The sequence below is a fragment of the Molossus molossus genome, unplaced genomic scaffold (genome assembly GCF_014108415.1).
Source record: "Molossus molossus isolate mMolMol1 unplaced genomic scaffold, mMolMol1.p scaffold_m16_p_4, whole genome shotgun sequence".
NCBI lineage: Eukaryota > Metazoa > Chordata > Mammalia > Chiroptera > Molossidae > Molossus > Molossus molossus.
This window is the reverse complement of record NW_023425377.1, coordinates 46621894-46747719: the sequence shown is the minus strand read 5'-3', so window position 1 is coordinate 46747719 and position 125826 is coordinate 46621894. Positions and strand designations below refer to the sequence as shown.

General features: G+C 43.9%; 2 protein-coding genes, 1 non-coding gene and 1 pseudogene across 10 annotated transcripts; 2 read left to right on the top strand and 2 right to left on the bottom strand.

Annotated features, from left to right (window-relative positions):
- The first annotated feature begins 12550 nt into the window (after positions 1-12550).
- RNF44 (ring finger protein 44) lies at positions 12551-22088 on the top strand. Of its 3 annotated transcripts, none has more exons than XM_036240095.1 (11): positions 12551-12766; positions 16569-16720; positions 16903-17113; positions 17507-17674; positions 18064-18240; positions 18339-18500; positions 18581-18705; positions 18922-19009; positions 19097-19218; positions 19367-19466; positions 19654-22088. In XM_036240095.1, exons 2-11 carry the CDS (start codon positions 16614-16616, stop codon positions 19714-19716), a joined length of 1323 nt encoding a protein of 440 aa, XP_036095988.1. In that variant the 5' UTR covers positions 12551-12766; positions 16569-16613; the 3' UTR covers positions 19717-22088. The 3 variants fall into 3 exon arrangements, with proteins under 3 accessions (XP_036095988.1, XP_036095986.1, XP_036095987.1); XM_036240093.1 differs by lacking the exon at positions 12551-12766 and adding an exon at positions 13058-15683 and having other exon boundaries at positions 16933-17113; XM_036240094.1 differs by lacking the exon at positions 12551-12766 and having other exon boundaries at positions 16610-16720; positions 16988-17113.
- A 13969-nt stretch (positions 22089-36057) lies between these two features.
- On the top strand, positions 36058-36931 carry LOC118643756 (annotated as a pseudogene).
- Positions 36932-53271: 16340 nt separating this feature from the next.
- Positions 53272-125125, bottom strand: FAF2 (Fas associated factor family member 2). Of its 6 annotated transcripts, XM_036239711.1 has the most exons (12): positions 118621-118694; positions 116577-116658; positions 93889-93957; positions 80399-80533; positions 77721-77797; positions 74772-74910; positions 73119-73204; positions 72930-73021; positions 68280-68457; positions 63183-63354; positions 62273-62416; positions 55931-56130 (listed from the first exon to the last, which is right to left on the bottom strand). In XM_036239711.1, exons 3-12 carry the CDS (start codon positions 93934-93936, stop codon positions 55948-55950), a joined length of 1254 nt encoding a protein of 417 aa, XP_036095604.1. In that variant the 5' UTR covers positions 93937-93957; positions 116577-116658; positions 118621-118694; the 3' UTR covers positions 55931-55947. The 6 variants fall into 6 exon arrangements, with proteins under 6 accessions (XP_036095606.1, XP_036095607.1, XP_036095602.1 ...); XM_036239713.1 differs by lacking the exons at positions 55931-56130; positions 116577-116658; positions 118621-118694 and adding exons at positions 53272-55840; positions 125038-125125; XM_036239709.1 differs by lacking the exons at positions 116577-116658; positions 118621-118694 and adding an exon at positions 125038-125125 and having other exon boundaries at positions 55929-56130.
- Positions 84607-84669, bottom strand: LOC118616651. Its single transcript, XR_004956636.1, has one exon. It is a non-coding gene; the product is annotated as a U7 small nuclear RNA (small nuclear RNA).
- Positions 125126-125826: the final 701 nt, after the last annotated feature.

The window sequence follows — 125826 nt, the reverse complement described above, 5'->3', positions numbered from 1 at the left end:
CTTTTAGCAAAATCCCTCACCTCACTATGCGTCAGTTTTCAAATTTATAAAACAAGGATAATAATATTCCCACACTAGGTTGTTAGAGTTTACGAATACCTATGTTAATTCATGTTAAGCACTTAGAATATGATTTGGCTTGTGGTAAAAGCTCAACAAACGAAAGCTTTAAAAAATAAATTGGCCTCAGTCTCTCTCTATTGCTTCTGTAACTTGTTTCCTGATTCCACTTCTTCTGCGGCTCACTTCTATCTCTATGACTTTCTAAATTAATTTTCTCATTAAAAAAAAAAATAAGTTGTTCTCAAAGTAGCAGGTCTCACCAGCAGATGGGCCAAGTCCCAGCCTAGAAAAGGAGGCCTCATGGGTCACTCTCTGGGAGAGGAGGTCTTCAGGGACTACAACTCCCTACATGACCTGGCCAGAGAGGCGCACGCTGGGAGTTGTAGTCCTGGACCGGCTTAATACGCCCAAAGATGCGGGGCATCAGGAATAACCTGGGGGCTCGGGATGGCCGCAGGCCTGAACAGGTGTCTACCATCCTCTGGTCCAGGCTGGTCTAGTGATGGGCATACGACTCCTCTCGTCACTGGAATTTCCCAACTTCCCCAAGGAGGTATTATTGCTCTCATTTCACAGACGAGGAAACTGAGGCTTAGAAAATGGCCCAAACGGAGGAACCAAGATCGGATGACTCCAGAGTTTTCTTTGTATACGGATTCCTGCCCATCCGAGGCTGGAGAAGGACAAACTCTCCGAGAAGCAAAGGCTCTTTAAACAGCCACGAAGTCATATTAATTTAACAGATGAAGAGACGGCGTCAGTCAACTAGCCCAAGGTTACGCAGCCAGTAGCCGGCGACTGGAACGCCAGGCTCTGGACTGTTCGCCCTGGCAGGCCCGTGGCCTCCGGAAACCGAGTGGGCGTGACCGAACCCCGCCCCGCCCCCTTCCACCTCTCGCTCCCGTGCGCTTGGTGTAATCCAGGTAGTTCCATACGCGCGCGGGAGTGGGGGGTAAAAGCTGCGCAGCCAGCGTGGCTCCCGCGCGCGCGCGCGGGCGCGCTCGCCCAGTGGTGAGGTCCGCGGACCGTCCCACTGCGCGGGGCCAAGGGAGGCGGGGGGTGCGCGGCAGGTGGCGTTTGTGCCGCAGCGGGACCAGGACCCCGGGCTGCAGCGGGAGCGACGCGCCGGCCGCCCAGTGGAGGTGGAGCCCCGCAGCGGCCCCAGGTAACGCCGAACCCAGACTCTGCGCCGTGCGCCCTAGCCGCAGGGACAGCGAGGACGGAGCGATAGGGAGCAGCAACGGGCTGGCAGAGTAGCGCAGGGACTTCTGCGAGCCTTCTGCCCGCATCCGCAGGGCCGAAGCTCGCTGTCCCGGGACCCTGAACCAGAGCCGCTCCGCTTAGCGGTCCGCCCGCTAGGGCCAAGCGCCCCATTTGGGAAGTCTGGGAACTACAAGTCCCAGCGTGCCCTGTACCCTGCGCATGCCCCGATTGTAATCCCCGGCAGGTCCCGGCTTCTGCTGGAGCCCAGGAGTCTGCGATAGGGAGCTGCAGTCCTTGGCCTCGTCGCATCCGTTCCATTTTACTGGCGCTCCTGGTGCCAGCCCCTGGGGGGCCAGAGCGTCCTGGGCCCTGCCCTCGAGTGGCTGCGGGTCCAGGGAACAGACCACTGCACCCCAGTGCCTTTGTTACTGCTTTCAGGATGTCGGATCGCTTGCGGGCGGGGGTGGGGGGGGGGGTGTCCAGGTAGGGTCTGTGTCTTGTCCAAGGTCATACAGCTTCCATTGCCTGAGGGCCACTAAGCCCAAATCGAGCTGGTGCTGGAGGTTGGGAAGGCTGTGTGGGCAGGAGAGGGTGGCTGGAATTTGGTTGGACTCATCTTGGATCTGCTACGCGCCGCAGTCCTGTCGTCCCTCATTTTCATTTCTAGATGATGTGGTGATGGTACCTGCTCGCTCTGCAGACCCTGAGGGTGCCAGTGGTGAGAGCTGCAGGGAAGACAGAGTTAGAAAGGAGAGCTCCTCCCAGCACCATACCCACAAATCTCCCACATCCAAGTGCAGAAAGTTGGGCAGGTACCCCCAAAGATGCACACATAGTGAGAGAGCATGACTCTGAGGTATGTACTCTCACCCCATTTTACACTTGGCCAAACTGAGCCTCATAGAGGTGGAGCCGTCTTCAAGGTCACAGAGCTAATAAGCAAAGCCAGGGTCAAAGCCCACACAGGCTGCCTTCAGAGGTTCTTTGTTTAATGATCAGTATATTCCTGCCTCCTCAGTAGCCTCTAGGAGATGAACATTGTTGGCACATACTAAGTGCTCAGTAAATGTTATCTGTCACTGGTGTTGATGTCCTGATTTTACAAATGACAGACTGTGAGATAGAGAGAGGCCAAATAACTGACCCACAGTTTCTAAGCTAGGGCCAAAGTGCTGCAGACTTGAGCCCCAAACTCAGGAACACCTATACAGACATGCCACTCTCCCCACATCTGCACAAAGAAAGGTGCTTCTTTTATAGGGGAGTCAAAGCTTGGGACTCAGATGTGAACGTGATGTGTTCAGGCCTGTCCTGAGTTGGCTCTTCCAGTCTGTGTTGTGTGTCCCCTAGTGGGTCATCAATCTCTGTTCTGCCTAGAAGACTACTGGGCCCTGCCTCTTTGGAGGGTTTGAGGGGTCTCAGAAGAAAGGAATGGAGTACTTTCTGACCCTGAGGGAGGGAGGGAGAGTGGCAGCCAGCTGTCCAGACTCAGGTAGGCTGGTGAAGCAGGGCAGGGCCCCAGCAGGAACAGATGACTGTACCTTCTTCCTGCCCAAGTGAAATCCCTCCCATCTCCTGCAGAGGCCTGGGGGTGGGAGCCGGAATGTAGCATTCAGAGTTTTGCACTTGGAGCCATCAAGATTTTAATCCTTCTGCTGATTATTCACCCTGTGATCTGAAGCCACTCACTAGTCTCTGATCCTCCGTCGTCTCTCTCTTCCTGCCCCAGAACATCTGTGCTTTTATTCAGTAGCCCTTGGGGACCCTTGTTGGCATTTTAGTGGCATGAACCAGACTTAATGTGAAATTAAAATGTGGTCCCAGATTTATCCCTTGATGACTGTATGATGGTGGTTGAGTCATATTCCTTCTCCCCTGAGTTTGCTCATCTATAAAAGGAGGTGAATAGCTGGTGCTTAGCTCTTAGGTCATTGGAAGAACCAGAGCGAATGATTAGGACTGGACTTGCCCAGACCTTGCAGCAGACCCTAGAACCCCGATTTCTCCACAGAACCTCATGGCAGATGCCTGGGCAAGGGTGAGCCACCCCCACCTGTGGTTTCTGGAAACCACTGGACCATGCTTCCAGGATCTGTGGCAAGGGGAGTTACTTCCTGAGCCACCTTCCTCATCTGCGTTATGAAGGTAGCAGAACTGGCCTTCAAGTGTGTGGGGTGTGCTAATGAGAATGAGGGATGCAAGAGGTGTGTAGGCCACATCCCCATAGTGGGGTTCCAAAGCATAAGACTTGTCAGTGAACCTGAGGGGATTTCACAGGAGAGTCCAGATTTCTGGCTTCTCTGGGAAATCTGGTAAAATTAAGCCTCCTTCCTATTTGCTCCAGAGTGATTACGCATGCACTCAGGAAGGTTTTTCAGATTAGGGGAGATGTGTTATTGGCCCTGGGGAAAACCCAGAGGGACTGTCACGATTTACTAAGGGTTGTGCATGAGAGAAGACAGGGCAAGGATTTCCTGGCCCTGAAGCATCAGGCAAAAGTCAAACCCAGAGCCCCTTCCTTGGACATCCACTACCCAATGTGGACCAAGGTAGGGGAAGTCCCCAGGAGATAGCCTTCTGCTGTCCTGACACAATGTGATGACAGTCCTTCTGTATGTTGAAGAAGTCAGAGCAGCGGACTGTCAGAAGACAGATCCGGAGGTTCCGGGAAGTGGACCATGTTTGACTTCAGCCCCAAAGGTTGAGCAGGGTTTTGCCAGAGGTGAGTAGAGGGTGTTGAGGATGTTTTAGGCAGAGCAAATGGTAGTCTGAGGCTTTAGTGACTTTAAAGTAGGGAACTGAACTGTAGCTGAAGAGTCACTTTCTGATGATGGGGAAATGGGAAAGTTTCTGACTGTGGCCTGGGGCAAGTCAGTTCATCTCCTGGAGCCTGAGATCTTCACCCATAGAATGAAGATACTGGTGTCTGCCTCCCAGTGAGGGCTGGATGTTAGTGCCCTTAAAAATTCTGAATTCCCTCAGGCCAGAGAGGAGTATTGAGTGATGGGTTGTGGCAGAGCTTTGTGCAAATTAAATGGCATGAAGTGAAGGTCAGGGTTCACTGAGGTCTAAGTTCAGAAATAGAGTTCAGTACAAGCCGGAGACTGCAGCTTCCAGTAAGAGGTGAGATGGGATCGGAGTCTTAAAGGGCAGAGAAGAGAGGTGGATTGGTAGAAAGGAAGAGAGAGGGTGTCTGCGACAAGAAGGTGACAGCAGGAAAGCCCAGAAGGTACACCACCATGGTTGTGGGAGAGGGTTGAGGAGAGGTGAGCCTGAAAAGTTTGGTGGGGAAGCTTAGTAAGGGCCCACCTGAAGGCTAGGCAGTAGGTTCTATCCCTACATAAGCAAGCAGGGGGTTGGCTTAACAATGTAGGCACCTTTGAATGTGGGAAAGATTTTCTAATTGCTTTTGCATAGTGGGAAAAATAAAAGGTTGGAAGGGTTATAGGAGAAGAGACAGTTGATAAATGATTAGAGAAAGTCATCAATCACCCTGTACATCCCCATCTATTCTTATACACACATACTGTTAACCATGATGGAGAGAGTTTGGCTTTTCAGGTACTACCTGTAGTAATGCATCATGAACTTGATCTCCTGTGCCTAGAGTGTTGCTGGCTGCACCTCCACAATGCTAAACAACACTTTGATAAATATGTCTGTTCCCCAAACTTCTGGATTTTCCCATTGGATATCTTTCCTAATGGGATTTCTGACTCTAAGGGATCAGAATATTTTATAGCTTAAAAGACTGAAAACACACTTTTTGACAGTAATTTTCTTTAAGCTTTTCAGTAGGTTATACTGCATAGGGTTTTTCTAAAAGAACTAATGTAGCCCTGGCCAGTTTGGCTCAGCGGTTAGAGCGTCAGCCTGCGGTCCGGAGAGACCCGGGTTCGGTTCCCGCTAAGGGCACGTACTTCGGTTGCAGTTTGTCCCCAGCCCTGGTTAGTCGTGCGGGTGGCAGCCACTCGATGTGTCCCTTCACGTCGATGTCTCTCTCTCTCTCTCCCTTCCTCTCTCTCCCACCCACTCTATCTGTACAAAAAATGGAAAAATATATCCTCGGGTGAGGATAAAAAAAAAAGAACTAATGTAGCCCTGGCCAGTGTCACTCACTTGATTGGGAGTCATCCTGTTATAATGTGTCAGTGAGATAACCAGAGACACACAGCCAAATTGTAAAGGAGTGCTTTATTCTCACCGGCAGGCTGCGGGTGGCATAGTTTCCCCTCAGATCAGCAGCCATGATTCTTCTTGCTCTTCTGATTTTAAAGACAGAAGCCCCATCCTCCTTTTGCCCCCCCCCTCCCAGGACTGGTACAATAGTGGGTGTGACAGTGATTACAGAAGTCAAAATTAGCATTATTCACCAGGTTCACGAGTGCCTGCAAATGCTGCAAATACTGATACTCAGAAACTGCAAATGCCTCCCAACATGTGGGGAAACTACAGTCTTAAGCAAAATACCTTTACTTCTAGGGGTAATTAACCTATTATTGGAAAAATATCGAGGAAGGTGCATAGAAGATAAAAATGGAATCTAGTCCCCTTAGCCTCGGGGCCCAGGTCATTCCCCACTGGTTTTCCTGACAAGTCAAATCATTGACTGGATTTAGTTTTGTGTGAGGCTGTTTATTAAACATGACCCAAAGGCTAGGAGTACACACAATATAGCGAGAGGGCCGGCAATGGCAGATAATAGAGTTGTAAACCAATTTTCAGATTGTCACCTTTTTCTTTCCTGTTCCTCGATATTTTTCCTAACTAGTAATAAACTTTCTTGAATAATCTCTTAATTATTTGCATAAAAACAGCATTTTTCTCCCAGTGCAACACATAATCCTCCTTTCTTAAGAAATAAGAGGTCTAATCCTCTCCTGTTCTGTAGGACCATTTCTAAGATCCCAGTTCCAATGGGGCCCAGGTCTATAAGGATTCCTCTGAACAGTCATTACCAGAAAAATCAAAGTCCCGATAAATGCAAGAGTTATCTGGAGAGGCCTGAACTGTCTATTTTAATGGCTTTTCCCCCCTCAGCCAGGAATGGTGCTGCCAGATCGGGATACTGTTGACCTTGATAGCTGTTGGTGCAGGCAGGATGACAGTGTATAGTCCCCTTCCAGGCCAGAGTTAGTCCCTGAGTGGTGAACTTCTTTACCCCTAGCGAGTCCTTGGGCTGGAAAGGGTGCACAGGGTCCAAAGTATATATCTAACCCTTTAGAGATATCCTATGATCTCTTTGCTATAAAGGTGGGGCCATTGTCTGATCCAAGGGTCAGGAGTAGCCTGAACCTGTTACTCCCTTAACTACATACATCCCAGACTGTATCCCACCACCAGGGGCAAGCTCTCCCTCTCTCAATGTCCTGTCTTCCTGTAATATGTATGTCTCTTTCTTTTATCCTTTCTTACCCTTTCCTCTGCACAATCCTTCTTTAACTTGCATAGACCCTCTGTGACTTTCCTAGTCCTTCCCCTGATATGATCCTGAGAGCTTGCTCAATCTATCTGCAGTCTGCACATCCCCACTTTTCCTTCTCCTCCTCCCCGCTCAGACCCCACATATCTACTTCCCTCTGCCTTCTCCCTTTCCTTGTGACCTTACTGGACATTACCTGCCTCTCAGGCATTCAGTAAGTTTGGTGTAACCTAAGGCAGCTGGTTGACTAAAGTCCAACCTAGAGCCTCTGGGACTAACAACCTCCCATCAGATAGTGTCCATCATCCATTGATTCTGTTTATGGGTTGTTTCTGCTTGACTAGTGTATCTGGAGAGGCCCCACTGGTTTTAGACCTGCCTCTTGAGCTTCCTGGTGCAGCAGATTTCCCTGTGCCTCTAAGAAGTTCCCTCTTTGATGTCCTTCCTGGCCAAGGTTAATAATCCTCATTCCCTGTAGATGGCGCTATGCATTGCGCTGTGGCAAAGGCATATCTGCTGTCAGTGTAGATGGTTCCCGACTTTCCCTTGCCCCATTGGAGAGTCTGGATTAGGGCTATGAGTTCAGCCTGTTGAGCTGAAGTTCCCCTGTTCAAGGACCGTGACCACATGACACGATCCTGAGGTACTACTGCTGCCCCAGCATACCTGATTTCTTCCTCGTCATAGCTGCTCCCCTGTCCGTGAACAATACCTCATCTGATGATGGCAGTAGAACATCCTTGAGGTCTGGGTGGGCCATCTGCACTATGTCAGTTACCTCTAGGCAGTCCTGTAGAGGTTTCTCCTGGTCATCATCTGGAGGCAGGCTGGCAGGATTGATGGCCAACGGCCTGGAGTGGCAGTGGCCAGCAACTGAACAATCACTGGAGAAGATCACATCTGAGTAGGGGTTATGGGCACTCAGGCATGACCAGAAACAAATGAGTCACAGTATTTTTCCCGGGGCCTATAGTCCTCTTTGAAGTCCAGGGGTAGGTTAGGGGCCCATTAGCTCGGTAGGACTGAGTCTGCTGCACCAGTATCCTCTATACCTGACTTTGTCCTAGTCTTTTTTATCCATAATCAGGACCTAGGCCTGCCATCCTGACCCTTCCTAGGGTGATCCTTCTCCATGGGCCCTGTTTCTCTTAAGGCTGCTTTTATTACCTTTGCTATTCCAACTAATTGGGCCTTTAGGCCTAACAGAACACAGTGAAAAGTGTCCAAGGAAGAAAACCGCCCCCCAGCAGTATTTGGGTCCCACCATGGGCAAAGGGATGGGAAAATTTCCTCTGACCCCAGGTTTTCAAAAGAATGCAGGAAAGGGAAACGTCATCATAGCGCATGTTTAGTGGGGCAGAGTGTTTTTCAACTCTCCAAGAGCACTTTGCGCCCACACCTGGGATCCCTATTTTCAACTCCCCAAAGTTCAGAGAAGCCTGTTGGAAACTTGCTGCTGCCAAACCTGGGGGGCCGAGCTGCCCAGGCTGGCACAGAAGGAACACACCCCTTCCGTGGTCTGACTGCCCTCCCCGGGGAACCCTGTGGCCCCTGCAGCCTCCAGCTGAGTGCCTGTATGCCTGCCTGCCTCCCCCCCCCGTTTCCCAGGATGAGGGGCTCTCCAGTCCAGATACAGGGCACCATGTAGGACGCACAGGGTGGCCCACCGGCAGGGACCGCCCCTGAATCACTTATTACTCTATTAACTGCCTGTAGCAACCGAGCTACAAAATCTTGATATGGCTCTTCAGGTCCTTGTCTGATGGATGTAAGATCTAGCGAATTTTCCCCTTTTGTTGGGAGCTCTTTCCAGGCCTTCAAAGCACAAATATTAATTACAACTGTAGCGGAAGATGGTGGGGGAGTCTTTAAGGACTCATAGCCTTTCTTGGCTTTCCTCGAGTCTTTCACTACACCTTGCTTCCCCACCTTATTAGCCCTCTGCATGCCCCCCACTGGGGATTTGGCCCACAACGTGGGCGTGTGCCCTGAGCAGGAATCGAACCAGCAACCTCTTGGTGCATGGGCTGATGCTCAACCACTGAGCCACACCAGCCGGGCCTTTTGCTGTATCTCTGCCTCGCAGGCACTTTCCTACCTTTGCCCAAGTTTTTCTTGGGGCCCAGTTTGGGGCCCACTACCAGTATTTGTGCCCTAATCAGAACCTTCCTCAAATCCTTCTCTAAGAATGTTTACTATGCAACCCAATGAGGTCTTCTGGGCAGTAGGGCTGATATCCATGATTAGACTAACCATAACAAAGTTGCGGGAGACACAGTAGGGAGGACAAAAACAAGGGAAGACACACAAGACAGAAACTTTGGCTTCGTCTGCCTGGCCACTCCCCTCGTGGAGATTTCAGACACCTCTTGGCATGTGGCAGGTTGGAATAAGCCCCCAACTCGGATCAGGTTCACTGGTGGAACACCAGAGTGCTCCAAGAGCCTGATACAGCCTTTTAGACTATGAGGCCGTCACGGAACCACAGAGTAGGACTCACACAGGCTCCGTAACAAATGTGGAGCACGGTCACTCACACACAGTTACATTCACACAGTCACACTCACACACCATTTGAATTTCCTTCCAGAAATTCCCTATCCTGAGCGGCGCCTATGCCGCTTGGGAGGTAATTAGTCTTCCTTTCCACCCCAGTGGCGGGTCTGAATGAACAGAATTTGCCAGATTTGAACCCCACCTAATGCCTTAGGGAGATTCCTGGAAGAGGAGAGGCTGTGCAGTGTCCGGCCCTCTCACTCTCATCCAGATAGATTGGTCACCGAGAACTCACCTCTGGAGGCTTTTACCAGGTCTCCTTCAATCTTTTTGGGGACGGCTTGGTGTCTTCCGGCCACTTGTCGGAAACCCAAGTAGGATCTTTGGGGCCCAGGAACTCAAGGGGCGCCTCCCCTCAGATCTATAGGGGTTCGGTGGCCAGATCAGGAGAGGCTGCCCATCCTAGGTGTCTAGCCCTTGGTATAGCAACACACCAGGGAATCTCGCTGGGGCCTCCAAATGTTATAATGTGTCAGAGAGATAACCAGAGACACACAGCCAAATTATAAAGGAGCACTTTATTCTCGCCAATGGGCTGCAGGGGGCATAGTCTCCCATCAGATCAGCAGCCATGATTCTTCTTGCTCTTCTGAGGGGGGCAGAAGCTACATCCCCTTCTAGCCCCCCCCCCCCCAAAGGACTGGTAAAATAGTGGGTGTGACAGCAATTACAGAAGTCAAAATTTAAAAAAAAAAAGAAAAATCAAAATTAGCACTATTCACTGGGTTCACAAGTACCTGCAAAGGCCTACAATTACCCATACTAAGAAACTGCAAATGCCTCCCAACACATGGGGCACCTATAATCTTAGGCAAAATTCCTTTACTTATAGGGGTAATTAACCTATTATTGGAAAAATATCGAGGAAGGTCCATTGATGATAAAAATGGAAGTTAGCCTCGGGGCCCAGGTCAGTCCCAAGTACTGAAAGGCTGCCAGTTTGATTCCCAGTCAGGGCATATACCCAGGTTGCTGGCTCGGTCCCCAGTAGGGGGTATGCAGGAGGCAGCCAATTGATGACTTGCTCTCACATCAGTGTTTCTCCCTATCCCTAAAAATCAATTTTTTTAAATCTTTAAAAATAAATGAGTAAAATAAAAGAGCAAATGTACAAAAGCATACACAATAAAAAGTCTATCCTCCTTACCCAGTGGTCTCTTCCAGTTCTCCCTGAGGACAATTGTCAATTTCCTGTATATCCTTCTGGAAGTAGTCTACAGATATTATATATATCTAATTTTAAAAATACTGTTATACTCTGTTCAGCATCTTGCTTTCAATTTTTTTTTAAATTTAGGATTATGAAGTATACCAAAGAAGCATAGAAAATGACACCACCTCCAACCTCCACCCCCACAGTAGCCCACCTCACATGTTAACATTTTGCTCTGGCATCTCTTAGGGCTGTCTTGGAGGTAGCCCTCTGTCAGTGTAGCTCCATACAGAGGAGTCAGTTATTGCTTTTTTTTTATTATTATTCATACACTACTTTCTTTCTTTCTTTCTTTCTTTCTTTCTTTCTTTCTTTATTTATTTATTTATTTTTGGTTAATCCTTACCTGAGGATATTTTTCCATTGGAAGGGAGGGAGGTGGGGGGGGGGGGTCAAGAAACATCTGATGTGGAGAAACATATCAATTGGTTGCTTCCCACACGACCCCTACCAGGGCTGGGGATCGAACCTGCAACCCAGGTATGTGCCCTTGACCAGGAATCAAACCTACAACCCTTTGATCCTCCTAGAGGCTCTAACCACTGAGCAAAACCAGCCAGGACTCATACACCATTCTTTTTTTTTTTTTAATCCTCACCCAAGGACATTTTTCCGTTTTTTTGTTCAGATAGAGCGGGAGGGAGACAAAAGAGAGAGAGAGAAAAACATGGACATGAAAGGGACACATCGAGTGGTTGCCACCTGCACTACCCAACCAGGGCCGGGACAAACTGCAACCGAGGTATATGCCCTTAGTGGGGACTGAACCTGGGTCTCTCTAGACCACAGAGAGACTTTTTTTTTTTTTGCTTACTTTTTTTTTTGCTTAAGTAATCAATATGGAGGTAATGTCCCATTCTTTGTCTGCCTGAAGGCATCCAGACAAAGGGGAAAGCTCAACTTTGGCTTAGGTTCAAATACCTGCTCTGCCACACCCCTGGCTGTATGACCTGGGGGTCAGTGACACCCCTTTTGATCCTCTTTACCCATCTATAAAATGGGCAGGTTGTGGGAATCCCTCTGTCTCATAACTGGCTGCTGGGAGTATAGTAGAAAACTAAAGACTTCCCTGGGCTTAGTTTCCCAATCCCCCTAGGCAAGAGGCAACTGGAGCCCCAGACTACCACAGCTGCTCCAGCATCAAATTGTTACCTGCCCCTTTCCTGACTGTGCTGGTGGCCAGGGGCTAAAAATGTCTCTGATGTCAGCCTGTGCAGGACCAATCCCCTTGCAGGTCAGGCTTTAACTTATTTACACGGGTTGCCCGCTATTGGTCTGTTAGGCAAATCCAGGCCATCCCAGTTTTTTAAAGCTGCCGCGCAAGGAGATGCCAGGAAGCAAGACCATGACGTCATCGCAGCGCAGTAGCTCTTGGGACTGACGTCATATCTGGGGAGGTTGCTGGCCTAGTGCTGTCAGAGCTTACCTAACCACTCGGACTGACCTAAGAGGATGCTCCAACCTGGTGGAAGATTGGCCCCATTGTAATTCAGTGTCCCAGGTAGCACCTTGTCTCCGAGGAGGATACCACAGTAAGACCCGGCTGCGGTTCTGTTGGTGGGACCCATTTCTCCGACAGGGAAACTGAGCCTCAGAGGCGCGAGTTTGCATAGCAAACTTGAATTACAAATGATTGGTCTTGCCTATATCGGAGTCTCCCATCTTTAGGTCAGGCCATCTGGCCCGCCCCTTGCCTATAATAGCTGTGGTCACTTTAAGTGCGAAGGTGGATGCGAGAAGGGGTTTGTTTTTTTGTTTGTTTTTTAAGCTACCAAGATGGCGGCCCATTAGTCACGTGCCTAGCCGCAGCGAGTGACTGACTCTCCGAGCCCTAGCTGGGCGGGGCTGCCTCGGGCAGCTGCCTGCTACTGTTTGCCCGAACCTCCCGGCGCGCCCCCGCGAAGCCCCCTCCCGCCCAGCGCGCGACCCCGCCGCTTCGAATGTTGTGAATCAAATGTTGGGTTTGTTACATTCCGCTGGCGCCGCGGACAGTTCTTAAAGGGCCAGCCACGGGCAGCTGCGCAAACCTGTCGGTGTCCTGCGCCGCCTCCAGCTGCCAGAGGGCCTGGGCCAAGAGAGGCTGAACGCGCGTGGGCCTCGCGAGGCAGACGCCAGCGACGGACAACAGAGAGGGCCCCGGAAGGAGCCAGACTGCCCCCGGACCGGGGGGTGGGGAGGGGAGCACATTGTTCCGCAGGGCGGGGGCTCTTAAAGGGTCCGGGCAGCCCCCCCCCATCACCACCCCCTTGCCCAGATTGGCCGCCTTAGATCGGGAACAAAGGAATCAACGTGTGTCCAGGCGACTGAAGGTGAGTCGAGGCCAGAGCCCCCAACTCCCGATTTCCACATTTCTGGAAACTACTGCCCCCTCCCCTGGGACAGGGGATTGTGATATAGCTGGCTCCGCAGGGGTTAATCCCGGGCGGTCCGGAGTGGGGTGGCGAGACCTCTAGGATCAGACCCCCCCCTCCCAGAGACCCCCAATGCCTGGACAAGCCTTCCTTCGCCGGAGTCTGAGCGCTGCGGTTGGAGAGGAAGGAACCCCCCCCCTCCAACCCCCGCCGCCGCCTCCACTTCCTTTGTTGTTGCTTTTGTCTCACGCGGAGCACATGGTCCGGGATCCTCGACTCTTAAAGTCACAGAGCTCTTGCTCAGACGCCCCGGTTTGGCCTCCCAACCCCCTGTCCCTCTGAGCGCGGCACAAAGGAGTGAAATGGGGACCAGGGAGGCCCCTCTCGGGGTGGGTGTCCACACCTTGGCATCCCATCCTCTGGGAGGGGTAGCTGAAGAAGCTTCTCAGAGCCCCGCAGCCTGTACCTGGCCTTCGTAGAGGAGGGACTGCTACTGGTTTCCTACCCCGCTAATGTGAGCACCTGGATTCTTGCATCTGTGTCCCCTGGTTTCATTTGGGCTCTCTGGGAAGGAGAGATTTCCATCGCCGTTTTACAGTTGTGGCAACTGAGGTTTAAAGAAGCGATTTCCTTGAGCAAGGTCACCCAGGGAGTCCTGGCTGGGCAAGCAAGGATTCCTGGTTCCAAGGCTGGCGGCCCTGGCCTGCCTGTTTTGGGGGGCGTGTGGGGGAGAAGGAAAGGGACTTCTTATCCTGCTTATTTAACTCATGCTTTCAAGCTGACTTGCTTATCTGCAAAACAGTACCTGTGCCCAAGTGACATGAAATGGAAGGAACTTCCTAGATCTAGGTGGAGGTAGCTGCTGGGCCTTGAGAAGTCCCGGGAGGGCATGGATGCAAGGTGCAGTACCTGCTTCCAGGCAAGATTGGATTTAGGGATGGGACCCTTAAGATCCATTTACACAGACCTCATTGAGGAGACAGACAGAAGAGTGGGAAAAGGCCGAGCAGTTAGGGGGTGGCCACCCTTGCTGTTTGACCTTGAGCAAGTTGCTCTCTAACTCTGAGCCTCCCTTGCTTCTCTTTCTCTCCACAATAGGGCAAGTCATGGTGCCTTCAAGAAAGCTCTCCTGATCTCCTTTAGAGCCTGGAATTTAGAGTTGGAATGAGGCAGTTCTTGGGGATACTGATGCTAGTGAGAGAGTTGGGTTGGAGGAATCTGGGGGCCCGGGGGCCCAGCCATGACCAATTTTGTTCTCTCTGGCTTTGTAGCCTAGAGCAAGTTACTTCCTTTCTTTGGGTCCTCAACTGTGAAGTGAATGTGTCCCCTCTTTGCCACCTCTGTTCCTAGTAAGACTTTGGGAATCAGAGGCCTCTCCCTTGCCAGCTGGGGTATTCCCTAGGGAGGCATATTTCCCAGCTACCTCCTGTAGAGCTTGAAGTGGCTCCTGATTTCTGCTTGTAGTGCGGTGTTGGAGGTCAGCCTCTCTTATTTTCTAACAGTGATTGATCACACCTAAGCTTTAGAGACCACTCTTACCAGGGTCTGTGAGTCACTCTTGGCAGTCCACTGGAAGGTGGTCATTGGGTTGTTCCCACCTCAGAGATAAGCTGAGGCTCACAGAGGGGAAGTGATGTGTCCAGGACTCTAGCCAGAAGTCAGGGTGTCATGTGTGAGAATGCGAGGGTCAACCCTGTCATCTTTGGCACCATTGTCCACAGCTGGAGCCCCTTCTGTCTGCTGTTTTGGGTTCTCAGTTCCTTACTACTTCCCTTTCCTGAGGAATGAGTATCTTTGAGGGGCTGGCCACAGAACAGATTCCCATTGGCCTGGGCCTCTGTGGGGTCCACACCCCTGAGCCTTGATGTTGCCCAGACTTTAGCAAGACATCCTCACACAAGAGAGCAGTTGAGACCACTACCTGGGTTATGTCCCAGTGCATTTACAATTCCAGCTGACTGGCCTTGGACATCACCTCTGAGCCTCACTGTCTCTACTTCCGAGGGTTGCTATAAGGACTCATCGAGATAGCATGTGGGAAGTATTGTAGTTATTGTTAATATTCTTCATCATTAGGACTGTAGGTTCCCAGTATCTCTGAGGTCAGTTAGAGCAGAAGTTCTCAAACCTAACTATGCTGTAGAAACTCCTGGAGAATTTGGTAAAAAAAAAATCTAGGTGCCCTTGTTCCCCAACCCTGTAAAGATTCTGATCCAGGAAGTCTGGGCTTGGCCAGGGGTCTGTTGTTTCAGTTATTTGTGGAGGTTTCCTCTGGTCTCTCTTGGCCTTTGTTTGCTAGGCTGGATTGTCAGCAGGAATCGGGGAGACTGTATTTTCACACATGTATATGGATGTGCACTTGGCCCATACCAGGGATCACAAACCCAGTTACCTATAGTGGGCAGGTGGAGAGTGGTGCTCGGGTGGCTCATGCTCCAAGGGGGCCAAGCAGAAATGAGGGCCCAGTGGAGCCAGGTTTGTATATAGTTATCCAATTTTGAATCATTGGCACTAACTTCACTACTTAAAGCTGCATATCAAGGGTGTGTAGGAATTTTGTCAGATGGAGAAGGTGCAGTGGGGGCCTCCCTATGGTAGAAACAGCAGAGACCTTCAGCTTTGGGGGCATGACAGGTTTTAGAGCTTTCCTTGCTGGGACCTCATCCCAACCTCTGAACTTAATGAATGATCCCCACAACTTGCCCCACCTGGACCCCCAGCTCTCAGGGAGGGAGGAGACCTACCACGCCCTATTCCTGCTCAACTTCCTCCCTTAGGTTCTGGCTTCCCCTTTTTTCTCAGTAAGCCCCACCTTTCACATGGGGCCCCCACAGCAAAGTCCTGGCTTTATTCCAGACAGACCTACCTGACCAAGGTAGGTGGCTTCCTTCAACACCTCCTGGGAAGCCCCTGGGCTGGACCTCTCCCACCGGCCACAGGGTAGAGTGAGACTTATAGTCAGCCCACCTCTAAGCTTTGACACTTGGGCAAGTGCCTTCCCCTCTCTCTGAACTTCAGTTTTCTCTTCTGTAAAATGGAGCCAACAATACCTTCTTTGAAGAATAGATGAGTCACACATGGGTAGGCACTGTGGGAATGGGTTATGGGAGAAAAAAAAAACAAAGGTGCAGCGAGGTCTGTAGCTAGGTAGGCCCCAGCTAGAGAAGGAAAGGAGGTGGGGCCCGGTAGGACTTACTCACATGGAGAAAGCCTTGCCTTGAACTGGGAGCCCCCAAGAGCAGGAAGTGGATCAGAACCTCTTACCTGGCAATAGTGGAAGGAAAACTGGGCCCCTAGCCTGATTGGAATAACCCCTGAGCCAACCAGATGGAAGGGAGGAAGCTGGAGTCCCCCCAGGAACCCTACCTGCCTGGAGACCAGAGCTGTAGACCCCCACACCCGAGTGTACCCTGAAGTCCCTACACTAAGGGAGCCTTATTGGAGCCACTGGCCTGGAGCCTTGTTGGCCAGCCCTCTGCAGCTCCTGTAACTCAGGAGCCCAGTCCCATTTTGCAGAGCAGAAGACTGAGGCTTGGGCTCCCTGCAGGCCAAGCCTGTCCCTGGTCTCTCAGCCCTGAGCCCCAGTGCCAAGAAGAGGGCCAGACTTAAAGTGCATGTGCATGGGGAGCATAGCAGTGGAGGTGGACATCAGTGGCCCCAAAATCAGACAGCAGAGGTTTGATTCTGTCTCCCAGATTCCTAATGGGACAAGTGACTGGACTTCTCTGTGCTTTAGTTTCTTTGTCTTTTTGACTCCTAGGGTTGTGAGCCCTGGCCCAGCCCCTCCACCCCTCTGCCACCCCTGATGCGACCATGGGCTCTGGCAGTGACTAGGTGGCCACCTTCCACCCCTGTGGGTCAGCGGCAATTGTCTGCAGGACCCAGCAGCACCCCGACCCAGCTCTGGGGAAGGTAGGAAGGAACCTCCCAGTCCTGCTGGCTTCTGGATCTCCTGGTGCTGGGGCTGTCAGCTTGGGCTGGGGCGCTGGGGCAAGGGGTGGTAGGGCACGGGCCCTGAGCTTTCTTCCTTTCCCAGTGGGTAGTGACCTTGGCTTCTCTGTGACCATGCTCTGTGAATGAGTGTCCCCCCTCAGTCCTCCTCGGGCCTCCTCTCTGTGGTGCAGCCCTGGCCGTGAGGGCCGCCTGCCTGCCCAGGATGAGCGCTTACCCTCCCAGCAGCCTCTGCCCCGACCACCATACCTCCTTGTAGAGGAGCGCCGAGCCTCGGCTCCTGCCGGCGGGAGCCCCCGAATGCTGCACCCAGCCTCCCAACAGAGCCCGTTCATGGTTGATCTCCACGAGCAGGTAGGCAGAACACTCCTATCCAAACCCCCAGCCTCGGGCAAACCTGTCTGTGAAAGTTGACAGAGCCCTGATTTCACCTTGTTTAATTTATTGTATGTTTAGGGAGCCATTGTTAGCCTTGCTTTACAGGTTGGTAAATTGAGGCCCAGAGAAGGGAAGGGCCTGCCTGGGGCCACACTGTGGATGAGTAGTAGAGCTGAAAGCCCCTCCCAGGCTCCCAGAGGGTCCTCTCTGCCCTTTGGGACTTGGCAGGGGGGCAGCCAGGTTTGTACCTAGCTAGGCCCCAGCTAGAGAAGAGGGGAGGGAGGTGATCCAGCAGGACTTTCTCACCTGGAGGCAGCATCCCTTGGTCAGACTTCCCCCTATAATTCCTTTGTCTCTCTCTACCTACAGGTACACCAGGGACCTGTCCCTCTGCCCTACACAGTCACTACAGTGACGACCCAAGGCTTCCCCTTGCCTTCAGGCCAGCACATCCCTGGCTGCAGTGCCCAACAGCTCCCAGCATGCTCCGTGATGTTCAGTGGGCAGCACTACCCGCTGTGCTGCCTTCCGCCCCCGGTGAGTGAGGGACTCCACTTCCCACCCACCCCCACACCTCCCATCCCTGCCAAGAGGCCCAGGATAGGCCACAGGCAGAACCACCAAGCCTGACACCCATCGCGGCTGTCAGAGCGCCTCACCCGCTCCAGGCCACAGCCCTGCACCCCAGTGCCTACCAGTGGGAGCCCCCAGATGCTACACCTAGCCTCCCAACAGAGCCCATTTGGGGTGGTAACTGTGGGCCTTAAGAGTGTCGTGTCCTGCCTGGGTGGCCTAGGCCAGGGATGGGGCGGTCGGTCCAGAGGGCTTCAGTGGGAACCTATTGCCGAGTGGGATGGCCCCTGGCCCTCGTCACAAGCATAGGTCCAGCCTAGAAGAATATTTTCCATCTCCTGCCCCTCTCTCAGCAGCTGATCCAGGCGTGTACTATGCAGCAACTCCCTGTGCCCTATCAGGCCTATCCCCACCTCATCTCCAGTGACCACTACATCCTGCACCCCCCGCCACCAGCCCCACACCCCCAGCCTGCCCACATGGCACCTTTGGGGCAGTTTATATCGCTGCAGACCCAGCACCCCCGTATGGTGAGTCTGGGCAACAGGGCTGATGCTAGAGGAGGTGGCCTGGGGGGCAGGGACTTCCGTGTCAATGATTTCAGCTGACCCACCCCTGCCTCTTCTAGCCCCTGCAGCGGCTGGACAACGACGTGGACCTTCGGGGGGATCAGTACCCCCTGGGGAGCTTTACCTATTCCACGTCTGCCCCGGGTCCGGCCCTGTCCCCATCCGTGCCCCTGCACTACCTGCCCCACGATCCGCTGCACCAAGAGCTGTCCTTTGGTGTGGTGAGTCCCCCCCACACCCCCACCCATGCTCTGGGGCAGTGGGAGCCGGGCACACCGGCTGACCTGTCCCCTTCTCACAGCCCTATTCCCACATGATGCCACGGAGATTGAGCACCCAGAGATACCGCCTGCAACAGCCGCTGCCCCCGCCACCCCCACCACCGCCCCCACCACCGTATTACCCCAGCTTCCTGCCTTATTTCCTGTAAGTACCAGCATATCTGCCCCTGAGACATTGTGTTCTCCTGGGGCCTCCAGTGGTTCTACTCAAACACAGGTGGTGGGGTCTTGTGGCTTTCAAGTCATCTGGCACCCCCAGCAGACCACACACCAGCCAGGTTTTTCAACATCCTGGGACAAACACTGGGGCCCCAGTGTTCACTTGACCTTGATCCTGGACCCCCATACCTGTCTCTCCTAGTTCGATGCTGCCAATGTCACCAACAGCAGTGGGGCCCACCATCAGTCTGGATCTCGATGTGGATGACGTGGAGATGGAGAACTATGAGGTCCCATGGAGCTCCGTCCTGGGAGGTGGGGGCCTGGGGACTTCCAGCCCAGGCCACTGCTGACCCTACCCTCCTGCCCATATGCAGGCCCTCCTGAGCCTGGCAGAGCGGCTAGGGGATGCCAAGCCTCGAGGCCTCACCAAAGCGGACATCGAGCAGCTTCCAGCCTACCGCTTTAACCCGGACAGCCATCAGTCCGAGCAGACACTGTGAGTGCTGTGCCCCATCTCCTGCCCTCTGTGAGGGTAGATGGGTTGCAAAGGGACCCAACCCTTCCTGGGAGTGGGGGGGTTGTGCTCTGCAATGAGCCATCCCTCAGCCATCAGTTTGGAAGTGACTTCTATGCCCTCCTCCCAGGTGTGTTGTCTGCTTCAGCGACTTCGAGGCGCGGCAGCTGCTCCGAGTTCTCCCCTGCAACCATGAGTTCCACACCAAGTGTGTGGACAAGTGGTTGAAGGTAATGCAGCCCAAGCCACTCCCAGGTGAGGGAGGAAGGGTGGGCTTGGGAGCTTCCCTCCTCCTTGTCATCATCCAGAAGTTCTGGCTTATTCAGGGGGCTGTATTCCTACCAGGGAGCAGAACAAACTCGGATGGGAAGGGGGACAGGTGAGAGTGGGGTCTGATATGCAGTTCCCCACCCCCAGGCCAACCGGACGTGTCCCATTTGCCGGGCCGACGCCTCCGAGTTGCCCAGGGAAGTTGAGTGAGGCCCACAGCTGCCCATGAGAACCCTGCCCGAAGCTCTGGAAATGGGGGCGGGGAGGGAGTGGCCCAGGCCTGCCCACATTGTTCCCACCTGTATCTCCAGAGCTGGTGCCAGGGTCAGGCCCAAGAGAAGCCCTTGCATTAAGCCCCTGTATTTGCCAAGCTCCAAAGACTCCATCCCCAGTCCACCTGCCAGCTCGCCGGCCACAGAGCTGCCTGAGTATCCCTAATTCAGCCTCCCTCCCATTTGCCTCAGTTCCGTTTCCTTTTCCTGACAGCACTGGGAGCCCAGGGTCTGTTCCCACATTGTGTCTGGTGGAGATCCTTGGCCCCAGGATGGGCAAAGGGGGCACAATCCTGGATCACTTGGTCTCTTGCACTGAAATAGGATGCCCTCTTCCCAGGTGGCACTGACAGGCATGGACAGTCAGTGGTATAAGGCCATTTCTTGGGTCCTTTGGCCTTCACCGTAGTCAGACTCAGGCAGCCAGCCATATCCAGCTGGCTGTGAGGGGTGGGCCTGGCTCCCTAGGGGACCCTCACCCCAGGCACAACATTCCAGTCACAGCCCCAGGCTGGAGGGCCTCAGAGCCAGCCAGCCTCCTGTACAGGAAGGCGACAGGCCCTGAGCCTGGATGGCATATAATCCTGAGCAGCCTGCCTGGGTCATGCCAGGGAGAGTGACCTATGTCCTGGTGGCCACCTCCTCCCTGGCAATGATGGGATCCAAACTAATGCCTGATCTCCCCTCTCTCATTTTGCATGAACATGAGGAGTAGCAATTTTCCTTTATTCATTTGGCCCAAAATCACGTGTAGGATTTGGGGGTGTGGATTTTTAAACAATTTGTTTTCTTTTGGTTAAATGGGGGGTATTAGGGACCAACCAGGACTAAGTGCCCAGGGGGCAGGGAGTGGTCTGGTGGTGCCGCCTGGTCTGCATGCATGTGTGCGGCCAGGGCTGGCCAGGTGGCCAGCAGTCCCAAGCGAAGCTAGGCGGTCTGTGCTCAGCTGATAACTGCCATGCACTGTACTGCACACGTCCCCAGAGCCTACCGGGACCGTTTGCTTTTCAGGGCATTTCTCCCTCTCCAGCCAGGGCTCATCTCCCACCCGCCTGGGCAAGTCTCCTCCAAGGAAGTCCCAGGAGGACTGGGACCAGGGAGGGCGTGGGCCTCACCTCCAGGGGCCCCCTCCCAGCCTGAGCCCTGCCCTCCAAGGTCTGGAGGAGGCCCCTAGTAGGGTCTGGCTGAGCTTCCCTCCCTCTCCCTTCTGGTCCCTTTCCTGTCCTACCCCTAGCTGGGGTTGCTGCCCAGAACGAACCGCGTGTGGGGCCGGCACATCCTAGCAGGCAGCCCCTGGCGCCTGCTGCCTCAGGGATGCTCCAACCACCCTCGTTCTCCTGCAGCCGCCCTGGCTCCTGCCTCCCCTGGCCTGCCATGGGGCCCTATCAGCCTGGCCCCACCCCGTGGAGAACCCAAAGTCTTACTGTATATAACTCCAGGTGATGTTTCTATATTTATAGCAGTGTTGAAACTCCACGTGTTTTACAGAGAACCATGCTCTCCAACCCCTCCCTCACCCACCCCAATAAAAAGTTTTCAAAACCCTCCGGTACTTGGGGCAGGCAGAACAGGCTCTCAGATTGTGCAGGCTGCAGCAATGGTTCTAATGAGCAGCCACTGAGGGGAGCAGGAGGAGAAACAACATTTAAAAAAATCATTTTAAAAAAGATTTATAAAACAATTATTTAGGATGTTTGTGATTTGCCAACCTTGCTATAGATGCCATGTTACCAATGATTTCCTGTGGTGGGGGCTTGTTAATGTTTACTCTTATTTACCAACTTCTGGCCTAGGCATGACAGTGGGCAGCATTCCCCAGCCTGGCTGGGCCCAGCACCTGTGTTCTGTGTTAGAAAGTTTTTATATATATATGTAACTGCGCATATATATATATACACACACACACATATATATATATACATATACATATATATATATATATATATATACATATAAATATATGTAATTTGGGGGCCCTGTTCTTGCACATTTTACAGTTACCTCATTTTTCCCATGTATGTATTTGAGAAAATGCTAATATATAGAGAGAGAAAAAAATGGTTCTTAAAGCTTAAATGTGTGGTTTTTTTCCATTCCATTGGATTCACATTGGTTTGTAGCATTTAACATAACTAGTATGTTGTATTATATACATGTGTATACTGATTGAAATTTTTAACAGATTTGTACTTTTTTTAAAATGGAAGTTGCTAGTTCTGCTTGACCAAGTAGTGCAATCATTATTTTTTTTAATATTGTTGCTGATTTCAGAGGGATATTCACTAATAAACGTATGATGTATATCACGTATTGCCCAAGCTGCCTTTGGCTGTCTGTGTTCTTTTGGTGGGAAGTGGGAGCAAGGTGTCAATCTGAGAGTGGGTAGGGGTGGGGATGGGTGAGAATATTGTTCTTCTTGAGGGTACCTCCTGATGGAGAAGGGTCCTCCCAGGCAGCTCAATGATAACTTATTCTGCCACACACACAAATGAGGCAGGAGTCTGTTAACAAGTGACAGGGTTCCTTAAATTGGTTTGAGGAAAGCATCACTTACTGGTTTCCTGTTTAAATTCTGGAGGAAAGTTCAAGCATGAGTGGGTCAAGGCTCCCTTCATCTTACAATTTTGTTTCAAAAGAGTTTTTGTGTGGTGGTTCTTGGTAGCTCTAGCTAAGTTTTCTGTAGTTTAGCATAATCTCCATGGGAAACTTATTTGTCTTGGGAATTCTGACAATTTCTGGGATGGAATCTTGCTACACAAACTTGGGGTGTGCCCATCCTGAACCCTTTGCTACTATCAGGGAGCTACAGCAGTGTAATTGGCTTGGCCTGCTTTACATACCTGCCCACCCTAACCTGACCACCAAGACTGTGGACTGGAGCCCTTCATCCCCAGGCTCAGTGGGGGCAAGGGCCTGAGAGCCACCAAGGGGACTAGATAAAGATGTTGCATTCCTCTAACCCATATGCATTAAGGTGCTGCAGGAGCAGGAGTAATGGACTGGGGTCAGGAGACCTGGGACCTTGTGTCTGTGATGCCACTCGCTGTAACCTTGGTCGGGGCACTTCTCTTTCAGCCTTTGGGGATAGAATCCTAAGTGTTTCAGAGGAAGTCCTGTGGGAGCATAACAAGGTTTGTGAAAAAAAAGGGAGGGGGGCGGGGATTGATCAATTAAGTTTAGGGATCAATTAACCTCACATTGAAAGTAACAGGAGCCTGAGTTGCAGAGGGCTGTTCTGAACCTTGGCTATGCAGACACGTGTTGTCAATCTCTAGGAGTGGATACATACTATGGGCAGCATTTTCATTTGGCCATGTCTAGGGCTCAAGTTGCATTCTCTGGAGCACATTGGGACACAGTGGACTAAACCAGTGGTAGCAACTGAGTTCCCCGGGCCCTGGTCTGAGAAAATTGTCAGGTGAGAAAGTCTCTAAACTTTTTTCAGTATTTTAAGAAATACTGAAAAGAATACTGGGAAAGAAAAATCACATGATCATATCAATTGATGCAAAATAAAGTTGCTCAAATTCATTCATGATAAAAACTCAGCAAGCTAGCAATAGAAGGTAACTTCCTCAACTTGATAAAGAGCATCTGCAGGTTCAGCTTCCTGTCTGCAGCCTCAGCAGGACAGCACACTCACAGCAGGATTTTGCACTCAATGGTTCAGCGACCCCCAGCCAGACTACACACTGACGAAAGGTGTGGAGTCTCGTTTGTACAGATTAGGTTCGTCAGAAATTTACCAAGTCAAGAATTCCAGATAAAGTGTTTCAGGCTTCACCATGAAAAATGTGGGGATTCAAAGCACCCTCATAAAATGCATATAGTTATCATAATAAAAAATACAAAAAGACATCCATACTTGGAAAAAGATGTAATAAAGATGCTTGGATTAGAAAAAGCCCATACTCCTCAAGTTCACAAGAACATCCCTTTGGTGAATGCAAAACAGAAAGTGGTTAAACATTTGATAACAAGCCCCTGAGGTTGCCACAGGGGAGTGGTGGTCATTGCTTCCCATCTGGCTGGGGGAGTTTTGTTCTTAGATTCTTGGCTGGATGGGGTAGTGCTCATACTTGCTTCCTGGATGACTAGTGGGATATGCATCTTCCTCACAAGATGGTATACACACACACGTGTGTGTGTGTGTGTGTGTGTGTGTGTGTGTGTGTGTATTTTTTGTTGTTGTTAATGCTAGTCATTTTTACTGACTAAACATGGTGTGCTTCTTACTATAGGCTTGGAGGTTTCAGTGCTATTATTTGGTTTAGTTCTAACCCCCTTTGCCCGACAGTTTCATTGCAACATGGGTAAGAATGGCATTGTTTGAATATCTAAGTTCAGATGTCAGCAATAATCATTAAAATAACTGTTTTTTAATCTAACTAAATTCAACAAATTCTATGAGTGGCCCTTGAAGCACTGTGTTATGTGTTGGCAAAATACAGAACTGCCCCTTCAGGAACTCACAGTCTGTTCTGCCAGAGACCAGAGTTTCAGCCAAAGTCACTGAACCTTGGGTGCAGCTAGAAATGCTGCTTTGTGCATTAGTGTCTATAAATCCATATGTAGATTTGGCTTCATTTTATGCTTAAACGTAATAACAAAAACAGTATTTTCTGATTATAACACTAATTTGGCCTAGTTCTTTGAATTCCCACGAAACCTCTACCAACAGTTGAGATTGCTTTCAAAAAGAAGAAAAAAAAGGGAGAAATCTTTTAGGGAGAATTGTTCTATTTCCCTTTTTTCTATTTCAGATACCTGGAGGGGTGGGGAGAAGTAAGAATCTTAGCAGAGCTGCAGTACTGGGAAGTTCTGTTGATGATGATGAAGAATTTCCAAATTCCAGTTACCCTTTGTTTTCCTAGCTGTCTGGTAAAATTTGGCAGCAATAACATTGGCATATTCACTGTTTGCAGTCCCAGTATCCATCCTGTCATAGGTCTTTATGTTTTGGGGCATCAAAGCACAAGTGCCACCTGAAATGAAGCCAGAACAGAGATCCTTAATTAATGAACTTAAAAGCAATTACAAAAAACAAAAACAAAAAACAGCATCTACAAAAAACCCTACAGCTAACATCATACTTCATGATATGAAAAACAATGCCTCCCCCCAACATCAGAACAATGAAGGATATCCGCTCTTACCTCTCCTACTCAACATCATACTGGAAGTCCTAGCCAGCACAATAAAGCAAGAAAAAGGAAATAAAGTTAGGCATACAGATAGAAAAGAAAGAAATAAAAGTCCCTATTTGTAGATTATATGATGAAAATCTATGTAGAAAATCCCAAGGAATCTACCAAAAAACAAAAACTGAGTTCATCAGGTCATAGAATACAAGATCAATATATAAAAATTAATTAATTGTGTTCTTGTATACTAGCAATAAATACAAGGAAATTGAAAATACCATTTGGAATCACTTAAAAGAGAAATAGAACATGTATAAACCTAACAAAATATTACAAAACTTGTACAGTAGTTCCCTCTTAACTACAGGAGATACATTCCAAGACCTCCCAGTGGATGCCCGAAATGGCAAATAGTACTGAACCCGATATGCACTGTGATTTTTTAAATACATACACTTTATGGCTTCTCTTTGGCACATCTGAATTGCCAGCATCACTACTCTTGCACTTTGGGGCCATTATTAAGTAAAATAAGGGTGACTTGAACATGAGCACTGCCATACCATGACAGCCTGGTAACAGGTGAGGGGTGTATATAGCATAGATGTGATGGACAAAGGGCTGCTTCACATCCCAGGTGGGACAGAGGTTGGATGGAGCAGGATGACGAGAGATTTTTATCATGCTACTCAGAGCAGCTAGCAATTTAAAACTTATACAGTGATACCTCGGTTCTCGAACATAATTCGTTCCAGGAGGACGGTCGAGAACCAAATTGTTCGAGAACCGAAGCAATGAAACCCAATAGGAAAGCGTGACTCCACAAAGCGTGACTCTCTCTCTGCACTCACACTGATGACGCAAGCAAGGCGCGCTGGGCCGAATGAACGCCATTCGGCTCAACTCGGCTCATCTCGGAAGTTCGAGTTCCAAATATTTGTTCGGATTCCGAGACAAAAGTTTCTCGAATCTCCATTTGGTCGAAAACCGAGGCGTTCGAGAACCGAGGTATCACTGTATATTATTTATTTCTGTATCTTCCATGTACTATTTTTGGACCACAGTTGATCCCTGGATAACTGAAATTACAGAAAGTGAAACCATGGGTAAGTAGGACTACTATATGTTGAAAACTACAAAAACTGCCGAAAGAAATCAAACACCTACATAAATTAAGAAATAGTTGTCATGTTCTTTGATTAGAAGACTCAGCACAGTAAAGATGTCATTTCTTCCCAAATTGATCTGTAGGTTTAATGCAATCCCTATCAAAATTCCAGCAAAGTGGGTTTTAAAAAGGCATACAGACATGCCTTTTTAAAAATTTATATAAGATGGCAAAGAAAAATAAATAAATAAATAAAAAGGCAAAGAAACCAGAGTAGCTAAGACATTTTTGAAAAACAAAAATAAATGATCAAGAATCACTCTACATGATTTTAAGATTTACTATAGAACTGTATTAATCAATGTGTTTGGGTAGAAGAATAGACAAGCAGATGAATGGAACAGAGCCAAGAACCCAGAAATAGACCCATGAAAGAACAGCCAACTGATTTTTGAACATCTGATGAAGGACAGACTTTTCAACAAATAATATTGGCGTAACTGGACTTCCATAAGGAAAAACAAAAATCTACCTAAACTTCACACTTTGTACAAAAATGAACTCAAAATGAATCATACAGACAGGGGGTGGGGTGTGTGTGGAAGATATAGAGGGGATAAATGGTGATGGAAGAAGACTTGACTTAGTGTAGTGGGCACACAATACAATATACAGATGATGTATTATACAATTGTACACCTGAAATCTATATAATTTTATTAACCAATGTCACCCAATAAATTCAATAAAAAAATAAAAGGATCATAAATTTAAAAATAAGACATAAAAGTAGAAAACTTTTAGAAGAAAACAAGTAAAAAGCCCTGGCTGGTTTGGCTCAGCAGTTGCAGCGTTGGCCTGGGTTCGGTTCCCTCTAGGGGCACATACCAAAAAAAAAAGAAAGAAAACAAGTAAAAATCTTCACTAAGGTATAGGGCTAGTTGAAGAGTCCTTAGATATGACATCAAAAACACAATCCATTAAAAAAAAATCAATAAATTAGACTCCATAAAAAAAAATTTGCAAGTCACATGTCTGACAAAGGACTCAAATCTCAGATATATAAACTCTCAAAACTCAACACAAAACAATCCACTTAGAACAACAATTTTCAACTGTTTTCATCTCATGGCACACATAAACTACTAAAATTCAACAGTAAAATATATATTTTTTTGCTGATCTGACCAAAAAACAAAACAGGTATAATTTTGATTAATTTACACCAGACAGCTACTGTTATGTTGGCTGTTGTCATTTTTTTAAATTTGACAATCTAAGGGAAAAGATCAGTGCCCATGACTAAATCATCAGGTATTGATGTTTTAAAACTTCTTGTAGCACACCTGTTGAAAATTGCTGACTTAGACTATGGACAAAATACATCAACATACATTTTAGCAAAGAAGATATTTCTTGTGTACAACACCATTAACCATTAAGAAAATGCAAATTAAACCACAGATTATTACACATCTATTAAAACAACTAAAATCATAAATAGTGACATTATCAAATTCTGGCAAGGATGCAAAGAAATTGGATTTTTCATACATTGTTGTTGGGAATGTTAAATAGTACAGCCATGCTGAAATATAGGTTGGCAGTTTCTTTATTTTTTTTTATCCTCACCCGAGGACATTTTTCCATTTTTTGTTCAGATAGAGTGGGAGGGAGAGAGAGGAAGAGAGAGAGAGAGAGAAACATCGACGTGAAAGGGACACATCGAGTGGCTGCCACCCACACAACCAACCAGGGCCGGGGACAAACTGCAACCGAGGTACATGCCCTTCGCGGGAACCGAACCCTGGTCTCTCAGGACCACAGGCCGGCACTCTAACCGCTGAGCCAAACCAGCCAGGGCGGCAGTTTCTTTTTTTCACATTGTTGAAAACATGTACTTTGATATAGTCTAAAAAAATAAGTCAATAGATATTCTACTCTGCTATACATGCATCTGTGAAGTAATACCCCTGTGCCATTCAAATGGTGAACATCTGAATCATGTCCCATCTCTTACCCCAGCAGGAGAACACATCTTCCACCGATTACTACCAAATCCAGATGACCAAGTAGGAGTAATGCTTTATCTCCAAAGTAAGTTTAAAATGGTCGGTGCAGGCATTCCAGGATCTGTAGCCCTCTTAAGTTCCAGGTAAATCAAGAGAGGGGTGGAGCCCCCGTTGATGGCCAATTGAAAATCTACTGCAGCCTCTGCTTGGCCTCTACTCAGTTCACCATGATGATGGCCCAGCAGTTTCTTATAAAACTAAACCTACATGACTATATTCATAAGCTGCTTCTTTCATAATAGCCCCAAACTGGGAACAACCCAAATGTTTTTAATGAGTAAATGGTTAGACAAAGGTAGTGCATCCACATCCTGGAATACTACTCAGCAGTGAAAAGGAACCAACTACTGATACATATGATAACTTAGATGGATCTCAAGGGAATTATGAGTAAAAAAAAGCCAGTCACCAAGGTAACATATAAGTCCCATTTAAGTAACTGTCAAAATGACAACATTAGAGAGATGGAAAATAGATTAGTGGTTGCTGGGGTTAGAGATGGGGGCATAAGATGGGTGGATAGCAGGAGGAGGATCTTTGTGGTGATGGAACTGTTCTGTATCTTGATTATGGTGTGGTTACACGAACTTACACATGTGATGAAATGGACAGAACCGCCAACACACACACACACACACAAATGGGTACATCTAAAACTAATGAAATCCGCAGATTGTGCCAATATAAGGTTTCTGGCTTTATAAAGATGTTATTAGATTTTCCAAGATGGCTGCAGATTAGGCGGAGCTACACTTCACCTGTTCCAGGCCCCAATTTATAGCTAAATTATAGAGCAATTAACTTAAATAACCAACTGAAGCCTAGCTGAACTGAAATATTATAACCAAGGATTTACAGAAGAAGCCACATAGAGACTGGCAAGAAGGGTGGAGATGCAAAAAGGCTGGACCCCACAGCTACATGCAACAACTGAGAAGCCAGAGGGATATCTCAAGTGCACCCCCCCCCCAGCAGCATGGAGTTTCAACCCCTCTCAGGGATCCCCAACCCAGAGCAACAGAGACAAGAAGAGGAGACCAGCCCTGGCCGGTTTGGCTCAGCTGTTAGAGTGTCGGCCTCCAGTCCAGAGAGACCCAGGTTCGGTTCCCGCTAAGGGCGCGTACCTCGGTTGCAGTTTGTCCCCGGCCCTGGTTGGGTCATGCAGGTGGCAGCCACTTGATGAGTCCCTTTCATGTCGATGTTTCTCTCTCTCTCTCTCTCTCTCTCTCTCTCTCTCTCTCCCCCTCCCCCTCCCCCTCCCCCTCTCCCTCTCTCTCCCTCCCACTCTATCTGAACAAAAAAAGTGGAAAAATGTCCTTGAGTGAAGATTTTAAAAAAAGAGGAGACCACATAGCATCTGGTGGTGAAAATCTTTGGGGAGTGCACTGCCCAGAGTCCTGACTGCTGGCAAGGCCACTCTACTGTGCTCAGGTCCCGTGGAGGGGTCTGCTGGCTGCACCTAGCAGTGACTTTTGGGGTACTCATTTTCTGGGGGGGGGGTCTTGGCAGAGATTCACAGTGTCTGAACTGTGTGGCTTTGGAAAGGGAACAAGTCTCCTCGACCTTAAGCACATAGCTGGAGCCTCCCCTGTCACCTGTTAAATCAATTGGCTGGCCTCATCCTAATAAGTTCAGTTGTGCAAGGGGAAGTGTGCTGGGAAGAGCTGGGACATTCAGAACGTGTCTTCCAGGGAAGCTTTTGTCCAGGAACCAGACAGGAGAGTGCTAGGCTGTGTGGCTATGTTGCAGGGTGCCACTCCTATCTTCTCTGTGAGCTCAGCCTGCACTATCCCAAGAAGGGGAAGAAGTGCCTGCCTCCCCACCTCTATAGGCTTGTGGCACCACCCCAAACCAGAGACTGTGTGGATCTGTCTTTCCAAGTCCCAGACACCCAACCCGCAGGCTGAGATCAATTCCATGAGGGAAAGGGAGAGCTGCTGGGGGCTGGGACATTTGGAGTATGTGTCCCTTAGAGGCTATTGTCTGGGACCAGGACAAAGGGCTTGGCCCCCTCCAGTGGGCTGGACTGGCATCACCCCCAATAGGAGACTCTTTTGATCTGTCCACCTGAGCCTGGTGGCTCCACCTGGCTGAGCTTGCTCCTGCAGAGGAGACAACTGGTTCCACCTAATCTGAACCTATAGCACACCCCTCATGAGGGAACTAGAGCTGGAGCTTCTGGCAAAGATTGAGAGGTTTGGCTCTGGAGTAGGGGCCACTTCCCCCTCATTGAGTGCCTGACAATGTGACCCCCACAAGTAAGGGATCCACTAGCCCCCACCTTCCTGACCCCAGCTGCCTCCCTTCCCCACACCTAGCTCATAAGCTAAGGAAGGGTCTGTAGGTCACAGACAGCCTGGGCTCACTCCGTCTGTCAGTGGAGGAGCTGACAGGTGGAGGCAGACCTCAGAGAGTGTCGGATCTTTTACATATCTGTTCCCAGCTCTAAGATGGAGGACACCAACCCCTGAACACACAATGGCCTCTCCCACACACACCCAGGCCCAATAGATGCAGTGAATAGCATGGTAACTCCAGACATGTAACCCAAAGCAGGTTACACACAACATCTGACATCAACCTGTACATGAACCCTGCCCAAGTAGACTCAGAACCAACACAACCAATGGTGCACTTCAGACCACATCAGAGCTCAACCCAACAAGACACATCCAATTAAATTAAAATGGCAAGAGTTGCTCTGGCTGGTGTGGCTCAGTTGGTGGACCATCATCCTGTGCACTGAAAGGTTGCCAGTTTGATTCCCAGTCAGGGCATATGCCCAGTTTGGGATGTCTGTCTGTCTCTCCCCACCATCCACCCTTTGTCTCTCTCTAAAAAAATCAATAAAGGCACATAACAAAGGCTGGGGAAGAAGAGCTGTGGCTTCCTGGGTTCGGTCAATTCCCGGAGGCGCCAGGCCCTTCCAGCTTCCACACGTACGGGACTCATTTTCCATCTAGTTTCATGAGGAGCCACACAGGTCCTCATCCAAGAACACACTCAGCAGGACCTCTGGCCAAGATGGCGGCGTAGGTACACGCGGTATCACGTCCTCCCACAACCACATCAAAGTTACAACTAAACTACAGAACAACCACATTCAAAACTGCCTGAAATCAAGCTGAATGGAAGTCCTACAACTACGGAATTAAAGCAGCAGCCACATCCAGACTGGTAGGAGGGGCGGAGGTGGATGGGCTGCTCCCACACCCATGTGTGGCGGATAAAAATCAGGAGGACACCTCGGCTGGGAAGGTCCTCCCTGAGGACTGAGGGGTCTCCGTCCCACACCAGGCACCCACTCAGGGTTCCAGTGCCAGGAAGAGAAGTCCCCATAACTTCTGGCTGGAAAAACCAGCAGGCTCTGGGAGGCTGAGGTGGCTGGAGCCTCAGGCAGCTGCTCTTAAAGGCCCCATGCACGTACTTATCAGACTCACTCCCTCTAAGCTTGGAGGGGAGGCAGCCCGAGGGGTGCCAGAGACATACAGGGAAGAACTGAGCTGTTTGGCATTGGAGCGAGGGCTGGAGAGGGGGCTTTCTCTGGGACAAAAGTGCTGTCAGAGGCCTTTGTTCCTTTGGTGAACACTTCCCTTGGGTGGCAGACAGCCACCATATCTGGTACTCCAGTACCTGGCTCACACTGTTTGCCCCACCCTGGTGATTCCCTGAGGCCCTGCCCCACCCAACTTTCAGGCCCACCCATGCTGTTGCCAGTTGTTTAACCATAGGATTGGTCTATCTTGGATCCTGCTTCAGATTTTCCTAAATTCTTTCAAACCAGGAGCATCTGGTCTCAGCTAGCCCCATATCTCTTGTTAAGTAATACATAGAACAAACACAGGGAGGCAGCTAAAATGAGGAGACAAAGAAACAGGTCCCAAATGAAAGAACAGAACAAAACCCCAGGAAAAGAACTAAGCGAAATGGAGATAAGCAACCTAACAGATGCTGAGTTCAAAATACTGTTTATAAAGATGCTCAATGAACTTAGTGAGAACTTCAGCGAACTTAGGGAGGGCCTCAAGAGCATAAAAAAGGACCAGTCAGAAACAAAGGAGACACTAACTGAAATAAAGAATAATTTACACAGATTCAATAGTAGAGTAGGTAAAGCCAAGAAGCAAACCATCGATTTGGAATATAAGGAAGCAAAAAAACACCCAATCAGAACAGCAAAAAGAGAAAAGAATACAAAAACATGAGGAGAGTGTAAGGAGCCTCTGGGACAACTTCAAGCGTGCCAACATTCGCATCTTTGGGATGCAAGAGGGAGAACAAGAAATCGAAAACCTATTTGAAACAATAATGGCAGAAAACTTCCTTAACTTAGTGAAGGAAACAGACATACAAGTCCAGGAAGCACAGAGAGTCCCAAACAAGATGAACCACAAGAGGCCCTCATCAATACACATCATCATCAAAATGCAAAAGGTTCAAGACAAGGAGAGAATCTTAAAAGCAGCAAGAGAAAAGTAGTTAGTTACCTACAAGGGAGTTCCCATAAGACTGTCAGCTGATTTCTCAAAAGAAATTTTGCAGGCCAGAAGGGAGTGGCAAGAAATATTCAGAGTGATGAAAAGCAAGAACCTACAACCAAGATTACTCTATCCCGAAAAGCTGTCATTTAGAATTGATGGCCATATAAAGAGTTTCCCAGACAAGAAAAAGTTAAAGGAGTTCATCAGCACTAAACCATTATTGTATGAAATGTTGAAGGGTCTTTCTGAAGAAAAAGATAAAATATATGAACAAACAAAATGGCAATGAAGCCCTGTCCAGTTTTGCTCAGTGGTTAGAGCGTCGGCCTGCGGTCCAGAGAGACCCGGGTTCGGTTCCCGCTAAGGGCACATACCTCGGTTGCAGTTTGTCCCCGGCCCTGGTCGGTCGTGCAGGTGGCAGCCACTCGATGTGTTCCTTTCACATCGATGTTTCTCTCTCTCTCTCTCTCTGTTCCTCTCTCTCCCTCCCACTCTACCTGAACAAAAAATGGAAAAATGTCCTCAGGTGAAGATAAAAAAAAAAATGGCAATGAATACATATCTATCAACAATGGAATCTACAAACAAAATGAACAGGCAGAACAGAAACATTCTCATAGATACAGAGAACATTTTGTTGATTGCCAGATGGGAGGGGGGTTGGGGGAATGGGTGAAAAAGGTGAAGGGATTAAGAAGAACAAATTGGTTGCTAGACTGAGAAACCTCAAAGAGAAGGGGAATTGGGGGGTGGGAAGAAATAAACCAAAGAACTTATATGCATAACCAATGGACACAGACAACAGTGTGGGGAAAGGCAGGAGGGGGGGCAGGAGTGGGGAGGAGGGGGTCAATGGGGGAAAATGAGGAACATCTGTAATACATTCAACAATAAAAGATAAGTTTTTAAAAAATAATAAAAAATCAATAAAAACATATTTAAAAAAAAATAAACAGACCTGGCCGGTTTGGCTCAGCGGTTTGAGCATCAGCCTGAGGTCCCGAGAGACCCGGGTTCGGTTCCCGCTAAGGGCATGTACCTTGGTTGCAGTTTGTCTCCGGCCCTGGTCGGTCGTGTGGGTGGCAGCCACTCGATGTGTCCCTTTCACATTGATCTCTCTCTCTCTCTCTCTCTCTCTCTCTCTCTCTCTCTCTCTCTCTCTTCCTCTCTCTCCCTCCCACTCTACCTGAACAAAAAATGTCTTCGGGTGAGGATAAAAAAATAAATAAATAAATAAATAAATAAACAAAATAACGAAGGTTAAAGAGAAAAAGAGAACCTTAAAAGCAGCAAGAGAATAGCAATTAGTTACCTACAAAGATGCTCCCATAAGGCTGTCAGCTGATTTCTCAACAGAAACATTGCAGGGCAGAAGGGATTGGTATGAAGTATTCAAAGTGGTGAAAAACAAGGACCTAAAACCAAGACCATTCTATCCAGCAAGTCTATAATTTAAAATTTAAGGCAAAATAAAAAGTTTCCCAGACAAAAAACAAACAAACAAACAAAAGGAGTTCATTACCATCATACCAGTATTGCAAGAAATGTTAAAGGGCTTGCTTTAAAAAGAAGAGAGAAAGCGAGAGAGAGAGAGAGGAACATAGGTACAAAGAATAAAATAGAGCCCTAGCCAGTTTGGCTCAGTGGTTGGAGCACAGGCCTAGGGACCAGAGTCCCGGGTTCAGTTCCCACTAGGGGCACATACCAAAAAAAAAAAGAAAAGATTTTGCTCTGGCCAGTTTGGCTCAGCACTTGGAGTGTCAGCCTGCAGACCAGAGAGTCTTGGGTTCGGTTCCCGCTAGGGGCACTTACCAAAAAAATAAAAAAGAATAAAATGGCAGTAAATAAGTACCTATTGCCCTGGCCAGTTTTGCTCCGCAGTTGGAGCATTGGCCTGCAGACCAAGGAGTCCCAGGTTCTATTCTGGACAACGGCACGTACCTCAGTTGCAGTTTGGCCCTGGCCCCAGTTAGAGTCATGCAGGTGGCAACCAATCGATGTATCTCTCTCATATCAATGTTTCTCTCTCTCTCCCTCCCACTCTGTCTGAAGATAAATGTAAAAATATCCTTGAATATTTTGAATGAGGATTTAAAAAGTACCTATCAATAATAACCTTAAATGTAAATAAATAAAATGCTCCAATCAAAGACTTGAGTAGCCCAGCTGGTGTGGTTCAGTGGATTGAGCATCCTCCTATGGACTGAGAGGTCCCGGTTTGATTCCCGGTCAGGGCACATGCCCAGGTTGCAGGCTCAATTCCCAGTGGCAGCGTGCAGGAGAAAGCCGATCAATGTTTCTATCTCACATCAATGTTTCAATCTCTCTCTCTCTCTAAAAAATCAATAAAAACATATTAAAAAAAAAAAAAAAAAAAGACATAGGGTAGCCCAGCCAGTATAGTCGCCTGGTTGAGTATCGACCCATGCACCAAGAGGTCACCTGTTTGATTCCCAGTCAGGGCACATGCCCAGGTTATGGGTCCAATCCCTAGTGGGGGACATGCAGGAGGAGGCCAATCGATGTTTTCTCTCATCAATGTTTCTATCTCTCTCTCCCTCTCCCTTCCTCTCTCTCTAAAATCAATAAAGAAAAAAATTAAATAAAAAAGACATAGGGTAGCTGGATAAGACAATATGACCCATATATATATGCTGTCTACAAGAGACCCATCTCAGAACAAAAAATACACACAGACTGCCCAGCTGGTGTGGCTCAGTGGATTGAGCATCATCCCATGGACGAAGAGGTTCCGGTTGGATTTCTGGTCAGGGTATATGCCTGGGTTGTGGGTTTGATCCCTGATTAGGGGTGTGCAGGAGGCAGATGCACCAGTTGATGTTCCTCTCTCATGTCGTTATTTCTATCTCTCTCTCCCTTCCTCTCTCTCTAAAAATATCTATAAATTTTTTAAAAAATACACACAGACTGAAAGTGAAGGGATAAAAAAAATATTCCCTGGAAATGGAAGTAAAAAAGAAACCGGGCTAGCAATAGTTATATCTGACAATACAGACTCAAAGCAAAGGCCATAAGAAGAGACAAGGTCAGTACATAATACTAAAGGGATCAATCCAACGAGAGGATATAACACTTGTAAACATATATGCGCCCAACATAGGAGGACCTAAATACATAAAGAAAATCTTGCTGGACATTAAGGGAGAGAGAGAACAGCAGTATAGTTATACTAGGGAATTTTAACACCCCTTGACATCAATGGATAGATCTTCCAGACAAAACAAAATCAACAAGGCAGACAACGGCTGCTGGCCATCCACGGTTATTCTGCTGTTGAACTGTACCTCATTGCCAGGAAGCGGGCCGAAGGTTCAAAGACAACATCCCGCTTGCCTAGGGCGGTAACGGCGGGCAGGGCTGGGGAAGGGGTGGTGGGCGAAGCGGAGCCGCCCTGAATCCTGCCAGTGAACTGTGGGTCGGCCTGGAAGAGGCCCAGCTTTGCCCAACCGCAGTATGAGCAGGAGCAGTATGGGAGGGGCTGTTTCGATAGGTCGAAAACTACATTTCCCAGCATCCTTGCGGAGCTTAAATTACCTTGCTCAAAAGCCTGTCTGCAATTTATCCAGCTTTTCATTACCTCCACCCACGGGAAACTCGGAGGATGTGCGGAGTCGCAGTGTTTAGCTGCCCCTGCGCTCTGGAAGCCGTGGAGACCCGGGCGTTTCAACATCCCGCGGGGGTTTCTCGCCGGCCCTGCGGAGAAACTTCTTCACCACCACAACCAAGGAAGGGTATGATGTAAGGATTTTGACAAAACACAAGCAGAAACAATTGTATCAGCATTAACCTCTTTATCAAATGTCAGCTTGGCTACCTATAAGGGGATGGTCACTCAAGCGCAACAGGAAATAACAGTACAACAGCTAATGGTTCATTTGGACTCCCCATCAGGAAAGACATGGTCATCCTAGAGAAAAGTGAATTTGCAAATCTGAAAGAAGAGAATGGGAAAATGAAAATTGAATTAGAACAAGTTAGGCAAAAATTGATAAATGAAACTAGTCAAATCAGAGCAGATAATAAAATACACTGGACATCAACCTAGAAAGGAGCAGAGTAACAGATATGTTTACAGATCAAAAAGAAACTTATGAAAACAAACAGAATTTACCAGAAAGGATACCAAAACCAAAAGTATTATTTCAGAGAGCAGTGATAAAATTGACACCGAAATTGCTTCTTTAAAAATGCTAATGGTAGAAAGAGAGAAATAAAAAAGATTAAAATGCTAATGGAATCTAACAAGCTTGAGACAATTCATTGTCTTTCATCCTTTGTGCTTACTTGCCTGGCAATAGCATTGGGATTTTACAGAATCTGGAAATAGCAGTGAAAGGACTACATTATGCTCCTACTGCTGCTTCTATTGACTTCTTAAAATACTGCACCAGGATAGATTTTGAACATTGAGAGTTGCAGCAAAACTTAATACAAGATTATTCAAAGTACATATGGACTAAAAAGAATTGTTTTAGAATAAGATGTATTTTGTCTGTTTTTTATGTCTTTATTTATGATATTGAAAAGCTGCCATTCAAAACCTGATTAATTTGAGATAGAAGGACCTTTGTCTTTATCCTTTTGATAGTTCATAGAAAATGAACCAGCCCTGGCCAGTGTGGCTCAGCGGTTGAGCATCGGCCTGCAGACCAGACGGGTTTGGTTTCCGCTAGGGGCATGTACCACCGGAAGGAAGGAAGGAAGGAAGGAAGGAAGGAAGGAAGGAAGGAAGGAAGGGAGGGAGGGAGGGAGGGAGGGAGGGAGGGAGGGAGGGAGGGAGGGAGGAAGGAAGCAGAGTTTTCTTGTGTTTGAAAAAATGGGTAAATCATATAGGATTCTTTTGATATCTGCTGCCTACATACTTTGTTATTCAATTTTCCTAATAACTATTGCACAATTAAATGTAAAAAAAAGACAACAGCAACCTTAAATGACATACTAGATTGGGTGGATTTAATTGATATTTACAGAAAATTTCATTCCAAAGCAGCGGAATGTACATTCTTCTCAAGTGCACATGGAACATTCTTAGAGATAGGCCACATGTTAGGATACAAAACAAGTCTTAATAAATTCAAGAACATTGAAATTATACCAAGCATCTTCTCTGACCACAATGTTATGAAACTAGGAATCAACTACAAAAAACAAAAACTGAAAAACATTCAAACACATGGAGGCTAAATAGCATGTTATTAAACAATGAATGGATTAACAATAAGATCAAGGAAGAAATCAAAAGTTGCCTGGAAACAAATGAGAATGAACACAGAACAAAAATCTGTGGGACACAGCAAAAGCAGTCCTGAGAGGAAAGTTCATAGCATTACAAGCCTACCTCAATAAGCAAGAAAAATCTCAAATAAACCATCTAATTCCACCCCTAAAAGAACTAGAAAAAGAACAACAAACAAAACCCAGAGTGAGTAACAGGAAAGAAATAATAAAGATCAGAGTGGAGATAAATGACATAGAGAATAATAAAAAAAAACAATACCAACCCTGGCTGGTTTGGCTCAGCGGTTAGAGTGTCGGCCTGTGGTCCAGAGAGACCTGGGTTCGGTTTCCGCTAAGAGCATGTACCTTGATTGCAGTTTGTCCCCGGCCCTGGTTGGGTTGTGCAGATGGCAACCACTCGATGTGTCCCTTTCACGTCAGTATTTCTCTCTCTCTCTCTCTTCCTGTCCCTCCCACTCCATGCGAACAAAAAATGGAAAAATGTCCTCGGGTGAAGATAAAAAAAAAGAGAGAGAGGACCCAAATAAATAAAATCAGAAATGAAAGAGGAGAAGTAACAACTGACACCACAAAAATACAAACGATTGTAAGAAAATACTATGCCAACAATGGGACAACCTGGGTGAAATGGATAAATTTCTAAAAACACACAATCTTTTAAAACGAAATCAGGAAAAGCAGAAAACTTGAATAAATTGATTAAAACTAATAAAATTGAAGCAATTAAAAAAAAAAAAACTCCCATCAAATAAAAATCCTGGACTGGATGGCTTCATAGGCAAATTTTACTAATTACCCAATGAAAAACTAACACCTATCCTTCTCAAAGTATTCCAGAAAATTCAAGATAAGGGAAGACTTCCAAGCGCTTTTTTTTTTTTTACAAAGACAGCATTATCTTAATTCCAAAACCAAATAAAGACACTACAAAGAAAGAAAATTAAAGGTCAATATCCCTGATAAACAGATGCTAGAATCCTCAACAAAATATTAGCAAACCAGATCCAGCAATACATTAAAAAGATCACACACCATGATTGAGTAGGATTTATTCCAGGGATGCAAGGTTTGAACAATATTCTCAAATCAATAAATGTGATATGTCACATAAACAGAATGAAGGATTAAAATCACATGTTCATATCAATAGATGCAGAAAAGGCATTTGATACAATTTATTACACATTTATGATAAAAACTCTCAGCAAAGTGGGAATACAGGCATCATACCTCAACATAATAAAGGCTGTAACCCTGGCCAGTATGGCTCAGTTGGTTGAGCGTTGTCTGTGCAAGAGGTAGCTGGTTCAATTCCCAGTCAGGGCACATGCCTGGGTTTCAAGCTCAATCTCCTACAGGGGGGTGTGCAGGAGGCAGCTGATTGATGTCTCACTCTCACATTGAAGTTTCTCTCTCCTTCTCTCTCTCTTTCTATAAAATAAAAAATATATATATTAAAAAATAAAAATAAAAGCCATATATGACAAACCCACAGCCAACATCATATTCAGTGAGCAAAACCTAAAGGTCTTTCCATTAAGATCAGGAACAAGATAAGAATGTCTGCTTTCACTGCTGTTATTCAACATAGTACTGGAAGTACTAGCCACAGCAATGAGATAAGAAGGAATAAAAAGCATCCAAATTGGAAACAAAGAAGTAAAACTGTCATTATTTGCGTTCATTCGGCCCAGCGCGCCTTGCTTGCGTCATCAGTGTGAGTGCAGAGAGAGAGTCACGCTTTGTGGAGAGAGTCACGCTTTACACTGAATTTAACCCTTAGACATACTGTACACTTTTATTTCTTGTTGAGGCTTATGTTTTTCTACATATTATATACAAATTAGGCCAGTAAATAGGCATTTTCTGGGGCTTGGAACGAATTAATCCAGTTTCCATTATTTCCTATTGGGTTTCATTGCTTCGGTTCTCGAACAATTTGCTTCTCGACCGTCCTCCTGGAACGAATTATGTTCGAGAACCGAGGTATCACTGTAGAACCAAAAAATATCCTGATTAGCCTCAGTAACCTTGAGAAAGAAGAACAAAGTTGGAGGTATCACACTACCTGATATCAAACTATACTACAAAGCCACTGTAACCAAAACAGCCTGGTACTGGCATAAGAATAGGCATATAGATCAGTGGAACAGAACAGAGAACCCAGAAATCAGTTCATTTCTTAATAGTTAATTAATATTTGACAAAGGAGGCAGGAACATACAATGGAGTAAAGACAGTTTCTTCAATAAATGGTGTTGGTGACATTGAACAGGTACACCATCAACTTACACCATACACAAGAATGAACTCAAAATGGATAAAAGAGCCCTAGCCGGTTTGGCTCAGCGGTTAGAGCGTTGGTCTGCGGTCCAGAGAGACCTAGGTTTGGTTCCTGCTAAGGGCATGTACCTCGGTTGCAGTTTGTCCCTGGCCCTGGTTGGGTTGTGTGCGTGGCAGCCACTCGATGTGTCCCTTTTACGTCGATGTTTCTCTCTCTCTCTTCCTCTCTCTCCCTCCCACTCTATCTGAACAGAAAAAAGAAAGAAAGAAAGAATGTCCTTGGGTGAGGATAAAAAATTTTAAAAAATGGATAAAAAACTTAAATGTAAGTCATGAAACCATAAATATCCTAGAAGAAAACATAGGTAGTAAAGTCTCAGACATCTTCTGTAGCAATATTTTGCCAATATATATCCTTGGGCAAGGGAAACAAATAAAAATATAAACAAATGGGACAATATCAAACTAAAAAGCTTTTGCACAGCAAAAGAAACTATCAACAAAATGGGAAGGGAACCCAATGAATGGAAGAACATATTTGCCAATGATACATCTGATAAGGGGTTAATTTCTAAAATATATAAAGCATGTATACAACTCAACACCAGCAAGACAAACAACTCAATTAAAAAATGGTCAGCTCTGGCTGGTTTGGCTCAGCAGTTAGAGCGACAGTCCGTGGACGGGAGAGTCCTGGTTTGGTTCCCTCTAAGGGCACGTACCTCGATTACAGTTTGTCCCTGGCCTGGGTTGAGGTTGTGTGGGTGACAACCACTCGATGTGTCTCTCTCACATCGATGTTTCTCTCTCTCTCTTCCCTCTCTCCCTCCTGCTCTATCTGAAGATAAATGCAAAAATGTCCTCGGGTGAGGATTAAAAAAAAAAAAAAAAGTCAAAGGACCTGAATAGACCCTTCTCCAAAGAAGACATACAGATGACCAATAGACATATGAAAAGATGCTCTACGTCACTAATCATCAGAGAGATGCAAATTAAAACCACAATGAACCCTAGCAGGTGTGTCTCAGTTGATTGGGTGTCGTCCTGTGCACCAAAATGTTACTGGTTTGATTTACAGTCAGGGCACATGCCTGGGTTTCTGGCACTGTCCCCTAGGGGGTGCATAGAGGCAGTCAGTTGGTGTTCTGCTATCACATCTCCCTTCCTCTCTCTCTCTCAAACTATCAATAAAAAAAAATGTTTAAAAAACCACAATGAGATGTCACCTCACAATTGCCAGAATGGTTATCATCAATAAATCAACAAACAAGTGCTAGCTAGGATGTGGAGAAAAGGGAACCCTAGTATATTGTTGGTGGGAATGCAGACTGCAGCCACTATGGAAAAACAGTGTGGAGTTTCCTCAAAAAATTAAAAATGGAACCAACTTTTGACCCAGCGATTCCACTTTGGAGAATATATCCTAATGAAACACTAATTTGAAAGAATATATGCACTCGTATATTCATTGCAGCACTATTTACAATAGCTAAGATCTGGAAACAGCTCAAGTGCCCATCAGTAGATGAGTGGATAAAAAAGCTGTGGTACATAATGTTACTTGGCTGTTTAAAAAAAATTCCTTCCTTTTACGATGGCATGGATGGACCTGGAGATTATCATGCTAAGTGAAATAAGCCAGTCAGAGAAAGATAAATACTATATGATCTCACTTAAATGTAGAATTTAATTAACAAAATAAGCTGGTGAACAAAAGAGAAACAGAGGTATGATACATGGAACACACTGACAAATGTCAGAGGGGAGGGGGATTTGGGGGACTGCATGAAAGGAGATGAAGAGATTAAGATTAACCAAAGAACATATATACATAACACATTGACACAGACAACAGTGTGGTGATAGCCAGAGGGAAAGGGAAATGGAGTTGGGGGTGGGGGTAGGTGGAGGTGGGCGAAGGGGTGGGAAATGGGGACAGAAAGAGACTTTGCTTGGGGCGATGGGAACACAATGCAGTGTGCAGATGAAGTTTTATTGAGTTGTACACTTGAACCTTGCATTATTTTTCCAACCAATGTCACCCCAGTGTGGGGCATGCAGGAGGCAGCAGATCAATGTTTCTCTCTCACATTGACATTTCTATCTCTCTCTCCCTTCCTCTCTCTCTCTAAAAAATGCAATAAAAACATATTTAAAAAAATAAATAAGAAAAACAAAACAGCCCGGCCGGGGTGACTCAGTGGATTGAGCACCATCCCAGGGACTGAGAGATCCTGATTGGATTTTCTGTCAGGGCACATGCCCACGTTGCAGGCTCAATCCCCAGTGGGGGGCATGCAGGAGGCAGCCTATTAATGTTTCTCTTTCACATCGATGTTTGTCTGTCTCTCTTCCTTCCTTTCTCCCTCCTACTCTATCTGAAGATAAATGAAAAAAAAAAAAAAATGTCGTCGAATGAGAATAAAAAATTAAAACTAGCCCTGGCTGGTTTGGCTCAGCAGTTGGGGCTTCGGCCTGCAGTCCAGAGAGACCCAGGTTCGGTTCCCACTAAGGGCACGTACCTCGGTTGCAGTTTGTCCCAGCCCTGGTTGGTCGTGCGGGTGGCAGCCACTCGATGGGTCCCTTTCACATCAATGTTTCTCTCTCTTTCTCTCTTCCTCTCTCTCTCTCCCACTCTATCTGAACAAAAGATGGAAAAAATGTCCTCAGGTGAGGATAAAAAAAAAAATTAAAACTAAACAAACACACACAAAAGATATTATCATTGAAGGGTTCACAGAACCTTGTTGTAATATTTTTGCAACTTCCTATAAATATATATTATTTCAAAATAAAAAAATAATAAAAGCATGTGGGAAATTGGATAAAGATCAAGCATGATGAATTTTATTAAAATCCTATCCTGTTTAACCTGAAGTTCTGTTATTTTCAGGTGTGGCCAGGGTTGAGGGGTGGGAGGTCATTCTTTACTTAAAAAAAAAAAAAATTAATTGATTGATTTTAGAATGAGAAGGAGAGAGAGGAACATCAGTTTGTTGTTCTACTTATTTATGCATCCATTGGTTTATTCCTTTATATGCCCTGACCGGGCAAATCCACAATTTTGGTGTGTTAGGATACTCTAACCAACTGAGCTACCTACCAGGCCAAGGCTAGGAGGTCATTCTTTTTTTTTTTTTTATCCTCGCCCGAGGATATTTTTCCTTTTTTTTTTTGTACAGATAGAATGGGAGGGAGAGAGAGGAAGGGAGAGAGAGTGAGAAACATCGACGTGAAGGGACACATCGAGTGGCTGCCACCCGCATGACCAACCAGGGCCGGGGACAAACTGCAACCGAAGTACGTGCCCTCAGCGGGAACCGAACCCGGGTCTCTCCGGACTGCAGGCCGACGCTCTAACCGCTGAGCCAAACTGGCCAGGGCTAGGAGGTCATTCTTTATTATTTATTTATTTATTTGTTAGTCCTCACCCAAGGATATTTTTCCCCCAGTGATCTTCCCCATTGATTTTTAGAGTGGAAGGAAGGGAGAGAGGGGGAGGAAAAGAGAGAGAGAGAGAGAGAGAGAGAGAGAAAGAGAGAGAGAGAGAGAGAGAGAGAGAGAGAGAGAGAGAGACATTAATATGAAAGAGACACATCAATTGGTTGCCTCCTGCATGCACCCCAACCGGGGCCAGGAATTGAACCTGCAACCCAGGTATGTGCTCTTGACTCGGAATCAAACTGGAGACCCTTCAGTACACAGACCAATGCTCTAACCACTAAGCAACACCAGCCAGGTCATTCTGTCACCTCCTTTCTGTCAGAAGCTCTGCCTGCCAGCATCTACATGTGCCTGGCCTATGGTAGCCACTTTTTGAAGAATGAATGATTTGGCAGTAAAGTGGTGTGTCTTCATTTCACTGTCAGTTGGTGTAATAGATGTCTGTTTAAAGGGCACACACCATGTTTTCCTTGAAGAAAGAAGGGCAGAGCTCCAGGATAGGGTGCTTTCTCGCCACTTTTGGCCTCAGTGTCCTTCAAGGTCAGTCTGTATACTAACATTGAGTTGTTCTCTGGGCACAGAGGGTGTCACAGCCTAGACACTCTGTAGGGCAATGTAGTTGCCATTGGTCCTCAGGGCCTGGAAGGGTGCTCAGCATGTCATTTGTGCTAAATCAGTTCATTCAACAAAACTGGCTTAGTGCCTCCGCCCAAACCAGGCATTGTTCTAGGCACTGGGGAAACTCTGGTGAATGAGACAAAGTTCCTGCCTCAAGGAAACTGGCATCCCAGAAGGAGTGACAGATACAAATAAACAGTAGTTTCAAATTATAACAAGGGCCATAAGAATACACCCTGACATGCGGATGGTCTCTCAGAGGAGGTAACATTGAGATTAGTGAGACCTGACGATGAGAAGAAGCTAGTCAAGAGAAAAACATTCCAGAGGGAGGGAACACGGTGTGCAAAGGCTCAGAGGCAGGGATGAGTTTGAACAAGAGCACAGAGCATGGGATGAAACTGGAGGGGATAGCAGAAGCCAGGTCCCAGACAGTCTTATAAACAAGTGTTTCATTTGCTCCTCAACTGAGAGTTGAGGTTATGTTTCTTCAGTTTCTTTTCTTTTTAAATTTTTAAAAAAATATTTTTATTGATTTTAGAGAAAGGTAAAGGGAGAGGGACAGAGAGAGAGAAAAACATTGATAGGTTGCCTCCTGCACGCCTCCAACTGGGGATCGAGTGCAATCCTGGCATGTGTCCTGACCAGGAATCAAACCAGTGACCTTCTTCTGGTGCAAGGGACGATGCTTAACCAACTGAGCCACACTGGCCAGGGCATGTATCATCAGGTTTTTTTGTGTGTGTGGTATGTCTTCCAAGCAGAGGGAATAGCACACTCAGTACCGGGGTGAAAAGCACAAGACCCTGAGGTGGCTGGAGGGGAAGAGGAAGAGGAGGGCTGACAAGAGCAAGACTAGTCTGGGATCTTGGTTCTCTGTACCGCAGGCCGACGCTCAACCGCTGAGCCAAACTGGCCAGGGATGTCTTCAGTTTTTATTTGGAGAAACTGAGGCTTGGATAGGCCCCAGTCTAGGCCCAGGGGGAGCATGGGAGAGTCAGGATAGCCTTGTCGTCTCTCCATTCCTGCATTCTCTGAATCAGCGCCTTCACTTTGAAAAGCCCTAACAGCGGCCTCCCTTTAGTCTCTTCCTCCCCCTCCTCCAGGCACCCCCTCACCCCCACACACCATCAACAACTTCCTGGGCACAAGAGGCAGTGGAATCCCTCTGTCCCTTGTAGGAGTTCTTGGGGGGGCTACCAGCCACAAAAGGAGTTCTGTTTACTTTTTATTTTCTTTTTTATGACTGGGGAGACTGAAGCCAGCCTGATTTTAGCCAGCCTGACAAACCCACTTTGTCATTTCAGAGAAAGATTGATGTTCACAGAAATGGGTTTCCATGCTTGTGTTTCCTTTCTCTGCCCTGTTTTCTCTGGTTTCCCTTTGGGACGGGATGGAGGCAGCAGAAGCACCAGGATCCCAACTAGTCTTGCTCTTGTCAGACCCCCTCTTCCTCTTCCCCTCCAGCCACCCCAGGGTCTTGTGGTTTTCACCCCTGTATTGAGTGTGCTATTCCCTCTGCTTGGAGACCACTGGCATTTTGTGAGTGCCCACCATGATGAAGCTATCCTGCACCGGATCCTTTGGTCTTCCTGACTGGAAAGCTGTGATTGCCTTTCTCCTTCCTGCTGAGGACTGAGACCTGAGGTTCAGAGAGGGAAGACGACTTTCCTAAGACCCCAGAGCCAATGAACAACAGAGCTGGGATCAGACCCAGGTTCGTCTGCCCCCTGCACCCTTTTGCCCTTGAACCACACTGTGTTGCCTCAAATGCATTAATTTCTTTCTTCCTGGTAAGCAGGCTCCCTTTCCAAAGGCCAGCTGGAATGTCTCCCCCTTTAGTGAACTTCCCCAGCCCTCTCCCTCAAGCCAGAGCAGGCCAGGCTTCCGCAGCACACCATGAGGCTGGCTCTTCTCCATGGGACTCCCCCATTATGATCAATGCTGCTGGTCGCCCAGGTCGCTGTGTCACCAGATGGAGGGCAATCACATTCACCGCACCGGTAGACCCTAACAAAAGGGCAAGAACACAGTGGGCATTAGTGTGTGTGTTCTGAATCGATGAGTAAGTGAACAAATGAGTGAGCTGTGGGGAGGGAAAGCGTGTGGGAAGCTGACCCCAGCCCCGGGGCCCAGGTGATCTTACACAGGCCTGCCCTCTTTCTTCCAGGGTCCAGCACAGTGAAATTCACTGTTATCTGTCTCATTTCCAATTACTCATTTATATGACCACTCCTTGCATCCCCCTCCCAGCCTCTGCAGTTCTGACAAGCTGAGACAAACTATGGGCCTCTGCTGTTATTTCAACCTCAGAAACTGAGAAAAAGCTTGCTGGGAAAGCCCTCCAAACAGCAGAAAGCTCAACACCCCGAAGGTCACTGGAGGGTGGGCACTGAGCCAGCTGGGCCAAAAATCAGCCACATGTGCTGAGCATGAGTGGAGTTATTTTAGCAAATGTATAAATATTTTATGTGATTTTAACCACAGTGTGGCCAGAGAAAAAAAGCTGGAAGCAAATATACAAAGTATTAGTCATTGTGGGTGGTGTGAATGTCAATGATGGTTACTTTTTCTTTATACTTTTCAATTTTTTTTTAAAGGCTCTGATGCATTGTGTGGGATGCAGCTTAGTACATTGTGTGGGATGCTGCTTGCCAGGCATGCTCCTCCACCCAAAGGTGGGAATCCTGACAACCCCCTCTACCCACCCTTTCTGAGGTCTGGCTTTCAATTCTGGGACCTACCCCCTCTTCCAACACATTAGCTTTCCCCCCTTAAATTAGCTAGAGTGAGTTTCCTGTTCGTTGCTTGCCAACTAAAGACCTCTGGTAAAGGCACCGAAAGATAAGAGCTATTTGAGAACATCAGGTGTGTGCAAATTCTAGGTGTCCAAATTGGTATGTCTTACCAATAGTGATTATATATACTGTATTTGCTGGTGCCTGAGTTAAAATGAAGCCAGAGCTAAACCAGAGTCTTATATGTAGTTCTGGAAGATTAGAATCATGCTGTCTAGGTACTTGCCTCTCTGGCAATCAGGAGTTTGAAAACTGACAGAACATCCTTTAAACCATTCCTCTGAATATCAGTTGTCTCAGTCTAGCTTTAGGAGGGGAAGTACATGGTGTGTCTAGGCAACAATTAACAGATCTTTGTGGTCCAGCTGGAGTGGCTCAGTGGTTGAGCATCATCCTGTGCACTAAGAGGTCCAGGTTTGATTCCAGTCAGGGCACATGCCTGAGTTGCGGGCTCAATCCCCAGTAGAGGGCATGCAGGAGGCAGCGCATTGATGTTTCTATCTCTCTCCTTCTCCCTCCCTCTCTCCAAAAACTCAATAAAAACATTAAAGAGAGCCCTGGCCAGTTTGGCTCAGTGGTAGACCGTCAGCCTGTGGACCAATGAGTCTGGGGTTTGATTCCGGCCAAGGGCACATACCTCAGTTGCGGTTCATGCCCGGCCCTGGTTGGGGTCGTGTGGGAAGCAACTAATCGATGTGTCACTCTCATGTCGATGTTTCTCTCCTTCTCCCACTCTTTCTGAAAGTAAAGAGAAAAATATCCTTGGGTGAGGATTAAAAAACAAAAACAAAACAAACAAACAAACAAAAAAACGTACATTAAAAAAGAGAGAGAGATTTGTGTGATTAATGAGTGTGTCCATGTAGAGGAACAGAGAATAAAAGTATGAAGTTCCCAAGGGTCCCAGAGTCGAGCACCTGGACTTCTAAGCTGGGGAGCTGGACAAAGGAGGCACTGAGAACTTCTGAATGCCCATGTGTGACCTACTTTCAGAGAGCAATGGGCAGCCATGAGAAAGATAGACTGGTGACAAGCAGCTGACAAGTGGGGTGTCTACTCCCACCACGTATTCTGGCCTCAATTTTACCTGGGCCCTTAATTTGCCCAGAAAACCTTCTAAGACCTCCTACACCCTTTCCTACTCTCTAAAACAGCTATTTCAAATCTTTAGTCTTAGACCTCTGACCCCATTATCTTTCCTGACCCTGACAGGGAGGTGAGGCCACCACATGGGGATGCCCTCAACTTCTGCCTTTAAACCTACAAATGCAGATTCCTGCTCCCGTCCTTCCTCCTGAGGCCCACTCCTCCCACCACCCCAGTGACATCTTTCTCTGTGTATCTTCATTCTTTCTCTAAAATTTCATGGCTTTGCCATGGCCAGTTTGGCCCAGCATTGGCCCATGGACCAAAGGGTTATAGGTTTGATTCCTGGTCAAGGGCACGTACCTGGGTTGCAAGTTTGATCCCCAGCCCCAGTAGGGGCTGGGTGGGATGCAACCAACTGATGTGTCTCTCTCTCCCTCCTTCCCTTCCCCTCTATCTAAAAATATCAATGGAAAAAAATATCCTTGGGTGAGGATTAACAACAAAAAGAATTTCATGGCTTTTAGCATTTAAACATAATTAAGTTTCTCCTACCTTAAAACAAATAAGGACCCTTCCTCAGTCCTGACTCCTCTCTAGCTTGTCCTGTGTGCCCCATACCTTTCACCAACAGACTTTTGAGAGCTGCCCATATTCAATCTTTCCACTTCCCCTTCTATTGACTACTGCTGCCTTCTGACACTGTACTCCACTGAAATAGCACATATCAAGGTCACCAGTGACTTCATTCCTAAATCCAGTTGTTTGAAACCTGGGTATCATCTAATTTCTTCCTTCTTGCCTGTTCATATCTGGTCAGCCTCCAAGTCTTGGCTATCGTGTCTTGCAGTGTTCAAGTCCACCACTAGCTTCTCTCCATCCCATGCAACTCCTAATCCAAACTTCATGTCACCTTTATCTTGCTTGCTGTCCTATCCAGTCTCTCCACAGTGACAGAACTAGCTTTCAGAAACCCAAATCTGATGTGTCTCCCTTGCTTAAAGCTCCCCAGTGGCCCTCAGGATCAAGTATAAATTTCTTAATCTAGTTCACATGTGAGAACAGGGGCCACTTACTCCATGTCAGGTACCAGCTGGGAAACTACATTCAAAAACGTCTTGAAAAAGGCCAAGAAAGTGGTAATTAGGTCATAGGTGACCCTGAGAGATGGTCAGTGGAGATGAAATTAAGAAGGAAGTGGAAGCTGGTGGTGCAACTACCTTGTCAGGGAAGGAACAGGTTGGTAACCCGTGGATACAGCAAGGTTAAGATTTTGTAAGGGAGGAGATGCCAAACATTTTTTTTAGTATTTTTTAAATTGATATTTTAGAGAGAAAGGGAGAGAGAGAAACATCGATGTAAGAGAAATATCGATCAGCTGCCTCCTGCATGCCACCTACTGGTGATTAAGCCCGAAACCCAGGCATGGGCCCTGACACGGAATAGAACTGGGACACTCAATCCACTGTGCCACGCCGACCTGGTGTCAAACAATTTTTGATGGACAATAAAAAAATCCAAGCAATTGAAAAGGAGATGATAGTTGTTGGTAAAGGTTTTGATAATGGTGACACAGATGGGAGACTGAGCACTGCTATTGGAAGTATAATTTTCTATACTACAATTTAGAGATAGAACATTTTAAAAAGGAAAAAATTTCCATTCTTATTTTGACTCAGTAACTTCATATTTAGGATATTTTTTCCCTGAAAAAATAAGCATGGACATGCAAATTTTTTTAAAAAAATAAGTTTTTATTGATTTTTAGAGAGAGAGGGAGAGGGAGAGAGAGAAACATCGATGAGAAAGAAACCACGATCAGCTGCCTCCTGCACACCCCCTACTGGGGATCGAGCCCACAACCTGGGCATGTGCCCTGACCGGGAATCGAACCTGCGACCTCCTGGTGCATGGGACGACGCTCAATCAACTGAGCCACACTGGCTGGGCAAGGTTATCAACCTGCTATATAGAAAAGAAAAAAAAAACTTTAACAATCTAAATGTCACAAGAGGATTTTTATCAATTTATGGTACATCCATTCAGTGAAGTGCTGCATAGCCATTAAAAAGATCAAAGACAGGTGTGAAATAGAGATAATACAGTGTTTACAATATTATCCCATTTCTGTAAAAAAAGTCTTATATGCAACAAAAAGTCAGGGAAGAATGTTAACAATGGCCATCTCCAGGCAATGTGGTGTACTACGTTAATTTTTTTTTCTAATTTCCTAAAATTTCCCATCGTAAATAGGAAAATACTTGAATCAGGAAGTTTATGAAATCATCTACACACACTGAGTCCATTTATATGAAGTTTAAGGACAGGCAAAACTTCTATGGTGAAAGAAGTCAGAATAGTGGCTCTTGGGACCATTGACTGAGAAGACATACAAGGGAGAGGAAACTTTCTGGGTGAATGAAGTATTCTGCATCTTGGTTTTGGGGTACACAGGTAAAATTTTGTCAAGCTGTAGATTTAAGATCTGAACATTTTACTGTGCTAATTATCTCTTTAAAAAAAGAAAATACATCCACAAGACAAGAGAAAGAGGAAGCAGGTGATATCACAGAACAAGTCTGAGGTGAGAAAGGAAGAGGTTGTGACCTGTTTTCTCAGGAAGTAGGCTGTTGTAGTAAGCAGCTCGGAGTGGAAAGGATGCCGGTCCCTCAGGCCTGAGCGAGGCAGACAGTGGAGTGAGCCCACGCAGCAGAAACACCCAGGGGAGTTCCCTAGAACTGGATCAAAGGTGTGGGCACCAACCCAGGGCTCACTTTGCTGTGATAGATGCTAGGAGTCTGCAGCTTAACAACTGAGTAGACTAGGAATTGCGACTGAGTACTAGCTTGCAGTGAACAGGAGGGGCGTGAAGCCAAGACAATTCTAGTAGAGAACTGGGATGAGCGGAGAGGGACAGAAAGGCTTTGAGAGTAGAGGAGGGACTGTGGCGTTGGAACCATCAAGGCTATGGTGTGCGAGGAATTGGTTCTAAGTTCCTGAGGGTGAAGCAGTTCCAAGTGAAGGCCATGCTCAAAGCATGGCACTGCTGGGAGGGACAGAAGGGAAGGAAGAGAACATTTACTCGGCATCTATCTACCCACCACCAGGCACTTCACAGATACCAGCCTGTGTAAGGGCACCTGAACACTGCAAGGATTTAGTGTTTGCATATGGTAAAATGTGCCCTCATCAGTCAGCAAACAGCAATTTCAAAGCCAGACTCGACTCCAGTCTCTTCCCACCATATTCAGCTGCCACAGTCACACCAGGAGCAGCATAGAGAACCCACACATGGAGATGTGAGCCACTAGGTTGTGGTAGTGTCAGTTGTCAACATCTGGGGAATGGCCAGTAGCAACTGGAATGGGCTAGTCCCAGGATACGGCATGTGCTTCAGGACAGTGCATCAAGGTGGCAGAAGAGAAATACAGACCCTGCCTCCTGGTGCCAAGATTCATGGGAACCTATGTTTCAGTTTCAGGGGGAAAATCTGGGAGTTCTAAACACCATTCTGAGAGTTAGCAAGGGAAGTGACCAGGAGCAGGTGGGGCTGTGGAAGGTGGGAGAGGCCCAGCACTGCGGTAGCTGAACTCACAGGCTGAGGGACTCTGGGTACTCATGGCGCCATCGGGGTAAAAGCACACAAGTTCCAACTGCAGCATTGAAGGCTCGTCAAGAAGCATCCAGCATAATCTGCCCCTAAGTGAAGCTTCAACTGAACCCTCTTCCCTTCCTCTCTCCTCCAGTTAACCATATCTAGGGCAAACCATTAGCAGTGGGCAAACTACCAACTGTTTGGAACAGTAATAGGAGGTATTATTTATCAAATGCCTACCATGTGCCAGGCCCTCTGATCAACAGCAATGCTACAATCAGCCCTATTTTACAGATGACACTGAAGCTTAGAGTTGAGGTCACTTGACTGCAATCATGGCCACAGGCAGGATTTAGGACCCAGCGTATCCGGTATCAGGGTTTGAATCTTCCCGGACTCTTAACTGATAGCCAAATTTTTATATGTAAGCTTCACAATCAATTGTAAAATGTTCATTCTTAGTGGATTCTGACCTAAAATGGATAAACTCTTGCAGACTTTTGAGACTGAGCAGATAACATTTTAGTTTACACTTAGGATGCATGTTAAAACATGAAGGCCTCACATCTTTGGATAAGCAACAGGGAAGACCCTGAAGGTAACAAGAATCCTAACTCACTGGAATGAGCTCTTTGCACAGGGCAGTGGGGAAAAGGCAAAGAATTGAGGCCCAAATTTCCTCTCAGAAATGAAAATATATGCAAAAACACCTTAGGAGGAGAGTTCCCTTAGTCCAGAATTTGTTAGATCAAAAGTGACTTCTCTAGTTACTCCTTTGCAAGGACACATGGGTCTGTTCTGGCAGAAATGACACTCCCTAATAAACTGAGTTATTACTGCAAGAAAACAGTCCTTCAAAACACACTCCCAAGGAGGAGGAAAATCTCTGTAATGGGTGCTTCATGCACATTTCTTCGATTTAATCTATAAACCTATGCTGAGGAAGATAGCGTTACCTTCATGGAAATTAAAGCTCAAGGACACTAAAGAACTTTCCTGAGGTCACAAAGCTGACAAATGACAGAGCTCAAGCTTGAACACAGATCTGTGCTCTACTACACCACCCTGCCAGAGTCGCTGTTCTTCACAGGAATCACTCCGGGTCTCCTTTAAGTCTGTGCTTCTTTGATTCTCTCTTGCTTCTTGGCAATTCAATGCCGTTCCCTTCCCAATGTTTTGCAACCATTTCTTCACATACAGAAAAACATCTACCACCTCTTTCCTAGACAGAAAGACCCACAACTTATGAAATTTTGTTATAAAACATTTAATGTTAACCTACAATACAATGTAAACTTTTATGAAAAAAATTTAAAGGACACTAGATTTCTTCAGTAAATTACATGTAACTATTCAGGAGCAGTCCAAGTTGGGGCACTGCATCCTCTGTGGATGGATTTCCTGTCGCTGCGTTCCTCACAAGCCCTGAAAAGACCGGTTGTGAAGTGGAGCTTCTTGTTCAAGCACCAGAAATACTCCCTCGATTCTGCATTCTGGGGATTAGCACCCCTTCCCATTGTCATTTTCTGAAATTCTTTCCTTGGCCTTGGCACCATTAGCAATTTTCATAACTGCTCAGTTGAAGATTTCCTAGGTTCCTTTTAGCTTTTTTTTTTTTTTTTTAAAGAGATAAATATTCTCCCCTGGCCATCTCTCATCCAAACATAGTGGAGGCAAGCAGGGGAAAGAAATATTTGCTGCAGGAAATTCTGCAGAAGTAGAAGAAAACACTAGAAGGGCCCCCACTGAGGTTGCAGAAATTCAACTAAATCCAACTGGGTTGGGTGTCTTTGCTTGATCATTCCCCATGGTCATGCAGCTGTATCTACAACTTCAGTCTTGGGAGTGCAGAAGGAAACTTGAAACAAGTGTTTTCGCTTAGTTGATGACTTGCCATTTGGAAACAAGAGCTCTTATTACCCATAGGTGATTTGAAATCAGAGCAAACGCTTGCAGATCACCGGCTTCTCAATGTTTTCTCCCTTGCAGGTCCCACTGCGTTCCCAGAGGTCCTTGGGAGTAACACACAGATTGCACTGCGTTGACAAAGTGTGGATCTTTCAGGGAGGAAAGGAGATGGCACCTAGCAGTAGCTTAGGGTCAGCATGGAGACAGGAATAGGTCTAGGCTATTTCAACCTGGACTAGGAAAGGAGCATATGCTTCAGAATCCTCTGGAAACCTAAAGGCAGAGGCTGTCCCAAGAGTTGTACCGACAAAAACAGAAATTTTTTAATATTCTGGCATTTGACCTCCTTCATTGAACAAGTTATCAAAAGGCAAGAGGCATAAAGTGCACATTGTAGAATAAGATGCAGACTGAATTATTAAGGAAAAAAATTTACAACTTCCCAAAGAGGTATGGTCAAGATGGCACACCCAGCCTCACCAGTTCCTGCATCCCTTCCTGTGCGCTGCCAGGGAAACACTGAACTCATCAGGGAGGGAGGCTCCTAGTGGAAAAGTTCCTCTTTGCATAGTTGTCAGCAGGGAGATTTCACACAAGGTTGAGAGGAGAACACGATTTATCCTCATGTTCACTCTAGGTACATTTTATGATGATAAAAAGCGATTTCCTGCTCATATGGCCTTGGGACAATAGGAAATAAAGTGGAATAATAGGCAGCCAGAAGCAGAATTAAATTTTCTAGAGATGGTGTTCTAAACACCCATGCCAAGGCCACTGGAAAAGTCTTAGTTTCCCTAGGTGGTATCCATGAGGCTCCTCACCCTGCCTCTGGGGTGCACTCCAACCACGGAGGCTGCAGAGAATGGTAGCCAAGTTCCTGCTACCTAAGAGTGGTCCTCCGGTTTTAGTTAAGCAACAGAGCAAGCCTTTGGAGACTAGAATCCAGCAAGTTATGCTTTATCTTGATATGAACCCCTTGGTCTCACAGCATGCCAGAACTACAGTGACTTCAGTCGGCTGCAATGTTATGAGGGCACCAGTCTAGCCACAGAACACTTTGGAATACTTGTCAGCTTTATGCTGGCATCTGTTAATACATGGCCTGACCCAAGTACCCATTACTATAAACTCAACCACAGACAAGACACCCAGAGGTTAGAAAACCCTGTTACTTCAACACAGCAATAAAGGAAGAGAATAAAAACTGCCTCCTGCAGGTGGCTACATCAGAAACTGAAACTTGCCTTCTAATAGTTGACTCAGCCTGGGAGTTCTGCCTTGACTCCTCTCAAGGCCTCTATTCTTTCTACCCTTAAAAGACCACCACCACCACCACCACCAACACATGCCCACTGAGACAGGCAGGGTACTCTCCCATGGCCCTGCTAGCCTTTGGAAAGGCACCAAGCTTGGCAATTCAGGAAAGCTCAGGGCTGGGCAGGAACAGCATGCACACATCAGAAGAGGAATGAAGAGCTGCTATCCTTTGGTTCAGACCCTGGAATAACCACATGGTACAGATTCCAAGGAAAAGCTGCAGTATGTGTGCAGGTTGAGTATACATGGAGTTCACACTGCACACATGGGTGGTATCTGTACACCATAGCCTTTGCAAACCCAGATTTCCACTGCTCCAAGTGGGGTGCATAGGTGACAAGAAAGGACAGCAAGAGTTGGACCAAAAAGAATGACCTCTCTGGGAACCTGAGAGGGCGATGGCAGAAATAAGCACAAACCAGCCAGGGGCACCTTTATTACCCTCTTGTGGGCTAAGGAACCCAGGGCATGAAATCATGTGATGGGTTTAAGAATTGGCTCTTTATCAAATAATAGGGGGAAAAATACACCTATGTCAGCCTCATTCCTTTGGTCATTACAAAGCAACAGAAAAAAATTTTAAAGTTATTCATAAATTGTGGGAAGTTTAAGAAACATCTCTGCTCTGTGCCTTCTCTTTCCTCTCTTCTCCAGAGGTGGGAGAAACAAGTTCTTAGGAGATGCTGCAGTAGCTGGTTGATGGAGGTTTGTCACTTCTATTTTCCATAAAAGCAAGAATGAATGAGAACTAGTGGGAATGTCCCCTTCCCTGCTGGGACAATGGCTGGGTTGGAGGTGAAGAGCCCCCCTCGCTGGAAGGTGTGTGGTGCAAAGGCAGCAGGGAAGGCAGACTGCCGGCTGGAACGTTCATCACTAACCTCACGCACGCACACAGGTGATGACTCTTGCAGGCAGCATGGTTTCTGATCCTTCCTTAGGATGTAGCAGTCTTTAAAAAAAATATTGTATTATAATAATAATAATGTGAATTTTTTTCTTTTTTTTTTTTCCCATTTCTTTTAGGAATTGGGGTGGGAGGGGAGAGGAAGAAAAGTATCATTCGTCTGTTAGGTCCTGAACAAAGAGAACTTCTGTGTGGCTGAGTCCCGCCTCCTGCAGCGTTGGGGGGTTGGGCCACTCCTCTGAAGGGATGCAAGGCAGCACCCGCCGGGGAAAGTTAGCTTCGATCTGAAACTTTTCAGGGCTTTCTTTCAAGGAGAATAAGAAGTCGTGGATTACCTGTAGAGGTCATATAAAAAATGAAGGATGCTAAGAAAAAGACAAATGTTCACACACCACCATGAAATCCAGTATCCCCCAGTTCTCTCCATGACTTTGAGACATGAAGTAATCACATTACATTGGAATTCTGCTTCAAGGTCTTGCCATTTCAAAGAGCAAATTGGTAGGGCAACTCTTTTAAGAGATTTATTACACAGCCCAATGCTAGTCCTACTCTGAATTCATTCACCTGTTTCTTCTTTGACAACTTGTCTGATTATTACTTGGCAATAATCACAGCCCTGGCCGGGTGGCTCAGCTAGTTGGAATGTCGTCCTGCACACCAAAAAGCTTGCAGGTTCAATTCCCAGTCAGGGCACATACCTAGGTTGCAGGTTCAATCCCTGGTTGGGGCACATATGGGAGGCAAGCAATTAGTGTTTCTCTTTCTAAATTCAGTAAAAATGGCCCTGGCCAGTTTTGCTCAGTGGTTAGAGCATCAGCCCAAAGGGTTGCAGGTTCAATCCCTGGCCCCAATCGGGGTTGTGCGGAAGGCAGCCAATCAATTAACCAAAACAACAACAACAACAAATACATAGCCTTGCATGAGGATTAAAAAAAAATGAATCAGAGTTACAGAAAAGTTGGAAGTTTAGGACACAAAGGGTTTTTTCCTTTGAACCAGTTGAGAGTGAGCTGCCAACCTGATATCCCATCACCCTAGAATACTTGTGTATGTCTTACAAACAGGATACTCTCCTCCATAACCATAATACAGCCATCAAATCAAATCCAGTTGAGAACACTGTATTCCATTTAGTTGTCACATTCCTATCTCCTTTAGCCTGTAGCAAATTCTCAGTCTTTCCTGACCTTGACGCTGGGCGTTACTTTGTTATGATCAGATTTCAGTTATACCTCTTTGGCAAGGGTATTCCAGAAATGCTGCTGCAGTCCATGTGATGTATCCTACTCAGGTGGAGCACATTTCTACTGGTCCTACTACCTATGATACTCACTTTGATCACCTGCCAGGCTTCTCCACAAAGTTATTCTTTTTCCCTTTGTAACTAATGTGTATTTTGTGGGGCTGTACTTTTAAACTATGGAGACATTCTGTTCCTCAAATTTTATTTATTTATATTGTATTACTGTAGAGTCGTGATTTCTTATTTTATTCAGTAGGTTATAATATTACAATCATTATTTATTTTAATGTCCAAATTGTTTCAGATGGAGTCAGAAAAAGCCCATTTAAGCTGGCTTGTGTCTTGCTGACATGTCTCCCTTGTTCTCTGAATAATTATTTGTTTTGAGGCACAAGGTGTTCCAGGCTTATCTTGTGTTTCCCCTGCTCCAGTCCTGGAAGCAGCCATTTCTCTAAGGATCCCTGGTTCTTCTTAATGAATAATGGTAAGAAAAGCCACATTCTAGGTGCTAGGTATGTTCACTGCCATTGGGGTGTTGCTGCTCCCAAGCACTTTCTGTGGAGAAAGCTGGAGAATATATGCACATACTACACATCTACATCTATATGCTAGACTGCTATACACATATATTGAAAACCATGCCCAGCCGGTGTGGCTCAGTGGTTGAGTATCGGCCCATGCACCGAGAGACTGCCGGTTCGATTCCTGGTCAGGGCACATGCAGGAGGCGGCCAGTCAGTGTTCTCTCTCATAGTTTCTACCTCTCACTGAAAATCAATAAAGGGAAAAAAAAACAAACCCATGAGTTCATCCCCTCTCCTTACCCAGTTCTGGCTTTACCCCACCCTGGGCCACATAAACTCTGACTTCTCAGCAATGGGCTGCCCCCACATGTGGACACCCTCCTCAATTTGACTGAGATCTTCCACATGGACCTTTCTGTGGGAATGCCCTTCTCACCCTGCTCGGGCTCCGACAAGGCATAGGTAAATTATCAACCAGAAGTAAGGCAACACCAGGAAAACTCACATTGCTAAAACTTAAAATGTGAGATACCTATGGAATAGGACATATTCATCTTTTTGTCTCTTACTGCCACACACTAAGAACAGGCATACTGGAGGATCCACTCTCTGGCCCTCTTCATCTAGTGTTCTAGCAAAGTGACTAACAAAGACTCTAACGGATACACTGTGAAGGCATTGCTAACCTCTTATAGGGTCGGCCCCAAGATTAGAAACACATCATTCAAACTATCTTGGCTTTGTGAGGGAATCAGTTTCTATTTTTTTTTTTTATCTCCACCCGAGAACATTTTGCATTTATCTTCAGAGCAGGAGGGAGAGAGGGAGGAAGAGAAAGAGAGAGAAACATTGATGTGAGAGAGACACATCGAGTGGTTGCCACCCACACAACCCTAACTGGGGCTGGGGACAAACTGCAACCAAGGTATGTGCCCTTAGAGGGAAAGGGACCCGGGCCTCTCTGGTCCGCAGGCCGATGCTCTAACCGCTGAGCCAAACCGGCCAGGGCCAATTTCTCTGTTTTGTTCCACCTCTCGTAAATTTACTCCCCTCTGTGTGAAGCAGTTCTTCCTTCATTTGTCTTGATCTTACTTCCTTAGAGCATTAAAGGGCTAAAAATTCCAGGACTTAAGGAGTAAATCCATGATCCTATTATCTAATTATTCATAATTTTAACTTTTTATATTTTAGTCTATCAACATCAATCATTTTCAGTTCCTGTCTCTGACTCTTTGCAACCATTAACATTCATTCTCCTTTTCCTTTCTGAGATGCATCAATTAGACTTGCACCAAGTATTCTTGGTATGAATCCAACTTTGGAATACTATTTTCTTCTCAGTCACTGCTTGAGAATACAGCAGTCCCATTATCTGTGGGAATATGTGCCAAGATCCTCTGTGGATGCTTGAAATTGTGAAGAGTACTGAACCCCTATATATATTATATATGCTATTTTTCCTACAGAGGTATACCTATGATAAAGTTTAACTTATGAATTAAGCACAGTAAGAGATAAACAACAATAATAAAATAGAACAATTATAACAATATACTATAATAAAAGTTATATGAATGTGGTTTCTCTCTCTCTGACAACCAAGATGGGGAGCAGGGAGCATATACAGCATGAGTATGCTGGACAAAGGGATTCACGTCCTGAGCAGGGCAGAGCAAAATTTCATCATGCTACTCAGAATGGTAGCCTAAAACTTATGAATTTTTTGTTTCTGAAATTTTCTATTTAATATTTTCGGACCACAATTGATCATGGGTAACTGAAAGCACAGATAAAGCAGAGGGGGGTGGGAGGACTACTGTTCTGAACCTTGGTACAAAACTGGAACTTTTTGTTACCACTGGGCAATAGGAAACAGAGTATCTCAAAAGGTCCCCTTTGTTTTGTAATTAAGAGAAAAATGAGTTCTGGGTTGAGTATAATTTGGATTCTCTCGTATACACATCATTTAAGAGAAAGTCAGCTGGTACTTTTCTGCCTACTCATGGGTCCTAGAGATTATTCTACAGTTTATCCTTTGTGATCTTAGCATTTTACCACCAGCAAGAGCTGGGTATTATGTGCAACCTATTTCACTGAATAGTCACTCCTCCTTGAGATTATTTATAAAGGGCAGAGCTCACAGGAAGATGACACAAAGTTGGCAAGAGCATTAAAAAACTATCAATTATTCGGCTATAGGTTATTAACTATATATAACAAAATAAAGGTTAGCACTGCACTACTTCACCTGGCCTTGTCCCCATTTATGACCAAGTATTTCTCAGTTTGGAATTTGTTTTCTGTTTTCTTAAATAACTTTTATTGAGAACCTAAAAGCCTTTAAGCATGAAATAATTAACAAATGGGTTGCATCCCCTTTGGCTACAAGCCTATTGATTTTCCTGCAAAACCCTCCAGAGAGTAAATTTTGGTTAGGTTTTTCACGTACCTAATGAGAGTTTGGGGAGGAGGAGCTCCAGTATACTACAGCAAAACTGTTAGTGAGTACAGTTACAAGCTACAAGCCACATGCAAACCAGGGGTTAGGAAATATACCAGGAAAAGAATATCACTTAGTAACCACCTACTACATGGCAGGTGTTGTGTGAAGCTTGTTCACTTCATCCCAATTTAAAAAATCCAAAGTTAGCCCCCTGGCCGGTTTTGCTCAGTGGTTAGAGGATCGACCCGCAGACCAGAGACCTTGGTTCGGTTCCCACTAAGGGCATGTACCTCGGTTGCAGTTTGCCCCGGCCCCAGTTGGGGTTGAGTAGGTGGCAACCACTCGATGTGTCTCTCTCACATCAATGTTTCTCTCTCTCTTCCTCTCTCTCTCCCTCCAGCTCCATCTGAGGATGAATGCAGAAATGTCCTTGGGTGATGATAGATAAAAAAAAAAAATTCCAAAGCTAGAGATGTGAGTAGTTTCCCAATATATGTAAATGAAAGATAAATACAAGGGGGAAGCTATTTTGCTTTTTACTCACCAGAATGGCTCATACCCTTTTACTCAGTATTAGCTCTTTGAGTCTTACATTCCCTACTGACTTACAGTAAGCTCCATGAATTCCAGAACCACATCTCACACATCAGTATAACCCCTAGAGTGCTAAGTACAGTGCCTGACATATCTTCAGTTTAAAGTTATCTGAGGGCAGCCCTGGCCGGTTTGGCTCAGTGTTTAGAGCGTCAGCCCGCAGACCAGAGAGGCCTGGGTTCGGTTCCCGCTAAGGGCACGTACCTCGGCTGCAGTTTGTCCCCAGTCCCGGTTGGGGTCGTGTGGGTGGCAACTACTCGATGTGTCTCTCTCACATCGATGTTTCTTTCTCTCTTTTCCTCCCTCTCTCCCTCCACTCTATCTGAAGATAAATGCGCGCGCGCGCGCGCACACACACACACACACACACACACACACACAAAGTCCTCAAGTGAGGATAAAAAAAATAAAATAAAAATAAAAAACTTAAAATAAATAAATAAAGTTATCTGAGGGCAGATTACTATTTCTATTTTATATAAGGGCTATCCTGTAAAAAATACTGCAACATGTTCAGTGTTCTCCAGTTAAACAAGGAGACATAATAAATGGGCTAGCTCCCTGACCGGTTTTGTTCAGTGATTAGAGTGCTGGCATGTGGACCAATGAGTCGTGGTGGGTTTGATTCCGGTCAAGGGCACGTACCTCGGTTGTATAGGAGGCAACCAGTCGATGTGTCTCTCTCTCCCTCCCTGCCTCCCACTTTATCTGAAGATAAATAGAGAAATATTTTCAGATGAGGATTAAATAAATAAATAAGTGTGCTAGCAAGCCTTACTTGACTCCAGTGCATCCTCATTTCTAGTATGCAATTACCCCTATTTCCAGTGATCAGGAAAAGGAAAATGACAGAATCTACTGCAATTATAAATTTGGAAAATCAACTCTCAATAGAAACAAACTTCTTTTTTGTTATAAATATCAAAACTATGTTAGCATTTGACTTACGATGAGACAGGCACAATGCTGAACATTTTACATATAAATTTAATCCTAACAACAATCCTATTAGAGAATGCTTATTATACCTATGTTACAGATGAAGAAATTGAGGCTTAGAGATGAAGACAACTGACCAAAGAAACACATCTAATAACCCTGGAAGAATGAGAATTTGATCCTCATTCTGTAAGACTTTAATAAAAGTATCCACTTTTAAGTACTTCCTTATGGAATGACAAACACTATTTACCTATGGGTGCAGATTTACAAGGCAGCCCCACAAAGGAGGGTTTCATAGGGCCTGCATGGGCAGAAAGGGAGAGTGACAACTGCATGAGAAATGCACATGCTTTTCTATTCAGATGTGCGATACAGGGGCTCCTAGGTCAGTGGAGACAGAGCTTTCTCTACAGAGCAATGGTTATGCTCACCTCAATGAGTCCCTCACCTCAAACACACAGTCTTTTGGGGGACTTCTTGGTAAGGTACCTTATTTTCTTAGCCGAGTTCAAACATGATAAAAGGAACCCTTAATACTGCTTTGAGTTGGCAGCTAGAACTGAAGGCATCTATAGTCATTCACTGTACTCCCCACCTTCTCTCTACTTCCCTTCCTCCCTGGTTCATCAGAGCAGCAGATATATCACCAACACTCTAGCAATTCCTTAAAAGCCTCCAAGTCTACAGGCCAGACTACATCCACATCACAGAGCTTAGGCAGTCCTTACCGTTAAAGACTGTGAAAAGTGGAATCGTCTCTCTACTCGAGAATCATTGGGTAATTTGAAAATGATCTTGACACTTTCAGGGTCATCAGGGGAAGGCTCTGGGGGCAGGCATTCCAACTTCCTTTCCTTTTCCTCCTGTAAATTCTGTAGAAACGAAAAGCAAAGGTAAGGCTATGGCCACAACAGAGAAATAGAAAATACAATCACCATGTAGGTCTATTGTGCGGTAAAAAAAAAATTTAATAACTAACAACACCAGAAAAACTTGGCAAGAGTCAGAAACAACAGAATTCAAAGCACTATTGCATCACATATACTATTTATTGACTGTATTTACATATTGAGCGGTTCGAATTAAAGGGAATGACTAGGGGACACTGGCTATAATCAGGTGATAATACATAATGAAACGAGACCATGAATGAAATGCCAAATGAGCCAACAATGGCAAGAATGCTTAAAAATTACTGCTGTGAATAAATAGCACTGTGAACAGTTTATTACTTATATTTACTTTTCAATGAACAGTGCTGTTCTGCCTTTTACTCACTCTTGTATTTTTTAATTACAGTCTTTATATATTTAAAAATACTTTTTGTAAAAATGTAGTAAATATAAAAATGGCAAGGAGAATTTAAATCACCCACAATCCCATCATCTCCTAGTATTTTTCCTTTCACAGTCAAGAAAAGACAGGTTTGGCTTGGCTGGTGTGGCTCAGTTGGTTGGAGCGTCATCCTGTACCAAAAGGTAGCGGGTTGCAATCCCAGTCAGGGTATGTGTGGCAGGCAACCAGTTGGTGTCTCTCTCTCTCGTTCCTGCCCTTCCTCTCTCTAAAATCAATAAAATAATAATAATAATGAAAAGATTGGTTTGGGAGCTGTCAGGAGTAGAGAGACAGGTTCATTACCCTCCGCCGTCTCTCCTCTGCCAGCTTTTGCTGTTTTACTTCCTCCTCCTTCCGCCGCTTCCGCTCACGCTCCTCACGTTTCTTTCTTTCTTTCTCCTGGTCAGCCCTGAGAGAGGCCAGATAGGCTTCATCCTGTTGCTGCCTCAGCACCTGGGTCTGGTTTCGTTCTTCCCTACAGACAAGATCAAAAGCACAGGGGAAAAAAAAAGCAATCTTGCCAAGCTCTGGGTTTTCTTATATTAAAATTTTGGGGGGTAAAGAGGTTGATAATCTTGGCAGAGGACTCTTTCACATGACTATAACGAATTCCAAAGCAAAGCATGGCAGAATCTGAATAAGCCCTCTCTTTTCCCAGTTTAATTTGACAGAAAAAGAAATGGTAAGTTTTCCCCTCCCCTCTAATTTTATTGTTAAAATCAAACTATCCCTTTTCCAAATTCTAACAAAAGTAACACAGTATTATTGTTATAAAGTGATCATCAGAGCATATTTTACAGGTAAATAACCCTTTAGGGTACTACATTTTTGTATATGTTGCTCTCATAGAACCAAAAAATCACATACATACATCTTAGAAGATTTGAAAAACATCTTGTTAGAAACATCTTCAGAGTTTTATTAAACAAAGAGAAAACACTGTAACATTTTGGTGTATTTCCTATTTTCTCTCCAAGAAATTATGTTTGTACATAGGAGTGTGAGTGTGTCTATATAATTAAAAGAAAATATAACAGAGAGACTTCCACACAAGATGGCGACGTAAGTTAACACAATACTCGCCTCCGCCCACAACCACATCAAAATTACAACTAAATTACAGAACAAACATCCTTCAGAACTAACTAACATGGAGCTGAATGGAAGTCCTACAACTATGAAATTAAAGAAGAAGCCACATGGAGACTGGTAAGAGCAGGGCAGGGATGCGGACAGGCTGGTCCCACACCCACATGTGGCAGATAAATTTCAGGAGATGCCTCAGCTGGGAAGGTCCTGCCTGAGGAGTGAGGGATCCCTGTCCCACACCAGGTCACCCAGTTCAGGGTTCCAGTGTCAGGAAGAGAAGTCCCCATAACTTCTGGCTGTTAAAAACCTGCGGGAGCCCTGGCCGGTTTGGCTCAGAGGTAGAGCGTCGGTCTGCGGTCTGGAGAGATCCGGGTTCGGTTCCCGCTAAGGGCATGAACCTCGGTTGCAGTTTGTCCCGGCCTTGGTTGGGTCATGTGGGTGGCGACCACTCAATATGTCCCTTTCATGTCGATGTTTCTCTCTCTTTCTCCCTCCCAATCTATCTGAAAACAAAGTATCAAAAAATGTCCTCGGGTGAGGATAAAAAAAACAAAAAACCTGGGGGAACTGAGGGTGAGGGAGGCTGAGGCTGCTGGAACCCCAGGCAGTTCCTCCTAAAGGGCCCGCTCCCTCCAGGCTCCAGTGTGCAGGAGGCAGCTTGAAAGGCACCTGAGACATACAGGGAAGAACTGAGTGGTTTGGCATTGGGATGAGAGCTGGAGAGGCAGTTTTCTCTGGGACAGACGTGCTGGCAGAGGCCTCTGTTCCTCTGGTGAGCCCTTCCCCCAGGAGGCCCACCAAGAGGCTCGCAGACAAGTGCCATATCTGGGACTCCAGCAACCTGACTTACACTGTTTGCCCCACCCTGGTGATTTCCTGAGGCCCTGCCCCACCCAAGCTGTTTCTAGTGGCTTTACCATAGGATTGGCCTGTCTTGGCTCCTGCTTCAGATTTTCTAAAATTCTCTCAAACAAGCACCATCTGGCCTCAGTGAGCCCCATACCTCTCTCTAAGTAGCCCTAGGCACTAAAAGCAGCCAGCCTCGGTTCACAGCTTGGCTTAACCTGGGCACCTCCCAGCCCAGCACAAACAGCAGCCTTCAGCAGATCACTCTGTAGCTTATGCCAGGTGGCCCTGGACAGAACACCAGGCAGTGGCTGACCTTGCCCCAGAGCCAGCACACCCAGTGGACAGCCTCAGATCACATCGAAGCACCAACACCCTACCACCTCCACAAGTGACACACTCAATGAGTGGACTCAGTGGGTACCAGAGCCCTGATGAAGTAAATCTTGCTCTGTGTGGTGGGCCCTTGTGCAGCTGATCCTCCAAGGTAGTCAGAGGCCAGTGGTCAGTGGGCACAGCCAGTCCTTGCAGCTGATCAGCCTGAGTAAATCCTTCCCACTGATGTGCCAACAGCAATCAAGACTCAATTACAACAGAAGGGTGGATGGTCCACATGAGGGGTGTGTCTTGAGTGCCCACCTGGGGTGACCGGGAGGCTTTGCACCTGGACCCTACAAGACACCTACTACAATAGGCCACCCTGGGAAGCCCAGGAGACATAGCAACTTTACCTAATACATAGAAACAAACACAGAGAGGCAGCCAAAATGAGGACACAACGAAACATGTCCCAGATGAAAAAACAGAACAAAACTACAAGAAAAGAACTAAACGAAATGGACATAAGCAATCTAACTGATGCAGCATTCAAAACACTGTTATAAGGATGCTCAACGAGTCCAGCCAGTGTGGCTCAGTGGCTGAGTATTGACCCATGCCCCAGGAGGTCACCGGTTTGATTCCCAGTCAGGGCACATGCCCAGGCTGTGGGTCCGATCCCCAGTGGGGGGCATGCAGGAGTAGGCCAATCAATGTTCTTTCTCATCAATGTTTCTATCTCTCTCTCCCTCTCCTTTCCTTTCCCTAAATAAACCAATTAAAAAATTAAGAAAAAAAATTTTAAAAAAAAGGTTGCTCAATGAATTTTGTGAGGACCTCAAGAGCATAAAAAGGACCAGTTAGAAATGAAGGATATACTAACTAAAATAAAAAATAATTTACAGGGAATCTGCCCTGGCCGGTTGAGCTCAGCGGTTAGAGCGTCAGCCTGCGGTCCAGAGAGACCCGGGTTCGGTTCCCGCTAAGGGCACATACCTCGGTTGCAGTTTGTCCCCAGCCCTGGTTGGCCGTGCGGGTGGCAGCCACTTGATGTGTCCCTTTCACGTCGATGTTTCTCTCTCTCTCTCTCTCTCTCTTCCTCTCCCTCCCACTCTATCTAAACAAAAAATGGAAAAATGTCCTCGGGTGAGGATAAAAAAATAAAAAATAAATAAAAATAATTTACAGGGAATCAGTAGAGTAAGTGAAGCCAGGAAGCAAACAATCGATTTGGAATATAAGAAAGCAAAAAACAATCAGAATGGCAAAAAGAAAAAAGAATAAAAAATAAAAAAAAGGCAAACTGTAAGGAGTCTTTGGGACAACTTCAAACATAACATTCTCATCATGGGGATGCCAGAAGGAGAAGAGAGAGAGCAAGAAATTGAAAAGCTATTTGAAAAAATAATGAAAGAAACTTCCCTACTTGGTGAAGGAAACAGACATACAAGTCCAGGAAGCACAGAAAGTCCCAAACAAGATGAACCCCAAGAGCCCCACACCAAGACACATCATCACAAAAATGTAAAAGGTTAAAGACAAAGAGTGAATCTTTTTTTGTTTGTTTTTGTTTTTTAATCTTCACCTGAGGATATTTTTCCTTTTATCTTCAGAGAGATGGGCGGGGGGGGGGGCACGGACATCGATGTGAAAGAGACACATTGACTGGCTGCCTCCCACATGACCTTGACCAGGGTCAGGGACAAACTGCAACCCAGGTATGTGCCCTTGACTGGAATCTAACCCACGAATCACTGGTACGCAGGCCAACGCTCTAATAACTGAGCCAAACTGGCCAGGGCAAAGAGAATCTTTAAAGTAGCAAGAGAAAAGCAGTTAGTTACCTACAAGGGAGCTCCCATAAGAATGTCAGCTAATTTCTCAAAAGAAACTTTGCAGGCCAGAAGGGTTTGGTAAGAAATATTTAAAGTGATGAAAAGCAAGAACCTACAACCAAGATTACTCTATCCTACAAAGCTATCATTTAGAATTGATGGCCATATAAAGAGTTTCCCAGACAAGAAAAAGCTAAAGGAGTTCATCACCACCAAACAAGCATTGTATGAAATGCTGACATGTCTTCTTGAAGAAGAACAAAAATATCAAAAATAAAATGGCAATATATACATATCTATCAACAACTGAATCTACAAACAAAATGAACAAGCAGAACAGAAACAGACTCATAGACACAGAGAACTTTGTGTTGGTTGCCAGATGGAGTGGGGTTGGAACAATGGGTGAAAAAGGTAAAGAATTTAAGAAGTACAAATTGGTTGTTAGACTGACAAACCTGAAAGAGAAGGGGAGTTGTGGGGTGGGAAGAGAGAAATCAAAGAACTTATATGCATATATGCATAACCAATAGACATAGATAATAGTGTGGGGAAGGCAGGAGGGAGGGCGGGAGTGGGGAGAAGAGGGTTATGGGTGGGGAAAGGAGGGACATCTATAATACATTCAACAATAAAAATAAGTTTAAAAAGAAAATATACGAGAATGTTAAAAGTGGTGGTAGTATTATAGGTGGTTTTAAATTTCTTCTTCGTTCTTTTCTGTGTTTTCCAAATTTTCTATAACTAATGTATATTACTTATGTAATGGGGGGAAAGAGTTACAACCATTTCTCAGTTTTACATTTAAGCTTTTTTTTTTTTTAATCCTCATCCGAGGACATTTTTTCTATTTTTTGTTCAGATAGAGTGGGAGGGAGAGAGAAGAGAGAGAGAAACATCGATGTGAAAGGGACACGTCAAGTGGCTGCCACCCACACGACCCAACCAGGGCCAGGAACAAACTACAACCGAGGTATGTGCCCTAAGCAAGAACCAAACCCTGGTCTCTCTGGACCGCAGACCGATGCTCTAACTGCTGAGCCAAACCGGCCAGGGCCATTTAAGCTCTTTATATCAAGACTCTGCTATTCTAAATGATACAATATATATTCTTGAACACAGAGCCCTGTCTTGTATTTTGATTCACATCTCTAAGAACAAGTGATCTGATGGAGAGTTATGTCAAAGTACATAAACATTTTAACACTAAATGGATAAAGCTTTTAAAGTTGCCTAGAGAGAGAAGTAAAGATTTGTGGAGCCCAAGGTCAGCTGTTCCCTCTCTCAGTTCCAGAGAGGAATTCCCCTGTACCTTTCTAGGCGTTCTGACACCAGGTAAGTCTGGTTTGCATCCATGATAAATGTCAGCTGATTAATGAGGTCATCAGGTTGAATGAGGCCTTCTAGCCGTCCCACTACAGTCATCCTCCGATCTTTCAGCATAATCATGGCCAGGAATGGATAGGTGTTCTCTCGTAAAGCCTGTGAAACTGACAGAAAAAAGACCCAACAGGTTAAGGGCAGGACTTCAGGATAAAACAGATCAACTCTTAGACTTTGCACAGTGAGCAAGAGAGAACTGCTTTAATCCCATCTGGGAAAGAAGGGCATCACTTATTCTCTGCCTCTTTTCCCTCTTAATTAATATTTTTTTTGGTGGTGGTTGTTCTTATATATTTGTGTACCTATCCCCAGGTAATTATATTAGAACAGGAAAGGCTTTTCTGGTGGGGGTGTGGTTGTCATGATGATGCTAGGGATGGCTGTGGAGTTCAAGGACAATGTCTATTTGATGGGTAACAAAGGATTTATAAAACTCGGGCTACTGCTTAGAATAATTTTTCCCTGTGGAAGAGGTCAAGCCTAAAGAGAACAAGACTGCAAGCCTTATGCTACTGGTAATGATCTCCACCACCATCTTCCTCTTATCCAATTCTTTCCTTTTACCATGTATTTTTTCACTCCACAAAAAAAGAGCTAGCTTTTCTGTTTCAAAGCAGTTTACAGAGTTGGTCTTCTAAAAAACCAAAATTTTACCACAAGTTTTACCTATGATTTCCTTACGATTTGAAAGAAGAGATTTTAGTCCTGGCCGGTTTAGCTTGGTGGTTAGAGCGTCGGCCCACGGACCAATGAGTCTCGGGTTCGATTCTGGTCAAGGACAAAGTACCTTGATTGCAGTTTATTCCCAGCCTTGTTCAGGTTGTGCGGGAGGCAACTAGTCAGTGTGGCTCTGTCACATCTATGTTTCTCTCTGTCTCTCTCTCCCTCCCTCCCTCCCACTCTAACTATTGATAAATGGAAAACTATCCTTGGGTGAGGAATAAGAATATATATATATATATATATATATATAGTGAAAAAAGAGATTTTATAAGTTTCTGTAAAAATATCCTTAGTCTGGTCTGGCTGGTGTGGCTCATTGGTTGAGCACTGACCCATGCACCAAGAGGACGTCAGTTCAATTCCCAGTCAGGACACATGCCCAGGTTGTGGGCCTGATCCCCAGTGGGGGGCATGCAGGAGGCGGCCAGTTGATGTTCTTTCTCATCGATGTTTCTATCTCTCTCTCCCTCTAAAAAACCAATAAAGAAAAAACAATTTAAAAAATAAAATAAATAAAAGAAAAATATCCTTAGTCTCCTTCTATCAACTATCCATTACCCCAAAGCAAACATGCTATAGGACTTAGAGATGTCTATTTTTATTTATTTATTTTATCCTCACCTGAGGACATTTTTTTGCATTTATCTTCAGACAGAGCGGGAGGGAGAGAGGGAAAGAGAGAGAGAGAAACATCGATGTGAGAGAGACACATCAAGTGGCCACCACCTGCATGACCCCAACTGGGGCCAGGGACAAACTGCAACCGAGGCACATGCCCTTAGCTGGAACCAAACCCAGGACTCTCTGGTCCGTAAGCTGATGCTCTAACCGCTAAGCAAAACCGGCCAGGGTGAGACTTAGAGATGATTAAAAACCAATTTCCTGGATGCAGGCAAAATACCCATTGCTTCTTTGATTCTCAGGATCTAGCACAGTGGCTGGTATGCTGGTATTCACATAAAAGTTACTGAATGGAAATAGCTGCAAAGTAACTACATTTTTCTTCGTTGGAAACCTCTGTATCTCATACTGACTTCTTTTTTTTAAAATCCTCACCCAAGGATATTTTTCTATTTATCTTCAGATAGAGTGGGAGAGAGGGATAGAGAAAGAGAGAAACACTGATTGAAGAGGGACACATCAACTGTTGCCTCCCACATGACAATCTGCAACCCACGCACACGCCCTTGACCGGAATCAAACCCGTGACTCATTGGTCCGTGGGCCAACGCTCTAACCACTGAACCAAACTGGCCAGGGTCTGACTTCTAAAAATACTTTAAGAGTTATTGTCAGCTCAACAATAAAAATGAAAAAAAAAAAAGGGTTGGCCCTGGACGGTTTGGCTCAGCAGTTAGAGCACCAGCCCATGGTCCTGAGAGACCCGAGTTCAGTTCCCGCCAAGAGCATGTACCTCAGTTGCAGTTTATCCTCAGCCCCAGTTTGGGTTGTGTGCGTGGCAGCCAGTAGATGTGTCTCTCTCACATCGATGTCTCTCTCTCTCTCCCCCATTCTGTCTGAAAATTTAAAAATGCAAAAATGTCCTCGAGTAAGGATTAAAAAAAAAAGAGTTGCCCTGACCGTTTTGGTTCAGCAGTTAAGAGTGTCGGCTCGCGGACCTGAGAGTCCCAGGTTCAGTTCCCACTGGGGCACATGCCTTGGTTGTGGTTTGTCCCCAGCCCTGGCGGCCAGTCGATGTGTCTCTCACATGTCGATGTTTCTCTCTCTCTCTCTTCCTCCCTCTCTCTCTCCCACTCTATCTGAAGATAAATGCAAAAGTGTCCATGGGTGAGGATTAAAAAAAAAAGAGTTGCCTGGTGGTTGTGGTTCAGTGGTTGAGTATCGACCCATGTACCAGGAGGTCTCCAGTTTGATTCCCAGTCAGGGCACATGGGGGGCATGCAGGAGGCAGCCAATCGATGCTCTCTTTTATCAATGTCTCTATCTCCCTCCCCCTCTCCCTTCCTCTCTCTCTATAATCAATAAAGGAAAAATAATTTTAAAAAAGAATTACTGTCAGTAAAGAACTGAACTTTCTGAATCCCCATCAGCACTCAAATAACTAACTCATTGTATAAGAGACTATATTAAAATTATTGATGAGGCAAATAAGCTCCAAACTCATTAAGATTAAAAGCAAGGTTGTTTGGAGCATTGTCCAGTACACCAAAAGGTGGTGGGTTCAATTCCCAGTCTGGATACATACCCAGGCTGTGGGTTTGATCTCTGGTACGGGCATGGTGCACAACTGATCCATGTCTGTCTCTGTCTCTGTCTCTCCCTCCCTCTCAAATCAATTTTTTTTTAAAAAGGCCCTGGCTGGTTGCTCAGTGGTTAGAGCGTTGGCCTGCGGTCCAGAGAGACCCAGGGTTCAGTTCCCTCTAAGGGCACGTACCTCGATTGCAGTTTGTCCCTGGCCCTGGTTGGGTTGTGCGGGTGGCAGCCACTCGATATGTCCCTTTTACATCGATGTTTCTCTCTCTCTCTCCCCCTCCTACTCTATCTGAACAAAAAATGGAAAAAATGTCCTCGGGTGAGGATAAAAAGAAAAAAAAAAAAGGAGCCTTGGCCCTTGGCTGGTGTTGCTCAGTGGTTAGAGTGTCAGCCCTTGCAATGGAGGGTTGAGAGTTTGATTCCCAGTCCTGGTTGGGGGCACATGTGGGAGGCAACCAATCAATGTGTCTCTCTCACATCGATATGTCTTTCTCTCTCAAGAAGATTAACAAAAAATAAAAAAGGTATATAAAGTATATCTATATATAAAAATAAAGATTAAAGGCAAGCCCTCACTGGTGTGGCTCAGTTGGTTGGAGCATTGTCCCATACACTGAAACGTCGTTGGTTTGATTCCCAGGCAGGGCATATATCCAGACTTCAGGTTCGAGCCCCAGTTGGGGTGGTGTGTACAGGAGGCAACTGATCCATGTTTCTCTTTCACATCGATATTGTTTTTTCTCTCTCTCTAAAATAAAAAAAAATCCTCAGGTGAGGATTATTAAAAAAAAAAAAAAAAAAGATTAAAGGCAAGCTGCTGGCCAGGACAATGTTTTTAAGAATAAAACAGGCTCTGCCAATGGTTAACTGTAAAGAATTGTCTAGCATGGTCTGGGTGAAAAAAACTGAAGGGATCAAGTACAGCTTGGCAGTTATAAAACAGTCGCAAGGCCCTGGCCAGTTTGGCTCAGTGGTTAGAGCGTGTTTGATTCTGGTCAAGGGCACATAACCTGGGTTGCAGGTTTGATCCCTGGTCCTGGTCGCGACCATGCGGAAGGAAACAAATTGATGTCTCTCACATCATTGTTTCTCTTTCTCTTTTAACCTCTCTCACTCCATTCCACACTCTCTAAAAATCAATTGAAAAATATCCTCGGGTGAGGATTAACAACAACAAAAATTTGTCACAGGAATGTCAAGTCTAGAACAGGGAATATAGTCAATTATATTGTAATAACTACGCAGAGTGCCAGGTGGTATTAGACTTATTGGGGGGATCACTATACCATGCTGTACACCTGAAACTAATATAATATTGAATGTTAACTGTAATTGGAAAAAAAAAATTTTAATTAAGAAAAAAAAAAAGAATGAGCTAGAGTCTGAAAGACCTGAGCTTGCTCCAAAACTTGCTGTGTGATCTTGGACCAGGCTTAAACTCTCTGAGCTTGTTTCCTACACCATGAAGTGGTAGTAATACAACCCAATCTCTCAGGACTGCTGAGAAGATTAAAGGACATAATGTATAAATATCAACTAACATTGTGTCTACCATAAAATAATCATGCAATAAATCGGAAGTCTTTCCAGATTATTCCAAAGATATCCCAATAATCACAATGAGGAAACAACAACAACTTACCCCTGTATCCCTCAGGCTTGTTTGTGGAACATGCCCAGAAGAGCATCCTAGTGTTTATTAGTGAAATAACTTCAGGAGCACAGAGGGTATTACTGTGGACAGAGATGAAAAGGACATGAGAAGAACTTGCTTACTTTAAACTCTGAGCAGATAAGGTCAGAAGAGAAAGAAAACGATCAATCCGCTTACCGACAGAATTCATCAGAGTCCTGGTGATCATCTCCATGAAGATAAACCAAAAGAAAGCGAAGCTCCCGCTTGGCATCGTTAAGTGCCTGTGGGAAGCAGAAGATCACTAAATATTATGATGACTGTGCCTTTAGCTTTTAATTAGGCTAAGGGTCCTAATGGATACATTTAGGAAAAAAAGGAGAAATGAGGAAAAAAGTAAGCAAAAATAATTAGGAGCTCTGGGCTACTACCTTCACACCCATGGAGTTTATCTTCCTATACAAAGTCCAAGCTAACAAGCTTTAATTAAAACATTTTAGTGTTGTTAGGATTTAAATTGTATCAGGCTCCTGAGGCTAGACAGGCTGACAAATAAAGGTCTCCAATAAAACACAGAAGTCAGCTGTTGCCAGTCTAAACGAAGATAAAACAGGAGTGTCTGACCATGTGAAAAGGGAAGTGAAAATCTTGCCACTTTACAGCTCTGACATCCTTGTAAATAAAAAATACTGCAAAGATGATCCCAGGCCATATACCAAGCAGGAATGAGGGATTGTGGGACCTAAAGTATTTTAAAGAGCATCGGATTTGAAAGATCTTCAAAGATAAGGCTAGTGTCCCAGATTTCTGTGTATGCTTTTGCATTTGCATAATACTGAGCCTATTATAATTCAATTAAGGATTCCTGAACGACCAATGGTGGTCAGGATCACAGCAAAGAGAGTGCATGAGAGGTGCCTATTTCATTCAGTATCTTTAGCACTGGCCACAATGACTGACATAATATGCTTGTAGAACGAGGTGGGAGCAGCCAGTGAGGGAGACTGACTGAGAAAAAGCAGATGTGAGAGAACCAGGCAGGAAGCAAGAATAAGCATTTTTCCTTTTTTCCAGATAGTTTTAGGAATCCTACAGGCTACAAAACACAACGACCCTTTGGCCTATGCCCACAGTGTTATTTCTACATTTTTCTCTGGCAAACTAAAGATATGCTATAGAACTCTTCATTTTCACCCTGAGGTAATAAGTTAGTGGTAGGTGTGGCTTGGGCTAATGAGATGTGCAGCCTTGAGTCTATAGTCTATGTCCTTATTCAGCTCTGTGAGGGATCAAAGAAGACTTCAGGCTTTGCCTTCAAGGGTCTTACTGTCTGACATAGGAGAGAAGACACAGACACAAATAACTAAAATATAGAGAAAAATGTGAAATTACTGTAAGATTAAATACAACACCATGAAAGCACTATTTTAAATTGCAAGGTAGGCCAGGGTGGGACACAACAATCAGGAAAAGGCATAAGAAGGGAGTGATGTGAGCTGGTTGAAGCATGGGCAAGATTCTAATTAGCAAAAAATGTGAGGACAGCACTGCAGGTGGAGGGAACAGCAAAAGCAAAGGCACAGGGGTGAAAGGACAGATTTTGTTTAGGAAACGGTTTAGCTGGAACCTAGGGTATTGGAGAAATAAGTTATGCAGGAAAGACCTCAAAAGGAGGTTAGGATTAGATCAAGAAGGACCCAGCTAAAAGGTTTGGTCTTTTTTTCTGTAAGCAGTAAAGAGCTATTTAAGGTTTCTCAGTGAAAGAATGACATGATCAGTGCTGGGCTATCCTTTCCTTTGTGGATAGAATCATATCAATAAATTGGTATCTATATGATTTGTGACACTGACCTGGCTGTACGTTCCCTGGTAGAAGACAGGGTGTGCCCTCCCATATTTTTCTTCAAAAGAATGCATAAATGAAACAATGTCCCCAATAGGATCAGTGACCCGGCTGCGAGGGTCAGGCCGTATAAAACGAAGAGCAAACCTGGGGAGGAAGGAATAAATATCACATGAATCGGCATATGGGTGGGCCAGTTTATAAAGATTCCTGTACTACCGGCATGGCAGCAAATGGAGGTGAACAGTCTGGGAATGGACTTCAAACTTGAGAGGAGAGCCTGGCTTAAAAGCTGAAAAGCAGCAAATGTTCCATCGCCTATTCAAGAAGAATATGAACTATGAGGATTATAAATTCAATACTGGTCTAAATAAATCCTGAGTGCTTTTTGCAGAAAAATTTAGAGCTAGAAGAATTGGGAAAGGAAGACACAGTATCCAAAAAGATCATGGGTACCCCCAAGCCATGTGGCTATCTAAATTTAAATTAAATAAAATACAATAAAAAATTCAGTTCCCCAATCACTCTAGTCACATGAAGTGCCCAACAGCCACATGTGTTTAGTGACTTCCACACTGGACAGTGCAGCTACAGAATGTTCCATCATCACAGAAAGTTCTACTGGCAGTGCTAGTCTAGAATGGAGCTCTGTCTCTTTTTCGTTTTCCTAACTTGCCTCTCCCTCTCCTTTCTCCTGGAGCTTTGAATTTTTAGTGCTTTCTCCCAAGCTATTCAAATTATGGACAGAAACTTGAAACTCAAATTTGCAGTCATGATTTACTTGCTCTTCAAAGGGGCAAGTAAATTCTGCTTGATGATTTATGGTTGATGGCATCCTCGGAGGAAACTATACAATTGATCTAGAGTGTACTGGCAGATTTGGAGATCTGGCAGCTTTTTTCAGATTAAGGTTGGTACCATATATCTGTTTCTAAAGAGCCCATCTTATATTTGCATAGCACCATTTATTTATCCTTTGGATTTCCACAGAAGGCAAAGGGGGCAGAGGCTTGGTAAGTTACTGTGCTACATAACATTAAATAAGTTGCTTGGATGATACAGTTTCATTGAAATTAGTAACATATGCCATGCATATTTCTGTCCACAGAGAACAAACAATATTCATATACTTGAGGAATTTTCTGCACAGGAAAGGTGACTAAACTATGAGACTTTCCCTTACCAAATCTTGAGCCAATTTCAATTCCTTATCCCTTCAAATTCCCCATGGGTATACAATTTCACTTGGAATTTCTCCTGAGTAATCAAATCAAATTGATTGACACAAACATTCCAGAGCAAATTAAAAACAAAGGTAAAAAGTTGTGAAGGGTCAAATAAATGGTTACAGAAGGAGACTAAACTTTGGGTGGTGAGCACACAATGCACCTACAGATGATATATTATACAATTGTACACTTGTAACTTACATGGTTTTATTAACCAATGTCACCGCAATTCAATGTAAAAAAAGAAGCTGTGTATGTGGGTAGGAATCCTTTAGAAAATTAATGTTTGATAACTTTCTCTGAAATTAATTTTAGGATTATCTTACTAGTCTTGAAGTTTCATTTTGATGAATGAATGTATAAAGGACTTAACTTTTTTGTTTCTCATTACTATATGTTTCCATGGCTTACATATTTTAGGACAATTAGCTTTTTTCAAAAAAAATTGTACCCGGCCAGTGTGGCTCAGTGGTTGAGTACTGACCCATGCACCAAGAGGTCGCTGGTTCGATTCCTGGTCAAGGCACATGCCCAGGTTGTGGGGCCAATCCTCAGTGAGAAGCATGCAGGAGGCAGCTAATCGATGTTCTCTCTCATCGATGTTTCTTTCTCTCTCTCCCTCTCCTTTCCTCTCTCTCTAAAAAAAAAATAAAGAAAGAAAAAGAAAATAGAGACATCAACTCAGTCTTCATTATGATTTTAAAAGTTTTTATGTGCCCATTCTTAAATAAAACAGGGACGGAAAGGGTATTAATTGGTTAATTGCTGACCTATAAGAACTTTTGCTAAAGCAAGGAAGCCATTAAGCAAGCAGTCTCATAAAACACGAAATGGCCAAGATAGAAGGTACTGTCTAATCCTTGCACTTCTGCAGCTACTGGGTCCTCACCTCCAGCCTCTGCTCCCTAGAACAAGGCAAAGGCTATCCCACATCTGAGGGAGGTAGAGGTTGCCCTGTATGCAAGACCCAGACCACAGAGTCTAGCTCTGTTGGCCTGCCCATAAACATTTTAGTTCCCCATAAGGCCTAGGTTCATCCACTACTCAGCTCTAGACCAGACACCCAAGCCTAATGTGCCAGCAGTTTGGACCCCCTGGACATTTTCCAGCCCTGGCCCTTCTGTATTCTCTAGTGCTGAGCTCTCTAAATGGTATATGAAGGAAGAGAGAAGAAAGGTTAAGGTGTGAAGCAAGGGGGCATACATACGGTAAGGTTCCAGTAGCAGCAACCTATGGGTTGCTCAGACAGAGGGAATTGTATAGGAGTGTCTAGAGAGATGAAACTTGTGAGGGAGTCTAGAGAAAAGTGACTAATCTCAGAGCAGGAGAATTTGTGGGGATTATTAGTAGTCAGATGAAGTTTTAGATGGTTTAGGGTAAAAGTTACAAGGAGTATGAAGCTAGTAAATATGGTGGTTAAAAAGGAAAGGGTGTGAGGATTAACTAGGGAATGTTGAGGTGACAAACATGTGGGAGGAGGGAGGATAACAATAAATGTAGGTAAACTGATTCTTGAAAACAATACGCAAGACTAGTTTAAAACAATTTTATTTCACATTTTATATTTGAATAATTTAAAATATTTTCATACAACATGAAAAGATTGTTTAGGAAGAGTATTCAATCTGGTATCAAATTGGAAAGTCCAAATTGATAGAACGTAAATTTTATTCTGGTCTACGTTTCAGTTCCAAAGTTGCTACTATCACATAATACAAAGGTACATACCTAAATATATCAAGTATTGTGTAATAGGTAAACCGGAATGGAAGCATAATCAAATAATAACTCCATCCGAGCAGCCCCTAAAATTCCAAAAACAAAGTTAGATACCATTCATTTATTCACTAATACCTTACAAAATGGCTAGTTCAATTTTTCATTCTGTTGATCCTTCATGTGATTTCTCCCTCTGCAATAAGGTTTCCTCTTCCTGGCCACCTCATCCTTCTTAAAGACCAACTGCCTTTGATCTCATTTCATGTAATACTATCATATTTTTTCTTTTATCACACAATTTTTGTATTAAATCTGCTCCAATACTTTTTCTGCAGCTATTTATATTCGTTGTCAAACACAATTGAAACTTTTCCTCCCCAAATCAAAATTATTCTTTCCTTTTTTTCAGATTTACACATTAAAATATGGTATAGCCCTGACCAGCACTGCTCAGTGGTTAAAGTGTCAGCTCTTAGACCAAACAAAGGATGTGGATTTGATTCCCAGTCAACGGCACATACCTGGGCTGTAGGTTCAATCCCTGGCCCTGGTTAGGGCGAGTGCAGGATGCAACCAATCGATGCATCTCTCTCATTGATATTTCTCTTCCCCCTCCCCTCCGCCCTTCCACTCTCTCTAAAAATCAATGGAAAAATATCCTCGCCTGAGGATTAACAAAACAAAACAAACAAACAAAAATATATATATACATATATATACACACACACATATATATGTACAGGGTATACAGAACAGTAAGAAAGATAACCACTATTACTACCTTGAACATATTTGTATACAATTGACAATTATATTAACCACAATTATAAATCTCTATATAGCTGCTAATCTTAGAAATAATGCTAATTATTATTAAAAATGGTGATAATTGCTACTGCTGCTATATTAACTAGCATATATAGAGAGAGCTCTATAGTTAACAAAGCATTTCTTATACATCATATTGTGTTAATCTGAGATTCTCTCCCTGTTTCCATAGCCAGGGAGATCTGGAGCCTCATGGCTGACATAAGGATTCCGAACACTGAGACAGGCCAAAAACAAACTGAAGAAACATTGGGATATACAATTACTTCTACTTCAAAATACCCACAAATAACAACTTAGAAACTCCATTTAAAAATAGTGTCGCCCTGGCTGATTTGGCTCAGCAGTTGGAGCGTCGGCCTATGGATCAGAGAGTCCCAGGTTTGGTTCCTGCTAGGGGCATGTACATAAATAAATAAATAAATAAATAAATAAATAAATAAATAAATAAATAAATAAAATATTGTCAAGTACTCCAAAAAAGCTGTAATGATGGAGGAAATTCTAACTGCTACAAAGTTAAATGGAGTGCTTTCTTGGAATTCTAAGTTCAAGTCCAAGAGGTGAGTGTAACTCCAACAGTTAAGAGAAACTGCAAAACGTTCTTTGGAGTTCATTATCGGTATCCTATACACATATGACCTCCCGGATTAGACTGTGAGCAATGCCAAGAGGGAGTATTGGTTCTTCATGCACCTCCGGATCACCAGCAGCCAACTATCAGGTACACTGGAGTACTCTTAACACCTGCTGAAATTTTTTTTTTTTAATTTTTTTTTCTTTATTGATTTTGGAGAGAGAGGAAGGAAGAGACAGAAACATTGATGAAAGAGAACATTGACTGGCCGCCTCCTGCATGCCCCACACTGGGGACTGGGCCCACAAGCTGGGCCTGTGCCTGACCAGGAATAGAACCGACAAACTCGGTGCATGGGTGGATGCTCAACCACTGAGCCACACCAGCCGGGCAATGCCTGCTGAATTTAACTGCACTACTTCCTTGCTGCTAGCCCCTGAAGACTAATTTCAAAGATATGGCTAAGGCTTTCAAAAATGATTCCCAGTATTTCCCTAGAATTAGCTTTAAATTAAGTAAAATAAAGCGACAAAAAACTCAGTAAACATTCTAACTAAAAAGTGGAAGGTCTAACCCTGGCTGGGTGGCTCAGTTGGTTGGAGCATCGGCCCATACAGTCCTCCCTCGCCACTTCGTGCCCCAACTTTCGCGGCTTCACTCTATGGCAGTTTGTCGCGGTTTTCCAAACCGCAATAGAGTGAAGTTGCAAAAGTCCGAACGCGGAGTGGCAAGGGAGGACTGTATAGTAAATAAAGAATCCTACTTCACGGAAATTTATCGCGGCACGTCTGACACTGATTAACCGCGATAAACAAGGGCTGACTGTATTATTAAAAGGTTTGATCCCCAGTCAGAATGTGTATGTGAGGCAACCAATCAATGTTTCTCTCTCACGTCGATGTTTCTCTCTCTCTCTCTCTCTCTCCCTCCCACTCTGTCTGGGGGGAAAAAAAAGGTGGAAGGTAGAGCAAACATTTTTAGACATATAAATACAACTACTGTGTACAGAAAACATTTCAAATAACTGGCAAAGAACCCTCCCACACAAAAAAATAGGCAGTTACTGTATCAATTTATTAAAGAATCAAAGAAGTGGGAGGGGAATGGCGGCTCAGGGAAAAGAAAGAATCAAGGAAAAACAATGAACTCAATAAATCTACCAAGGAGACAGGTCTTGCTACACATTCTGAGCTTTTCTTTTGCTCCTATCAGAGACCAACATAACCAAGTGAATGGACTTATAAAATAAATGGGGAGAAATTCCAGTTATGAAATAACTTGCCCTTGGTTGTGGTCTTGAGACAACATAGCTGTAGATCCTGTGGTCGGCTGTGTTAACCTGCAGGGGTCGGGATGGAGGTGGGTTGAAAACACTTGGTACACCCTCTTGCTCATTCAATCTGTCCTGTACAGCAGCCTAAGAAGGAAATAAAAGGAGAAATAATTCCGGTGATGCTCAAATCAGCTCATAATCAGAGATGAGGCAACTGTTGCTTGGTGCTATAAAACTGGTAACCTGAGAGGAACTTCAACTTGCTATGGTGGGAGGTAATGTGTGGTGATGGCTCCAGAATTCACACACAACAGAGTACAAGGAACCTGTCTGGAAGCTCCATTTATGCAGCAAGCACATTGCCTTTATTCAGATGGCATGTGTTTCTGAGGTGGCTGGGATACAAGGTGCTTCACTGTACAAGCCTAAGGAGAGCCACCTATAGAGAATTCGATGTAGACAGTGTCCCTGAGGCTGTGCAACAGAACAGTCCTGACTAGTGATGCTTGATGGAGGGCTTGGCTTTGAAGTAGAGAAATTCAGCAGAATCCCAGCTCTACCACTCAGAGAAGTTACTTGGCTTATGAGCCTGTTTCCTCATGTGAAAAATAAAAGAATGTTATTTTTCAGGGTTGTTTTGAAAATTTAATGAGATTACCATACATAAAGATCCTAATATAATTTCTGGCAGTCAGATGACATTCCACTCTTAATTCTGCCCCTGTAAATGAATATTTGTCCCAGTACACTAAAAAATTTGGCCTTAACCAAAGCAAAGTCTGGTCTTTGCCTTTGGCTTTTAGGAGATCATTTATGTCATACCTTATAGGAGTTATTTTATTACCGAATAAAATTCGTATTTTATTACGAATTTCTGGGGCTGGCCACCCCAGAAAAACCAAACCATGTGATTTAGGGTAGGGACTTTGGGCAATGCAGTATCAATCAACCTAGAGACTGACTTCAATCACATGTGGGCAACCAATCAAATCAGTAAGTCCTATGTAATGAAGCCCCAATGCAGACTGTAGACACTGAAACTGAGCTGAGCTTCCTTGCATGGCAATACTTAATGCATGTTGTCACACATTTATGCCAGGAGGATGGATAATATGTCCTCATACCATGAGAAAGGAGTATGAAACTGTCTTTAGAACACATGACTCTGCCATATATGTCTCTTCCTTTAGCTGACTTTAATACATATCCTGTCCCTTTAATAAACCATGACTTTAAGTATAATTGCTTTCAGTGAGTACTTCTAGTGAACTATCAAACCTGAGAGTGTTTGGGGGATCTCCCTGAAATTACAGATGCTGTCTGAGTGAGGGTGGTAATGGGAAGTAATTGTTTAATGGGTACACACTTTCCATTTGGCATGACAAAAAGTTCTGAAGATGGATAGTGGTTGGTAATGGTTGCACAATAATGTTAATGTACTTAATGCCACTAAATCATACCCTTAAAAATGGCTAAAATGGCCAACTTTGTTATGTATATTTTACCACAACACAAAAAAAACAAAAGAAATGAAGTATTGGGTACAACATAGATGAACCTTGAAAACATTTTGTTAAGTGAAAGAAGCCAGTCACATAAGACCACATACTATGATTCCAGTTCACATGACAGTCCAGAAGACAAAAATCTATAGACAGAAAGTACATTAGCAGTTGCTTAGGAGCAGGGTGAGTGAGGATAGGGAAAAGGATAGGAGTAGGAGGGTAATAGCAAAAGGATATGAGGTTTTGTTTTGGGATAATGTTCTCAATATTCTAAAAAAATGTATGGAACGTTTTAAAACGAATTGTGGTAATGGCTACACAACCCAGAAAATATACTAAAAACAACTGACTTTCATAATTTTATTTTAATTTTTGTGTTTTTTTTTTTTTTTCTATTGTCCTCCCCCCACACACACACATTTTAAATGGATGAATTGTTTGGTACATGAATTACATATCAATAAGTTGTTATTTAAAAACCACAACTAGCCCTGGCTGGTTTGGCTCAGCGGTTAGAGCGTCGGGCCGCGGACCAGAGAGTTCTGAGTTCAGTTCCCACTAAGGGCACATACCTCGGTCGCGGTTTGTCCCCAGCCCCAGCTGGGGTCGTATGGGTGGCAACCACTCAATGTGTCTCTCTCACATCAATGTTTCTCTCTCTCTCTCCCCCCTTCCTCCTGCTCTATCTGAAGATAAATGCAAAAATGTCCTCAAGTGAGGATAAAAAAATAAATAAAAATAAAAACCACAACTAGCCCCGGACAGTTTGGCTCAGCAGTTAGAGCATCAACTCTCGAACTAAAGAGTAGTGAGTTCGATTCCAGTCAAGGGCATGTACCTGAGTTGTGGTTCAGTCCCTGGCCCTGGTCAGGGTTGTGCAGGAGGCAACCAGTCAATGTGTCTCTCTCACATTGTTGTTTTTCTCTCTCTCCCTCCCACTCTATCTGAACATAAATGGAAAAATATCTCCAGATGAGGATTAAAAAAATTTTTTAAATAAAAATAAAAACCATAACTAGCCCTGGCTGGTGTTTCCCAGTGGTTAGAGCATTCACCCATGCACCAAAGGGTTTAATTCCTGGTTAAGGGCACATAGTTGGGTTGCAGGTTTGATACCCAGCCTCAGTTGGGACACATGTAGGAAGCAACCAATCAATGTGTCTCTCTCACATCAATGTTTCTCCCTCCCCCCACTTCCTTCCACTCTCTCCGAAGATCAATGGAAAAAAATATCCTCAGGTGAGAATTAACAAATAAACAAACAAAATACCACAACTGATAGCATTGGTCCTCAATTGTAAAATTAGAGGTTTTGGGCAAAAATAAGAATTCTAGAAAACTTGTATTTGCCACTATTAGTTTGACAGTTTCCTAATACCTTTTAAAAGCTTCTCTGATGAGTTTGGTAGTCCTATTAATGAATCATGTTGTATAGTAAAATATACCACATTGGGAAGATCTGTATTAACTCAGTGAACCAATATTTTCCAAAAGCCAATGCATGAAATTATTAAATTATTCACTGGTAAAAGTTCCTTTCAAGTGCAAGACAGACCAACCAGACTTCAATGTAAAAGATGATAAAAAGTTCCACATTTCAAATTCCGTGTTGCAACTAATCTTTAAGAAACTACTACAATATCAAAGATTCTCCAGTTATCTGAAAAGGCTATTAAAATACCCATCACATTTCCAACTATATATGAGGGTGAAGCTGAATTTTCTTCACATATTTCAACTAAAACTATATATCACAACAGATTACAGAGTCAGATAGGAAAATCCAGCTGTTTTCTATTAAGCCAAACATAAAAATGACAAATTTGCAAAAATTTCTTAACATACAAATCTATTTTATATATATATTATATATATATATATTTGTTAGCCCTCACCTGAGTTAATTTTTTCCATTGAATTTTTTTTTTTTATCCTCACATGAGGACATTTTTGCATGTACCTTCAGACAGAACGGGAGGGAGCGGGAGGAAGAGAGAGAGAGAAACATCGATGTCAGAGACACATCGAATGGTTGCCACCCACATGACCCCAACTGGTGCCGGGGACAAACTGCAACCAAGGTACATGCCCTAAGCGGAAACCGAACCCGGGACTTGTTGGTCCGCGGGATGACACTCTAACCGCTGAGCCAAACCTGCCAGGGCTTTTCCAATGCTTTTTAGAGAGAGTAGAAGAAAGGGAGGGAGGGGGACAAAGAAAGGGAGGGGGCAGGAGAGAAAAGGAGGTGGGGGTGGGGAGACATCAATGTGAGAGACACATCGAATCGCCTCCCACATGTGCCCTGACCAGGGCCTGGGGGAACCAACAACCCAGATACAGGGTCACGGGAATCAAACCCTTTGGTGCTTGGGCGGATGCTCTAGCCACTAAGCAACACAGGACAGGGCAACATCCGTGTTCATTTCTCTCTTTTCTTCAAAATACATCAAGATATCAAAATTTTATTGTTTGTGTTTTTGGGGGGGGACATAATTGATTTATTTATCTTTATTGTTGAGAATATTACAAATGTCCCCCCTTTACCCCTACTGACCCCCTCTTTCTCGATCCCATCTCTGCCTGCCTTCACACTACTGTCTGTGTCCATTGGTTATGCATATATGCATATAAGTTCTTTAATTTATCTCTTCCCACCCCCTCCTTCCCTCTGAGGCTCATCAGTCTAACAATTAATTTGTACTTTTTTTTTTTTAGAGCCTTCTGGTGAAATCTGGAAGACCTACTAGACATATTCAAAAAGAGCTGTAAGCACTCAATTTGTACTTCTTAATCCCTCCTCTTTTTTCCCCCATCCCTCTAACACCCCCTCATATCTGGCAACCAACAAAAAGGTCTATCAGTCTGTTTCTGTTCTGCCTGTTCATTTGGTTTGTAGATTCAACTGCCGATTGATATGTATTTATTGCCACTTTTTTGTTTTTTCCATCCTCACCGGAGGATATTTTTCCATTTATCTTTAGACAGATTAGGAAGGAGGGAGAGACAGAGAAAAACATCAATGTGAGAGAGCGACATCGACAGGCTGCCTCACACAGGACCCCGACCAAGGCCGGGGATGAATCGCAACTGAGGCATGAGCCCTTGGCCGGAATTGAACCTGGGTCTCATTGGTCCGCAGACTGACACTCTAACCGCTGAGCCAAACCGGCCAGGGCTGGTTCATATTTTTTATCTTCTTCAAGAAGACCCTTGAGCCCTGGCTGGTTTGGCTCAGTGGCTGGAGCATTGGCCTGTAGACCAGAGGATCCCGGGTTCGGTTCCTGCTAGGGGCACGTACCTAAATAAATGAATAAATAAATAAATAAGTGAACGAATGAATGAATTTTTTTTTTTTAAAAAAAGAAGACCCTTCAACATTTCATATAATACTGGTTTGGTGGTGATGAATTCCTTTAGCTTTTTCTTGTCTGGGAAACTACATGTCCATCTATTCTAAATGACCACTTTGTAGGATAGAGTGATATTGGTTGTAGGTCCTTGCTTTTCATCACTTTAAGTATTTCTTGCCAAACCCTTCTGGCTTGAAAAGTTTCTTTTGAGAAATCGACTGACAGTCTTATGGGAGTTCTGTTGTAGATAACTAATTGCTTTTCTCTTGATGCTTTTAAGATTCTGTCTTTAACGTTTTGCAGTTTGATGATGATGTGTCTTGGTGTGGGCCTCTTTGAGTTCATCTTGTTTGGGACTATCTGTGCTTCCTGAACTTGTATGTCTGTTTCCTTCACCAAGTTAGGGAAGTTTTCTGTCATTATTTTTTCAAATAGGTTTTCAATTTCTTGCTCTCTCTCGTCTCCTTCTAGCACCCCCATAATGCGAATGTTGGTATGCTAGAAGTTGTCCCAGAGGATCCTTACACTACCCTCATTTTTTGGATACTTTTTTTTTGCTATTCTGATTAGGTTTTTTTTTAATCCTCACCTGAGGACATTTTTACATGTATCTTCAGACAGAGTGGGGAGAGGGGTGGAGAGAGAAACATCAATGTGAGAGAGACACACTGATTAGCTGCCACTCGCACAACCCCAACCGGGGCAGGGGACGAACTGCAACTGAAGTAACATGCCCTTGGCTGGAATCAAACCTGGGACTCCCTGGTCCACAGGCCGATGCTCTAACCGCTGAGCTGCCTGATTGGGTATTTTTTGCTTCCTTATATTCCAAATCGATAGTTTGCTTCTTGGCTTCACCTACTCTACTACTGATTCCCTGTAAACTATTCTTTATATCAGTTAGTGTATCCTTTTCTAACTAGTCCTTTTTTATGCTCTTGGGGTCATCACTAAGTTCCTTGGGCATCCTTATAACCAGTATTTGGAACTCTGTATCTATTAGATTGCTTATCTCCATTTCATTTTGTTCTTTTCATGGAGTTTTGTTCTGTTCTTTCACTTGAAACATGTTTCTTTGTCTCCTCATTTTGGCTGCCTCCCTGTGTTTGTTTCTATGTATTAGGTGGAGCTGCTATGTCTCCTAGGCTTGATAGGGTGGCCTATTGTAGTAGGGTGGCCTATTGTAGTAGGTGTCCTATAGGGTCAAATGGCACAGCCTCCCTGATCACCCTAGCTGGGAACTTGAGGTGCATGTGGAGTGTCCACCCTTCTGTTGTAATTGAGTCTTGATTGCTGTCTGCATATCAATGGGAAGGATTTACTCAGGCTGAGCAGCTGCAAGGACTGGCTGTGACTACTGACCACTGACCTCTCACCATCTTAGATGAGCAGCTGTGTAGGGACTCACCACACAGAGCAAGACTTACTTTAGCAGGGCTCTGGTACCCACTGAGTCCACCATTTGAGTGTGTCACTTGTGGAAGTGGTGGGGTGGTGGTGCTTCAAGGTAGTCTGAAGCTACCTACTGGGTATGTTGGTTCTGGGGCCTCCTGGGAGGCACAGGCCAAGGTCAGCCACTGCCTGTATTCTACCCAGGGCTTCTAGGCATAAGTTACAAAGCAAACTGCAAATGGCTGCTTCTCGTGCTGGGCTTGGAGATGCCCAGGCAAGGCCAAGCTGTCAACCAAAGCTGACTGCTGCTAGTGCCAGGCCTGGGACCACTTAGCAAGAGAGGTATGGGGCTTGCTAAGGCCAGATGCTACTTGTAAGAGATTTTAGGAAAATCGAAGCATGAGCCCAGAACAACCTTTCCTATGGTAAAGCCACTGGAAATAGCTTGAATGGGCTTGAAAGTTGGGTAGGACAGAGCCTCAGGTAATTAAAAAGGCAGGGCAAGCAGTGTAAGTCAGGTTGCTGGAGTCCTAGATATGGCGCCCATCTGCTAGCCCTGTTGGGGAAGGGATCACCAAAAGAACAAGGGCCTCTCCAGCTCTTGCCCTGATGCCAAACAACTCAGTTCTTCCCCATATGTCTCTGGTGCCTTTCTTTTTTTTTTATCCTCTCGCCAGTACACTTTTCCATTTTTTGTTCAGATAGAGTGAGAGGGAGAGAGAGAGAGAAACATCGATGTGAAAGGGACACATCGAGTGGCTGCCACCTGCACGACCAACCAGGGCCGGGGACAAACTGCAACCGAGGTACGCGCAGTTAGTGGGAACCGAAGCCGGGTCTCTCTGGACCGCAGGCCGACGCTCTAACCGCTGAGCCAAACCAGCCAGGGCTGTCTCTGGTGCCTTTCAAGCTGCCTTCCCATACCACAGCCCAGAGGGAACAAGTCTGAGTAAGTCCATGTGTGGGCCCTTTAAGAGGAGCTGCCAGGCCCTGGCTAGTGTGGCTCAATGGTTAGAGTACTGGCCCACAGACCGAAGGGTCTCAGGTTCAATTTCCCATCAAGGGCACATACCTGGGTTGCAGGTTTGCTCCCTAGCCTGAGTCGGGGTCGTGGAGGAGGAAACTATTTGATGTGTCTCTCTCACATCAATTGGTTCTCTCTCTCTCCCTCCCTCCCTCGCTCCCTTTCTCCCCCTCTATCTGAAAATCAATGGAAAAATATCCTCGGGTGAGGATTAACCAAACAAACAAAACATCAGTAGCTGCCTGGGACTCCCTCAGCCTTAGTCTCAATTCCCATTGATTTTTACAGTCAAAAGTTATGGAACCCTGAACTGGGGGAACTGGGGGGACCTGATGTGGGACTGGGACCCCAACCCTTCATAGCCGAGGTATCCCTCCTGATTTTTATCCACCACACGTTGGTGTGGGACCAGCCCGTCAGCACTTCTGCCCCTCCTACCAGTCTCTATGTGGCTTCCTTTTTTTCCTCCCACAAATTTTATTTTATTTTGTTTATTTATTTTTTTTAAATACTCACCCAAGGATATTTTCCATTTATCTTCAGATAGAGTGGAAGGGAGGGAGAGAGAAAGAGAGAGGGAGGGGAAGGGGGAGGAGAGAGAGAGATATCAATGTGAGAGAGACACATCGACTGGTTGCCTCCCTCAGGACCCCGACCAGGGCTGGGGACTGAACCACAACTGAGGGACATGCCCTTGACTGGAATCAAACCTGAGACTCTTTGGTCCACGGGCTAACGCTCTAGCCAAACTGGCCAGGGCACTGTTTTAATTTTTATTGTTGAAAGTATTACTGATGTCCCTCCTTTTCCCCCCCATTGTAATTTCGTAATTGTAGGACTTCCATTCAGCTCTATTTCAGGCAGTTCTGAATGACTGTTGTTCTGTAGTTTACTGGTAATTTTGATGTGGTTGTGGGAGGAGGAGAGTACTGCATTTACCTACATCGCCATCTTGACCGTAGGTCTCAAGTTTATTATTTTTAAAAATTAATAAACTTTAAGAAAAATTTCAGTTTTAATTTGTAATATGGTTAATAAATATCAATAGATATAATCCATATAAACAGAAGCTCTTTGGAGGTTCTCAATAATTCTTTTTTTTTTTTTTTTTTTTTATCCTCACCAGAGGACATTTTTCTGTTCAGATAGAGCGGGAGGGAGAGAGAGGAAGAGAGAGAGAGAGAAACATCGATGTGATGGGACACATCGAGTGGCTGCCACCCGCACGACCAACCAGGGCCGGAGACAAACTGCAACCGAAGTACGTGCCCTTAGCGGTAACCGAACCCAGGTCTCTCTGTACCGCAGGTCTACGCTCCAACCGCTGAGCCAAACCGGCCAGGGCGGTTCTCAATAATTCTTAAGTGTAAAGTATGACACCCAAAAATTGTATTAATAAATCAAACTAGAATTTAAACCAAAAAGCATCACTTGGTGTTAACAAAAGATATTAAAAGAAAGTTCCAACAACCACATGTCTTTATGTGTCAAATAAAATGTCAAACTATATTCCTGGCCAGTTTGGTTCAGCAGTTAGATCCCTGGCCCTGGCTGGGATCATACAGGATGCAACCAACTGATTGATGTGTCTCTCTCACATCAATGTTTCTCTTGTTCTCTTTCTCCCCTCCCTTCTTTCCTCCCACTGTAATTGAAAATCAGTGGAAAAATATCCTCAGGTGAGGGTTAAATAAAAAATAAAAAAGTTAAACTATATAAAACTTATAAAGTGTCTCAGCCCAAAAATAGATATAGGATTTATTAATATATTTTATTTTATTTTTAAATTATTTTTATTAATTTATTTTTGTTACAGATGTTTCTCCTTTTCCCCCTATTAACATCCTCTTCCCCTCCCCACCCCTAACTGCCTATTAATATATTTTAGCTGTACCCTGCACTGCCTTTTCCACAGCATGTACAAAAAGTAAGCATTCTCTTTGACATATCTATTATTAACACTGGAAAATATACACATGTTATCAGCACACCAAGCAGAGTTGTATACATAAGAAAGACTAAAAGGACATATACTAAAACATCAAATGTGGTTATCTCAAAATGATTAGCAAGAAGTTTCATTTTCAACTTTATAAACTGTTTTAAATTTTTACATATATGTACTGTTTCTATAATCATAAAAAAGGACATTAACAATGTTAAACAAATCTATAAAAATATATTCTAGGGGGCGGGGGGGAGGGGAGAGATAAACAGAACTTATATGCATGTACGCATAACCAATGGATATGAACAACAAAGCCTGGGACGGGGTGTGGGGGGTGGGAGGAGGGTGTCAATGGGGTAAAAAAGGAGAAACATCTGTAACAAAAATAAAATTAAAAATAAAAATTCTAATTCATCATGTCAAACAGTCTCATTAAATAGGAAAAAAAAATAATGGAAATCATACATTTAATACGCTTGATTGAAAACAGACACCAAACTTTTGTACCACAAAAACATATTCCTTGATAAATACCTAGTTATTAACAGTTACTTCTACAGAAGGAGGAAAAGAAAGGGGTGAAGAAAATGATATTTAAGCAACTTACATGGGGCTTCAATTTTTTTGTTTTTTTATTCCCCACTCGAGGATATTTTTCTACTTATTATCAGATAGAGTGAGGAAGGGAGAGAGACAGAAAAAAACATTGACGTGATAGAGCCACATCAACTGGTTGCCTCCCACATGACCCACCAGGGCCAGGAACAAACTGCAACTGACGTACGTGCCCTTGACCAGAACCAAACCCAAGACTCATGGGTCCGCGGACTGATGCTCTAATCGCTGAACCAAACGAGTCAGGTTGGGTCTTCAATTTTTAATCCAATTTGTTTAAAAGAAATTTAAGCCCTAGCTGGTGTGGCTCAGTTGGCTGAGCATCATCCCATGCACCAAGAGGCCACTGGTTTGATTCCCAGTCGGGGGCATGCAGGAGGCAGGCAATAAATGTTTCTCTCTAGTTCTCTCTCTCTCTCTCTCCCCCGCTCCTCCTTTCTCTCTAAAATCAATAAAAACATATTATGAACAACATTAAAAAAAAAAGAAATTTGAAACATCTGGCTTTTAGGAGTTTGGTGGTAAACACGTTTATTCCCTATATGTCTATATTTCTAAGTTTGAAATAGTTAATTAAAAATATATGTATAGCCCTGGCCGGTTTGGCTCAGCAGTCAGAGCGTCAGCCTGCAGTCCAGAGAAATTGAGGTTGGGTTCCCGCTAAGGGCACGTAACTCGGTTGCAGTTTGTCCCTGGCCCTGGTTGGGTCGTGTGAGTGGCAGCCATTCAATGTGTCCCTTTCACATTGATGTTTCTCTCTCTCTCTCTCTTCCTCCCACTCTATCTGAACAAAAAATGGAAAAATGTCCTCGGGTGAGAATAAAAAAAAATATATATATATATACACACATATTTAATAATACTAATGGAATGTTATTAAATCACAAAGATCTCAATAGATACCTATATGAAATAAAAGATTTAATACAAAAAGTATAAACAAAAACAAAAAAGCAAGTTACTAGAAATGAGTCTTAGGCAAAGAAGAAAATAAAAACTTTTAAAATGTATTTTCAGTAAAAAAAAAAAAAATCAGTCTTAAATGTAGGCAAGAGTATAATTAACCAGGATATCAAAAAATCAAGGTGCTAAAAAAAGAAACATAAACCTACAAAAGCATGAAAATATATTAAAGATAGATTTTTCTTAATAAATATACAGAAAAAATAAACTGATAAATATGAGATTTTTTTCATAAACCAAATCAACAATAAACCAGTCTCTAGCAAGTCTCATTTTTAAAAAAGGAAAAGAAACATAAAAACAGAGGAGATAACAGAACAGATACAGAAAAAAGTAAAATATATATTACTTTGCATAGCCTATGCTAAAAAACTTGAAAATCTCTAAAAAAGAAAGCATTTCGTAAGGAAGCTTATTAAGGAAGATGTAGGAAACATTAGGAATAATGAGGAAACATGAAAAAATTAATAGAGAAAAGGCAGGCACAGTGTTCATGTGCTTTCTTTCAAATCTATGCTATTTACACATCTCAACTCATTTTATCAGCTAAGTCATTTTATAAAGCTAGCATACGCTTGAAGTGAAAAGCTAACAAGAAGATAGCACAAAAGTATAATACAGAACATCATTTCCTCTGCCTAAAATGCATTTCCCTCAAAATTTTCCCATACAGGCACATTCATTTCATTTGCATTCATTTGTCAGTTCAAATACAACCTCCTCAGAAAGGCCTTACTTGACCATCCCATATAAAATAACTTCTCAGATCCTCTCTGTTACACTTCCTACACTCATTCATAGCATTTATTACAAACTGAAATTATCTAGAATTAAGTTCCATGAGAGTAGAGACAGTCTCATTTGTTGGTAATAATGCCAGAGCTTAAAATTTAATGGATCAAAAACAGGTGCTGAATAACTAAATATCACTTAGGAATATTATGTATTTTCAGAAATCCAGTACCCAATTCAAGTCACATATCATAATTGAAACAATAATTTCAATAGAGATCAAAGAGTGATAAAATTTAACATCCACTCGATAACATACTTATTGAGAGCTCATGAGGTACTAGGATCAGTTAATTTAGATGCTGGAAATACACCAGTTAACAAAACCAGGGAGATAAAAAATTTCTGCTAGAATAAAGCTTACACTATAATGGATCTATTCAAAACGACAACCAACATCATAGTGATAATAAAACAAGAGACATTATAGTGAGGACAAGATGTCTGCTAACACCATTATTAACTGACATTGTTCTGAATTTCTCGCCAATTCAATATTCAAGTAAAAGAAACAAAAGCTCCATATACTGAAAGAAAGAAAAACAACAGAGTTTCTGATGACACAACTACCTAGAAAATACAAAAGAATACACTGTAAAATATGTAATAAAAAGGTTCACGTTAAGGTATCTGGTTATAAACCAAACACATAAAAAACAATAGTTTTCCCAAAGAGCCATTAAAACAAAAACAGGGCCGGTTTGGCTCAGCGGTTAGAGCGTCGGCCTGTGGTCCAGAGAGACCCGGGTTCGGTTCCCGCTAAGGGCACGTACCTCGGTTGCAGCTTGTCCCCAGCCCTGGTCGGTCGTGCGGGTGGCAGCCACTCGATGTGTCCCTTTCACATCGACGTTTCTCTCTCCTCTCTCTCTGTTCCTCTCCCTCCCTCCCACTCTACCTGAACAAAAAATGGAAAAATGTCCTCGGGTGAGGATTAAAAAAAAAAAGATCTGTCCTTTATGCCCTGGCCGGTTTGGCTCAGCGGTTAGACCGTCCGCCTGCGGTCCGGAGAGACCCGGGTTCGGTTCCCGCTAAGGGCATGTACCTTGGTTGCAGTTTGTCCCCGGCCCTGGTTGGTCGTGCGGGTGGCAGCCACTCGATGTGTCCCTTTCACGTCGTTGTTTCCCTCTCTCTCTCTTCCTCTCTCTCCCTCCCACTCTGTCTGTACAAAAAATGGAAAAATGTCCTCGGGTGAGGATAAAAAACAAAAACAAAAACAGGGAGTGGTGCTATATTGAGGAATTTGGTCACTATCTTTTCTATGATTTTATAAACTATGATCATAAATCTTCACCTTTTCCACACATTCATTTTTTATTTACTGATTGATTTTGAGAGACAGAGAGAGATTTGTTGTTCCACCTATTTATGCATTCACTGGTTGATTCTTGTATGTGCCCTGGGCAGGGATAGAACTCAAGTATTGGGATGAAACTCTAACCAACCCGACCAGGACCATTCATTTTTTTTTTTTCATCCTCATCTAAGTATTGGGATGAAACTCTAACCAACCCGACCAGGACCATTCATTTTTTTTTTTTCATCCTCATCTAAGGATACTTTTTGCATTCATAGAGTGAGAGGGAGAGAGGGAAGAAGAGAGAGAAACATCGATGTGAGAGAGACACAGACTGGTTGCCACCCACACAACCCCAACCAGGGCGGGGGACAAACTGTAACCGAGGTACGTGACCTTAGCGGAAACCGAACTCAGGTCTCTCTGGACCGCAGGGCAATGCTCTAACCGCTGAGCCAAATTGGCCAGGGCCACACATTCATTTTTAAAGAGTTAACAATTTGTAAATTTGAAAAACAAATCCACTAAGAGAAAAGATTCCTGCTGTGGAAAAACACATTTCTTTGAATCATTATCAGACCATGGAAAAAGAAGTGCAGAGTAAATTCTTTTATACCTCTATGTTCCAGTTATGCTGTTCCAAGGTATGACGACACTGATCCATAGATTCTATGCCAGTCAGGTCCTGGAAAGGATAAAAACAAAAAGTGACTTAGGGAAAAACCAATAGTACATTTGTAGATATTTTTATCCCTAATCGAATATTTATGAATACCTCTGGGAAAATACACTAAAAAGTACTGAAGGTAGATGGTCAAATATGTTAACACTTCACTATTCAGAATTTATCTAGTTATATCAGAGATAGAACAAAAAATGAAAATTCCTTGCCTTTTAAACCTTCAGGCTTCGCCTGGCTGAATGGCTCAGTTGGTTGGAGCATCACCCCATGCACTGAAATGTTGCCAGTTCAATTCCTGGTCAGGGGACAAACCTGGGTTGTGGGTCTGATCCCCAGTGTGGGCGAGTATGGAAGGCATCCGATGGAGATTTCTCTCTCACATCAATGTTTCTCTCTCTCTCTCCCTTCCTCTCTCTAAAGCATGTTCTTGAGTGAGGGTTAAAAACAACAACAAACACCTGGCTGGTTTGGCTTCAGTGGTTGGAGCTTCGGCCCATGGACCAATGAGTCAGGGATTTGATTCTGGCCAAGTGCATGTACCTCAGTTGCAGTTCATACCTGGCCCTGGTGGAGGTCGTGTGGGAGGCAACCAGTTGATATGTCTCTCTCATGTCAATGTTTCTCTGTCTCTCTCCCTTGCTCTCCCTCTCTCTCCCTCCCACTCTATCTGAAGATAAATAGAAAAATATCCTCAGGTGAAGGTTAAAAATAAAATAAAATAAAATCAATACAGAAATTTTTTTTTAAAAAACCCAAAACCTTCAAGGTTTTCAATTAAGAAGACAACTGACTAATATTCTCATCTCAAATTCATGTTTAAAATTACAACTATTTGTCCTGGCTGGTTTGGCTCAGCGTTTAGAGCATCAATCAGCCTGTGGTCCAGAGAGACTCAGGTTCGGTTCCCGCTAAGGGCATGTACCACGGTTGCAGTTTGTATGGGTGGCAGCCACTCGATGTGTCCCTTTCACGTCGATGTTTCTCCCTCTCTCTCCCTCCTACTCTATCTGAACAAAAGTCCTCGAGTGAGAATAAAAAATAAAAAAAAATTACAAGTATTCTGCCCTGGTCGGTTTAGCTCAACAGTAGAGCATTGCCCTGTGGCCCAATGAGTCACAGGTTCAATTCCAGCCAAGGGCACATACTTCGGGTTGCAGTTCATTCCTGACCCAGGGTCATGTGGGAGGCAACCAGTCTATGTTTCCCTCCATTGACGATGTTTCTCTCCCTTTCTCTTCCTCTCTCCCTCCCGCTCTATCTGAAGATAAATAGAAAAAATATCCTCGGGTGCAGATTTGAAAAAAAATTACTACTATTCTGTTTATAATATATAATGATATAATAATGCAAGTTTCCTGTAAAATATAATGACTTTTATTAACTTGCATTGTTCTTCCTACTGGCATAAACCTAGCTTACAATATGAACTGTGTACAACTTTTTATTAAAAAGAGCCTTTAGCCTGACTGTGTGGCTCAGTGGATTGAGCGTCATCCCATGCACTGAGAGGTCCCAGTTCGATTCCTGGTCAGGGCACATGCCTAGGCTGCAGGTTGGATCCCCTGCAGAGTGCGTGAGGAGGCAGCCAATCGATGTATCTCACTCACATCGATGTTTCTATCTCTCTCTCTTTAAAAAAAAAATCAATTAAAAACTTATTTTTTTTTAAAAAAAGAACCTATAATTCAAGTGTTTCCCTACTCCCTTCTCCTTGGACTAGTCTCAGGTTTCACTTTGTCTTTAACCAAAGTTCCTTCTCTGGCTCCTCTTCTTTCCTCCCTGACAACATAGAAGTTCTCTAAGGATGCATCCTCAGTTTTTGACGCTACACCTCCCTCCCTGGCAATCTCATTTAATCCTTAGCCTTCAACCACCCTTTCTACTCAGATGACTCCTAATTTAATTTCTGGACCCACCATCTCTTCTGAAGTTTGGAACACTTTTTCAATAAATAGTCTATTCAATATTTCGACCAAATGTGGCAGCAATACCTCAAGTATAACATTAAAACCACTATATGTGATAAGATACAACCACCCTCCCAAATATACAGGCTAAGATGACACCTGGAATCTGAGCCTCATCTTTGAGTACTCTATCCTTTGAACTCCACAACGCAACAGTAATCAAGTTCTGACCATTTTCTATATTACATTTGTAACCACATCCCCACAGCCAGCATCTTTAATCAAGCTTTTATAACACCTTAAGTGAACTGTCAAAACAATTAATTTCTCTTCCTCCTTCTAACTATTCTTCCTATTTGTTGTGCGTGTGTGTGTGTGTGTGTGTGTGTGCACGCGCACATCACTCCTCTGCTCAAAACTTTTCAATTGATTTAATAATAAATTCCAAAATCCTTAGTTTGGTATTCAAGTGTTCCTATAATGTGGCCCCAACCTAGCTTTCTAGAATATTTTCTCACTACTTCCCTTTATGTGTCCAATACTCAACAAATCTAACATTTCACACAGACATCTAGTGACCAGAATTTCCACAGAGCTAAATCCTTGCCCTCCTTCAAGTTCTAATACAAATGCCAAATCCATCCATCTATTCTTCCATGTAACAAATGTCTATTGTTACTGTCTATTTCTTACAATGTCCAAGGGATCTAGAGATGAATACAATAATAGTCTTCATCTTTAAGAAATTCCTCTTAACAACCAGTAAACAACAGGAGAAAGAAACAGATCTCAACCTGACAAGAATGCGGTAACATGCACTAATAAGCCAGGAGACTAAAGTTTTTGCCTGTGACCATAGACTAGACATGTTTAATCTCTGGATTTCAGTTTCCTTTATGTGCAATAGGAAGGATTTAATTTGGATTAGATATCCTTTCCAGAGCTTAAAAAAAAAAAACACCCTAAAGTTTGAATTCTTTAGGTATGCAACTGTTTACTCTTTTATTTATTTATTTAAATCCTCACCCGAGGATATTTTTCTATTCATCTTCAGACAGAGTAGGAGAGTGGGAGAGAGGGAGAGAGAAACATTGACATGAGAGAGGCAACATGAGTGGTTGCCTCCCGAACGACCGTGACCAGGGGCTGAGCTGAGCCACAACCAAGGTACATGCCCTTGGCCGGAACTGAACCCACTAGTCACTGGTCTGTGGGCCGATGCTCTAACCACAGAGCAAACCGACCAGGGCTGCAATTGTTTTATTTATATATATGTATGTATGTATATCCTCACCAGAAGACATTTTTGCATTTATCTTCAGATAGAGCAGGAGGGAGAGAGGGAGAGAGAAAGAAACATTGATGTGAGAGAGACACAAGTGGTTGCCACCCACACAACCCCAACTGAGGCTGCAGACAAACTGCAACCGAAGTACATGCCCTTAGAGGGAACTGAACCCAGGACTCTCCCATCTGCGGGGCCAATGCTCTAACTGCTGAGCCAAAATGGCCAGGGCTGCAATTATTTATTTTTAAAAATTATACCAGAGGTAATAAACTTTGCTAATATTTTGTTGTTGTTTAAAATGCTACAAAAATTTCATACTGAAACTGAAAAGCTCTGTTAAGAACTCTAGAACTCTAAGAGAACCACTAGCTTTGATAGCTCTGATAGTCTGAATTCTAGATCCAGCCCTCTTACTAATTTGGCTATTGCCTTCTGGCTTATAATAGGCTCCCCCTTCATTTCCATTTCCTTTTAACCCACTTCAGAAGACTGGGATGCCTTTGAACATTCTCTCTAAGAGCTGAACTCTACTTTTACCTTCTTCTCAGAGCGTGAATGACCATTCTGTATTTATTTATTTATTTATTTATTTATCTATATTCCTCACCCGAGCATATTTTTCTACTTATTATCAGATAGTGTGGGAGGAAGGGAGAAAGAGAGACAGAGAGAAACATTGATGTGATAGAACCACATCGACTGATTGGCTCCCACACAACCCGACCAGGGCTGGTGACGAACTGCAACCGAGGTACATGCCCTTGACTGGAATCAAACCTGAGACTCATTGGTCCACAGGCTGATGCTCTAACCGCTGAGCCAAACCAGCCAGGGCCCACTCTGCCTTTAAATGCCCTATTTGTTTTCTACCTTTTTATTTTTTAAAGATTATTTTTATTTTAGATAGAGAGGAAGGCAGAAAGAGAGAGAGGAAGGTAGGAAGAGAGAGAAAAAGGCAGAGAGATTTGTTGTTCCACTTATTTATGCATTCTTTGGTTGATTCTTGTATGTGCCTTGACCCAGGACCAAACCGGCAACCTTGGCATATCAGGATGATGCTTCAACCAACTGAGCTGGCCAGCCAAGGCGTTTTCTACCTTTCTTATGTACTTATTATGTTCTACCTTTTTTTAATGATTATTATACTCACTCCACTGCCTTACCAGAAGATGCAGGCTCCTGGACAGCAGTGTCAGCGATTCATCTATACAGAATGCTCCCCAGTACCTAGCACACAGTAAGGGCTTAAAAAGCTGCAGAAAAAGCCCTGGCAGGTTTGGTTCAGCAGTTAGAGCGTCGGCCTGCAGACCAACAAGTCCCAGGTTCGATTCTGGCCAAGGGCATGAACCTCAGTTGCGGTTCGTCCCTGGCCCGAGTTGGGGGGGTCATGCGGGTGGCAACCAATAGATGTGTCTCTCTCACATTCATCTCTCTCTCTCTCTCTCTCCCACTCTGTCTGAAGATAAATGTAACAACAACAACAAAAAAGACAACCCTGGCTAGTTTGGCTAAGCGGTTGGAGCTTCGGTCTGTGGACCAGAAAGTCCGGGGTCAGTTCCTGCTACGGGCATGTACCCTCCCCCCCCCAAAAAAAGCTGCATAAAAAGTTAGTCCAAGTTAAAAAGACCTTTGTGTATAAAGATCAATTATCATAGCTATAAACTGAAATCCTCTAGACATTTACGTCAAATCTCATTGTATATTAATACCCTTGGGTTTTGTAACTCCAAATGTTCGGACTAATGTTAAGCTGTCTCTTAATAATATAAATTTGGTCCTGGCTGGTTTGGCTCAGCAGTTAGAGTGTCGGCCTGGGGTCCAGAGAGACCCGGGTTCAGTTCCAGTCAAGGGCACCTACCTTGGTTGCAGTTTATCCCTGGCCCTGGTCAGGTCGTGCAGGAGGCAACCAGTTAGTGTGGCTCTAACACATTGATGTTTCTCTCTGTCTCTCTCTCTCCCTCCCTCCCACTCTATCTGATGATAAATAGAAAAATATCCTTGGGTGAGGAGAAAAAAAACAACACAAATTTGCCACAAAAACTCTCCCCCAAATACCCACAGTAATCCTGAAAAAAAGAAGAACGAAGCCAGAGGTATCACATTACCTGATTTCAAATTATACTACAAACCAACAATAATAAAAACAGCATGGTGTTGAAGGGGAAGAGGATGTCAATGGGGGGAATATGAGAAACATCTGTAACAAAAACAAATTAATAAAAAAAAATTTTTTTAATTAAAAAAAGACACACAAAACAGCATGGTGTTGGAAAAAAACACAGACACACAGACTAGTGGAACAGAACTGGAAACCCAGAGATAAATCCACATGCATATGAGCAAATAATTTTCAACAAGGGAGCCAAAAAGATACAATAAAGAGGAAAAAAAAAGCCTCTTAAATAAATGATGCTGGGAAATTTAGAAAGTTACATATAGACCTTGGCCAGATAGTTCAGTAGGTTAGATAGTCGTTCCGATACACCAAGGTTGTGGGTTTGATTCCCAGTCAAGGGCATGTACCTGGGTTGCAGTTTCAATCCCCAGCCCTGGTTGCGGTCCTGCAGGGGGCAACCAGCTGATGTCTCTGTCTCTGTCTCTGTCTCTCTCTCTCTTCCCCCTCCCTCCCTTCCACTCTAAAAATCAGTGGAAAAAATATCCTTGGATGAAGATTAACCAAAAAACAAAACAAAACAAAAAGAAAGCCACATGCCAAAAAAATGAAACTAGACTTCATCATCATATATAAAAATCAACTCAAAATATATCGAAGATCTAAATATAAGAACTGAAACAAGCCCTGGCCGGTTTGGCTCAGTGGTTAGAGCGTCCGCCTGCGGTCCGGAGAGACCCGGGTTCGGTTCCTGCTAAGGGCATATACCTCGGTTGCAGTTTGTCCCCGGCCCTGGTTGGTTGTGCGGGGTGGCAGCCACTCGATGTGTCCCTTTCACATCGATGTTTCCCTCTCTCTCTCTTCCTCTCTCTCCCTCCCACTCTGTCTGTACAAAAAATGGAAAAATGTCCTCGGATGAGGATTAAAAAAAAAAAAAAAGTTTAAAAAAAAAAAAGAACTGAAACAATGAAACAGATAAAAAATACATAGCTACTAAACTTATGGACCTTGGTCTCAGAGAGGATTTTATGAATTTGACTGCAAAGGCAAGGAAAGTAAAGTAAAAATTAATGAATGGAACTATAGCAAATTATAAAGCTTCTGCACAGCAAAAGATACTGCCAACAAAACAAAAAGGCAACCAACCAAATGGGAGAAGATACTTGCAAACAATACCTGCAACAAGGGGTTAATATCCAAACTATATATAGAACTCATATAACTCAATAACAAAAAACCTCCAAATAATCCAATTAAAAATGGGCATAGGCCCTGGCCAGTTTGGCTCAGCGGTTGGAGCATTGGCCCATGAACCAGAGAGACCCGGGTTCAGTTCCCGCTAAGGGCATGTACCTCGGTTGCAATTCATCCCCGGCCTGGGTTGGGGTTGTGTGCATGGCAACCACTCGATGTGTCTCTTTCACATCCATGTTTCTCTCTCTTCCTCCCTCTCCCTCCTGCTCTATCTCAAGATAAATGCAAAAATGCCCTCAGGTGAGGATTAAAAAAAAACAACACAAAAAAACGGGCATAGGACTTGGAGACACTTCTCCCAAGAAAACATACAAATGGCCAACAGATATATGATAAGATGCTCAATTTTACTAGCAAATAGGAAAATACACACCAAAACCACCTCACACCTGTTAGAACGGCTATTATCAAGACAAGTAATAACAAGTTTTGGAGAGGCTGTGGAGAAAAATGAACCCTCATTCACTGCTGAGGGAAATGTAAACTGCTACAACCACTATGTAAAACAGTATGGAGGTACCTCAAGAAAAAGTTAAGGATTACCATAATTAAGAGTTACCATATGACCCACCAATCCCTCTTCTGAGTATGTACCTGAAAAATCTGAAAACATTTATTGGTGAATATATATGTACCCCTATGTTCTCTGCAGCATTATTCACGGTGGCCAAGACATGAAAACCACCAAGGTGTCCTCTGATAATTAGATAAAGAAAATGTGGTACATATATACTACTAAGCCTCAAGAAAAGATGAAATACTGCCACTGTCATTTGCGACATGGATGGATCTTGAGAACATAAGCAAAATCAGAATGTCCTGTTGGGTGGCTCACAGTTGGTTGGAGCATTGTCTTTTACACCAAAAAGTTGCAGGTTCAATCCCCATTCAGGGCTCATATAGTAGGCAACTGATCAATGTTTCTCTCTCACATCAATGTTTTTTTTCCTCTCCCTCTCCATTCCTCTCACTAAAAAAAATCAATAAACATATCCCAGTGAGGACTTTTTTTCCTTCTTTCTTTTTTGTTGCTTTATTGATTTGAAGGAGAGAAACATCATTTGGCCACCTCCTGCATGTCCCCCACTGGGGATTGGGCCCACAACCAGGGCATGTAATCGAACCAGTGACCTCTTGGTGCATGGATTGACACTCAACCACTGAGCCACACCAGCCGGGCCAGTGAGGACTTTAAAAAAATTGCTTTTGTTGATTTTTTTTTAGAGAGGAAAGGGAGGAGGGGGAGCAAGAGAAAGCGAAAGAGAAACACTGATGTGAGAGAAAAACATCAATCAGTTGCCTCCCATACACAACTCAACTGAGGGTTGAATCCACAACCTGGGTATGTGCCCTGACTGGGAATTGAACCGATGACATTTTCGTGCATGGGATGACACTCAACCAACTGAGCCACACCAGCCAAGGCTTCTAGGATGAGGATTTTTATAAATTAATTAATTAAATGAATACTTCTTTTTTTTTATTTTATCCTCACCCGAGGACATTTTTCCATTCTTTGTTCAGATAGAGCGGGAGGGAGAGAGAGAAGCATCGATGTGAAGGGACACATCGAGTGGCTGCCACCCACACGACCAACCAGGGCCGGGAACAAACTGCAACCGAGGTACATGCCCCTAGCAGGAACCGAACCCGGGTCTCTCTGTACCGCAGGCCGACGCTCCAACCGCTGAGCCAAACCGGCCAGGGCAATGAATACTTCTTTACCAAAAATAGGTCAGACAAAAAAGTCAAGAATCATATAATTTCACTCATATGTGGGATATAAAACTGAAAGCAACAGCCCTGGCCAGTTTGGCTCAGCAGTTAGAGCGTTGGCCTGCGGTCCCAAGAGACCCGGGTTCAGTTCCTGCGAAGGGCATGTACCTTGGTTGCAGTTTGTCCTCAGCCCTAGTTGGATTGTGCGGGTAGCAGCCACTTGATGCGTCCCTTTCACGTAGATGTTTCTCTCTCTCTCTCTCTCCCTTCCACTCTATCTGAACAACAAAATGAAAAAATGTCCTCAGGTGAGGATAAAAAAATAATAATAATAAAAATAAAACTGAAAGCAACAAATGAACAAACGACAAATAAACTCAATCACAGACAACAGTATGTTGGTTACCAGAGAGAAAGGGGGTCGGGGGAGTAAAGGGTAAAGGGGGGCCAAATATATGGTGATGAAAGGAGAATTGCCTTTGGGTGATAAACACACAATGCAATACACAGATGATGTATTACAGAATTGTACACCTAAAACCTATAATTTTATTAACTAATATTACCCCAATAAATTTAACAAACTGGAAAAAAAAACTCCACAAATTTGCACAATCTTCCTGGAAATCAGCAAGTAAGGAATGGAGCTGGGGAATCAGTGATTTTTTAAAGCTTCACAGCTGATTCCAATGTACAATCAGGCTTGGAAATCCATGGTATTTTACAATTTTATATAGGAGTAGAGATTATAAGTCACTTATTAAACAAAAAAAAATAACTTTTGCCCTGGCCAGTTTGGCTCAGCGGTTAGAGCATCAGCCCAAGGACCAAAGGGTTTCAGGTTTGATTCCCAGTAAAGGGCATGTACCTGGGTTGCTGGGTTGCAGATTTGATCTCCAGCCCCAGTCAAGGTCATGCGGGAAGCAACCAATCGATGTCTCTCTCACATCAATGTGTGTGAGCAACTCCCCCCCTCCCCGCTCCCCATGCCCACTTTATCTAAAAATCAATGGAAAAATATCCTCTGGTGAGGATTATCAAAAACAAGGAAATAGCCCCGGCCGGTTTGGCTCAGTGGTTAGAGCATCGGCCTGCGGTCCTGAGAGACCCAGGTTCGGTTCCCGCTAAGGGCACGTACCTCGGTTGCAGTTTGTCCCCGGCCCTGGTTGGTCATGTGGGTGGCAGCCACTCCATGTGTTCCTTTCACATCGATGTTTCTCTCTCTCTCTCTCTGTTCCTCTCTCTCCCTCCCACTCTACCTGAACAAAGAATGGAAAAATGTCCTCGGGTGAGGATAAACAAAAACAAAACAAAAACAAGGAAATAAAAAAACAACAACTTTATTTTTAAAAAGGTTATAAACATTCCAAGAGAGAACAATCAGGGTAACTGCACATCTTCAATATACTGAAATACTTAACCTAATTTGCAAGCAAACCCTTTTGTAGCAGTGAATCAAGGTGAGCTGGAAGCCCAAACAAACAAGCATGCTTTCAATCACTATTGATAAGAATTAAAAACATGCACTGGGCCCAGCCTGTGTGGCTCAGTAGTTGAGCATCGACCCATGCACTAAGAGGTCACCGGTTCAATTCCTAGTCAGGGCACATGCCCAGGTTGTGGGCCAAACCCCCAGTGGGGGGCATGCAGGAGGTGCCAATTGATGTTCTCTCTCACCCTCTCCCTTCCTCTGTCTCTCTATCAATAAAGAAAAAAAAATGTTAAAAAAAAAACATGCATTGGACACACCTAGGAATGTATCAACAAATATTCACTGATCCAGCATTCTATACATCCAGGATACAGATATAGTCCCTGCTCTCATTAAGTTTTTATCCTACTAGAGAGACTGACCAAAACAAACCACACACACACACCAAATAAATGAACAAAATTTTAGGTTAAGGGATCCCTTTGGATTGGGTGCTCAAGGAAGGCCTCTCCAAGGAGATAACATTTCAGCAGAGATCTAGCTGATGAAAAAACAAGGGTACAGCGACTGGAAAACATGCAGGAAGAGTATTTTAGACAGAAGCACAACAAATGCAAAAACTCTACAGACAAAAGGATATATGACACCCTGCATTTGTTGAAATACAGCAAAGTGAACCTTAAAGTACATAAATTTTAAAAAATAATTTAGAAACTCAGATGATCCCAGGATGGAACACACACAGATTGTTACAAAAGAATCTAACTGTATTACAAATACATGAAACAACCTCATTGAAGGGGGTGGTGGGGGTGGGGGATGCTAACCTAAGTAACTGGAAATAAATGGAGTTTGTAAGACTAAAAGCAAAAAGGGCTGCACATAAGCACTGTTCTCTAGATAATAAAGTCGTTTCCCATGTATTAATTTGGAAGCTAGCTAGCTATCGGAATTGAACAATTAAGTAAACAGACAATGGGGGCAAGTTTTCTCATTGTGGGAAGTTACAGATTACCCAAAGGGAAAAAAGGCTAAAATAATCCATGTGGTAATGGATTACAGTTGGAGACATCTGAATCAACACATGTTTAGCTTAATATAAATAGTTACATATAGCCCAGCCAGTGTGGCTCAGTGGACTGAGTGTTGACCCATGCACCAAGAGGTCACTGGTTCGATTCCCTGTCAGGGCACATGCCCAGGTTTCAGACTCAATTCCCAGTGTGGGGCGTGCAGGAAGAGCTAATCGATGTTTTTCTCTCGATGTTTCTCTCTCTCCTTTTCCCTTCCTCTCTAAAAAATCAATAAAAACATATTAAATGGTTACATATAGAATTAGTGTGCTTAGTACACAGACTTGTATGTCCTTCCTCTGTCAGCTGAAAGGGTCAAGAAGCAACATGCACCCCAAAGCAAACACACATAATGCCCAGATTTCTATTTTTAATACCACAGTTCAAAAAAAGGAACCAGGTTCCTTGGAGAAGTAGCTGATTCTAGGACTGGGGCAGGAACTATGTATGCAAGATGAACCTGGAGAATCTTGTAGTGCCAGAAAGTAAGGAAGTGCTCAAAAAACCCCACAATAATAGGGTAGTAACAAATTATAATCCAAATTACAAACTAAACATCCACAGGTCCATACTGATATAACTTTATAGTGGAGAGACCTGACACACTACCTTAGGCAAGTGATCAAAGTCAGTATCAACAATGATCAATCATGTTGATGGATCATACCCTTCCTTGGTAAGATGTAAAGGTATTTTACTTCTATGGTCCTCCTCCCCAAAACCCATAACCCTGGCCTAATCATGAGAGAAACATTATACAAATCCCAGTTGAGGGGCATTCCACAAAACACCTGATTAGTACTCCTGAAAACAGTCAAGGTTATCAAAAGCAAGGATGTCTAAGAAACTGTCACAGCCAAGGGAGCCTAAGGAGACTTGACTACTAAATGAAACGTGGCATTCTACATGGGATCCTGGAACAGAAAAAGGACATTAGGTAAACACTAAGGAAATCTGAATAAAACATAAACTTTAGTTAATAATTATGTATCAATATCGGTTCATTAATTGTGACAAGTGCACCAAAATAATATGTAATAGGGAAACTGAGTGCAGGGTATATGGGAAATCTGTGTACTATTTTTGCAATTTTCTGTAAATCTAAATCTATTCTAATAAAAAATTTATTTAAAAAGTGAAAAAGCGGCGCTGGCCGGTTTGGCTCCACAGTTAGAGCATCGGCCTGTGGTCCAGAGAGACCTGGGCGTGTACCTCAGTTGCAGTTTGTCCCCGACCCTGGTTGGGTTGTGCAGGAGGCAGCCACTCAATGTGTCCCTTTCACGTCGATGTTTCTCTCTCTGTCTCTTCCTCTCTCTCCCACCCACTCTATCTGAACAAAAAATGGAAAAATGTCCTCAGGTGAGGATAAAAATAAAAAAGTAGTAAAGCAAACTTGGCAAGTTGACAGATAAAGTCTGAGAAGTAGTCAAGGAAGAGAACATCTGATATCTAGGCCAGTGTTTCTCAACCTTAATTATATATGAGAAGCACCTGAGGGGAATCTACAGCTGTCTAAACCCCCCACTCCAAACAATTTATTCAGATTCTCTGAATGTGCATCCTAGGCATAGGTAAAATATTTTTCCTGGGGGGTGGGGGAGGAGCTCCCAAGTATTCTAATGAACAGCCAGGGCTGAGAATCTGACCCAGAGCCTTAACTCTAAGTTCAGCTGAAGTGTCACAATCATGAGATGTTTTTTAAAAAATCAGTTGGCTGCTGTGAGAATTATTAGAGGGCATAAAAGAGAGCAAGACATCAGCAAGTAGACTATACAGAAGTGCAAAGGAAAGAAAATGATGGTTGAAAATAGTATGGTAGCAGTGAGGAGGGAAAGATGAGGATAAATTTGGGGTATACTCTAAAGGTAGAGGCCAATAGGATCAGATAACAAATATGTGGGATGGAAGAGAAATATGAAGGTAGGTTTAAGCAAGTGTCATTTACAAAGAATGAGAAAAAATGCTGAAATAATTTTGCTCATCTCTGTGAGAAAAAAATTATTTCTGGCAAAGGAAAGCACTTTAAAAGATTAAGAGAAGCCCTGGTCAGTGTGGCTTAGTTGGTTGGGTGTCATCCCATGCACCACAAGGTCACCAGTTCGATTTCCAGTCAGGGTACACGCCTGGGTTGTAGGCTCAATCCCCAGTTAGGGATGTGCAGGAGGCAGCAAATCGCATTCTCTCTCTCTCACATCAATGTTTCTCTCTCTCTCCCTCCAAAAATCAGTAAAAACACACTTTAAAAAAAGATTGGGGGAAAAAAGATGAATGCATTTTTAATTATTATATCATAATGCTGAATGCACCATACGGGGACGGACTGCTGACCTCAGTGCTAGCCAGAAGGATAGCCAATGATCCATCCAAAGGATCAAATGAAAAACATGCTGAACTCATTAGGCACTGTCTCAAAACAGCTGCACTCATAACTCTGATAGGGTTGGCTACTTAGGTTTTCCTTAAGTTTTTTTTTTTTTAACCTAGTATAAGTTAGGTAAAGAAACTTTAAATACTAGAGAAAGACTGAGAAAAGGGGAGGTTTCCCTGTGGTCCCAAACACTATTATGCAATTAATTTACATTTTACTATATTTCTTTCTAGTTCCCCATACTCTAAGAAAAGGATTTAGGGTACTGATTCAACCTCCTTTCCAAACTTTTTCCTAAATTATAGGAGTATCTGGTTAATGGGATTTGCTTCTCCTTTCTAGACTATAAATATGTCAAGAAGAATCCATTTACCTTTGCTTTTTTTTTCTTTCCTTCTTTTTTTTTAATCCTCACCGGAGGACACTTTTTTGCATTTTTATCTTCAGACAGAGTGGGAGGGAGAGAGGGAGGGAGAGAGAGAGAGAGAAACATTGATGTGAGAGACACATCGAGTGGCTGCCACCCACACAACCCCAACCAGGACTGGGGACAAACTGCAACCGAGGTATGTGCCCTTAGCGGGAACTGAACCCAGGGCTCTTTGGTCCATGGGCCGATGCTCTAACCGCTGAGCCAAACCGGCCAGGCCATTTACCTTTGCTTTTTGATCTTTGTGGGATTCTTCTGGTGTTTTCTGTCCTAGTTGGGAACCCATCTCTCCACATCACTGCACAGTCAAGGTTTGGGAACTTGCTTTATTTTCTCTGAGACTCCTCTCTCCTAGATATGTACAATTTTGAGCACCCTTAGTATATCAAATACTCCCTTATGCACTGGTCTTTATAACCATATTACTAGTTATATAATATTCTAATGGGCAATAACAATTTATATATAGATGTTACAGCTGCTTCTCATATTCCGATGTTAAAACAGCACTTTGATGAACATTTCTGTTTATAAAATTTCTCTGTATTTAGGATTTCCCCCCTTTTATGGTCCAGTTAAAATTATGGGCCAAGGAATATGCATATTTTTTAAAGTTCTTGATACATATTGACAAAATGTACTTCAAAAAACTATTCTAATTTACACTGATAGGGCTGGTTTCAATGTGAGTCAAAAGCTAAATATATCTCAATATTCATTCCCATTACAGTGCCAATGAGTTTTGCAATGCCAGCTTTGTTCAGAAAGAATCAGCAGTTTGGGCTGAAGATATTGCATTTGCTTTGATACCATTTTTGCCTCAGCAATAATGTATTTGGTTATCAGCACGTAGTGAAGAGAGGTGAAACAGATAAGACAAGGAAAATGTTAGGTTCAATAACCCCAGTCACTGGTTTCAAACTCCTCCCAAATTAATTTCTTTAGAACTCAACAGGTTGTAATTCTCTTTTTAAAGGAACTTTCTTTTGAGGAGAGAATTATCTGTGTGGTAGGAAGGGGACATACCTCTCTATCCCCAAGACCCAGTGTAGTGCCTTAGCATACAGTAGAAAAATGTTTGAATAAATTAATGAGTCCTACCTCACACCGATAATCAATGTTTATTCCTTTTGTTTTTATTTGGGTTTTTTTGTGTTGTTTTTTTTTTTTTTTAGAGACAGAGAGAGAGAAACATCAATTGGCTGCCTCCTGCATGTCCCCTACTGGGGATCAAGCCTGCAACTCAGGCATGTACCCTGATGGGGAATTGAACCAGACACTTCATGGTGCACAGGACGATGCCTAATCAACTGAGCCACACTGATCAGGCTCAATGTTTGTTTCTTTAACTCTAGTTTTTAACCATTTTTCTCCTCATTATCACTCATTTATTCCTATTCTGTGTCTGGAACTATGCTAGCCATCTTCACCACATTTTCCTTAACAATCCTATGAGATATGCAACCATGCCCATTATTAGCTGAGAATATTGCAACTCTTTAAATGGTACACAGAGTAAGTGCTCAATAAAGGTTAGCTAAATCTGCAATCTCTCCTATCTGGCTTGCTCTTCAGAACTCTCGTTTGCATTCTTATCTACTACCATTGAGGTCATTTGAGATGGCACTGTACAAAACAGCTGCAATGAATGTAAAGGTTAACTTGGCCACCTCCTTCCTTGCTCTCAGGGCCAGTGAATCCTCTAGTGAGCAGGTCGACCCAGGTCTGTCTTACTGAGAAATATCCCTTGCTCCAAGGTTATCCCCCTCCTTATCCTCCCCTCAAAGCTAACTCTCCCCCCCCCCCTTCCATGAATTGCTCTTCCAAGGATTTAGGATAACACTGCATTTAGTTACAGCAATTTACATAAAAGTATAACTACTACCATTAGAAGAGCAGTATTTGTCTTTAGAGGGAGAAAAAAAACCCTGAACCCCAATCAATCTCTAACTAGTAAAATACATAGGGGAGGATTGGAGAAAGTGTGTGAACTATTCCATATCCTTCTCTTACTCCAGCCTTGGTCTAACTTCCTCCTCTCAAAAGTCAGAAAACAAGAGGATGTCAAACCACTTGGCAACCCACTATCTATCCTGGATAGATCTATTGCTTAAGTATGATTGATTCAAGGAGGGTATCACAAATAATAAAGTGTAATGTTTTAACCAGATGTCTCACTAAACTATATGGATAGGGGTTGGGTAATCACAGTGATTACTAGACTGCTTTCCTAAGAAGTGTTTCTCTTTCCACACCTCAGCTGTTCATACTAACACTGTAGGAGGCTGGTATGAAATCTCAGTTGAAATCTAAGTACTCCCTGAATTCCAACTGGCTTGTTGACTCCAGCTTAGAGAATGCGTATTTTAACTTGTTTTCAGTTATCCTCAGTGAAAAAGCTGGCAAAACCAGGAATCTTTGTTCTCTCCTTCTTACCACACAGATACCTTTGCTTTAGGCAATAAGCTGCACACCCTCTCTAGTAGTGGTAGGAGAAATGAAATGTGGAGTCCCTTCATGAAGTAAGGTGATCACATCTAGGCTCTGATCCATAACTAAAACTCTTATACTCAGATCTTTTAAATATTTTTTTCTTTATTGACTTTAGAGAGAGAGGAAGGGAGAGAGATAGAAACATTGATGAGAGAGAATATTGATTGGCTGCCTTCTGCATGCCCCTCACTGGCGGTTTGGCCCACAACCTGGACATGTGCCCTGACCAGGAATCGAACCAGTAACCTCTTAATGCATGGGTCAATGCTCAATCACTGAACCACATAGTCACACCGGCTGGGCTTACACTCAGATTCACATTACTTACTGATTTCCCAAATTAAATACTAATAGCTTCCACGTCCTAAGCATCCATTACTATGTAATAGACACTGTAAGTAATAAAGCCTTCATTTTCACCAATAAGAAAGCTAAGGATTCAAGAAGTTTTATACCTTGTCTAAGAACATCCCTGTCTAGAATAATAAGTGGTGAAATTGAGACTGAAACCTAGAATAATTAGAGTTCAGGCTGTCTCCTGCTCTGCCACATTTCTTGTATTACTATTTAATTAATTCATGTTAGAAAACAAGAAGTTTTCAATAAATTCTCAATTCAGAAGTTTTCAAACATTCATTTGATTGAAAGAAAAATATATGGAATTTTTTGAATTTTCACATTGAAGAGTAAAAATAAGATGAGGATAATAATTCAACCCCCTCATTTTGCACAAAAGGAAACTGAGGTTTAGTGGAGTGAGTAAGCTTTCCCAAGTCACAGAGCATCGAGCTGGCAGAAGTGTCCAGTCTTCATATTTCTGGTCTCTTCTTTCTCCATCAGAACTTCTCGTAGCTAAATATCAGCTCACAAGTGTATATCAAATTGTTCTCCTTTATGCCCAGGGTCAACAATTTATTGCTACAGTTTTACTGTATGAACTTACTGTATGAACAATAAGCTTGTTGTCAAATAAGACTGAAAAATGCTGTATACCAAATCCCCCTTTTGTAAATTCCCAATACATCTTTTAAAGCAGCAATTTTCTTTGGTTTATCTTTTTTTTTTTTTTTTTTTAGTCCTCACTCAAGGTATTTTTCCATTGATTTCTACATAGAATGGAAGAGAGAGAAAGAGAGAGAATGTGGGAGAGACACATCAATTGGCTGTTTCCCGCCCACACCCGACCAGGGCCAGGGATCAAACCTGCAACCCAGGTACGTGCCTTTGACCAGGAATCAAATCCACAACCTGTCAGTCCACAGGTCGACACTCTAACCACTGAGCCAAACCAGCCAGGACAGGGCAAGGTTTTTTTTTAAAGAACATTATAAATATCCAATGAAGAGTTTCCCCATAGAATTGGCTTGGGAACCACAGGTTTAAATAATCATTGGATGTCAAATTAAATGCTCCATATGAATCAGGAGATAACCATACCCATGTAGATTCTTAAATATCTGATTAATTGATTAGACACAATGACAGTACACAAGTATAGATGTTTTATGTACAACTATTTGAATCTACATTAAAATAACACATGAATGAAGAATGAAAAATGTCCTCAGGTGAGGATAAAATAAATAAATAAGTAAATGAGTTAATAAATATATATACATATTGCTTATATTAAAAATTGATGTCTGGCCGGTGTGGCTCAGTGGTTGAGAGTTGACCCATGCACCAAGAGGTCGCAGGTTCGATTCCTCGCCAGGACACATGCCCCAGTTGTGGGCCCAATACCCAGTGGGGGGCATGCAGGAGGTAGCCAATCGATATTCTGTCTCATCGATGTTTCTACCTTTCTCTCCCTCTCCCTTCCTCTCTAAAATCAATAAAGAAAAAAAAAAAAACATATTAAAGGGTGTCTGGGGGGAAAAAGAGAAACATCTGTAACAAAAATTAATTAATAAAAAATGTATATTTAAGGAAAAAAACATTAAAAACGAATAAATAGCCTGACCATGTGGCTCGGTTGAGCGCCATCCCATGCACCAAGAGGCCATCGGTTCAATTCCCGGTCAGGGCATAGCCTGGGTTGCTTTCTCCATCCCCAGTGGGGGATGTGCAGGGGGCAGCAGATCAATGTTTCTCTCCAATAGATGTTTCTGTCTCTCTCTCCCTCTCCCTTCCTCTCTCTCTCTACTCAATAAAAACATTAAAAAAAAACTAATAAATAATTGAAAGCATCAAATGTTTATCCTGCCTTTACAGAGTATAACTCAGTGTAATTAAACAGGTGAGGGAACATATACCTTTCTTTATAGAAGAATCCCTACTAATAAAGAAGAAATGAAATTAATCATTTTATATGTGAAAAAGCTAATGAAATATAATGTACTATATTAAGCTTGTGGAAAATTTATTTAAGGATACTAAAACTGTAAGCTAAGTCTGAATTTTTAAGTAAAAAACTCTACAGTGTTTAATTTCAATGTTTAATTCCCAAACCACAGATTTAATTCTGTACATTTTAATAATATCACACAATTCTTCTATATGTAAAATCTTTTCTATATCCTTTTTGAAAATAATTTGCACTCCTTCAAGTATATTTTAGGATACTTGATAAGTGTTTCTCATCTCCTAATTCCAATTTTAAAAAGAGAGAGCAACACCCTGGCTAGTTTGGCTCAGCGGTTAGAGTGTCAGCTCGTGGACCAGAGAGTCCCAGGTTCAGTTCCTGCTAAGGGCACATACCTCGGTTGCAGTTTGTCCCCAGCCCAGTTGGGGTCGTGTGGGTGGCAACCACTCGATGTCTCTCTCTCACATCGATGTTTCTCTCTCTCCCCGTCCCGCTCTATCTGAAGATAAATGCAAAAAATGTCCTCAGGTGAGGATAAAAGTAAAAAATAAATAAAAAAGCACAACGCCCTGGCCGGTTTGGCTCAGCGGTTACAGCATCAACCTGCAGACCAGAGAGTCCCAGGTTCGATTCCCTCTAAGGGCACATACCTCAGTTGCAGTTTGTCCCCAGCCCAGTTGGGGTCATGTGGGTGGCAACCACTCGATGTGTCTCTCTCCTGTTGATGTTTCTCCCTCTCTCTGCCTCCTTCCCTCCTGTTCCATCTGATGATAAATGCAAAAAAAAAAGCAACGTTTTCATAAATCAGTCCCACCGTTTACTAAATATTCCCCAGGAAAATAAAGAGAAATGTTAAGAGGACATGTATACTGTTGAACATTTGCCAGGACTGGCCCTTTTTTGATAGAGCCTAGTATGTATCAAGTAGTTTACATGCATGTCTCATTTAACCCTTGTAAGAACTCAGGGTACCCAACAGCTTGAAGAAAGAAGATGATATGATGACCTCAAGGCAGAGAGGGGCACTTTTGAAGATGGAGGAGGGGCCCTGAGCAGAGGAATGCAGCTCTAGATGCTGAAAAAGGCCAGGAATCCGATTCTACCCTACAGCCTGTAAAGAAGGCCTGGTGGACCTTTACCTGGGTTTCAGACTTGTGATATTGATTTCAGGTTTCCGGCCTCCAGAACCTCTTGTGTCAATGCCTGGATATACATCTGAATATACACCAGCCTTCCAGATAACCCTGATCACCCCACTGAAGGACTCATGTATCCAGACTGCTGATATCTGACTGGTAACTGTCCTAGACCAATCCTAGGGCTAGAATGCAGGACTAATACTTATTAAGCATGTACTTCAGCCCTGGCCGGTTTGGCTCAGCGGTTAGAGCGTCGGCCTGCGGTCCGGAGAGACCCGGGTTCGGTTCCCACTAAGGGCGCGTACTTCGGTTGCAGTTAGTCCCCAGCCCTGGTTGGTTGTGCAGGTGGCAGCCACTCGATGTGTCCCTTTCACATCGATGTTTCTCTCTCTCTCTCTCCCTTCCACTCTATCTGTACAAAAATTGGAAAAATGTCCTCGGGTGAGGATAAAAAAAAAAAAAGAATGTACTTCAAACTCTAAGAACTCTTAACTGCAAGCCCCTCCACACCCTTCTACCTTTTTAACTTCCTCCTTCTAATGCATTGTATCTAAATTCTCCAACCCTGACAGGACCTACAATCCACTGACCCTACTACCTTTTCACTGTACCTCAGCACCTCTCTTGTCATTTCCCATCTTACTCATCATAAGTTCTATAGCTAAATATTACAATCACTCTCTTGCATACATCCTCAACTCCTTTGCCACTTTATCATAAACATATTCCCTTGGCTAAACCACAATCTTTTTTTTTTTTTTTTTAAATCCTCACCCGAGGACACTTTTCCATTTTTTGTTCAGACAGAGCGGGAGGGAGAGAGAGGAAGAGAGAGAGAGAGAAACATCGATGTGAAGGGACACATCAAGTGGCTGCCACCCGCACGACCAACCAGGGCCGGGGACAAACTGTAACCGAGGCACATGCCCTTAGCGGGAACCGAACCCGGGTCTCTCTGTACCACAGGCCGACACTCCAACTGCTGAGCCAAACCTGCCAGGGCCCACAATCTTTTTTAAAATTCCAAATCTCACCCTGCTGGTGTGGCTCCGTGGATTAAGTGTCATCCCATGGACTAAGAGGTCTAGGTTTGATTCCCAATCAGGGCACATGCCTGGGTTGCAGGCTCAATACCCAATAAGGGGTGTGCAGGAGGCAGCTGATTAATGTTTCTCCCATCATTGTTTCTATCTCCCCCGACACACACAAAAAAATCAATAATCATGTTATTGTTAAAAAATAAAAATTAAGTTAAATTTCAAATCTCTGACTACTCTGAACCTGTATCCTCACAGCTGAAGGGGGCTGACTGGTATTACTTTTAATAAATATATGATCACTAACCTGAAGTAAATCTGTAATACTGCCTGGCCTTCATACTAGTTGCCTAGTCCATTCACTCCTACTTTCCTAGATAATCATACCTTCTCTCTCCTCAAACTTCCAACACCTCCTCTATCTTCATTCTTAATTTGTGATCTTATTTACTATTTCACAGAGAAAGTAATCAAAAGTTCCAACCTGCACATCAATTTCCCTTCCCTTATCTTTTCTTTTACCATGGACAAACTTATCCATGCTTCTGGCAAAGGCCAATTCCTCCTCTTGTCTTGTACACCTGTTCCTGTCCCCTTCTCTAGTCAAGAATATAGCAATAGCAATTCTCCTTCCTCTGCATCAGATTTTCCAAGTCTATTGTATGTCCATCATCACATACCAACATGCTGATTTTTCCTCCAAATTAAAAATAAATAAATAAATCTCTCTTCCCCAATCCAGCTCCTGCCCAATCTTTCCTTTTTATAGCAAAACCTACAGAAATTTCCAATTTCTCATGCCATTTCCTCTTGAACTCACTCCAATCAATCTTCACCTCCCCAACATTCCAACAAAACTTCTAGTCAAAGTCACCAATGACCCCTACAATGTAAATCCAAAGATCTGTTTCCATTCCTCAAATTACTTCACTTGAAGTCTAGGACAATAAATACACTGGTTTTCTTCCTACCTTGCCAGCCATTATGTTTCCTTTGCCCAGTCCTCATTATAGCATCAGAATGCTAAAGATTAAAGTGCTCCAAAGCTTAGCTCTCTGATATTTTCTTCTTTACGTATATAGTAGTCCCCCCTTATCCCAGGTCTCACTTTCCACAGTTTTGGTTACATATGAAAATACTACATGTAAAATTCCAGAACAATTCCTAAATTTAAATTGCATGTCATTCTGAGTACCGAGATGAAATCTTGCACTGTCTCATTCATCCTGGGACATGAATCATCCTTTGTCCAGTGTACCCACGCTGTATATGTTGGTCATTCAGTAGTTGTCTTAAAGCTGTCTCTTTCAGTATCACAGTGCTTGTATTCAAGTAACCCTTATTTTACTTATTAATGGTCCCAAAGAAAACTAGTGAGGCTGGCAATTCACATATGCCAAGGAGAAGCTGTGAAGTATTTCAAGTGAAAAGGTAGTACATATAGGAAAAACACACAGAATACATGGGGCTCTGTACTATCTGTGGAATCTACTGGGGGTCTTGGAATGTTTGCCCCCTGGGTAAGGGGGCACCACTGTATATTCAGAATCCAGCTCCTCCTTATACCTACACCTTCCTTCATCCTGGTCTAAGCAGTTCTGGGATCACTACAAAAATCTCCTAATTGGTCTCCCTCCCCTTCCCTTATCTTCCTTCAGGCTATCCTCAAGAGTGACCTCAATAATCATAAGTCCTGTCATTATTCAAAATCTTCTATGGCTACCCATTTTAACACAGAGTTAAAGCCAAAATCTTTACAACAGCCTATATAAGGCCTTCCATGAACTAGCCCTACCTTCAACTCTCTGACTTTATCTCCTATTATTTTCTCCCTCCCTCCCTTAGTTCTAGCCATACCGGCCTCCTTGCCATTCCTAAACAAGCTCCCAGAGCATGCCTTAGGGCTCTTGCACACCCTATTCCCTCAATTTGGAATCCTGATTTGTTTCACACTTCCTTCGGGTTTTCACACAAATGACACTTTCTCAGTGAGGACTTCTCAAAATTCCCTATTTATTTCTCTCTACAGCACTTATCACCATCTAACATAATATACATTTCACTTACTTATTATGACTCTTTCTAGTCTTCCTTCCACTGGAATGTGAGCTCCACAAGAGTAATTATTTTGGTGACAATTATTTAAGAACTTTAAGAGAAAGAAATTAGCCTGTCAATTCTCTAAAGTAAAACCTTTTATCTCGAAATTATATCTATGTTATACTTTGCATCATGATATAAGCTTTAAATATGTAAATAAAAATTAAATAAAAACTATCCATGTGAAAAAGAACTTTAACAGGTGCTTGCAGTTGGTTGACTTTTTTTTTTTAAGTCAAGTTGTAAACTATCATTACAAATTAAAAATGGGATTATTAAAAATCTTGACCAGATATAAAACAATTAAAAACCTTTCAAGGTACATTGAGAAAAACCAGGCTCTTTTTAAAACCACATTTGTGCCCTGGCCGGTGTGGCTCAGTTGGTTGGAACGTCATCCTGTACACCAAAAGGCGGAGGGCTCCGTTCCCGGTCAGGACATGTACCCAGGTTGCAGGTTCGATCCCAGTTTGCTCCCTAGTCAGGGCCCACGCCGAAGGCAAGCCGATCAATTTTCTCTCTAACATCAATGTTCTTCTCACTCCCTTCCTCTCTCTAAAATCAATTAAAAAAAACCAAAATACACGTTTGTCATTATCAAAAAGAGAAGTCTTTAGATGAAAATAATAAAAACCCCATGCTGCACAGATAATGCAGCTAGTTCTAGTTATCTGGTCAAGGGGCAAAGAGCAAGCACATAAGGTCTTTAGTTCCAATCTTTTGTTCATTTCTTATTGCTGAAATTTCATACTCATTTCTTCTTGTTAGATGATTACACTGAATGATGACAGAGATGGTAAGCTGGCACACAGTAGGTGCCAAATAAATAAGAGTTGCTTGAGAATGGCATAAATGTATACGTACAAGGATATTCATTGCAGCATTATTTATAAGAAACCAAAAAATAAAAACAAGCTGATTGTCCACCTTGTCTCGTCTACCAAAACTACAAATAATTATAATACTGTGTAACATACAAGTGCTTCATATTTGTCACTGCTTGAGATACACTAACATTTAATTACTGAAACAAGCCCTGACTGGTTTGGCTCAGCGGTACAGCATCAGCCCATGGACCAAAGAGTCATGGGTTCAATTTCAGCCAAGGGCCCTGGTTTGGTCATGCGGGTGGCAGCCACTCAATGTGTCCCTTTCACGTTGATGTTTCTCTCTCTCTCCCTCCCACTCTATCTGAACAAAAAATAAAAAAATGTCCTCAGGTGAGGAGAAAATAAATAAATAAATAAAAATCGATGGAAAATATCCTCGGGTGAGGATGAACAACCAAAAAAAGTCGCAGAACCTATTAACAACATTAAGTGAGGATTACTGTAACTGGAAAAGCTAGGGTTCAAATCCAGGCTGTCTTATTCCAGAGCTGGTCTTCATGACCACTTACAATGCTATACTGATTTTTGTAAGTATAATATGATCCTATCTCAATAAGACAAAGAGAGCAGAGCTTTCTTACCAATGAGAATGGGATCTATAGCTTACCAATTAATTGAAAAGTTGCTTAAAGTGAAGAATAAAAACATCCTTACATTAGTTAAATACTTCATTTAAACATAAAGCATATACATCTATGCAGATATCATCGGATGAAAGCCTACCCTTTTCTTTAGGGAATGGGTCCACTGACATCTGAAGTCTTTCTAACATAAACCATATCCCTAAGAAACTGATTTGACTGCTTGAAATGGAGTGCAACCTCAAACCCTTCCTAAGTAGAAAGTGCACAATCCTTATCTCAATGAGTTTCCCTAAAGATTATATTTGTACCTATCTTGCCCACACCTAAGTGAACAGCAATTTTTCAGCAACTTGCTCCTCTAGAGCTTTTCCAAAGCATTTAATTTAGTCTTCAGATAAACAAAAACTTTTCTGCATTGCTATTTTATTGTTTATATAATATATTTATATGACAAATATAACCAGCACACAACAGTTTGGGAGAAAACACAGTAGACTCTTGTCAAGAACACAACTCAACTGGTGAGAGCAAAAATACCTGGGGATAGCCTTGGCCAATGGAGCATTGTCCCGCACACTGAAAGGTCTTGGGTTTGATTCCTAGGTTTCGGGTTCAGTCCCCTGTAGGGATATGTACAAGAGACAACTGATCGATGTTTCTTTCACATTGATGTTTCTCTCTCACATCGATGTTTCTCTCTCTCTCTCTCTCTCTCTCTCTCTCTCTCTCTCTCATCAATAAATATATCCTTGGGTGAGGATTAAAAAAAAAAGCCCTGGCTGGTTTGGCTCAGTGGTTGGAGCATCGGCCTGCGGACCAGAGAGTCCTGGGTTCAGTTACCGCTAGGGGCACGTACCAAAAACAAAAACAAAACAAAACAAAAAACTTGGGTGTATTAGAGTAGACCTTAGAAAATGAAGGCTCTGTTTAGTTAAGTGAAGGTTAGGGTAAGAAAGCAGATATATAAAGCATTTGTGTATCTGTATATACAGAAGAAAAGCATATACAAAGATAAACAACAAACCAGTTATGAGGATGAGGGGGGAAAGATCAGATTTAATTATCCTTCTATACAATTTTATGCTGCTGACTTGCAATAAGCATGTATTAACTTGGTAGTTTTTTAAGTAAAAAAAAAAAAAGCTGTGAATTAGATAAAAATATCTCCATTTTATAGATAAGAAAAGATTCAAAGAAGAACTTGCCCAAGGTTGTAGAACTCACCAGAAGCTAAGTTGAAAGGCTAATTCTGGGTGCCTCATTTCAAAGCTCATGTTTTCTCTACAACATTAAATTCCCTGGCAAAAACTTCAAACAGATCACTGTTTTTGTTTGTTTGTTTGTTTAAATATATAAACAAAAGGCATCATGTATTTTTCCTTTAGGTAATAGAGTCTGATGAAGCCAAAGGGAAGATTTTAAAATGAGTTTGATTCTACAGCCCAGAGTTCAGGCTTACTTTTCTATAACTTAAGAGAACAATAACCCTAATATCCATTTAAGAAGAAAGAAATTTTGCCCAGCTGGTGTGGCTCAGTGGACTGAGCAGCGTCCCATGGACCGAGAGGTCCAGGTTTGACTCCCCGTCAGGGCACCTGCCCAGGTTGCGGGCTCAATCCCCAGTGGGAGGCGTGCAGGAAGCAGCTGATCCAATGTTTATCTCTCACATCAATGTTTCCATTTCTCTCTCCCTTCCTCTCTCTCTAAAAAATCAATAATAAAAACATCTAGGAAATGAAAAGAAAATTTGTACTCCTATACTAGCAGAAAGATAGTTTCTTCCTCTGCTGGCCATGCATAGTTCCTTCAGTCCATTCTCTCTCTGTCATATCTTCCTCTAGGACCTAGAGTCTAGGTGTTCAAACAACAACCAAAAGGCAGCAAACCAAGGCGCTAGAGGAGCCTGCAATATTTGAAATTTGGGAAAATGGACTTCAATAAAAGTAATCTTCCCCATACCTGAATTATCTCTTCTTAAAACCTATTCTTGCCTTGGCCGGTCTGATTTTGTTTGTTGGAGTGTCATTCCATTCACCAAAGGGTCACCAGTTCAATTCCTGGTCAAGGGTACATACTCGGGTTGCAGGTTCGAGCCCCAGCCCCAGTCGGGATGCATATGGGAGGCAACCAATCGATGTGTCTCTCTCACATCGATGATGTCTGTCTATCTGTCTCTCTTTTTCTACTACTCTCCCTTCCATTGTCTCTAAAAATCAATGTAAAAAAAATATCCTTGGATGAAATTAACAAAACAACAAAAACCTACTCTTTCCCATTTGAAACAGCTTAAAACAAATGTCTGCATTAGTTATTTGTAACTCAACCAATTCCAAAATAAATAGGAGAAAAGGATAACTACAAAAATCATAGAAGACAGCAGACTGAGAAGCATGATAAATATACCCAGGGTGTTCCAATAAAATTTCATGTCACATAAAAAGGTGAAATAGAGGAAACATGAGATTTCTAAAATATTTTACTTTTGCTAATTTCAACATATCAAATGAAGCAACATATTGAGAATTAGCTCCACTCTTTCTCTTCCAGTCCCAGGCACTTCGAGAGCTGCTGGCTTCGGTGCAGATATGGCTAAGTCTAGGAACAACACCAGGCACAACCAGTCCCCAAAATGGCATAGAAACGGAATAAAGAAACCCCAATCACAAAGATATAAATCTCTTAATGGGGTGGATCCCAAGTTCCTGAGGAACACGTGCTTTGCCAAGAAGCACAACATGAAGGGCCTGAAGAAGACGCAGGCCAACAACGCCAAAGCCATGAGCACACATGCCTCAGCTATCAAGGCCTTCATAAAGCCTGAAGAGGTCAAGCCCAAGATCCCAATGGGCAGCAACTGCAAGCTCAATCAGCTTGCCTACATCGCTCACCCCAAGCTTGGGAAACGTGCTCATATCCACATCGCCATGGGTCTCAGGCTCTGCCAGCCAAATGCCAAGGCTCAAACCAAGCTCCAGGATGCAGTTTTAGCTGCAGCTCAGGCTCCCGAAGGTGCCCAGGCCCCCACTAAGGCTCCACAGTAGAGGCCTCTCTCTGCCAATGTGAGGATAGGAGTGGTGTGACCTCTGGGCTTCTGTCTGCATGGAGCTGGTATCCTCATGTGCTTTTGTACAAATAAACCTAAGGCAAGAAAAAAAAAAAAAAGAACTAGCTCCTAGCAGTGTCACACTGTTCTATACTGACCGCTGTGGAGATTCCAAGCATATGCTCCATACTGTTTGTTAGTGAAGCAAACCTGAAACCTAGTGTTATTTCACACTCTAGTTGAGAAAACTTTTGATAGCTCCCCACGTCTACCCATTAAAATTTAAATCACTGTGCATAGCTTTTATTTTTATTTTTTTAAATCCTCACCCGAGAACATTCCAGCATTTATCCTCAGAGCAGAAGGGAGAGAGGGAGGAAGAGAGAGACATCGATGCAACAGAGACACATTGAGTGGTTGCCACCCACATGTCCCCAACCAGGGCCGGGGACAAACTGCAACCAAGGCACGTGCCCTTAGCGGAAACCGAACCCAGGACTCTCCGGTCCGTGGGCCAACGCTCTAACCGCTGAGCCAAACCAGCCAGGGCTAGCTTTTATTTTATTTTTATTTTTTTCTTTATCGATTTTTAGAGAAAGAGGAAGGGAGAGGGAGAGGAGAGAAACATCGATGAGAGAGAACATCGACTGGCTGCCTCCTGCATGCCCCCCACTGGGGATTTGGCCCACAACCCGGGCATGTGTGCCCTGACCCAGAATCAAACCTGTGATCTCTTGGCACATGGGTCAACTCTCAACCACTGAGCCACACCTGGCAATTGTGCATAGCTTTTAAAGGCTTTGGGAGGCCCTGGCTCTAAATTATCTTTCCAGTCTTATTTTCCACTTCTAATTCTCTAAATCTATCACAAACACATTCCATTTCCATCCCTTGCTTAAGCTGTTTCATCAGCTTTCAATACCCTTCTCTCCACCACCTACTGAAATTCTATTCCTCCTTCAAAGTAGCAAAGTGCAGTGGAAAGAATCCAGCCTTCAAATCCAGATCCAGACCCACTAGATTTCTAACTCTAATTCCATTTCCACTACTTATAGCTTAATGACCTTAAGCAAATACTTAGTAAATCTGTTTACTCACCTAGGAGCAGGCATACCACCTATGGCACTCTGTAAGGCTACTGTTAAGGATTAAGCATAATGGTTATCAACCAGTCTCTAGCAACACACCTAAGAGCCATCCTTCTCTCCCCCTCCTATCTGTTCCTAAATTCCCACAGCATTTTGTTTATACCATTTAAGCACTAAAAAACTGCAGGATACTCATTCATATATGTATCTGGTTTCTCCATTAGATTACAAACAAGACAGTTATGGGTTTGGATTTCTAAATCTCGGCCACTTACTACTTATGCAAGTTACCTGACTCTCAGAACCTGTTCCTTCATCAATATACTGAATGGAGGTTAACATCTTACAGTATTATTATGAGGTTTAAGCCCGGCTGGTGTGGTTCAGTGGTTGAGGGTCGTCCAATGGACTGAAAGGTCCTGGTTCGATTCCCAGTCAAGGCACATGCCCGGGTTTCAGGCCTGATCCCCAGTGGGAGGCAGGAGGCAGCAGATCGATGTTTCTCTCTCACATTGATGTTCTATTTCTCTTTCCTTTCCTCTCTATCTAAAAAAATCAATAAAAACATTTTTTAGACAAGGGTTTAAAAGAGTTCATGTACATCAAATACCTGGCATAATGCTTGATACCTAGTAAGTTTCAAAGAATGTATAGTGGCAATCTGGATGATGAACCTGATCCTGAAACTGCTTAAAGAACACATAAATGTAAAATACATTTGCCTTATTAAATCCAATTTCATAAAGCAATCTTAATACAACTTTAATCTACTACTCACCTCTCTTACTGATATAGATATCCAAAGAAGACAAAAACAGAGGTTCACATGCACTTTACTTCAGAAATGCTACTACATATTCATGTTCTTCCAGTACCAGACTAAGTACACCATGACTCATAACTCACATCACATCATTACATTTAAACAACATGGGATAACCCTGAAGAGTTGTAGGGGGTAAAATGATCTGCCAAAGTTAAACAAAACTCTGAAATTAGTGGTCTACCAGGAAATGGAAGCTGTTTATTCATTCTGATTCTAATTTGCTGTGTCATCAACTTCTCTACTCAAAACTCCAATCAAATGTCAACTAACTTCTATGATGGTCTTTTTCCATTTATATACACTTCCAACCCACCGCTCAACATCTTAGTTGATGTATAATTAACATACAAAATCCTTTTAGTTTCAGGTGCCACTGCTCAATTTAAGAGGAAAAAACTCCAAAATTACAGTGAAATCTAATCAAAAAAATTACAGAAAAGCGAGAACTTGATAAAATAAAAAAGACAAATCACAGCATTTGCGTTCCACTTTCAGTGTTACACAGGTTGTATAGCACACAAGTCAAGGTCTCAGGAAAGGTTCTGAAAAGATGGACTTGGCTTTAAATCTGACACCACCACTTACTAGCTGTGTAATCTAAGCACCTTACTTCTTAAACCTCGTATCTTTCATCTGTAAAACAGGGATTGTAACAATATGAATCTCATAGTGTTGCATTAAAAGTGATAATGTACACTAAGTGTTTAGCAAAGTACTTACAACATCATACTCAATAATAAATGGTATTCTAACTAAGAGTGCCTGAGTACTAAGGTTCTTGGTGAATAAATGTTGAAATTAACGAATATTTAGCACATTTTACATTAGGAAAAAGTGTATCATTAACTTTAATTCTCTCTTAAGTTAAGTAATAATTGCCCTGGCCAGTTTGGCTCAGCGGTTAGAGCGTCCACCTGCGGTCCGGAGAGACCCAGGTTCGGTTCCGCTAAGGGCATGTACCTCGGTTGCAGTTTGTCCCCGGCCCTGGTTGGTCGTGCGGGTGGCAGCCACTCGATGTGTTCCTTTCACATCGATGTTTCCCTCTCTCTTTCTTCCTCTCTCTCCCTCCCACTCTGTCTGTACAAAAAATGGAAAAATGTCCTCGAATGAGGATAAAAAAAAAAAAGTTAAGTAATAATTAAGCAGCAGCAATGATATTTGGGAGCATTTTATATTTTACAAAGCCCTTCAGACATCCATAAACTCATTTGATCTCCACAATATCCTCAGGGAATACACATTTTTAAAATACATATTGTATAAGTAAGGAAATTGGTATCCATCAGGGTAAAAAAGAGACAAGGTTACCCACCCTCGTGGACTCCTCCACCCAGATTCTCCAGCTCAGACATAAGTGCTTATTGCTAAAGTTCTTAACCACACACCCACTTTAAAAGAAGTCAGATTCCTGCAAGTTACCACCCTCCTCAATCAAGCACGGTCAAGCACGTGAGTCCACAAATAAGCCCAGGGTAATAAACTCGCCAAAAGCACTGATGACATTTATAATATTGCATTTGTTTCCTTACGTATTGTCCTCCCACACCTTTAGGGCGGGGGCCAGGCCTGCCCTTCCCCCACCAGAACGCCCAACACTAGCCCTGGCATCCAAGATGCCCTCAGTAAATGTTTATGGAAGTAGCAAGGGATGCTGGTAAGTTTTCCAAGGACCCGAAACGAGGCCGACTCCGCGATGGGGATTAAGCATCTCCGGGGGATCCAGAGTCGCTCAGCAGAGAGGGTCGATCTGAGAAGGATGGCTGAAGACGGGCGCCCATAAAGGACATCAGAGAAGCTGACCCGCTGAGAGAAGAGGGGGAGACGGGTCTCGCAGCAGCCGCCGCTGGAAGGCCGGGGCAGCAGGGCAGTTGGCGTCTGGGGGAAGGGGGCCGCCTGCTGGTCTAAGAACCTCAGACCCAATCTCAGGAGGGTTCTGGCTCCTTGAGAGGCCCACTCCCCAGCCCGCGGCACTTGCTGCACCGAGTGATCGCTGCTACCTGAAACTGCAGCAGCTTCTCTGTCTGCTCCTGGGTTAGATCTTGTTCCTCAGGCGCCGCCATTTTGCCGCCGCCTCTACGCTTCTGACCCGTCCGCCCCGTCACCCACCGGAACTGATCTCAGCAGCAACTACGTCCGGTCGGATGGTTCCTGACACACAACTGCGTCTGCGCGTGGGCCGAGGGGGGTGTGGTGGTGATGGTGATGATAGTTCGCGCCGCCAGAGGGCGCCACTCTCGAGCAGATCCCGCACAGTTCCCGAAATTGCCGAGGGTCTGTCGGTCCCAGTTGCCTTCAGGAACGGATCTGCTAGGAAGCTGAGACTACTGAAGGGAGCGCAAAGAGCCGAGAAGTTCCGGAAATTCCCGAAAAACACTCGTCTGTTTTCCGCTGTACTCTAACCGTATGCGGGTAATCTCCGATATTCCTGAATGTCTCTTAGGAAATTGTAGCCCTTCCGAAATATCGGTCGTTTGATTCCTGCTATGATATTTCCAAAAGGTCTTGACCTACTCTCGGGAGGTTCCTAAAGTCACTGCATACTGGTCAGGCATTTCCGACGCCGCCTTCCAGGTGGAAGCTGTGGAAGGCTGTGGCCGGGAAAATCGTAGCTTTGAAGTCTTTTGCTAAGATTTTTGGGACTTGGCTGCGTGGACTTTGATGTTTAATGACGCTACCAGCCTTGCAAAGCTTTCCGTCCACTTCTGTGCCACTCTGCTCCTGCTGTTCCTGCTGCCTCAGGCCTGGAGTTCAGGTGCTGGTGCCCACTCTGCAAAGAGCTGTACATC

Excerpts from the sequence above, each read along its gene's own strand:
- RNF44 (XM_036240095.1), top strand. The coding sequence starts at position 16,614 with ATGCGACCATGGGCTCTGGCAGTGACTAGGTGGCCACCTTCCACCCCT. Across the intron at positions 18,241-18,338 it reads AGACCCAGCACCCCCGTATG|CCCCTGCAGCGGCTGGACAA; the intron begins GTGAGTCTGGGC and ends TGCCTCTTCTAG. Across the intron at positions 18,501-18,580 it reads AAGAGCTGTCCTTTGGTGTG|CCCTATTCCCACATGATGCC; the intron begins GTGAGTCCCCCC and ends CCCTTCTCACAG.
- FAF2 (XM_036239709.1), bottom strand. The coding sequence starts at position 125,100 with ATGGCGGCGCCTGAGGAACAAGATCTAACCCAGGAGCAGACAGAGAAG. Across the intron at positions 80,534-93,888 it reads AGCATAACTGGAACATAGAG|GCTGCTGTACAGGACAGATT; the intron begins GTATAAAAGAAT and ends TTTCCTTCTTAG. Across the intron at positions 77,798-80,398 it reads TCTCAAGACCACAACCAAGG|GGGCTGCTCGGATGGAGTTA; the intron begins GCAAGTTATTTC and ends TTGGAATTTTAG.